At 44.4% G+C, this 109,310-nt stretch overlaps 1 protein-coding gene across 5 annotated transcripts; it reads right to left on the reverse strand.

Moving 5' to 3' along the window:
• Nucleotides 1–1,848: 1,848 nt before the first annotated feature.
• Nucleotides 1,849–91,983, reverse strand: DPY19L3 (dpy-19 like C-mannosyltransferase 3). Of its 5 annotated transcripts, none has more exons than XM_062178012.1 (19): nucleotides 91,904–91,983; nucleotides 90,290–90,431; nucleotides 86,753–86,886; nucleotides 63,315–63,405; nucleotides 57,164–57,285; nucleotides 56,393–56,538; nucleotides 52,657–52,780; nucleotides 51,985–52,119; nucleotides 42,596–42,727; nucleotides 35,145–35,246; nucleotides 33,230–33,303; nucleotides 32,899–33,057; nucleotides 30,036–30,158; nucleotides 29,271–29,382; nucleotides 28,225–28,281; nucleotides 24,049–24,131; nucleotides 15,413–15,545; nucleotides 10,639–10,797; nucleotides 1,849–5,549 (listed from the first exon to the last, which is right to left on the reverse strand). In XM_062178012.1, exons 2-19 carry the CDS (start codon nucleotides 90,393–90,395, stop codon nucleotides 5,388–5,390), a joined length of 2,154 nt encoding a protein of 717 aa, XP_062033996.1. In that variant the 5' UTR covers nucleotides 90,396–90,431; nucleotides 91,904–91,983; the 3' UTR covers nucleotides 1,849–5,387. The 5 variants fall into 5 exon arrangements, with proteins under 5 accessions (XP_062033996.1, XP_062033998.1, XP_062033995.1 ...); XM_062178014.1 differs by lacking the exon at nucleotides 91,904–91,983 and adding an exon at nucleotides 91,383–91,426; XM_062178011.1 differs by lacking the exon at nucleotides 91,904–91,983 and adding an exon at nucleotides 91,356–91,426.
• Between the last annotated feature and the right edge of the window lie 17,327 nt (nucleotides 91,984–109,310).

A 109,310-nucleotide genomic window follows, 5' to 3' on the forward strand; every position in this document is an offset into this window, starting at 1 on the left:
ATCCATCGGTTCACTCCCTAAATGAACAGTGTCCGGGACTGGATCAGGCCAAAGTCAGGAGCCTGAAACTCCATCCGCATCTCCCATGGGTGACAGGGGTGCACGCACTTGGACCATCTCCTGCTGCCCTCGCATGCCCATCAGCAGTGAGCTGGACTGGAAGTGGAGGAGCTGGGACTCAGACCTGCGCTTACGTGGGATGCCGGAGTCACAGGCAGCGGCCTAACCTGCTGCGCCACAGTGCCGGTCCCATTATGGTCCTCGTTTATTAAAGTTTTCCAGTTCTACTGGGGTCCATCTTGACAATTTTCTTGTTAGGAGATCATCCATTTCATGTAGTTTTCCAATTTACTTTTGTATAGAATTATAGGCATTATTTTAATTTTCATCATTCCTGACTAGGATTATGTCTTCTTTCAGATTCCAAATATTTTGTGTCTTTGCTCTTTTTTCTCAATCAGATTTATAAGGCATTTATACACTTTGTTAGTCTTTTAAACAGAAGTAGATTCTGGATTTATTTATCCTATTTCTCTAATAGACTCACTTCAGCTTCTAAGTTTTACCTCCCTAGTTTTTTATTTATTGGTTTTAATTTCTTTTTTCATTATGAAACATTTAACACTAGCTTAAATTATGTCAATCATCTATTTCATCTAGATGCTCCACAAAATGATTTTGATGAAAGCCCTGGAATATAGTTTTATGTGAGTACTTATGTATTTTATAAGATAAGGGCTTTTAAAAACCTAACCAGATGTGCACTCACATCTAAAACTGACACAGCCCTGTAGAATCACTGTGTCCACAGTTCCGCTAGAGTCCAGGGACAAGCACCGGGACAAATGCATGGTTCCCTCTCGGAACTCCCCAGGCTGCAGGGCTGTGAGCCACAGCTCTTGAACTCTGACTACAAGTCAGAGTAAGAACTGCATTTTGTATTGTGCCCAGGACACTAACACCTACGTGTGTAAGTGAAACCAACCATCCACAAGATCGCACCTGCCTTTACCTCCTTCCCTGCCTTTCCTCCTTTCAGACGCTGGCTGCAGCCCACGAGACGGATTTCGCACTCTGCTAGAGCTCTTATTTGCATTCTGGGAAACAGTCCTAGCAAGCCAGCTTCTAAATGTTAAATTAACAGGGGGTGGGGTATTCCACGGCGGTGAAGGTGCAGCTTGGGAGGCCTCTCACACTGGAGCGCCTGGGTTTGAGTCCCTGCTCTGATTGGACTCCAGCTTCCGGGCAATGCACACCCCGGGAGGCATCGGGTGATGGTTCAAGTCGTTGGCTCTCTGCCGGAGTTCCCAGCTCCTGGATTCAGCAAGGCCAAGTCCTGGCTGCTGCAGGCTTACAGGGAGTGAAACAGCAGGTGGGAGCTTTCCTTTTGAATAAAATAATAATTAAATATCAACAGGGGAGGTTTATGAAGTGGAGTTTCAGAAACCTTGTGTGAAAGGAGGGGCAGCAGAGTGTTTCACCTGCCCAGCGCCGGGTGTCCGGCACGAACCCATTCCCCGTCTGGTTCCTTCTCATCCCGAGACCCTCACGCACCTTCAGTGCCTGCGATTCTGACTGCTGGGCGCTGTCTGAGGGCACGGAGTGCAGGACGACCCACCGCCCGCATCTTCTGTTTGTCTGATGACTTCCGCCTGGAATTTCAACTTCTCTCTTCAACACAACAGCCGAACACGTTTGTTATCTACACTCTCTTAGCAAAACTGGGGAGTGAAGCAGCGGATGGGAGATCTCTGTAACTCTGACTTCATGTGAATAAATAAATCTTTTAAAAATTACCTCATAAATGAAAATGAAATTTAAAAACGATAGACATCATCTTGTGGAATTTAAAAGAGCTTTATTTAGTATATAATCTCCATACAATTCAGTACAACAAGTTATAAAAGCTCTTTGTAAGATTTCAACCCTAGGATGTTAAAAACAGAAAAATCAATTCCAACAAGAAAGTTGCTCTCTTATTTTCAAAGCTTTGTTCTTAGACAAGCACTCTCTCCTAGGCCAAAAAGTTATTATGGATAAAGCAAGATGTATGACCCAAGATTTTATATATCCTAGTAATTCCAAAGTTTTAAAATTAAATATCTCTGTTAATTCAGGTAGATTTTGGCCAAAGATGAGCTAAAACTTTTACAACTTAGAGAAAGTTAGTGTGGAGTCAAAATAAACATTTTTTTTAGTTACTGTGAAGTAAAAATGCAGACTGGATGTAATATCTACATGTGCCCTGTCACCTGGCAACAGCCATGCACATGCACACGCACACGCACACGCACACGCAGACACAGGCCAAGCTGGATTCACACGGCAGGAGAATCGTCTTCAGGAGATGACAAACGTCTAGATCGTGTCCTCTTCCGTTCCCGGCTAGCACGTTGGAAATGAATCTCTCCTTCCAAAGGCTGGAATGCAGCGACTGGGCTGCTTCAGCTCGCGTGGATCTCTACTGGCCACTGTGATCAGTGTCAGCAGTGGGTCATTTAATGAAGTTAAGTGGGATAAGGGAGGGACGCGTCACCTGAAATGCACAACTCTACGTCCATCTGCTAACTTCCGACCTGAAGCCAAGGACTGTCTGCATCAGGACGCAATGATCACCATTCTACTTCTGTGTGACACCAGTGACGTGATTTGGGTACCTTCTAACACCTTCCCATTGGCTTAGATTTTTCTTAAAGGTGGAATGAGTACTTAGATAAATCCGTGAAGCAAAACTCAAAAATCTTCTTGACTTCTTTTCTCCCTAATATTTTACAATTTTCTCAATCACTCCTCATTTCAAAGTAATTTTTATTAGTTTCTCAAAGCATTCAAGTTAATTTTTACATACATAATGTTCTTTTTAAAATCATATTCCCTAAGTTTCCGTAAATGGTTAACTGAGATATGTCCTTACAACATAAGTAGAACCTGCACAGAGAAGCTTGGTGGGGGTGGGAGCACAGGTGCCGGGTGCCGGGAGCAGCTGCCGGCTGTGCTGGGCAGGCAGCCCCTGGAGGGGTGGAGGCTGCGGGCTCTGAGGAGTCCGTTAAGAGCACTTCTGTTGGACTTAGAGGTTCTTTTGACTGCTGAGAAGCAAAAATCAAGTGGTTTTTTCTATTGATAAAAAACAGAGCCATGCTTGAGGTTATTACCAAACGTTAAGACAGCCACGAAGGCCTGTGTGGTGGGGAGCTTAAGCCACAAGTCTCTTGCTTTGGCTGGGTGGGCCGGACACCAGAGCCTGGCGTCAGGCGCTCGTCCTCCCTCTCCGCCTGCACACTCCAAGGAGGTGGTCATGGAAGAAAATACTGATGAGTGCATGAATCCACTGAGGGATTCGGTCATCAGGAAATAGAAACTTCTACTGTACATGGTCACAGTGTCTTGGGAAGAGTTTATGTATGGACTCTGGCTTGCAAAGATTTTATTTTATTTTTTTTGGCACTTTGTATTTTTTCACTAAAGACTGAACAATAAATATTTTTGGCAACACTGGCACCTAAACTGTAAAAAAAAAATTCACTGTAGGCCATCAATGCAGCGATGATGATAAGCATAAAAACTTCGGTGGCTGTTTCTTGGACAAGGAGCCTTCAAATACCCAAATGCTTAGACTAATACATACAGGAATACTGAAAACAAATTTAAATATATCCCAAAAAGTAACAGAGGATTTTAGAAACAAAACTACATCATCTGACTGACTGTACCTTGCATGTGCGTGGTTTCAAACAGTCAGGCACTCGCTGAAGGCTGTACCGACCCGCGCTGTCAGCCAACAGACACGCATCATTACTGGCTTAATTAAAGTTTTAGTGCTTATTGAAATGTTTTATTATTTTATTATCCTAAACTGCAGTGGTCTCCAACCTTATTAAGGGATACAGGAAATATATAACCTAGGCGGTTTCAGTTACATAATTCAATAACCCAGTTACTGTCAATTTTTATTTTAAACGAGTTTTGATTAAAAACTGAGTATCCTGGGTTCTGACTTGACAGTGTAAAAATTTTCTGAACGCTCATTAGTAAGTAGTCACTGCATACAGAATCATGCGATCACGTGACGGGTCTGTCTTGACGCCTATAGTAATTTACTTCAACACAACTGCGAGGAGAAATGTCTCAATCATTTCCAACTGGTAAGGGGAGGAGAGAAAGTTAATTTCATTAGCCATCTGGACTTAATTAAATGGATACTATGCTTTTATCAGCAACTTTTACATGTCTCCATCATTAGAAATGAGTTATAAAAGCAATTATCAAAAAATTTTGAGCAGGTTCACATGATCCTCTTCATTGTTTACAAACAAGCAGGGCTTAGAGGCACTTGGTTACCTTCTAGTAAGGAAAAGAAAGACGCCCCAGGGCCCTCGCAGTGAAGACTGGAGACCACGGCAAGCTTGGTATGCAAATTCTGTCTGCCAAAAATCAGGTATCAGTGAACTGGTTCAGATACAACATTTAAAAAAGTTTCAGACTTTGCAAGGGTCTAGGCTGTAAAAAATACAAAGGCTAAAAACACAAAAAGGTTACAAAATTTTGCAAACCTAGTAAATTGAAATGAGTAAGAAAGCAAAGCTGCTTGCAGGAGAAGGTTACAGAGTATCAGGTTTTTTTAAATGATAACACTAAACAGTAACAAATTCCACTTGACTACATACCTTTGTGTCCCTTTAAGGACTCAACATGAACTTGTGACGGTTTTCTGTGCCCAGTACTAAAAGACACATACACACAGTTAATACACGACAGGTAATACTGAACTGCTATACCTTACGTCTTAGACGCAGCATGACAAAACGCTTAAGATATATACAAAGACCTTGCATGATGTGGGGTGTTTTGGGGAGGAGTTAATGTTAAAAGCATGATGACTGAAAAACATCATACAATTTTAAGGTGAAACAGGATAATAAAGAGCTTTGTAAAAAAGCCACCAGCTGATCTTCACTAGTGAAATACGACTAAATAACTTAATGATGCATCCTCTTGGTACCACACAACCACTGCGGTCGTCTTGGTCAACTGAAAACGTGAAGGATCCCAGGTCTTGATCACACTCTCATTTCCCGTCTTTTTCCGCGGCTGTCCAGACCATCCACGGAACACACAATTATCTTCTCAAAAAAAAAAAAAACAAAAAACAAAAAACAAAAAAAAAAAACTCCTGGTTACTCAGAATGCTGTGAACATTTGCGCTAAAATACATACGTGGAAAGGACAGATGAGACGACAGCCTAAAGCAGCAGCGTTTGAAGGTGGCGACGCGCGTGTAAACATAGGCAGACCTCACGCATCACAGCTTTAAGGTACGGCAGCCTATTACAGAGGACACGCCACCTACTGAGTCTGATTACGACGCGGTCTCGCTGTACCAAAACCTGCTACTTATTTCTGGAGAGCTTGTAGACGTGGAAGGTCTTGTTCTGGAACACTCGGGTGAAGTGGGCCACGTAGGAGGGCAGGTTCCTTTTGATCTCCTCACAGAAGCGAGGGTGGTCCGCGGGTCTCAAGTCGGGATCGTTCTCTCCCGGGCCGTCCATCGTCTGCAAGTCAGGTGCGGAGGACGGTTACGCATCTCAAATCTTGTACAGTCAAACCTCCCCCACCCCGGGATTTAGGCGAGGTTGGTCATTCTGTCCCTTCAACTCACAAATATCTGTCATTTCAACACTGGCACACCTCTAAAGTGGAAGATCTTTTTGCTCTATTTGAGACCTGGCAGAGATGCAAAATCTACTCCTGAGAAGAGAGGAGACGGCGCTTGCTGTTCCGATCTGGAGTGCAGGCTCGGTGCAGAAAGCCACCGTGGTGGTCGTGTGCACCGAGAGGGCAGCAGGAATCCACCACCACACTTGCAGGGGACGGGGGCCCTGCTGATGGTCGCTCAGGGATGACACAGAACACTCTGAGATTTTGTTTTTAGCAGCAAAATCTTTTTAAAAAATAAACTTTACGCAGAGCCCCATCATACAACTAGCCAGAGGCAGGGCTGCTCTGCCTGAATCTGGGGACCTGGAGCTGCCCCATCTTCTCTAGCCCCTGTGCCGGTCACTATGATGAAAATGGGAAGAAAGCAGGGAGACCATTAGGATGGCCGAAGAGAAAGGACCTGCATCCACTCAGCCAGAAAGTTCCAGAACAAGGAAGGAAGTCACGTGAGCAGGTGGTAAACACCTACCTTAGGAGGAAGCCAGCAGCTGCGTTGCTACCACAAGTCCTCAGAGACATAAAGGCACTTGCCAGGGAAGAGAGCCGGCCCCTGGAACCCTGCAGCTGCAGGAGCTCTGGGCACAAGCCCAAGGGCTACACTTGCCAACCTTGTACCCTCATGAAGCTCCCCAAGGCTTCCTGGGGCTGCCTGCCAGCAGCAGGCTATACACACTCTCCTTCTGCTGTCCAAACAGGGTGCTGCAGGGCCAGAACATAAACCCTAGCATCACCCTGCATGCCCTGTGGGAACTGGGGTCAGTTCCCCCTACTCTGGACCAGTAACTGCTGCTGCTGGTGCTATAACCCCTGCAGGACCTGCACTCACCTGTGGTATCTAGAGGGATCTGCCTACATCTCTCTGCCTCAAGCTGGTGACTGCCACTCCACAATGTCCAACATAGCTGGCACTAACAGTGCATGACGTGGACAAGGACCCCACTGTACCCTGCAGATCCAGGACTGTGACTGTTAGTACTACATTCCCCAGTCACTGGAACATACCCAGAAGGACTTAGGAAAAATCCTACTTGCATTTCAGATCTCCAGACCCACACCTGCCGGTGCACAATCATCGGTATAACCTGTATTCACCCTGTGGGGCTGGCATAAGGTTCCCTTCACATTCCCCAATACTGGGACTAGGGATCTTGTTATGCTAAGAAGCCCCGAGCCCCAGCATTAGCCATGCCCGCACAGCAGGGCTGGAGAAGGTCCTATCCCTATCATACAGTCCAAGGGCCAAGCCATGGGTGCCAGAGCCCTGGCACCTCTCATGCTTGCCTGCTGGGATAAGGGGACTTCTCTCTCTGTCCCAGAGCACCAGAAACATGGGTACAGCACCAAAACCCTAGAGTGACTGACACCCAGCCCTCTGGGGACACACACGTTTGGAAGCTCACATCCACTGCAGTCACAACACTGCCTCCACAGACTGCTGGCTCGGATTAGCACTGCAGAGATTACTCAGAGGTTACATGTCTGGGCTCCCCTAGCACCAAAGACAAATCAACAACCCAGCTGGCAGTTCGTGTTCAAGCTGAACAAAACAACTTTTCCAGCAGAACCTAGTCCATTAAAAGGAAAAAAACTATTACACCAGGTGCACAAATGTCAATGTAGGGGGACAGCAAACAGAAAGAAGCAAAGGAACACAACAGAAATAGATCCTAGATCCTGACAGGAAGGAAATCTATGACATGCCTGGAAAATAATTCACAGTAATGATCCCAAGGGAACTCAATGAGATGCAAGGGAATATAAAGAAGTGAGGAAAACAATAGATGATATGAGAAATCTAACAGAGATAGAAATTATTTAAAAGAACCAAATTCTGGCTCTGAAAACGTCCATCAACGAAATGAAAAGTACAGCTGAGGGAGCTTCAACAACAGAACAGACCAAGTGGAGAAAGAATTTTGAAATAACCCAGTCAGACAAAAAGAAAAATAATGAAAAAGAAGGCAGGCAGCCTTTGCGACACATGGGCTTTCATTAAGAGAACAAATATTTGTATTACAGAGATACCTGACGGAGAAGGAAAAAGGCACTGAGGACCTACTGAATGAAATAATAGTTCAAACTTCCAAGTCTTGACAGAAATATGTACATCTGAAAAAAGGAACCCAGAGGACCCCAAAAAGATTCAACCAAAAAACATCTCCTCCAGGGCACATTATAGTCAAACTGTCAAAGTTAAGGACAAGGAGATACTCAAGATAGAGAAAAACATCAAATTACACATAAAGGGAAACGAATCAGATTAACATCAAACTTCTCAGCAGAAACTCTTCAGGCCAGAAGAGAGTAGAATGACCTATTCAAGGTCTTGCAAGAAAAAACAAACAAAACCAAGAATACTATAACCAGCAAAGATAGATATGCTTTAGAAGTGAAGGAGAAATAAAGTATTTTGAAAGTTCTTATTTATTGTTACTAACCTTGAATGTAAATAGATTAAATTCCCCAGTCAAAAGATATAGGTTGGCTATTTCTTTTGGATTAAAAAAGAAAATAAGACCCAACTATATGCTGCCTACAAGAAACTCACTTCAGAGCCAGCACTATGGTATAGTGGGTAAAGCAGTTTTGGCATGCCATGTAGGCACTGGTTTGAGTCCCGGCTGCTCCAATTCTAATCCAGCTCCACGCTAACGCACCTGGAAAGCAGTGGAAGATGGCCCAAGTCCTCCTACATGGGAGACCTGGAAGAAGCTCCTGGCTTTGGATTGGAACAGCCCTGGCTGTTGCAGCCATTTGGGGAGTAAACAGCGGATGGAAGACCTCTCACTCTCATTGTTACTCTACCTTTCAAATAAGTAAACCTTTAAAAAAATCATTTCACAAAAAAGATACCCACAAACTGAAGGGCTAGAAAAAGATATACTGTTGCAGATGAAAACCAAAACCAATTGGGAATAGCTACAGTCACATCAGACAAAACATACTTTAAATCAAAAACTGTAAAAAGAGACAAAGAAGGGCATTATATATTGATAAAGAATCTATTCAGTAAGAAGATAAAACAATCATAAATTACCCAACACAAGATCACCTAGATATATACAGCAAATAGACCTAAAGGGAGACACAGACTTTAATACAATAATAGTGGGGACTTCACCACTCCACTGTCATCAATCATCCAGAGAAACTCAACAAAGATACTTCAGAGGTAAACCACACCACTGAGCGAATTTACAGAACATTTCACCCAACAGCTACAGAACATACATTCTTCTTGTCAGCACATGGAATATCTTCTAGGACAGACCATATATTAGGCCATGAATCAAGTCTCAGTCAATTTCAAAACACTGAAATCATACCATGTATCTTCTCAGATCACAAAGGCAAAAAACTAGAAACCAACAACAAGAACAACAGAAAACTCAGGAATACATGGAAATTAAACAACATGCTACTGAACGACCAAGGGGTCACTGAAGAAAAGGAAATAAACTTGCTCGAAACAAGTGAAAATGAAAACATATTAAAACCTGTAGGATACAGCAAAAGTAGTTTTAAGACAGAAGTTTATCATAAGTGCTTATATCAGAAAAAAACAGGAAACTCTTAAATAACCTATCTAGTGATTCATTTCAGACATAGAAAAAAAAAAAAAAGAATTTGGGGTTAAAGTCCAAATTAGCAGGAGGTAAGAAATAAGAATCAGGACAGAAATACATTAAATTTAAACTTAAATATGACAGTTTAATAAAATAGGAAACGATTTTTGAAGAAAATTAATAAGCCTTTAGCCAAACAAAAAAAAACCCTCAAAATTAGAGATGAAAAAGGAGATTTTACAGTTAAAACCACAGAAATAAAAAGGATCAGAAGAAACCAGTATGGACAACTTATATGCTAACAATTTGGAAAAACATGAAAAAAATAAACTGGATATACATAACCTACAAAGGATAAATCAGTAAGACAAAAATCTAAATAGGTCCTTAATAAGCAACAGGATTGAATCAAAAATTAAAAGTCTTCCATCAAAGTTCAGAAACTGATGGCTTTAAAAAAATAAAAAAGACATTTCAAGGAAAACTGACTCCCAAGATTTTTCAATCTATTCCAAAATACTAAAAAAAAGAAGGAACTCTGACAAACTCTTTACAAGGTCAGAATCAGTGATACCAAAGATACCAAAACCAAAAATACAACGCAGAAAGAAAACTTTTGACCTATTCCTTGATGAACATAGATGCAAAAATATTAGCAAGTCAAACCCAGCATTACATCACAAAAGATCATGCATCACAATCAAGTGGGATTTATCCCTGATATGCAAGGGTGGTTCAACATTTGCAATTCAATAAATGTCATAAATAACATCAAGAGAATGAAGAACAAAAAGATCATCTCAATAGATGCAGAGAAAGTATTTACTGAGATTAAACATCCCTTCTTGATACAAACCTTCAATGAATTAGGTACAGAAGAAAGATACCTCAAAATTAGGTGATACATGACAAACCAATAGCTAATATCATACTGAATGGGGAAACGCTTTCAGCTTTCCCCCTCAGATCTGGAATAAGACAAGGATATCCACTTTCATCACTCACATTCCATACAGCATTGGAAGCATTAGCAAGAGAAAAAGGCACTGAAACTGAAAGGAGAAAGGAAGCTAAGTGCGGTTCTTTAATTGTGACAGATACTGATATGAGATGTTAATAGGGAGAATGGGGTGAGGGCTATATGGGAACTCTGTATTATACCACGATTTGCATTTTGTAAACTTAAAGCTACTCTGAAATAAAGTGTTAAGGTACAAAGGTACAGAGTTCTGCAGACTCTAAGAGAGAAGTGAAAACTCGATTCGTAATCGGATTCTTGTAAAGTAGGAAAAGGTGACTTAGGAGCCCAGCAGGAAGCCCGCCCGTCTGCCCGCCCAGAGCAAGAGGTCACGCTCACGTGTCCGTTGGCGACGTCCAGCAGGTCCCGGAGCCGGCAGCCCCGGTGGTGCCTTCGCTCGTAGCAGATGCTGTCTTCCAGGATTACATAGTCAGTGCCGAAGGACCTCAGGAGGGCGTGCACTTCCTCTGGGGACCTCTTTGCATATATCTGGTAGACCTGCAAAATGAGAGAAAAATGGTGTAGGACAAAATAGCTCTAAACTGCTGGGCAGCAGATTCAGGAACATGTACGGTGGGACCTCCAGAGGGGCTGAACTGAACCAAAACACCCAGGTGTACCCCCTCCCTGCCCAGGCCACTCATCTGCATTTTGATTGACCCATCTGTTTCCAAAAGAACCTAACAACTACTTAGCCTTGGGAAGAGGAGGAGTGGGGCATGCCGATACATCCGGCTTCAGAATTACGGACATGATCATCAGTTGATGCCAGTCCTGGGAAAGCTCCACCCAGGCAGGCACAAGGCTGAGGGGTGGGCATCCGTCACGGCAGCAGGGACTTCTGTCTTCCCAGCCGGAGGGCCTGGCTTTGAGTTCTGGCTCCATTCCTGGTTCTGGTTTCCCAGGGGTGCGTACCCTGGGTGATGCTCAAGTGGTTGGGCTCCTGCTACCAAGATGTGAGACCTGCACTGCATTCCTGGCTTCCAGCTCTGATCCCAGCCCAGCCCCAGCCATGTGGGGAATGAACCAGTAGATAGGAGTTCTCTTTCTCTGTGTCTCAAAGAAATTAACGAATTCAAAAGAAAACTGAGTAAGACATAGTCTCCTCCTTGGACTAAAATGATCCACAGGGGTGATGGTCCAGTCTGGGGAGAGAGACACAGCTGCTGGTAATGTCATGTGGGGAACGGATCCCTCTAGCGCCCTGGTCCTAGGGTGGGGCACCACGGGTTGCTTTATCACTGCTCTGCTGTAGCTCCCTTGATCAGGAGACCCAAGAGCTCATCTCTACCTCTCATTCTTCCTTCCAGCAACTTGCAGCACCAGCACCTTCCACCTGCATAGACGCAGACACCGGGTGTCCCACACTCCGGGACCCCACGCTGGGGAGAGCGTGCACACACACGTGTGGTGAATGGAAGTATTGCTTCCTTGGCTGCCCCGTGACTTCTAATGACAGGCTCCTGTGAAAGGGACTGGGTGTGAGGACCTAATTCAGTGTAATATGGTAGGGACATGAGCCGCTTCTCCTGCAGAAACTGAAGTCAACAAGACCTCAGACTGAACGCATTCCAAGGACTTGGAGATGTCAGTGTCAGGGCATAGCAGTAGGACCTGGACAGGACTGAATCTCGGAGAGTGGGGTGCACAGGGCTCTGCACTTGATCTGTCTTGTCTGCAGCTCTCTGCAGGGAGCACAGGCCACCTCCTCGTGCCTGGGGAGCCAGGGACACTGTCACCACTTGCCTTGATCCTTCTAGTTAGAGCTGAGACGCATGGGTCAAACAAAAAATCCACATTTTAGCAGTTCTCATCATTCTCATGAATTACTGGGTATTTGATAGAAATCATTTGCTTTAAGGCTCATCAAACCCCACCTCAAAAAAAAACTGTCTCAACAACTTTTCAACCACATTCATGTTGTCACTGCATTAAGAAGTGACAACATGAAACCTTCACAAGTGTGAAACCTTGCTGGAGAGGAGCAGGGGGCACAGACACTCTCCTGCAACGGCAACAAGAACGTGAACTGACAAGACCTGTGCTGAGGGACTTGAGACAAATGCCTGCACCCTCTCACCCAGCAATTCCACACCCAGGAACCTGAAGCACAGATATAAACTGTGCTGAGAAAAAATGATACAGACAGAAACACAAGCTGAACATCTGGAGTACGGTCTATAGAACGGCATAGACAGGAAATAGCCTGAACAGTTAAATGAAACGCGCTACATCCACATAAAATATTATGAAGCTTTAGAAATAAGAAGGGGAGGGGGACTTGGCATAGCAGTTAAGATGCCACTTGGGCGCCTACATCAACATCAGAGTGCTCCACCTCTGCTTCTGATCCAGCTTCCGCTAAAGTGCACCACGGGGCAGCCTGGGCCGCTGCGAACTGCACGGGGGACCTGGACTGAGATCTGGGCTCCTGGCCATCGCAGGCATTTGGGGAGTGAACCAGTGGATGGAGGAACCTCTCTCTCTTTTGAATAAAATGAAAACACATAAAAATAACAAATGTGCAATATTGCAGCATCATGTATCAGAGTGCCAGTCTGCATCTTGGCTGCTTTGCTTCCTATCCAGCTCCCTGCTAATGTGCCTGGGAAAGCTGCAGAGGATGGCTCAACTACTTGGGCCCCTGCACCCGCATGGAGACCTGGATGACACTGCAGGCTCCTGGCTTCAGCCTGGCCCAGCCCCAGCCATCAGGGCTGTTTGGGAAGTGAAGCAGCACATGGCAGATCTCTATCACTCTGCCTTTCAAATAAAATCTCATTTTAAAAATAACAAATACGCTATTAGTGTACTGATACAGAATGAACTAAAAAACCTAAGTATGTTGTAGTACATTCCTTTCTGTGGTCTGGATGTAAGCTTGTTTCCTAAAGTTCCCTGTCTGGGGAACACGGTCATCAGCATGGTGCCATGAAAGCTTGTGGAACCCTGTAGAGGTGAGGTGGTGGGAAGACCACGCACTGGGGGCTGCCGCAGAAGGGAGCACCTGTCTCCTGGAGCTGAGCTTTCCCAAGAGCAGGTTGTTGTAAAAGCCGGAGTCTGACCCCCGACTCTCGCTGGCTTCCTGTTTCAAGACATGGCTTCTCCTCTGACATGTGCTTTGTCAGCTACAATGGGGCCTTGGCCAGAGCCACGCTATATGGACTTCAAGCCTCTACACCTCTTCTCATTATTTATTTTATTTTAAAGATTTATTTATTTATTTGAGAGGTAGAGTTACAGATAGTGAAAGGGAGAGACAGAGAGAAAGGTCTTCTGTCCGTTGATTCACTCCCCAGATGGCCGCAACGACCAGAGCTGTGCCAATCCGAAGCCAGGAGCCAGGTGCTTCTTCCCGATCTCCAACGTGGGTGCAGGGGCCCAAGCACTTGCGCTATTTTCTACTGCTTTCCCAGGCCATAGCAGAGAGCTGGGTTGGAAGAGGAGCAGCTGGGTCTCAAACCGGTGCCCATATGGGATGTTGGCGCCGCAGGCAGATTAACCTACTGCGCCACAGAGCCAGCCCCTAAACATCTTCTTATAAAGTTAGTCTGCCTCAGGGATTTAGTTATGGCAACAAAAAACAGACTAATACATTATGACTTCTGTTATTAAAAACAAAAGGGGGGGGGCTGGTGCTGTGGTGTAGCAGGGTAAAGCCGCTGCCTGCAGTGCTGGCATCCCATGTGGGTGCTGGTTGGAGTCCCAGCTGCTCTACTTCTGATCCAGCTCTCTGCTATGGCCTGGGAAAGCAGTAGAAGATGGCCCAAGCCCTTGGGCCCCTGTGCTTGCATGGGAGACCCGGAAGAAGCTCCTGGCTCCTGATCGGCGCAGCTCTGGCCATTGCGGCCAGTTGGGGAGTAAACCAGCGGGTGAAAGACCTCCCTCTCTCTCTCTCTCTCTCTGTGCCTCTCCTTCTCTCTCTGTGAACTCTTTCAAACAAATAAATAAATCTTCAAAAAAAATTATCTGTTTCTTGGGAGGGAAACCAGTAGCTGGAATATAGGATTGGGGGAGGACACTTTTCACTATATTCCCTTTTGCACATTCTTAATTTGAACTTTGTGGCTGTATTATCTATTTTTTTAAAAGATATTTATTTGATGGCCAGCGCCGCGGCTCAATAGGCTAATCCTCCACCTTGCGGCGCCGGCACACCAGGTTCTAGTCCTGGTCGGGGCGCCGGATTCTGTCCCGGTTGCCCCTCTTCCAGGCCAGCTCTCTGCTGTGGCCAGGGGGTGCAGTGGAGGATGGCCCAAGTGCTTGGGCCCTGCACCCCATGGGAGACCAGGAGAAGCACCTGGCTCCTGCTATTGGATCAGCGCAGTGCACCGGCCGCAGTGCAACGGCCGTGGCGGCCTTTGGAGGGTGAACCAACGGCAAAGGAAGACCTTTCTCTCTGTCTCTCTCTCTCACTGTCCACTCTGCCTGTCAAAAAATAAATAAATAAATAAATAAATAAAAATATTTATTTGAAAAGCAGAGTGACAGAGGAGAGCAAGCAAGCCAGAGATCTTCCATCTACTGGTTCGCTCCCCAAATGGACACAACAGTTGGGGCTGGCCAGGCTGAAGGCTGAAGCCAGGAGCCAGGAACTCCATCTGGGTTTCCCACCTGGTTGGCAGGGGCCCAAGCAGTTGGGCCATCATGGGCTGCTTTCCCAGGCACATTAGCAGGCAGCTGCATCAGAAGCGGAGCTGCTGGGACTCAAACGTGGCGCTCAGATATGGGATGCCAGTGTTCCAAGCCGCAGCTGTGTCACGATGCCTGCCCTGAATTATCTATAGTTATCTAACAACAGAGCATATTAGAAATGGTCTATTACAAATGTGACAAGTATGGCTTGACTCCCTTTCCTTCCCTCTCCAGTCAACAGCTCTGTAGGCCTGGTTCCCAAATGCTCTCTTTTGTACATCTCAAGGCGTTTGTCTTCTGGTTTTTTCTTGCAGTCAGAGGAAGGTGTGTGGTGTAAGCAGCAAGCCCTTACTAGGGGGGGCAGCCTGAAAGCCAGAAGCAGGAGACACAAGCCCTGTGCAGTGACAGGCATGAAGCCCATCTCCGCCAAACTCAGGGCGGCCTACGAGAAGTGGGCAAAGGCGCCCGGGGCCCTCACCGCTCTGGTCCGCTCTCGCAGGCTGTTGTCCTCGTAGTGTGGGTGGTTGGTCAAGGTCCGTCCCGTGCACAGCTTCACTCCGGCCAGCAACTGCATGCTTCCAGCAAACACAGCCTTTCTTGGGGTGTTAGATCTAAAAGATTTTAGACTGAATTAACCCCACTCCTAAGGGTTCCTCAAAGACATCAAAAAAGACAGTATCTCCCTTTCAGAATTACCCAGCCATGTTAGGGAACAGTAAGAGCTGCAAAACAAAACAAGAGGTTGCTTGGGTCCTGATTTGCACGCAAACTACTTGACAAAATTTTCGTGTCTGTTTCCAACTGGTCACCAGAGAAGCAGTCAGGAAGCTTCTATAGTAGTGATTGTGATGGGTCTGCTTCTCTAATGAACTTCTTAGGAGGCCTGCAGCACAGCCCCTAAGGTTCCCAGGCTGAGCCCACAGTCCGTTCTCGCTGTTGTCCCGGGAGGAACAGATTCTAACAGAAAGAGCTCAAAAACTGCTGCTGCTTCTTTGTATTAAAAGTAAATAAAAGGGTGCCCAGGGTAAAGTGTAACAAGTGATAAAGCCAGGAGCTACAGGTGATCTTGAGTTAATTCCAGGATTTTTGTTTAGGTCGGGACCCCCCCCCCCCTCCACCCCCCAGATACCACCATAAATGACTTGAAAGGAAAACAGAATCAAAACAAAACGTGGAAAGAAGATGCTGCCACAATAAGTATCTTACTACCGAGTATGGAGACACTCAGGATTTCTGAGATACACACACATTTCACAAATCCCTCTTCTTTAGTCCTGGATCATGAAAACCTGTATCATGCAGTTTACGGAACACAGGGCATCCTAGCATCAAATCATGTCTCACTTTCCAGCTACCACCAAGGTAGGATTCTCTGCCTTTGAGTGGGGTGTGATGGACAGTGATGGAGAACCAACCAAAGGCTTCCAAAATGCAGTCAAAGCATCTGTCCTGCTCCCCCTCTGGAAAAAAGAATCCCAGTCTCAAGTTTATTGCCCTGCTGCGAGTCACAACCCCAGGAGGTGTTGTTTTGGCATGGAGAATGCAACAGCTCTTCCAGTGATTCTCCTCAATGCTAGGTCCATTAGTAACATTGTGAGATTAAGTGTTTAGCCTTGGGTTCAGAAAGAGGACTCTGCCTGCCGGGCTGAGCTACACGACGCGGACAGCTGTGAAACTGCATCTGAGAGCATCGAAACCCAACGCCCTCCGCAGCCAAAGCAGGCCGCTGCCTTCCTGTCTCTGCGGAGAACAAGGAGGCACTCGCTCTGGTGTGAGGGCCCTGAGCAGCCGCGCCACACGCATGCAGCCCACCGCGAGGTTCTCTCCATTCCAACTGGACGGTGAGGCCACAGTGCGAACGCTCTTCGGTGGCGGCCTCCGGATGTCTATGAGCGGACAATTTAAGCTGTGATGCTTACAAGGAATTCACTTCTGAAAAGTTCCAAGTTCTCCTCTACAACGACACTCTTGTTTGCTCATGTTCCAACACGCCTTTGTAAGTGAGGACCAGAGTGGACGGAATGACGGAGCGCGGGGGCCTGCACCCTCCCTTGCCCAGGTCGGCTCTGGGATGTGGACTCAGTGGAGCAAAGCTCTGCCTGAGCGTGGCTGCACTTGACAGGCTGTCGTCATTCTGACAACGAGGCCCAGGGGGCACAAGAACAGACGTTTGCTCTGTCCCTCTTACATCTCCACCTCTACCACGAATCTGACATCGGTCCCACACTGTCAGAGAAACAGCAGGGTTTCCATGAAAACATGTGAAGGTGCACAGAGCTCCTTGGTGAAAGAGTCTATAAAAATTTCGTTAATTCAAATAACGCTGTCTCTGAGCTTTTATGTACTATGCTACCATCATTTACAGTGTACTGTTAGGTGCTAGAGAGAATCAATCTGAACAAGCGGGAATGAAACAAAGCGCCATCATCTCCCGAAGTCACTGTCCTATATGCTCGCCACTGGCATCAAGCACTCCACTGTAACAAATGATACCCTGACATCGCACATTAGTGCCAAAGAGTGGCTGTCTCTGGGTCCTCTGAACCAGACATATTTGGACAGCTTTAGAAGGTGGGGAGCAAGTGAGCCTGGTTGCCCTGCCTGGCACTGCACGAGCTCACAGGGCGCATGATCCTGGCTCGAGTCTTTTTACGGCTTTAAGATGCCAAGCCGCTCTTTCCACACAAAAGACAAACCCAGCAGCTGGGCACACAACATCCATTCAAATCACAAGCCTGTCTTGGCATCACTGCTTTGAATGCCTAACAGGAGTCAGCACCAAGATGCACAGAGCTGTTCAAAGTGTGCATTTTACAATGACAGCAGCAGCGGCTGATGAAAGGCCTCGCTGTCTGTTCGCTGCCACGGACCAAGGCTGCAGCCTACTTCCTGGGCTGTAAGCGTAACACTCGATGAACTGCAGGGTTCATGAAGGCGTCAATGTCCAAAGTCCTGAACTGCTCACGGGAGACTTAAAGTTATGCTACAAATATGACTTACAAAGTTATATTACGGAGGGACTACTATGTTAGGTGAGCAAACATGGTAGGGATAACCTGTCTTCAAGAAGCTTACCAGTTAACAGAGCCAGACTCAGCTCCCGTTATAGGCAAATCCTTCAAAATACACCAGTAATGAGCCTATTGCATCTTACTAATGCTTGCTGTGGGCCTTTAGATGTTCTGGAAATGAACATAGCAGGCATTAGGATGCGCTCTCTTCAATACACTCCAAGAACACTTCAGGGGCTCCTACCTCTAACCCCTTGGCAGGCATACCCCCAACACCAGCAGTGGAGCCACTGGCAGGTGGTGGGAGGTGCTATGCCATATGAATGCTCAGAGAAAGTTAGGAAAACTGGAATTTGTTAATTTTTGTTCTCAGCAAAAAAATCGGAAAGTTTAAAAAAATACTAATCCGTTTAAAGTGTTAGTGCAATAACCTTTTGGATTGTTAACATACTCTTTTCACTAAGACCCCTGGTTTAATTTGAAAGCAATAAAATTCGAGTTCCTTAACGTCTGTAAAATGAATTAGAAATAATACTTCTGTGAAAGCTGTGGACTTCTGAGGATAGCACGGATGATATTGACTCTGTTGGACCTGCTTTTATATCCTGGCCTCATGGTGAATCTGGGATATCACACCGCTGCTTTAAATATTTAAATCTAGAGCAAAGCAAATGCAAAAGAGAAAACCACAGCAAAGTGGAACAAGGTGGAAAGCTGTCATGTATTTCTCTAAACTTTGGAAAACCTACATGAACTGTGTTTTACGCTTTCTGTGGTGAACGCCACAGGCTAACTGAGAAGGCAGTCTTTGTCCTTAGCTCCCAAGGTGCACAATGACAGAACGCTGGGCATTCTTCCTCCACAGATACTTTCACCACAGTTTGGGCTGTCTCTAAGGCGGCTAATGTGCTTTTAACCATTGAATGACACTTCTCTATTATGGGAAAACAAAGCAATTTTTACAAATGTTTGAATAAATGATGTATAAAATGAAAGGATAATTTGTTTTCACAGCTCTCTGCCAAGCTCCATAGCAGGCTGCCCAACCTGCAAACAATTTATTCTGCAGGAAATGTCACTAAACGATGACAAGGACTCACAGGTCAAACGGATTTACATTATATAATTTAAATGTCATTCCAGGAAGACCTGATGGCATTTTGGACAAATCATCTCATTTATTTCTGAAGCTCTAAGCTTCAACAAGTTAATTACTGTTGAACTAATGGGTAAACTGAGCATTATGTTATTTGTGAACATTTGCTTTACCTACACTTCAAAAATGTATACAATTATGCAAGTGCTACAAAATGATTCATTAACTACAAAAGAGGTTTAAAGGCATTGAAGGTCTGAACTTAGCTGCCATCATGTTTTAAATATACAATAATTCTTGCTGCCTTGAGTAAGAAGTGTGAAAGGAATCTGGTGCATTGTTTCTCAGTCCCACTAAGGAAACGCTGCACACCGGCTTTGCTCCTGGAGAGAAGCTGCTTCTAGTGAAAAAAATCCCTGAAAGCCAAGGAGTCAGAACATCAGACCTCGGCCGGCGCCGCGGCTCACTAGGCTAATCCTCCGCCTTGCGGCGCCGGCACACCAGGTTCTAGTCCCGGTCGGGGCACCGATCCTGTCCCGGTTGCCCCTCTTCCAGGCCAGCTCTCTGCTGTGGCCCGGGAGTGCAGTGGAGGATGGCCCAGGTGCTTGGGTCCTGCACCCCATGGGAGACCAGGAGAAGCACCTGGCTCCTGCCATCGGATCGGCGCGGTGCGCCGGCCGCAGCGCGCCTACCGCGGCGGCCATTGGAGGGTGAACCAACGGCAAAAGGAAGACCTTTCTCTCTGTCTCTCTCTCACTGTCCACTCTGCCTGCAAAAAAAAAAAAAAAAAGAACATCAGACCTCAAAACACTCGAATCGGCCGGCGCTGTGGCTTAACAGGCTAATCCTCCGCCTTGCGGCGCCGGCACACTGGGTTCTAGTCCCTGTTGGGGCACCGGATTCTGTCCCGGTTGCTCCTCTTCCAGTCCAGCTCTCTGCTGTGGCCCGGGAAGGCAGTGGAGGATGGCCCAAGTCCTTGGGTCCTGCACCCGCATGGGAGACCAGGAGAAGCACCTGGCTCCTGGCTTTGGATCAGCGAGATGCGCTGGCCGCAGCGGCCATTGGAGGGTGAACCAACGGCAAAAAGGAAGACCTTCCTCTCTGTCTCTCTCTCTCACGATCCACTCTGCCTGTCCAAAAAAAAAAAAAAAAAAAAACAAACAAACAAAAACCAACACTCGAATCTGCAGACCTAGCTTTAACTGCGTAATGTCAAAGAAAATTTTCAGGAAGCCAAAATGAAGTGCTTGAGGACATAAAGGAATGAGGGGTGTACCAGGCTGTAGGCACGCTTGGCCTTGTGGAGCCAGTGTGCTCTCCAATCACACCTCAGCCCTGAAAGTGTGCTGCGCAGTCCACGGCAACACACCTGGAGTCTTGGCCTCTGACTCCAGGAAACATGACCAGCAAAGGGGAGGTATGATCTCGCGGGACCACAGTGCACTGTGCAAAGCTGGCAGCCTGGTAAGCCTGGGCCAGCAGCATGGGAGGCTCGTGGCTTCTGACCCCCTGTTCTCACAGGAGCGGCAGCTGGGGCGACCACATCCTGGGAGCCTGATTTCAACAAAAGATTCTTGTAGATCAAAATGTCATTAATTGAAGAGTCAAAAATGTCCTTTTAAAGAAGAAAAATTTAATTCCTAAAAATCCTTGGTTTTATACTTAAATCTCTGTGCCTTTAAGGAAGGCAGAAAACAGTATTTTGTATGACTAAAAATTAGAACCCTAAAAAAATTTCCCACTAAACCTGTTAAGCCTCTGGAAATCTTAATCCACTGGAGACAAGAATACAGAAGAAAAGAATGAAGCCAGCAGCAAGTGAGGTGAGGCTCGATGTTGACGCTAACGAAGAGGCACTTACATTAGCTCGCTACCACAAGTTTACATGTTTAACACAGTGCCCCACATATATGTAGCACATATGCAATAAATACCTATTGAACTATACTAAGTATAGGACTTCAGGGGCCGGTGCTGTGGTACAGCAGGTTACGCTGACATGTGCAGTGCCAGCATCTTATATGGGCACTGGTTCGAATCCTGGCTGCTCCACTTTCAATCCAGCTCTCTGCTAATGTACCTGGGAAAGCTGCAGAAGATGGCCCAAGTGCTTGGGTCCCTGCATCCATGTAGGAGACCCAAAAGAAGCTCCTGGCTCCTGGCTCTGGCCTGGCCCAGCTGCGGCCATTGTGGCCCTTTGGGGAGTGAACCAGCAGATGGAAGATCTCTCTCTCTGTCTCTCTTCTCTGTCTCTCATCTCTCTCTCTGTAATAAATAAATTTCTTTCAAATAAATAAATCTTTCAAAAAAAGTACAGGACTTTAGAAGTAAACAGCTTCATATAACACAGCTTCAATGTTGTCACAGAAATTCAAATTCCATGGCTATGACCTCAGATTAATGTTGTCACCCTAAAGCGGTGCCCTTGATTTCTCCCTCGGGCCTATAAAAGATCACACTGGGCCCACAACAGGGAAAGAAAAGCACTAATTCTGGCTGAGGCTATGGCATCCTTCGATCTGACCTGGAGGTAGAGAAGCCCTTGGTGACTACGTAGAAAGCCTGAATCTCCAAACGGAAGCCCAGTGTCCCTGGAGCACAACCGTGCTAACGCAGTTGTGAGGTTTGATCAAGTCCATGAAGCAGAGGCTGGGAAGAGACGGATAATCTTCTTCCAGTGCCTCACATCACAGTTGTCCTGGGGTTCCCACAGTTACTTCTTCTCCAGTACAGTCCCCACCCTGACCCCTGTCCCAACAGATGCCATCATGACTACAAGGACAGAAGACAGACAGCTTTGTGCACTTTGGCTGTCTGAGAGCAGAGTGGACAGGACGCAGACACCTGAGATGTCCCAACTGGCAGTGCTGGGTCCCCGGTGGGGGTCTCGTGGCTGCTGTCAGACACACTCCTCAGCTTTTCCCTAGGCATAGATCAACCGCCCTAGCAGCATGGGCACTGTGCTACCAATCAAAGCAGCGAAGTCAAAGTTGAAGGTCGCATTCCATGTTTCAGAAACAGAAGAAATCAGGGTGGGTGGGAACAGTATTAAGTACATTCACTTGTGTTTGGAACTGGAGCCAGACTAGAGCTGATTTAAATGTTGATTTAAACAAACATATTTTGTGTCTAAATAGACACTCTTTTGGCATACATTCATCATCACTTAAGCTTATTTCACAAACATGCCTAGCAGCTATTTTTACAAAAATGGCAATTTACATCTGAAGAACTTTAGGGGAAAACAGGCGAGACCAGAGTATAATGGAAGAAATTTGGGGAGAAGGGGACAATACAAATCCTTTAGCTTCTCAGAATTAAAAAACAGTCAAGATTGTAAGCCTACAAGGCACAACCCACCGAGAGGAACTGAGTCAGAGGAGGAGCTGAGGAACCAAGACCCCATCCCAAGAGAGGAGCCATAGGCTAACATACTGTCGTCCTCACACGTGGAATAATCTCTCACCCGCAGTCTTTCACAGCCAGACACATTACTCCTGGTACTTCCCTCTGAGGGAGAGCACGGGAACAACGACACCACAGCCGAGCAACCCAGTCTGAGATGGCAGTGGACAACCTGCGGCTCTGCTAGAATCCCTTCTTCACAACTCCAGTGAACTGCTCAAGGCTGTGGGTGCTCCCCGTGCTCATCCAGGTGGATCTGGAGGACCTGCTGCCTCCAGGGTGCCCTCAGAAAGTGGGGGTCCCCAGGCATTAATTTCAGTAATATGCACTTGCATCATATTAAAAACAGAAAATACCCGCCTCCCCTGCAGGTGCACTTGTCATAAATCTCCAGCTGACTGTGGTTAATGCAAAAGTAATTAGCTCTCCTTCACACCAGTAACTTTCCTATATACAATACATACTGAAGGAATTATTTACTCTGTATAACTGTCTGCCATGATTTAAAATTAAATAAATAAATAAAGACAAAAAGCACAGCTTAGCAATTCTCAGTGCTGGAAATATGTGAAAAATTATTCTCATTGCATACTGTCCAACTGGGTCCAACATTGGGACCAATGCCATATATATATTTTAGACATAAATCTCTATAAAATCTTGTGAATTGCACTCAAGAGACCTACGCTATCAAACATTTACCATCTCTTATTACACAAGCAGTGCTAAACTGTACTGGTTAGTAAACATTAGTCATAAACAAGTGCCAATAAGGCCACTAAAACTCTAAGGGATGGAGACAATGCAGCCAATGCTTCCAGATTCTGTCGCCCAAGATTTGCAACATCTATTTACACGCAAATAATCACACTGCTGCTATTTGGCTTAAAGCAGGAAAAGACAGTAGTGCAGGGCATGGGAGGGCTGCTTTGGGTAGAAAAGTTCATTTTTGCTGGTGGGAGGCAGGTTTCACAAACAAAGCTTTGGAACATGTGAGTCTCATTCCAATGCTGAATGCTGAGGCACAGCAAGGGGGTGTAGGCAGAAATAAGGACAGCAGGATACTAACCAAAGGGAACGCTCCAGTCTTTGTATCTCAAACTTTCTAGGCCTAGGCTTGGGCAATGATTAAAGTGAAATCTGCACTCAGCTCTTCTGTCTCTGGTTAACTGTGCTTTCCAATGTGATTTTAAAATAGTTGACAAGGAAAGAAGGCTTTCAAGTGTCAGCATTAACAGAAAATGTGAGTGGCATTAAAAAGAAAACAGTACACATAAAATTGGGAGGGAGTAAGTAACTTTATCACAGGTGCTAAATAACATTTTATTTCCATTTCTGTTCAAATTCTATTCCCTGATCCTGTTTGCATCTCTAAATGAGTATTTTCTTCATGAGATGTTGTTGGAATGAATTATTTTTGAATAGAAGTAAGTTATTTCCAAATACAGTTTGTTAAAGAAAAATTCAATAAAAATGAATATTTCTTCACAGTTAGATTCAGGAAAAAACAAAAACAAAAAATCCCCGAAAAACAAATAAGGTCTACAGTGACTCTTAAAAGGCACTTAAAATTTTAAAGATTAAAAAAAAAAATCCTCTTACTTAATCCAGTTCATCAGCTCCACTGTATCTGGGTCATAGAATTCTCTCAACTCGGAGAGTTCATCCATCATTCCTGGCCAGAACTGAAATTAAAAACAAAACAAAAACAAAATCCACCCCTATACCCACAACTATCACTAAAGAGTAAATGAAAACAAAAGAGAGAAACTGCATTTAACTTGTGAGCTAAATAAACACGGCAACTGCAATGTAAAACTACTTCACTCTGCGGTCAACTCTCCTAGCACAATGGGCTAGAATTCTGAGTCAAGTTCCTGAAATTATCTTGAGCTGAAGCTAATTAGGACTAGAGGTGTTGTCAACTTTTAAAAACGAGCTTCATTTTACTCCAATAAAAATTCTCTTGTATGGGGGTTAATATCTAGTACAACATGACTGTGCTTTGACTAGAGTACAGCCACTGGAAAGCTCACGGTGTGTAATTAGCTAAAACTGTGCAATCTACCCTTAGCTGCAGGAAGTGCCCGAGGAGACAGTACACTTTTATAGCTGCGAAAACGCTCCTGAACACAGGATCTCATTCTGTCCTCAGGCAGCGCCATGGGGACTGGCTTCTCATTTTACAAGTTACAGAGGCTGGCTCAGACAGTGAGGTAGCTTGGCCAGGTCACAGCGCTAGGAACTAGACCTGACTCTAAACCCAGCCCCCTTTCCAATACACAACGTCACAATCACACTTTTTGTACTAGACATCTGGCCAAATGGTTTGGCATACATGAATGTGACTGCGGAACAACAGGAGAGGAAGTTCTGAGAGCAGGACTCTCTGACAGCTGCTGCCCTGATCACTGTGTTCACAACACTGCTCACTTTGACTTACTTAAGGCCACGGAGATACAATACGAAAACTACACTCTGAGTCCACTACTCAGTCAACGTAGCTTAACTCTGTAATCCAACAGTTAATTCTTAAGTCTATCAAATGAGAGTTGAACTGTTCAACTCCCTACATCCTAAGGTTCATTGTAGAATTCATTCCACATACTGGCACAGAAGACCAATGAGAATGTACCTATGCTTCACTGGTGTAGAAAATCCAATCATTTAATTGATGAACCACTAAGCAGAACCAAAGTAACCAATGATTGGTTTGTGGCTGGGGTTTGGCCTGACAACTTTCCCAGCCTGTCCACTCATGTCTGGCTGATTTTTACTGCTCCTTCACATCTTGCTTCCTAGGCAGGTGAATCAGAGAAACTGCCGGGGATGGACTCAGGTGGCAGCCCTTCTGGTTCTAGTTTTTGGAAGAGATCAAATAAAAATTTCTGATTAGCTGATAGCTTTGTAATGTTTCAGTAGTCCATTTCCCCTATGAATCTGAAAAATCAGTAGAATACCAGCTTTATAATAAAATGCTCTAATTCTTTTAGGATAAAACATTTGAAATCTGTGGATTCAATGAATATTAGATACTTTTACAGTTTGAAAGTTGCTGGCATTAATTTTGACAATGTTAAAACCTATTAACAGTGCTGTGGCAAACTCTTTAAATGATGTGAAAGTAAGTGCTAGATTAACTAAATGCTGTTTTCAAGCAATCAGCAGTGTATGTGGGATTTTAGCAATCCAAAGAAGTTAAGGCCAGAATAATAATTTCATTAAACTCTTGACTCCAGAGAGGAGACTAGTACATGCTTTTCCTTTTTAATAGGATTACCCTAAAGAGAGATACAGCAAAATTGGCATTATGAACAAGAAATCTGGAAACTCTCATCACAAATGCTCTGTAAAACTGAAATCAGGATTTGAAATGAATTCACTTGACTTACATATAAATCAGTAAGAACTGGAATAGCTAAAAAGCAGATTTGGTTTCAGGGTAACCCTTAATACCCATGACATCCTTATTTTCTCTGAAATTTTCTATTTCACAGGTTTTGAGGAGATTTTGAGGAGATTTGCACTGTTTTATGCAGTGAAAACTGCAAACACTCGAGTCTCTCCTGAAGGCCCACGCTACGCTGAGGCAGAGGAGGGTCCCATCCTTTGGCGGTTTCTTTAAAACACAAACTCCCCAACGAAGGGAAAATCTACAAGGACTTCCTAGACCTGATGGGTCTGAGTGCTATCCCTGGTCCATCTCCACAGCGGTCGTTCTCAAAAGGAATGAGGGAAGGGCTTCTGTCCCCCTCAACCCCACCCCAACTGCACCCTGCCACAGGCCCTGGGGGATGGCTGGCAATGTCTGGAGACCTTCGTGGCTGTGGCACTGGGCAGTATTATTGGCGTCTACCGGGTAGAAGGTGGGGATGCTGCTAAACATCCTGCTACACACAGGGCAGCGCTGCGTCGCCCTGTCCACACTACAGTGGGGGCCTTAACCCCGACGGTGCATCAGCATCCCTGGGAGGCCTGGTTCTAACCTGAATGTCTGCACTGTTTTTGGAGCTTCTGATTCAGCAGGCCTGGAGCAGGCCCCAAACACGTGGCTCTAACTGGCCCTCAGGTGACGCCGATGCTGCTGGTCAGGGGCCACACTGCACTACACAGTCTGCTTCTTGGTCAGCGTCTTCCTCGCCCTCATCAAGGAAAGAGACCTAAGTCCTAATATAGCTTTCAAGAAAATCAAGACAGTTTCAATAAACAGCTGAGACATGAAAGAACTCGGCCTCCAGAGCTACAGACAATGACGAAGGCTGTTGTAGTTCACATGGAAGAGTTGTCTTTCCTGTGAGGGTGTCTGAGCCCTTAAAATCAATGTGTAGGGGTGCCTTACTCCTAAAAAAACCCTTTGACAGTTAAGTTGCTTTCCAGAGGATTTAAGAAGTTTTGTTTTGAAATGACACTAGCGCAATAAAATTCCCAGCTGCAAGGAGGTAGAGATCAATTTCTGTTTTCCAACCTCTGAGAGTTACCAGGGAGCTCTACACTAGTAACTGTTTGGATACAACATGATTTTTTGAAATATCTACAATATCTATAATGTGGGGCTGGTGCTATGGCTCAGCCAGTTAACGCCCTGGCCTGAAGCACTAGCACCCCATATGGATGCCAGTTTGAGATCCAGCTGCTACACTTCCCATCCAGCTCTCTGCTATGGCCTGGGAAAGCAGTAGAAGATGGCCCAAGTCCTTGGGCCCCTGCACCCACATGGGAGACTCGGAGGAAGCTCCTGGCTTCTGGCTTCGGATCGGCATAGCTCTGGCCGTTGTAGCAATCTGGGGAGTGAACCAGCGGATGGAAGACCTCTCTGTCTCTGCCTCTCCTCTCTCTGTGTAACTCTGACTTTCAAATAAATAAATAAATCTTAAAAAAAAAAAAAAATCTACAACGTGATCATTACCAATCATTTCTTTTTAACCTAAAACCTTCCATTCACAAAATCTTACATGAAAATATGCCCAAAGGAAACCAAAAGCTGAGCAGCTACAACTGACCCTGACCCTTGCTCTGTTAGCCCCCATAGGCTAACCCCTCCCAAACCAGGGCCTTCTCAAGGTCAAGTTTAAAATCAGATTAAAAAAAAAAAAAAAAAAAAACTTAAATTTTTTTTTTTTTCTTAAAAAGAGCAAGCACTTGGTTAGGTAGAACAATCTGTGCTACCTGCCAGGCTATGACACAAGCCACAAGTCTGTCAACCTGATCAGTGACCACTGTCCCTGACAGAGCAGCCTCAGCTGAAGCAGTTAATGCTGCTTTGGAAGTCCGTCAGCTGCGAATATGAAGAATTTGTTACTCCCCACTGGAAGTGGGAGAACAGATAAAAAGGCCTAACCTCAGACTGTACTAATGTGTGTGCAGTTTTCTCACAAAGATAACATCTAATAAAATACAGAGTAAAGTAAGACACACTTTAAAATCTCCTACACTATTATACAGATCGGGTAATGGAGGCAATAATTTTCCTACTTTATTTATTTCAAAGTAGGTATGAAAACACTGTATTTTCAGAATTTTCATTAGCTGAATAATAAAGATCAAAGCCAAAACTAATTAGAATGACTGAATAGTAGTTGCTGTTATAGACTTTTTACTTAAAAACTATTTGCGGAACATAGCAGTTTTCTTTTCACTGTCAATTGCAACAAGAAGCTAAAGAGAGGTTTATAAACTCCACAAGCCACTCTATTTGCCAAATAATACATAAGATACATGAATCACGGCAGCTATTCTGCTAAACAGATGAATGACAAGAATGAGGAAAATCGGTCTTACCTTATAGCACAGATACAGCAGTATTAATATCGGTACTGAATATCGCATTATATATATCTATATGTAAGAAAGACATTATTTAGATTTCAAGTATTTTTTAACTCTTTTGGCTTACGGTTTCACTTTATAAACATAGGGCTCTCTCTCTCTCTTTTTTCTTTTTTAAGCAACAGAAATACAATTTAGTGGAGCATGAGTCTCCGCTGTGTAAAACAACTGACAGACACTTGTAGCTTCTACCATATCGCCACCTAGTGAATCTACAGGGCAGAACAACTCAAAACTGCATTTGCAGGCTACTAAACATTATCATGCACTTACTAACAATTATTTTTAGGAAAGCATATTATAATAGAAAGTTGTAATTCCAAAAAAATGGACCAAGGGTGATTTTTAAATTTTCCTTCTTGTCTTTTAAAATTCTGTATAAGGAACATATCTAATTTACAGTCCAGATAAAAATATTTTTAAAGTTATTTAAAAAATGTTTATTTAAAAATATTTTAAATGTTTAAAATAATTTAAATAAAATAATTTAAGTATTTAAATTATTTAAAATAATTATTTTAAAAACTTATTTAAAAATAATTCCTTATAAAATCTCAATGAATCAGTTATCTAGTTTTAGCTTCAAATTTTACTATCCATTTTGTTGAGACTGATATATGACTAACTATGGAAAACAAGAGAATTAGTACAAAAGAAATGTTAAAAATCATAAAAATTAGGGGCTGGTGAATAGTCAGTGAAGTCACTGCCTACAATGCTGGCATCCCATATGAGTACGTTTGTGTTCCAGCAGCTCCAATCCAGCTCCTGCCAAAGTGCGTGGGAAAGCAGTGGAGCACGTCCCAAGTACTGGGGTCCCTGCATCCACATGGGAGACCCAGACAGAGTTCCTGGCTCCTGGCTTCAGCCTGGTTCAGTCCTGACCCACTGCACCCGTTTGGGAGTGAATCAACAGACAGAAGATAGATCTCTAACTCTGCCTTTCAAATAAATAAAAAAAAATTTTTTAATTTAGAAGAAAACGGAATAGCACTGACCCTCTTTGGGTTGTAAAGATGGACTGACTTTAAAAGTAACTCCCATATCTCGGGGCTGCACAAGCCAAAGGAGGCGAATACACACATGTGTGACGTCCAGAGGTACTTCATTCTGCAAGGACAGAGACAAGAGTGCATCAACCCAGAGTCGGGAACGCTGCAAAGCCAGCCTTACAAAACCTCACTTAACATCATACAGAAAGCATCATCAAAGGGTTCACTATTAGTTCAACTGCCTATTGGGAACTATCACGTAAGTAAGAGATAGAGGAACTGGGGCCGGCGCCATGGCATCCCAATGAGCACCGGTTCTCGTCCCGGCTGCTCCTCTTCCCATCCCGCTCTCTGCTATGGCCTGGGAAAGCAGTAGAAGATGGTCCACGTCCCTGGGCTTCTGAACCCACTTGGGAAGAAGCACCTGGCTCCTGGCTTCAGATTGGCGCAGCCCCGGCCATGGCAGCCATTTGGGGAGTGAACCGGAAGACCTTTCTCTCTGTCTCTCTCACTGTCTGTAACTCTACCTCTCAAATAAATAAATAAAAATCTTAAAAAAAAAGAAAGATTGAAAGAAAGAGGAACATTTGTAACTGGGGAAAAAAACTAACTGCAGGTAATATTTTGCAGTTGGAGAAGATAGTATAAGAATTTTATAGGAACCATAATATTTAAGAAAATGATTGTTTCCAAATTTTACTGCTAACTAATATCAAGTAAAGAGTGGTCGAATTAAAAAGTAAATCAAATAAAAGGATATGACAAAAAGACCTCATTGTACTCAATGCCAAGAATCCAAACAGAATGGTATGAATTAAATTGTATGCAGTTTCTGGTTTCAGGTCCACTGTGCATTTTCCCATTTTACTCATGGATTGTTGGTTTGTAGAATCACTGAAATACAAACATAAAAAATTAAAGCTGTATAAATAATCTTAATTCAGGTAAATCTCTTTTAAAAAGAAGAAGAAAACTTATGCCTTATTGAAGAATGTATTATTTACTTAAGATGAAATCAAGCAGCCTTCATTGTGAATTTATGAGGCTTTGTGTCACAGTATACTAGCAACTAGCATAATACAAATTCAGATTTTCATTACACATGTAAGTGTTTCAGTTCTTTAAATTAAGAAATAGCCAAAAGATCCTTTTGAAATCAGTGAAACCATAAGAGATCTTTAAAGATGTTTTACAAGTTATCAGTATTTGCAAATTTTTTACAAAGAACCACCAACTTTTAACTTACCAATAATCTCTACACACTGTATGTTCAACAGATGACCTTTATTAAAAGACAGCTACATTAAAGTTGTTACAGCCAATAAGACTGACATGAATTCTTCCCTGACCCCAACACCAGTGCACGCTGTGTTCCCTGCTGGCAGCACATGGGATCTCTGGGAGGCCTCTCGGACTCCAGGTCCACAGCTCCATTCACGGAGCTCTTTAAATTCTCTCCGAGTTATAAGACGTGAACAGTTTGCGGGAACATAAACACCTGACCCGTATTTCACCTTCTGGATTCAGCTGTCTCCTTACAGTGGTGTTAATACACTCCTCTGTTTCCATGTCCTTCTTATAAACTTGTAATCGGATTGCAAAGTTGCTTAGACTCAAGTTCATTTTCTTTTTCCGCAAGAGTAGTTCATGGGGATGTGATCTACTCTAATGTAACACATTTGGAAGCACATGCTGGCTGGCTGTCTCCGTTAGTGACAAGACCGATGAGTGAGCTCAGATGCTGCATCATTTGTTGTGGAGGGGAAAATAAAACAGTAAGGGCTGCAAGTTTAAGAGAAAAAGAATGTTTTCCTAAGGACCTACTAATCCCTCATACACTCAACAGGACTGTGCATGTGTGATGCTTCTCTGGGTAACTAGAGAACTTCTGTTTCTCAGAAACCCTCCTTTCAACCACTGTAGATTCACAAAGAAACTAAAATGATACTCTAGATGCAGTTCTCACCGTTGGCAGTAACCCTTACTTATCTGTTAACTATCACAACCTGAACACTGGCTTCTACACTGACACTACAAGATCACTCCAGACAGACACACATGCTCTTATCTCCCCTTGACACCTGGCAGGATCCTGCAGAAGCTCCCTCCTCCCCAGCCAAGACAGGAGGTTTCTTATTAATTCTACAAATATGGATCATGTTACTCCTATTAGTTCATCCTTCACACTAATGCTGTTGTATAAACCTAACAGTATCATCCTTCTGCGTACTAGACAGGTAGAGATACTTTAAATATTTGGCACTAACAAAATGCCCTTCAAATTACTTAAAACTTAATTCACATTTTGATACTACAGTTCTTTAATGTAGTGTATTTCCTCTAAGAAGTCCTAATACCCCTACCTGGTGAGAAAGCTGCTCTGAAATCTTTATCTCTAATTCTACACGAGTCAGCTTCCAGGGATGGCTCAGATTCACCCACCCTGAGCAGGGCACAGACTTCACAAAGACACCGCGGGCCAACTGAGCTTCCTGCTTCCCAGGCACTCCAGAGCGCTGTCGACACCTGGTGCATCTGGAATACCAGTAAATTATGCTGTCTAGAATAATTTCCATCCATTTTCACAGGCCTAAGTTTTATCTTGGCTTAGGTATAAAAGAACACTGCCGAAAGATACTAAAATAGTTTATAGTCAGTGAAATATTTTCATGGTTCAGTGTTGCTTCATTCTTCATAATCATAAAACACCTCAAGTGATTGGGACTCCTTTTAACGACAGCTCTCTCGTGGCTGTGAATCACGGTTCACCAGCGCCTTAACTGGCAAGCAACCGACACAGAAGGGGCTCCTTGTGAGCTTCATTAAGTTTTCACAAATGATGGTAGCTTCAACTTCTCACACTTAATTTTCTTTCAATTTAACATGGATAGTAAATGCAAAACACCCCATCAGCTTGATGGGTAGGCATTCTACGAGTTTTAAGAAAGCCTTTCTATTCTGATTTTTTTTTTTTAAACTAGACTGGCAGACATGTGGTTTACAAATTGGGAATTATTAATTAAAATTTTTATTAGATAATAATATTTATGGTCCATTCCAATGTTATGACCCTGAAACAAAATGCAAGAAAACAAATGAACACCAACTAACTCTTGATCATGAGATATTAAAAAGGCAGCTAGAGGAAGGTAGAAAACCAAAGGAAAGGCCTAATGCAAACAAAATAGAAGCTCAAGAGTCAACAGCAACACTAGCTAATGACAGCTAACATCTGTAAAATATCCCAGGCATGAGACCCTTTTGTGAGTATGTTATGTTGTTTCAATTTATTTCTACTTCTCAGAAGAGGCTAGAATAAATACTTTTAGGATTCTCAATCTACAGAGAAAGAAAAGGAAATCCCAAAAGGTAACACAACTGGCTCAAAGATCACATTGTTGCCAAGAGTACAAGCCAATGCTTAAGCCAGACCAATGTGTGTGGTGGTCACTGCTCTTGGCTGTCTCTTAGCTACTGAGAGCAGAGTCTTCCCTCTCAGATAAACAACACTTCTCTGTTCAGTGTTTGATATTTTGCTCTTCAGCTTCAAAAAAAAAAAAAAAAAAAAAAAAAAAAACTCCATTATATAAAAAGCTCATTAAAGTGGGTGTTAAATTTCTGAAATATGCCATACCTGAGATTATGAAAGGCAACAATTAATGCTGCAATCACCATGATGGACAGAACAAATATGTAGGCATAAAAAAGCAGAGTATCGGAAAGCCTTTCGAATGTATTCAAAGGCAGGAGGCCAAAGGCTTCTTCACATAGATACAGATTTGCATCGAAATCCCTAGGGAACACAGGGAAAGCAAAATCAAATTCACACAAGGCGAGGAATCTACACTGTATTTCCCCCCAAAATGAGTCTTCAACTAATAGCTGAAGGCACAATGACGACTTAAGCTTTAAAATCCCTGCTGATTTAATATTCAACAGCAAGCAGATGTTCAATTCAGTCATACCTTGTTGCTCCAAACCCAAATTTTGCCTTCAGAAATTTAAATATATGTTCATCTGACCTCAGATTAAGGATTTTCTATAGAAGGGAGAGAAAAAAAAATGCCATTAGTGCCTTAGGCAGAGTTTCTTGGTAATTTCCCATTGAGTGTCCAATTTCAGAGAGTGTGGGTACATGGAACAAGTGCACAGCAGTGCTCAGAACTGAAGAATTCTAAAGCAGAGACTTTCAAATTCCCTCTCCTTCGTTCCCTTTCTAAAAAGCACAACCCTCTATTCAAACTCTTATGCATTTACTCAGTATGCAAAATAGGTAAAAGATGAGCCTTTCTGGCTTCTGGGACAGACAGAAAACCTACACTACTCTGACCTGAAAAGTGAATGGGAATGGAGCCCCCCAGCCTCGTTTGGCTTTGGAAATCTGGGTCTACAGATACAATCGGTGGCTGTTTCACTCCAAGACAGTTCAAGACAGCAGTAGCCCTCCAAGAGGTGAACACATGCCAGTGCTCAGTAGTGATTATAATTTTAATTAATGCAATTTTAAATGTATAGCTTATAGCAATCCATTAGGACAGCAATGGTAAAGAAATTACATTGGAAGAAACTGAAGACAAAAAATAAATAAATAAATAAATAAGATGAAGCCGGAACTGAGGCTAATACACAAAATACGCTCATTAAAGATGGGCCACAAATCTGTTCTTATGCATTCCACCAGCAAATGCAAAGAGGGAAACAAAAGAATTTATGTTACTCATAGGGTTGTAAGAGTCAAACAAACCAGTGGCTCTGAGGAAATCTTCAGTTCTAGAACTGGGACTCAAGAAATGTTTCCTGTGGCTACAGTAAAAACAGTAAGGCATTTCATTTTTTCTAATTCCTCTCATGGCAGGTCACCGGCAAAACATCAAATGAAATGCAACAGATGTTGTTTGTGGAGTCAGAAATAGGTGGTCCACACAGCAGCTTTCCACTGGTTTAACCCAAGAACAGATCATTGAAATGCAATGTCAGGTGGGCAGAAGGAGGCCCAGCACAGGTTTGTACAGAGGGGAACGGAGTGTAAGGATGCAGGCGTGGCTGGCTGAGGGAGGCTCTTCCCATCTTCGAGGGCGATGAGCAGAACAGGGACTGACACTCTCTTAGGGAGAAGGGGTCTGTTTTGCCGATGACTGCCATTCTGACCCCAGTCGTCTAGAAGGGGCAAAATCATCTGAAAAATTTGTTGTAGTTTTGCTCCAGCATAAAAACAAATGGGACTCCACAGTCCAAGACCTATATACCCTAAAGACGGTCTATAATGAAAAAAAAGGCAGTGAAAATATCAGAAAACAGATTCAAAGTAAACTCTCCAGCAGGGCACTTCTAGCAGAGCTACGGGATATATAAGCTAAGTCACCACAAGTGTTACTCTGCTGGACGGGGGCCACTCTTCGGTTAAATGTTGGAGAACTCCCAAGAATGAGCATGATGCTTTCCATAGCAGAAATCAGATAGGAAGGCCAGTTACTCATCAACTGAGCCCAAGAACCATGCCATCTGCTTTTTTAGCACCATAGCGGGAAAGCTATTTCTAGAAGTAAAATATTCAAAATTTAGTGATATCTTTACTTGATGCTTCTAAAGTTGAGCTCTTAAAAAGTTGAACTTAAAAGGTGAGTTCAAGGCAGAACATACTAAAGAAGAATCAACAGTAATCAGTGAATGAAATGAACAGATTAACCCTTATTACCAACACAAAGTTAAAACTGAGCCTGTTTGGCAAAACTGGTAACTGTTAAGTAATGCTATGTGCTGTATAAAGCAAAAATTCCTTTAAAATTTAAAGTTTCAAAACCTATCTCCAAGGCTCTAAGTAAGTTTAAAAACATATTAAAACTTTTAAAAATATATTAAAATGCCATTTTGTTAACTTACCTTAATAATGTTGTTGAGAAAAAGTGTTAAGCATAAAACTATAAATAAATGTAACAAAAGTTTCCCAATCCTATTAAGGAAGCTTCCAGTTTTCAGGTTTTTCTAGAAATTAAAAGAGCTGTTTTAATTCTTAAATTTTTGTATAACTTCATAAACAAAATGAAATTGCCTGAGGATTTAAAGCACTGGATCACACAATGTACAGGAAATATGTATATAGAAAACATAACCTTCTGTTCGTTAGTCTTAATATTAGTAATTCTCCAGGATTAAACGAATCCCTTAATGTTGAGCTCAATAAGATGAGGAAATGTGTCCTACTCTTTTTCTTTTATATTTATTTTTTAAAGATTCACTTATTTATTAGAAAAGCAGAGTTACAGAGAGGCAGAGGCAGAAAGAGAGAGGGAGTGAGAGAGAGAAATCCTCCATCCGATGGTTCACTCCCCAGATGGTTGCAAAGGTCTGAGCTGGGCCAAAGTCAGGAGCCTGGAGCTTCCTACAGGTCTCCCACATGGGTGCAGGGGCCCAAACACTTGAGCATCCTCCACTGCTTTCCCAGGCACATTAGCAGGGAGCTGGATCAGAAGTGGAGCAGCCACAAACTGGCACCCATGTGGGATGCTGGTACCACAAGCAGCAGCTTAACACACTATGCCACAGCGCTTCTAAAAAGACCTTCGTGACCAGGTACTGGGGCCTATCGCTTGGAAGGTCTGAGGTGTGCGAACTGAGCAGATCAGTATAGCATTTATCCATTACCTCACAGATCACAGACACAGCTATAATTCAAATAAAAGATCGATCAGCACAGAAAGTAAACTGTGCCCTTTCTATACATACTCAATATAACATCAAAAGCTTCCAAGTTTGAGAGTTATTTATCTATAATTAAGGTTAAAAGCATGAATAAGAACTGTTGTTCTTAATAGATGACTAAAAGCCTGGTTTTCAAAAATATCTTTGTTATAGTGTGTCCACAGCGCTGCTCCCTCAAAAGACTAATAAAGCGCAGGTGCTGTGTGTGTGTGTGTGTGTGTGAGAGAGAGAGAGAGAGAGAGAGAGAGAGAGGGCACAGCCCAGCAGAATAAAATTCTTTCTCTGTCTCTGTCCCTTTGTCTTTCAAACCATAAATCAGGCAAATGAATGAATGAATAAATAAACAAATAAATCTTTTAAAAAAGGGATTTCTTCTTCTCGAAGAAAAAAACAAAATGGCTTAAGACAGAAATACTTAACAGCATGTGCAAAAGAAAATGGGCTTTGTGACAATGTTAAGGAGAAACAAACTCTCAAATCTCATGTAAATTTAAGAAATGTAATTATATAGTAAAACCAAAAGATCAGTTCAGTATTTTCACAGGGCTTTACAATACCTTAGGAAATGTGCAATTATTTCTGAAGGTTTTAAGACGTTAACTGAAAACAGAGTGAATGTTCAGTAACAATATGGAAGGCTGGGGAAGAACAGCAGGTGCGCAGCTGGAGCCGTGCACACACTCCTGCAGGCAGCAGGCTCTTCTCAATCTTGAGTTCACACACAGAAAAGCTACAGTTCCCTTTACTTCAACTTTAAATCAATGACATTTGACCAGGCAGCTTTGCCTAATAATTGAATTAAATAAAGGTTCCAACTCTTTAAGAAATAATGAATTTCATCCCAAACAAAGGCTGAGGGAATTCATTAACACCAGTGTCCTGTCTTAAGAGAAATGCTAAAGGGAGTTCTGGGCACTGGAGAAGTCGAGTGTGTAATACAAAAACCTGGGACGGTTTAAAACCTATAAGTAAACAAGTATCCAGAAAAAACCAGAATACTCCAATACTGTAATCGTGGAGGGTATAAACCACTTATATCTTAAGTAAGGAGGTTAAAAGACAAGAATAGTAACAGCTACAATAACTTCTTAAGTGATAAACAATATAAAAAGGTGTAAACTGTGACATCAAAAGTTCAAAATGCAGAGGAGAATGGAGTTAAAGTGCAGAATGTTTTTCTTCTTTCTCTGTGATAAACATTATCAGCTTTAAAATAATTCATTATAACTAAAACAAGGTAAACCTCATGGTAACCACAAAGCAAAAACCTCTAATAGATACACTAAAAATAAAAAGCAAGGAATCAAAGCAGACTGCCAGAGAAAATCACTTAACCACAAAGGAAGTCAGAGGAGAAGAAAACAAACAAACAAACAAACAAACAAACAAAAAACAAAACCAGAGGATCTGCAAAACAACTAGAAAACAAAACAAAACAAACAAACAAACAAAAAATGGGAATACTAATGATGTGGGCAGGTGGGCAGCTAATAGAGGAGCTGAGGTTCGACCGCCCCAGCCTATCTGTGTGGTGCACACTCTGCAATGTGATAGTTCCAAACAGCCTAGGTAGAAGCCCTGGCCAGCAGGTGTGTCAGCTGCAGCCAGCCCAGCTACCCGAGACAAGTCTGCACCACCCAAACCTCCATTTCTGTGCACTGCCCCCCATTGCCATGCAGCAGAAACTGCAAGTTCCACAATACTGCAAACTTAGAACTAGTGCCATCTGGAAATACTCAATATGGCTTCAGGTTGTGTCTCCACGATGACCTTTAGGTCATCATAATAAAATTACGGCTAGCTCTCCCACTCCCATCATGCACCCGACACGTCCAAGATGTCCAAAAAGGGCATGGAAATGGGCAGAATTCATACCCCATCCCAAACTCTGCCCTTCCGAATAGTCAATTAAGTCCCACCCTAGACACTACCCTCTATGCCTACTGATAGTAAAAAAGGATGGCCCAAACCTTGTTTTTTTTTTTTTTTTCTTGGTGTTTTTTGTTCACTTCCTCTCTTTGTCGCTCTTGCTTATCCACACTAACATCTTGAGCATGTAATATTCCTTTGCTTTACATAACTCCTGCTTTCCTGTACAACTCTGTCTCCTACCTGAATTCCTGTGTAGAGACAAGAACCAGAACCAAGCCCCCAGGGGTCAACTCCACAACACTATGACTTTGCCTATCAGTAATTACTTTGAACGTGAATGGATCAAATTCTCCAATTAAAAGACACAGAGTAGCTGAACAGATGAAAAAATAAGACCCAAGTATATGCTTACCTAGGAGATAATCACTTCACTTATAAGGCCACACACAGACTGAGAGCGGACAGAAAAAGATATCCCATACCAATAGATACAAAAGAGAGCAGGAGGAGCTATATTTATGTCTGATAAAATAGACTTCAAGTCAAACATTATAAAAAGACAAAAATAAGGTTCTTATACCCTTCTAAAGAGATACAACAAGATCAATTATAAATATAATGTGTGCATGCAACGTCAGAACACCTAAATACATAAAGTGAACAAGAATAGATCTAAAAGGAGAGCCAGATTGCAGTACAGTGACAGTAGGGAACATGAACTCCTCTCCTCCAGATAGAAAATCAACAAAGAAACCCTGGATTTTAACTGCATTCTAGAGCAAACGGACCTCAGAGACATTCAGAGAACATTCCATCCAATAGCTGAAGAAAGAATATACTTTCTTTTCAACTACACTTGGAACATTCTCCAAGATATATCACAGGTTAGGCCACAAAAGAAGTCATCAATGAAAGTAAAAAAAAAAAAAAAAAAAAAAAAAAAATCTCATGTCAAGTATCTTTTCTGACCACAGTGGAATAAAACCAGAAATCAACGACAGGAAGAATTTTGGAAATTGTATAAATATATGGAAATTAAACACAAGCTCTTGAAGAACCAATAGGTCAATAAAGAAATTAAAGGAGAAATTTAAAAATATCAAGACAAATGAAAATGAAAGTAGTTCTAAGAGAGAAGCAATAAATACCTACTTCAGAAAAGAAGAAAGATCTCAAACAACCTAATGATGCACCTCAAGAAACTAGAGAAAAAAACAATCCCCAAATTAGATGGAAAGGAATAATAAATATCTGAGCAGAAACAAATAAAAGATTTTAAAAACAAACCCAAAAGGTCAATAAAACAAAGAGCTGGTTTTTGAATAGAAAAAAAAAAAAACATCAACAAATCTTTAGATAGACTAAGAAAAAAAAAGAAACAAATATAATCAGAGATGAAAGTGGAGACATAACTGGCACCATGAACATATAAAGCATCATAAAAGACTACTATGAGCAACTGTATACCAATTCATTGAAAAATTTAGGGAAATGGATAAATTTCTGGACACACACAACCTACCAAAATTGAATAATTCAGAAACAGAAAACCTGAATAGACATGTAATAAGCAACATGCTTGAATCGGTAGTAAAGTCTCTCTTCAAAGAACATCCTGGACCAGATGGCTTCCCTGCTGCCTTCTATCAAGCATTTAAGAACTGACACCAACTCTTAAACTACTCCAGAAACTGAAGAGGAAGGAATTCTTCCAAACTCACTCTACAAGGTCAGCATCACCCTGATGCCAAGACTGGACAAAGACAGAACACAAAAAAGGAATACAGATGTAAAAATCCTCAACACAATATTTGCAAATCATGTTAAATGGCAAATTAAAAAGACCATTCACTTTGATCAAGTGGGATTCATCCTAGTGATGCAAAGATAGCTCAACATATGCCAGTCAATAAATATAATGCATTGCAGAAACAGAATCAAAGACAAAAATTATAAGCTCATAGATACAGAAAAGGCAGTTGATAAAATTCAACATCCTTTCAAGAAAAACTCTCTACAAGTTAGGAATATAAGAACATACCTCAACACAATAAAGAGTGCATATGGCAAACCCTCAGCTAATTATCATACTGAATGGGGAAAAGTTGAAAGTTCTTCCTCTAAGATATGGAATAAGACAAGGATACCCACATTGACCACTTTTATTCAACATAGTCTAGGAGATGCAGCTAAAGCACTTAGTCAGTGGAAAGAGGTAAAAAGCATCCAAACTGGAAGGGAGGAAGTCAAACTCCTTGTTTGCAGACAACATGCTCTCTTACACAGAAACTCAGTGGGTTAAAGACTTAAATGTAAGACCCACCAGAAACTACTAGAAGAAAACCTAGGGTAAATGCTACAAGATACTGGTCAGGGAAAAGCTTTTTTTAAAGATAAAATCTCAAATCACAGGCAACAAAACACACAAATAGACAAATAGGATTAAAACAAACTAAAGAGCTTGTGCACAGCAAAACAGTGAAGAGAATCTCTCCAGAGTTGGTAAGGAACTCAAGCAACTCGATGGCCAAACACTCAAATAATTCAATTAAAAAATGGACTAAAGACCAGAACAGATTTTTCTCAAAATAAGGCACATAAGGGTAGGCAGTTGGCACAGCAGTTAAGATGCTACTTGGGGGCTGGCGCTGTGGCATAGTGGGTAAAGCTACCGCCAGCAATGCCATCATCCCATATGGGCACTGGTTCAAGTCCTGGCTGCTCCACTTCTGATCCAGCTCTCTGCTATGGCCTGGGAAAGCAGTAGAAGATGGCCCAAGTCCTTGGGCCCCTGTACCCACTTGGGAGACCCAGAAGAAGTTCCTGGCTCCTGATCAGCTCACCTCAGCTGTTACAGCCATTTGTAGAGTAAACCATAGGATTGAAGACATCTCTCTAACTCTGCCTCTCTGTAACTCTGCCTTTACAATAAATAAATCTTAAAAACAAACAAAACAAAACAAATGCTGCTTGGGACTCCTACAACCCATCCAGGAATACCAGGGTTTGAATCCTGACTCCACTTCTGATTCTAGCTTCCTGCCAAGGTGCACCATTGCCCAAGTACTTTAGTCCCTGCTACTCAGGTGGGAGACTTGGAATGAGTTCCAGGCTCCTGGTTTAGGTCTGGCCCCCCTGGCTATTGCACACACATGGGAAATAAATCTGCAGATGAAAGATCTCTGTCTCTGTCTTTCAAAATACATAAAAATACATTTAAAAAGACATAAAAATGAAAGTTAACTGAAAATAGATCTTAGTAAAAAATAAGAATGGGAAGAGGAGAGAGAGGAGGAAGAAGGGTGGGAGTGCAGGTGGGAAGAATCACTGTTCCTAAATTTGTATATATGAAATGCATGAAGTTTATCTTAAATAAAAGGTTTCTAGGTAAAGATAAATAAAAAATAAAAAGCAAAAACATACCAATGGCCAATAGATGTATTAAAAAGTGCTCAATATCACTAATCATCAGAGAAATGCACAAGGAGATATCACCTAACCCCAGGGATAATGGCTGTTATTAAAAAGCAAAAAATCCCACACACGGGCAATGACGTAGAGAAAGGGGAACTCTTAGAAACTGCTGGCAGGAATGCAAATTAGGACAGCTACTGGGGAAAATAGTATGGAGGCTCCTCCAGAAAATGGAATGAAGAATTAGCAAGCTCACAACTGGGCATGCAGCCACAGGACAGGAAGTCAGTCTATAGAAGAGGTCTGCACCCCCATGTTTACTGCAGCTCTAGTCACAACAGCCGAGATATGGAACCAACCTCAATGTTCATCAATGGATGATAAAAACTCTCTACAAATTAGGCATAATAGGAACATACCTCAACATGATAAAGGTTGCATATGGCAAACCCTCAGCTAATTATCATATTGAATGGGGAAACGTTGAAAGTTCTTCCTCTAAGATATGGAATACGACAAGGATACTCACATTTACTTTTATTCAACATAGTCTAGGAGATCCAGAGAATGTGCCATATATACATAATGGAATACTATTTGGCCAACAGTGGATGAAATCCTGTAATTTGTGACAACATGGATGGACCAGGAGACTATGTTAACTAAAATAAGCCAGGCAGAAAAATATTGCATGATCTCACTCATATGTGAAAGGTTAAAATAATTAGATCACAAGGAAGTTGAGAGTAGAATGGGGGCTACCACAGGGTGGGGAGGGGAGAGGCTGGTCAACAGGTGTACAAAGGTATAGTCACAGGAGGAATAAGATCTGGTCTTCTATTGCACAGTGAAGTGACTACAGTCAGCAATACTGTATTTTATATTTTAAAACAGGTAGAAGAGAGCATTTTAATGTTCTCATTTCAGAGAAATGATGAATACAAATATTGATGAATATACTAATTACCCTGATTTGGTCATTATACTATGTATTCATGAACCAAAACATTATGTTGTACCCCATAAAAATGTCCATCAACAAAACCTATCAGCACAATTTCATAATCAATAGCAATTGCTTAATAAATGTCAGCCATCAAAATAAAGAAATAATAAATGTCAAAACAGTAGGATGACCTGTGACTTCAGAAAGCATCAAACAGGAATGTTATAACATGCACTTGAAAAAAAAAGAACAAAAGCAAATGATGCTACTTGTGTTTTTAGTGGGAATTTGGTCATAAATTCTCCTTTGTATGTTGCATAAAAATAAGGTCCAATGAACCATACAATTTAAAAAAAGAAGCCTACTTTTAGTAATACTAAGGGCAAAAAGAATGTCCTACCTGAAGTTTTCTTGCAATTAACACCGAAAGGTTAAAACTGATAAGCAATGATCCAAGAATCATGGAATTAAAAAACTGGAGAATGCAGACCAAGAGTAAACTTGCTATCTGTATACCATACAGCCATGTTGCCTGCAATGACCAAAGATTAAATAGTTACACAGATTGTATTGGGAGATCACCCGTGGTGACATGCTGGATAAATCTCAGTTTGCAAATAATGCAGAAAACACACACACAACTTCAAGAAACACAAATCTAAAAACTAACCATATACATACCAACTGTTTATTTACCCTTCGATGACAACATTTTAAATTTTAAATTTTTTGGTTAAAAGGCAAATGAAAAGTGTTTATATAAAGTAAAAGCAGCAAATAATGGTATGTACCAATGTATTCTTGGAATTAGCAAGTGCAGTTTATAATCTTCAATATTCCCTTAAATTCTTTGATATTTACTATCTTCTTCCAACAATCAGTACTTTATCTTTCCTGTTTCTCCATACTATGCGCACTGCAAAGCTTCATGCTGTCTGAGTGTGGGCTTGATCCCAGAATGACTGACAGCTCCTTCTGCAGTTCTCACGGGTTCACAACAGCATGGAGCAGTGGCCGAGATCAGGAGCCCTGAAGACCACAGTACCTGTACTGTAGTCCTGAATCTGGCATAACCCAGCTGTGTGACCTACGGTGCCAAAACTGGCAAGAGCCTGATGGAAGGACAAAAGGCGACTGTGCCTGAGAATGCCTGGTTACAATAAACACTTGCAAGAGACAACCCCTGACTGACACTGAAAGAAGCAAAACGTAACCAACTGAACACAAAAATAATGTCACAAAGAAAAATAGACAGATCCTAATAAGAGCAGATACTTTTCTGTTAGTTTTCCTATTTTCTTTCAAATCAGACAATTCCATCCGCATGCTGACACACACAAAAAAATGTTTTACTCTGCAGCAAACTGGATTTTCCCTATAGCTTTGTTCTCTTAATTTCAAAGGAAACAAACCTACACCAAGCATTTCAAAGAAAGGCCTGCAACAGTCCAGAGCTTTGGCTTAATGTTCATGGAAACTCAAGGGGCTAGATGCTGATAGTTTTTAGGATTGTAACGATAATGTACCTTACTGCAAATTTCGAAGCCAGTAGAACATTAAAAAAAAACAGCGATCAATAGGAATGTGCGCTCTGGAGTCAAACCCAACACCATTACGTTCACACGACTGGGTGCTGCTTCACAGCACAGTTTGCTCACATCACTGACTGCTCTGTGCAAACTTACGTTTTAAATGGCGATTACAACATTTCTCTACATGCCAGAATTTGGCTGCCACCACGTCACTCAGGTGTTTCTAGTGTTTCAATATTACTAAAGTCACATTATGAATATCACTTTAAAAATCTTCACACTTGGGGCCAGCACTGCGCCTTAGTGGATAAAGCCTCCGCCTGCAGTGCTGACATCCCATATGGGCGCCAGTTCGAGTCCCAGCTGCTCCACCTCCAATCCAGCTCCCTGATAATGCACCTGGGAAAGCAGCGGAAAAATGGCCCAAGTCCCTGTGCCCCTGCACCCACATGGGAGACCTGGATGAAACCCCTGTCTCCTGGCTTTGGCCTGGCTCAGCCGCCCTGGCTGTTGCAGCCATTCAGGGAATGAACCAGTGGATGGAAGATCTCGATCTCTCTCTGCTCAGCCTCTCCTTCACTGTAATGCTTTCAAATAATAAATAAATCTTAAAAAAACAAACAAAAAAAAAACAAACAACAACTTCAAACCCTTATATCTGACTACTTATTTTATTCATTGTTATATACCCAGTAGTCCAAAAGATGCCCACCAGAACAGTGTCATTCAATAAATATTGGAGGAATGAATGAACCTATTTCTTTGGGATAAACTCCTAAAAGTAGAACTATTGGTCAGAGAAGGCGTTTTTTCTTTTCCTTTGTAAGAACTTTATTAAGATGCAATTCACATACCATCAAAGTCTTCCACTGCAAGTGTACAGTTTGTGTATTCAGTGAATTGTACAACTATTGCCACAGTCTCATTTTAAAGATATTTTCATTACTTCAAAAGAGACCTCATGCCCATTAGATGTCACTCCTCATTTTCCCCTTCCCCAGCCCTGGCATCTACTGACATTCTTACCTTTGGATTTGCATAATGGAATTATAATGCAATGTAAACAACAGAATGGATACTCCACATAAATGGAAAAGTATCACATAGAGAGAGATGTGACTGGCTTCTTTTATTTGGAACAATACTATCCAGCTTCATATTAGTATCTCCCTCCTTTGTATTGCTGATATTATGTATTGTATGGCTACCTTACATTCTGCTTTTCCACTCCTTGGTTGATGGGTATTTGGGTGGCTTTTGCCTTTGGAGTATGAATTATTCTTCTAAGAATATTCACATACACATATTTTTTTTAAATGACGAACTTTATTTATTTATTTATTTATTTTGACAGGCAGAGTGGATAGTGAGAGAGAGAGAGAGAAAGGTCTTCCTTTTTGCCGTTGGTTCACCCTCCAATGGCCACTGCAGCCAGCGCATCTCGCTGATCCGAAGCCAGGAGCCAGGTGCTTCTCCTGGTCTCCCTTGTGGGTGCAGGGCCCAAGGACTTGGGCCATCCTCCACTGCCTTCCCGGGCCATAGCAGAGAGCTGGCCTGGAAGAGGGGCAACTGGGACAGAATCCGGCGTCCCAACCGGGACTAGAACCCGGTGTGCCGGCGTCACAAGGCAGAGGATTAGCCTGTTAAGCCACGGCGCTGGCCTCACATACACATATTTTAATGAGCTTTCATTCCTTTTGGGTAGTTATCTGGGAGTGGATCACGCTGTAACCCTATGCTTAAAATTTGAAGAAATGCTGCTTTCCACCAAGCAACTGCACCATTTTCCAGTCCTACCAGCAATATATGATAAGGTCCAGCTTCTCCACATCCTTTGCAGCATCTGCTGTTTTTCTCAATTTAGGTGGGTTTAAAGTGGTATCTCATTGTGGGTTTGAATTGTATTTCTTTGATAGCTAATGATGTCAAGCATCTTTTTATGTGTTTATTGAACATTTATATATCTTACTTGCAGAAATGTTTACCCAAATCCTTTGACCTTACTTTATTGCTGAATGAGTTGTATAAGAGTTCTTCATATATTCTGGAAGTTTCTCATCAGATATATGATTTGCAAATATGAGGTTTTTTCAGGAAGTTTCGGAGAAAATGGAAATAAAAGCATGCATTTGTTTCAGTACAAAAAAATTTTTTGAAACCCATGCGTAGCTTCTTTCATAATATACACTTTCTACATATTATCGCAAAAAAATTTCCATCTTTTTTTTAAAAAAAATCACTTGTGCTTTTGATGTTGCATATAAGAAGGCATAGACTGTTCAAAGGTCATGAAGAGTTATTTCTGTTTTTCCTAAAAGTTGTATAGTTTTAGCTCTTATATCCAGGTCTATGATCCATTTAAAGGTTAATTATTATGTACAGTGTGAGAGGAAGAGGTCCAACTTCATTCTTTTGCATGTGGATATCAAGTTATTCCAGTACCATTTGTTGAAAAGATTATTCTTTTTCTATTTATCTTGGCACACTTGTCGAAAATCAACTCTTCCTGTGAGAGTTTATTTCTGGTCTCTTAATTCTATTCCATTGACTTATGTTTATCTTACTGCCAGCACCACACTGTTTTGACGTTGCAGCTCTGTTGATTTTTCCAACTTTGGTCTTCTTTTTCAAGATTTTTTGGGTTATTCTGGGTCCTCTGAGTTTTCATATGAATTTTGGAATCAGCTTTTCAATTTCTGTAAAAAAAAAAAATCCACCTAGGATTCAGAAAGGGATTGTGTTGGGTGAATCTTGAGGATGTACCGCCATGTCTTCTGATCAATGAATATGGGATACTGTTCCATTTTATTTGGCTCTTTAACATCTAACTTTTTTGTCGTTTTCAGAGTACATGTTCACATTTCTTGCTAAACTTACACCTGAGTATTTAATTCTTTTTTGTTATTTGTTCTCATACTTGTATACTGCACTCCCTTTTCTCATTGACTTGTAAATGTTTTTACTCATTTCTCAAAAAAAATATTTGTTTGCTTTTATTTGGGTTATGTTTTTCATGCCAGCAGTTCTTTTTTATATCAAGTGGGCACACTTCTAGAAAAAACATAGCTTGTTTAGTAACAAGTGTAGAATTTTATAAACATAGTAATATCCTAGGTTCAAACGAGACACTGCTGGTGGGCAGCCAGGAAGGCAGGCTTGAGCAGTACCGCACGTTAGAAGGCCCTGGGTCAACAGTGGTACAGTTGATGTTCCTTCACAGGTTCTTTTACGGAACTGTGTAGAAACAAGGCAGCAAAAGTAGACTGCTTCTGTATGGCGTCCGTGAGATTTTCTTCACTGGCTCCTGCTCAAGTGCCTCATCACCACACGGTGAGTATTTAACAATATCAGGTGGTGTTCAAAAGGACACAGCTGTATTAATTAAGTCAAACTTAGGAGTTTGTGTTCTTAACCACTATGCTATCCTGGCCAGAATACAGGTAGTGCACAGAGACTCAGAACTTTGGTCTCAAAGTATGCTCAAACGGAAAAAAAAAAAATTTTTTTTTTTTTGACAGGCAGAGTGGACAGTGAGAGAGAGACAGAGAGAAAGGTCTTCCTTTTGCCGTTGGTTCACCCTCCAATGGCCCCTGCGGCTGGCGCGCTGCGGCTGGCGCACCACGCTGATCCGATGGAAGGAGCCAGGTGCTTCTCCTGGTCTCCCATGGGGTGCAGGGCCCAAGCACTTGGACCATCCTCCACTGCACTCCCTGGCCACAGCAGAGAGCTGGCCTGGAAGAGGGGCAACCGGGACAGAATCGGTGCCCCGACCGGGACTAGAACCCGGTGTGCCGGCGCCGCAAGGCGGAGGATTAGCCTAGTGAGCCGCGGCGCCGGCCAGAAAATTTTAACACCACCAGGCAATCATGGAGTCTTGCTGGTGGTGTGTAATTTTATCCATCTCTTCCATGCAAAGAACAAGATTTTTTTATTCATTGATTCTACCGTTTTATCTTCAATTCCATTGATTCTTGCTTTTTATTATTTTCTTCCTTCTACTTGCACTGGGTTTATCTCACTCTTCTTTTTCTATTTGTTTTCTTTTCCAATTATTTGAGAAGAGAAAGAGATGTAGAGAGGGAGATACAGAGAGAGACAAAGATAGAGTACAAGGTCACATCTGCTGGTTCATTCCCCAAATGCATGCAACAGCCAGGGCTGAGCCACGCCACAGCAGGAGTCAGGAACTCAAACCAGCTCCACCATGTGGGTGGCAGGGACCTAAACCCACAGCCATCAACTGCTTCCTCCAGGTTCACAGTAGCAGGAAGTCAGAGTGAGGAGTGAAGCCAGGATGCAAACCAAGGACTCCTATAAGGGAAGTGGACATCCCAAGTGGCATCTCAACCAGTAGGCCACATATGCACCCATTTCTTAAGGTGAGAGCTTAGATTTCTGATTTCAGACTTTTCCTCTCTCCTAATGTAAGCATTTTTTTTTTTTAAAGAGAGAGAGGCAGAGAGAGAGAAAGAAGTCTTCCATCCGCCAGTGCACTCCCCAAATGGCCACAACCGCAGGAGCTGGGCCAATCCGCAGCGAGGAGCCAGGAGCTTCTTCTGGGTCTCCCACGCCAGGTGCAGGGGCCGAAGGACTTGGTCCATCTTCTACTGCTTTCCCAGGCCACAGCAGAGAGCTGGATTGGAAGTGGAGCAGCTGGGACTTGAACCGATACCCATATGGGATGCAGCATTGCAGGTGGCGGCTTTACCCACCGTGCCACAGTGCTGGCCCATAATATAAGCATTTAATGTTAGATATTTCCTTCTTAGCACTGCTTTACACGTGCCCCACATTTTTTTTTTTTTTAAGATTTATTTTACTTATTTGAAAGAGTTAGAGAAAAAGGTTTTCCATCCGCAGGTTCACTCCCCAGTGGCTGCCAGAGCCGAGCTGATCTGAAGCCAGGAGCTTCTTCTGGGTCTCCTGTGTAGGTTCAGGGGCCCGAGGACTTGGGCCATCCTCTGCTGTTTTCCAGGCGCATTAGCAGAGAGCTGGATCAGAAGTGGAGCAGCCAGGACCTGAACCAGCACCCATTTGGGATGCCAGTGCTGCAGGCCAGGGCTTTAACCCGCTGTTCCACAGCGCTGGCCCCATGCCCCTACAAATTCTGACATGCTCCAATTTTCATTTTCATTGAGTTAAATGTTCTCCAAGGCTTCCTTTTTGACCCATAGGATTATTTAGTAGTGGTGGTGTTTAATTTCCTATTATTGAATATTTTCCTGCTATTCTTCTATGTTGATTTCTAACTTGAAATCAATCATTGTGGGGAAAGAATACATGTATTTTCAATGATGTTAATTCTTTTGTATTTGTTGTTGTTTCATGGTCCAGGATATAATCTATGCTGGTAAATAATACTGTTGAGTTCTAGATAGCTGATGATTTTGTTTAGCATTCCATCAACCGTTGAGAGAATGGTTCTATCAACTGCTAGAGGAGAGTGTTGCGTCCCCACCTACAACTGTGGAGTCGTCTGCTTCTCCTGCCAGGTCCATCAGTGTCCGCTTCACACTGAGCACGCTGCAGTGCTGCTGTCCGGAGCACACGGATCGAGGGTTGCTCCGTCTCACTGGAGCAATGACCCGCTGGTTATTGCACGATGTCCTGATCCGATAGTTTTCTCTGCCTAACCTCTACTTGATCTGATATTTGTTTTTTTAAGATTTATTTATTTATTTGAAAGTCGGAGTTACGCAGAGAGAAGAGAGGCAGAGAGAGAAAGAGGTCTTCCATCCAATGGTTCACTCTCCAGATGGCTGCAACGGCCGGAGCTGCGCTGATCCAAAGCCAGGAGCCAGGAGCTTCTTCCAGGTCTCCCACATGGGTGCAGGGGCCCAAGGGCTTGGGCCATCTTCTACTGCTATCCTGGGCCATAGCAGAGAGCTGGACAGGAAATGGAGCAGCCAGGTCTCGAACCGGTACCCATATGGGATGCCGACACTTCAGGCCAGGGCGTTAACCCACTGCGCCACAGTGCCGGCCCCTATCTGATATTAATACAGTCACTCCTACCTTCTTTGGGTCGATGTTTGCACAGTGCCCTTCTCCTTCCTTTACTCTGAACTGATCTCTCCTGTTAAATTTGAAGCGAGTTTCTTATAACACTTGGGTCACACTATTCACTCTGCTCATCTTTTTTTAATTAGTGAATTTAGATCTTTTACTTTAATGTAATTACCAATATGTTGGGTCTTAAATTGGCCATTGTACTGGGCTTTGTTACTGTTGTTCATTTGCTGTTAATGTATTTTTCTCTTCTTTTTCCTATGAGTTACTTGAACATTTTCATAATTCCATTATTGTTTATGTGTAGTGTTTGTGAGTGTATTTCCTCATGCAGATATTTTAGTGGTTCTTCTGAGTGTTGTATTATGCATTTATAACCCATTATATATAGTCTACTCATATGGTCATTTTACTATTCTTAGCAAAACATAGAAAACTTACCTGTTAAGTCCTTTTGCCTTTCCCATTTATAATACATTGTCTTAAATCTACACACACTGAGAGCCATGTCACACATTTTATAATTTTGCCTTGGCCATTAAATTTAGAAAACTCAAGAGAACGAAAGCTTGTTATATCTATTCATGTTTACTTTTCTTCACTGCCTTTCTTTCTTCTTAGTATACAAAAATTCTTCTTGTTTCATCTCATTTTTGTTTGAAAAACTTACTTATCACTTCCTTCCTGTCTCTTGATTCCTATTCTCTCATGATTCTTCCACAGGGCAGGTCTGTTCTGACAACTTCTGCGAGTTTGGTTCCACTGGGGATGTTCTGATTTCCCCTTCACTCCTGAAGCAGTTTCATTGTGGATAGGATTCTGGGATGACAGGGTTTTTTTTTTTTTTTTTTTTAATTTAAATTTTAATTTTTTTAAAAATTTTTTAAAAATTTTTTAAAAATTTTTTTAAATTCAGCACCTGGAAAAATATTGTGCCACTCCCTTGTAGTCTCCACGATTTGTGTGTGTGTGTGTGTGTGTAACTACACCCTACTGCTACTGACTTGAGTCATTTTCAGACTTTCCTTATTTTAACACAACTGAAAGGAACACGGATGGTAAATTCCTTGACATAGATTTCCAGAGGTGGAAGTGCTGGTGAAAGGCTTCTGATACCTACTGTCAAGCTACACTGCAGACAAGGATTTATACTTCACCAGCAGTCTGTGGATGGCCAGGGCCGCACACCTGCAGAAACATGAATAAAATGTGCAAAACTCACTGTATCTACTTCCGTATCTATTCACTGACCTATCCTGCCGTGTCACACTCGACCCAATTTCTGCTCTCCTTCTTTGTGGCCCAGTTCTAGTCTCTCCGCTCCTGGAAATCTTTTTTGCCTAAAAAGAACTTCTCTTCTAGACTTCTAGCCCATATCATTACTATAAGTTGACAGCTATAATTTCTCTAGTTGTTCTAGTTGTCAATATCTATTTTCCAACCTGGATAGTGAATTCCCTGGAGATGGGGCAATTTCTTACACAGACTGGCATGTTCTATAGTACCTATGCTAATCTTGTGACTCAGTGGACAAGGTATATTTGATAACTGAGTTTAATGTTTCTTAATTCAGACTCAGTTTTCAAAGTTTATCACATCTCCTATGATTTGGAATAGCTGAGTGTAATTCTATGTTGGGCTATATTGCTGCCTTATGTTTAGAGATATTTTATTTCACTTGGAAAATATCTAAGTTACTGCTATTATAGAATATTATGTATGAGCATTTTTAAAATGTACACAACACAGTAAAATACATTTCTGCAAACAAAACAAACCCATGTGATTAAATGACAGCAGCACACACTGGGAGACAGATGGGGGTTTCCTTATTCCCCGTGTGACCTTTGCCTAGTCAATAGGATTCACATCCCATAATGGTTAAATGTTACTATGAAACTTTTATAAAGTACTATACAAAGAATGCTATATACCCACTGAGCTCCCTGAAGAAAAGGCAATTGTAGCCACACATTTACATTTAAAACACATTTATGTTTTAAAATTTAAACCATCTCAATGAAGACAATTGATCTGGATTTACGCCTCAAACAAATCCATTTTTTAAGCACAATAAAAGTCAAGACTGTCAAGCTGCGTTGCACAAATAACTCAGTCTCAACTGACAACAGCATATTTACGTTAGAGCTAAGGAAGAGCTTTATCCTTTAGTATCGGCACACTTTCATCACATTCTGCGACATTAACCAATGGAATTCTCAAAATGAGAAAAGAAAGCAAAGCTTACCTTCACTGCCGGCAGCATGTCCAAGGAGTCCAGTATGAACAGCACTAATGCTTGCATCAGCATCATAAATTGATTAAATTGCCATGTCAGACTAAAGAGAAAAGTTGATATGAAAATGGCAAGAAGCGTCCGCCTCTGTAGAGAGAAAACCTTTATATAACGTGCGTGCCTCTAGTAATAAAAAATCTTGCCGACAAGTTTGCTCAAGAGCAGCCTACATCTCTATAAACCAAATAAAGAAACCGTAAACTGTTGCTCTGAAAACCCTTGCATTTGTTATTTAAGCTCTAAATATCCTTCAGTGACACTTTGCATATAAATGCTCACATGCGGTATGTGTATTCCACACTATTATGGAGGCGATAATGCACTAAGTCACATCTCAAGAGCAATGGCTTAAAAATTCTGACAGTTTTGCAGAAATTGTGTGTGGGTTTGCTGCAACTATTTAAGGGCAGATTATGTTAGAGTACATTTTTAACATCAAAAAATGAAAACATTTTCTTTGCAAAGTAGGATAGAGCTCAGAAGAAAAAATTTAACTCGAGTTAAAAAGTTGGTCATAGAATAAGAACTATTTGCATGCATTGGGACACTAGGCACACATTTTTTTCCAGCTTCTTATATAAACCTGGGAAATTGGAAAATATATGAAGTGTTATAAAAACTTACTTCAGAAAGAGGCTGTAAGTTTGGTCTCAGGAAATAGGTAACTGCTGCTATCTGAATTGCAAAGAATGGCAGTGCCCAGTTCTCCCTCAGCGGGATGGTAAACTCAACTCTTGTGGTATCTATTCTGCACAAAAGAAAACACAGATGGACAAAAGGATAACTTTCATAATTGCCTCAAAGGCTTCCTAAAGTGAAAGAAATTATACATTAAGTTTGCAGATACTTCAAAAAAATTCATCGGAAGATGCATCTTATGGAAAATACCACACATGGATTTCAAAACATTTTTTTTATACCAAAATAAAGCCATTCTTAAATTACATTTTCCCATGAACTTTTGGAAGTATCCCACAAAAGGATACTCAGAATCTGGCCACTGGCTCTCAATAACTAAAACTGCCCTTATCATCATCTCCATAATACAAGGTTGACAGTGGGAAAATCTGAGTGATCGTCAGCAGATACGCGTTTTGCTAAGTGGCAGAACTGACTGTTCAAGCCCATGTCAGCCTGACTCCTAGACCCACGAATGTACCAGGCCAAACTGCTTGCTATTTTTATTTCTAACTTCATTGATATCACAAGGCAGTGTTGTGTATTCTCCCCCTCTACATTTCTTCAGGGCTTTATATTTGAGTCTTAAATTTACCACTGGCAATAATTTTCACAGACTTCTTGCCTCTTTGGAATGTAAAGCCCTGGACAGCAAGTATAGTGTTTATCTTTGTATGCTCAGTACCGAGAATCATCCCTGCACATATTAGGCATGAGGAATGCAACAAACACAGACACATTCACACACCACAAGGGATCTTCAAAAAAGTTCATGGAAATGCATATGATGAAAAAAACTATTCATGGATTTCAATTTTTTAATAAAGACATATTCATTTATTTGAAAGGCAGATTTAGAGAGGGAGGGAGGGAGGGAGGGAGGGATCAATCAGTTGAGCAATCTTGCATGTACTGGTTCATTCCCTAAATGGCCACAAAGGCTAGGCCAAAGCTAGGAGCCCACAACTCCACCTGATCTCCCACAGGGGTGGCAGGGTCGTCTTCCACGGCTTTCCCAGGCATGTTAGCAGGGAGCTGGATCCAGCGTGCACATGGGATACAGGTGTCTCAGGCAGTGGCTTATCCCTCTGCACCATAAGAACAGCCCAGATTCCAAATTGTCTTTTTTTTTTTTTTTTTTTTTTTTGACAGGCAGAGTGGACAGTCAAAGAGAGAGACAGAGAGAAAGGTCTTCCTTTACCGTTGGTTCACCCTCCAATGGCCATTGCGGCTCGCGCACCACGCTGGTCTGAAACCAAGAGCCAGGAGCTTCTCCTGGTCTCCCATGCGGGTGCAGGGCCCAAGGACTTGGGCCATCCTCCACTGCACTCCCGGGCCACAGCAGAGAGCTGGACTGGAAGAGGGGCAGCCGGGACAGAATCCGGCGCCCCAACCGGGACTAGAACCTGGGGTGCCGGCGCCGCAGGCGGAGGATTAGCCTATTGAGCCGCGGTGCCAGCCTCCAATTTTTTTTTTTTTTTTTTTTTTGACAGGCAGAGTGGACAGTGAGAGAGAGAGAGACAGAGAGAAAGGTCTTCCTTTGCTGTTGGTTCACCCTCCAGTGGCCGCTGCGGCCAGCGCACTGTGCTGATCCGAAGGCAGGAGCCAGGTGCTTTTCCTGGTCTCCCATGGGGTACAGGGCCCAAGCACTTGGGCCATCCTCCACTGCACTCCCAGGCCACAGCAGAGAGCTGGCCTGGAAGAGGGGCAACCGGGACAGAATCCGGCGCCCCGACCGGGACTAGAACCTGGTGTGCCAGCGCCGCAAGGCGCAGGATTAGCCTGTTGAGTCACTGCGCCAGCCCCCTCCAAATTGTTTTACACCAAAATCAATTTATCTTTTACTTCCCTTTTCCAACAAAATTTCTGAAGTTCTCGTATACATACAATGTAATCGCTTAAAACTCAATTCTCTCATCTCTAAAAGGGGGATAATAATATCTACCCTATAGGGTTATCAAGAGAATACATCTAAAACATTTTGTAAAATGCTTGGCACATAGTAAGTACTCAGTAAGATTATAACCAAAAAAAAAAAAAAAAAAGCCAATTTGTTTAGGATTACAAAATAAAATCTACTAGAACTTACGTTCAAGTTTTAAGCCTCTTACCGAATATTGGTGTTACTATTGCAGGTCAGATAATTCAATACACCTTGAATACGTTTTTTAAAATTCCATTTCCTAAGGCTCCAATATTTATGAATAGAATAGTAGATATTAATTAATGTAAGAATTTCTGTGTTATTTTCTTAGTACTTTATGCCTTGCTAACTCAGAGTGGCACACATCTCTTTGGTGAAGATATTCTTTTTTTTTTTTTTTAAAAGACATTTATTTATTTGAAAGTCAGTTATACAGAGACAGAAGGAGAGAGAGAGAGAGGTCTTCCATCCGCTGGTTCGCTCCCCAGTTGCTGCAACAGCTGGAGCTGTGCCGATCCAAAGCCAGGAGCCAGGAGCTTCTTCTGGGTCTCCTATGTGGGTGCAGGGGTCCAAGGACCTGGACCATCTTCTACTGCTTTCCCAGGCCATAGCAGAGAGCTGGATTGGAAGTGGAGCAGCCGAGACTTGAACTAGCACCCATATGGGATATCGGCACTGTAGGCGGTGGCTTTACCCATTACACCACAGCGCTGGCCCCAAAGATATTCTTAAAGCCCTTCAGGATACAATGTAAGAGTACTTAAAAAAACTCATCAAAAAAAAAAAAAAAGACATATTTATGGTGGGAGTTTGGTGCAGTGGTTAAGATGCTGCTTGGGAAGCCCACACCCCATATCCACGTTCCTGGTTTTTTGCTGGCTCTGCTCCCAATTCTAGTTTCCCACTAATGTGCACTGTGGAAGGCAGCAGGTGATGGCTCCAGTACTTGGTTCCCTACCACCCACATGGGTCACCAACTGAGCTTTGCGCTCCTGAGCTTTTGCCTGGCCCAGCCCTGGTTATTAAGGGCATTTGGGGAATGAACCAGTGGATAGATGATCTCTGTCTGTCACTCTCTCTTTCTTTCAAATAAAGTAAATAAAATATTTTTTAAAAAAATTAATCTATTTTTGCACCAAAAAAGTTGAAATTCATGGCATTTTCTGTGAACTTTTTGAAGACCCTCATAAACATGGCTTTCAAAATTTTCTGCATCTGCATAAACTCTTTTTGAGAGGTATAATTACAGAGAGAGAGAGAGACAGAGAGAGAGAGAGAGAGAGAGAATCTTCCAAATGCTGGTTCACTTCCCAAATGGCTGCGGCAGCCGGAGCTAGGCTGATAAGAAGCCGGGAGCCAGGAGTTTCTTCTGGGTCTCCCATGTGGGTGCAGCACTTAGGCCATCTCTATTGCTTTCCCAGGCCAGAGCAGAGAGCCGGATTGGAAGAGGAGCAGCTGGGCCCCCGTATAAACTTTTTGAAATACCAGCATAGGTGGCATGTGGAGAATGACTGGTCGGACTGAGCTGAGATTACCACTGAGGACTGTCCCGATCTGCAATTCACTGTTCCTCAGATGGAAATATGCAAGCGGGACTTTCACCTTACCAAGTAAGAAACATTTAACTACCAGGCAAACCAAAGAGAAATGCTCCTATCCACACAAGTGGCAGAGGGAATGCCTCTGACCTGGAAATGGAGCTAACTTCAGGCTCGCTCACATTCTAGACAGACAGAGGGGCAGACTGCCTCTACTCACCTGTTTGCGACGTACCAGAGGGCTGCTAACAGTCCTGAGAGCCAGGTACCACTAAGGAGCCAGCTGGTGACATAAAGAGCTGTCACGTAGATTGCTTGCAGCCCAAATAAGGTATAAATATAAAAATAAACTGGCTCTAAATATTTCTGTAGAAGGGAAAAAGAAAAAGTATTTGTCAGGGAAGCTGCAACTCTCCTTGCTGCCATGTTAAAAACAAAAAACAAACAAACAAAACCATGGCAGTAGCAATGTGAAGCTCAGAAGCTGGCTGTCACTCCCAGCTGTGAGCCCACACCGCCCCCTCCATCTGCACGAGCACCTGCTGCTCTTCCTCCCTACCAACAGGTGCACAGGGAGGGAAGTCCCTGAGGGTTCCAGCTCCATTCTTCAGCCAAGTTGCACTTACTTAGTCCAATTTTATCTCATCCACATGAGAACTGGTCACTGCAATTTGCTAACTTAACAAATTATCTTTTTTATCTCAAAGATAAACCCAGAGTGATTACACATTTCCAAATGAAAGGATTTATCAAAGTCTAGGCTGCTCACATATATTATAAACCAGGAAACATCTCTCTATAAAAACCTTTGAAAAGAGAAACATATAAATAAAAAGCACAATTCACAATATACATGGAGAAAATCAGGGCACTGCTGATTTGCTTCTGAGCCAGAAAACATCAAAAGAACATCTAAGAGACTTTCAGCTCAAAGTGGCAGATTTTTCTTTCCTTTGATATTAACAATTCAGTGTCACAGAATGCAACTTACCTGTATGGGGAGAGCTCTATACAAAATACTGAGAAAAACCTCTTGGTAAATATTCATTCGTTGAAGGAGGTTAATTGTCCGCATGGATTCAGTTTTATTATCATATATTAAGCCATGAAAACCTAAGATTAATATTTGAGAAATCAGGGGGGAAAGGTTAAAATTATTCATTCAAATTACTGACTCTTCAGGCTGTGTCAGAGACTGTGGTGGGCAGTGGAGATACAACAGTAAGCAAAAAACCTCCAGTCCTACCCTCAAAGAGCTTTCCACATGTATCAGATGGACACTACTGGAGTGTTCGCACAAACACAGGTCAACAAAACCTTAGTGATTGCAATGACAAAGAAAAACACACTGGTTCTTGTGCAGACACTGGGTGAGAGGACTTGACATCCCCCACACTGCCACCTCGCCGGGCAGTCCTCCGCAGATACTCACAGCCTTCCCCACTCCCTGGGACACTGACCCATGGCACGTGAGTGGACGGGAAGCACACCGCACGTGGGATTTTAAGAGAGGACACGTTTCTACCAATGTCACTCTCTGCCTCTGCCATGACGCTGGCATGTTCCGAATAGGGGCCAGCGTAAGAGGACATGGCAGGCAGGGCCGCTGCTGCCTCGCAGCAGACGTGATGAGAGAGACTTAAACCTGTTGTCACAGAAACCCACTGTCACACCGGGGTCATCTGCTGCTGCAACTAAGCCGACAATATAAGGTGCAGCTCGCTAGTTCGTGGAAGAAAATGTGCACAGTCGTCCTTGGGCGTAGGAAAAGACACTCAACCTCACTCCCACAGACAGTGCAAATTAAAACTGCACTGAGATACTGTTTCTCATCCATCACCTGGGCTAAAATCAAGTTAGTGAGGTTGTGAGGAAGTCGACTCTCATGCAGTGCAGTTGGGGATGCAAAATGGCATCATCCCTATGGAAGAATTCGGCACCACCCAGCCGAATCGTGTGCACTGGCCCGCTGATCTGAAAAGGCCAGGTCTAACCTAAAAATTGTCAAAGGCAGTCTGGCAAGAGCACAGCAGGCACAAGGTCGTTTATACAGGGTCATTCAAGACAGGGAAGGATCAGAAACAGCCCAAACATCCCTCAGTGGGAGGAGACACGGACCGAACTCGAGTTCCTGGGCTGATGTCCTAGCCTCCCTGCATCTGAAGATCCGTAAAGGGCGACTGATGTCCGTGTCAGAAGAGGAACAGATAAGAGCTGTGCTCCTGCTCTTCCTCCTCCCACCACTTGCACAGAGAAGAGGCTGCGTGAGGACACCAATGGCAGGGGGTGTCTACGGGACAGGAAGAAAGGCCGCAGCAGAAACCAGCCCTGGCAGCACCTTGCCCTCGGATTCTGAGCCTCCCCAAGTGAGAGAAAACAAGTGTCTGTTGTTGAAGCTGCCCGTCTGTGCTATGCAGGCCCGGCAGCCCTAGAAGAGCAAAATGGGACTGGGAGGGACTGGATGTTTGTGTCCCTGCCCCTCCAGCATGGGGCGAGACTCCACAGAGCTCGCCTGCTGTCTCTGCCACTCGAGGACACAGCAAAAAGACGGCTGTCTGTAAGTCATGGAGAGAGCTCTCATCAGAACCCGATCAGGCTGGCCTCCTCACCTCAACCTCTGCCTCCAGAGACACACAGAAACAGGTTTCTATTGCCCAAGCCACGCAGTCTACAGCGTTTTGTGCGGCAGCCCGAGCAAGCTATTAAGGGGCCTCCCCGAATGGTCACCTGTGGTCATCACACCAAGGAGTGCCCCATACTTGCAAAAAGGAATGAGGGCCACCCTCATGCTCCACCACAGAGTGATCCCCAAGACTTTTTGCTAAGTGGAAAAAACAAAGTAGAGAACAGTGTATACGGTAAGCAGTTTTCCTCTGATAAAACGGGAAATGTGAATGAAGTACTTGCTTGTAGTTAAACTACTAACAGCATAAGAATAAACCAAAAACTAATAAAAATGGTTACCTAAAGAGCTGGGAAGGAAACGGGGGGACGGAAGGAGGCCCCTTCTGGGTGCTTTCTGTTTCATAGTTTTAATTTTGGGAACATGTAAACATTTTCTATAAATATAAAGCAAAGTAAATAAAAAATTTTACAACACAATGCCTGAAAACCAAAAGCAGGCTAACGAAGTAAACCTACTGAGTGGTGGCTCAGTCTCAGAGAAAGAATGCTTTCAAGGGACTTGAAAACACAGGGAAGTGACCATGTGTGGCCCTAGATGAGCTTAGAGACAGCTTCTCAGGTAATTAACATTGCAAGCAGCAATGCTATTACTGTTACTTTGAAAGCATTACAGATATAAAATAGCATAAAAATAACACTAATATTATAAGGAATCAGTTTTCAACTTTTAAAAAAATACAAATTTAAAACCAAAAAAAGTAAAAAGTAAAATCCGTGTTACCTCAACTTGGAAGTGAAATTGGTTATTTGCACACTTTCTTTTGAGGGGGAGCACAGCTCCAAGTTCTACTTGGAATCAATGTCCCTGCTGCCCAAATGCACTAGAGCTCCTTGGAGAAAGCGTGGATTCTAGGAAATACACCATATGGGCCTGAAAGATCTTTGTCCAAAAAGGAAGGGGGTCTTCAGAGGCCACCAGCGTCAGGTCAAGAAGACAGTGGTCAGAAGGGCACCCCTCTGGACAAAACATCAACTCTTGAAACGCACTGATGTGTTCACAGAACAATCTGCTGGCAGCTGGAGTTGTGGCATAACGGGTTAAAGCTGCCACCTGCAATGCCAGCACCCTATATGGGTGCCAATTCGAGTCACAGCTGCTCCACTTCCGATCCAGCTCTCAGCTAATCCACCTGGGAAAGCAGTGGAAGATGGCCCAAGTCCTTGGGACCCTTTACCTGTATGGGAGACCTGGATGGAGCTCCTGGCTCCTGGCTTCAGACAGGTCCAGCCCTGACATTGCTGCCATGGAGGGAGTGAAACAGAGGATGGAAAAGTTATCTATTGCTCTGTCTCTCTTTCTGTAATACTTTCAAATAAATAAATCTTAAAAAAGGAAAAGAATGTTGTCTTGGATTTAGTCCAAAATATAGGCTGCAGGCAGGGGAAGGAGAACACAAGACTGGTCAGGAGTTTGTAACTGCTTTGGCTGTGTAACGGACTTGTGGAAACCCAGCAGAGGATTCTCTCCACCTTTTTATGTGCTTCAGCCTTCCAAAAAAGCACTTAATGAACGACAAATGAATCCCAGTAAGTAGACCACTGCATCCACAGTGACTCTCACGGCACTTGTCCAGCAGTTTCTTGACCTCAGGACTACTGACTGACACTGGGGTGGACCTGTGTGTTGGAGGACATCGGGTAGCAACGCTGGCTTCCACCCACTGGATTCCAGTAGGACCCTCAGCCTCGAGGTGTCCACAGTGTCTCCAGACATTCCAGATGTCCCCTTGGGGCACAGCCCCATCCCGGTCCTTCCTCCACCATTACCTGTGAGAATCACTGTCTTAGAGGATGCTAGAGAAGCAACTTGAGAACTGGCAAATAGCATCAATTCTCAGTATTCAGAGTGGTGATGTTCCACACAGTCACAGTAGAAAGGGAATTAGTGAATACTATTAGGAATTAAAGGGTTAGGTTCCTGCAACCTTATGGTTACGGATTTTGGTCAAGTGACCTACACGCATCCTTGTTTCATGTGGGATTCTGTTTAAAGACAGTTTCTTCAATATTTACTGATTTGTTAACATTTAACTAACTAATGGTCAACAGCACCATGGCTCATGCTTGAATGGCACCTATCGAACACACAGTTCCTCTGTAATGCACTGCACAGGCTGCTTGCACTTAGGAGCACGAGACAGCACTTTCCACACGCTTGCGGGCCACTTTCAACTGCAAGACCACCAACGAACAGCAGAAAAAGGTGGGAACGCGGCACTCAGTAAGACTGCAGAAAGGGCACTGTAGCAGGAGGGCAGAGACAGGCAGAGTGACACCTTGTTCAGTCTCTGCTGGGAGCAAGCACATGGATGACTGGAACTGTCCACAGCTTGGGACGTGTCCATGAATGACTGTGAAAGTATCACGAATGCTGATTTGGGGGGGGGTGGGGGGTGGCCAGAGATTCATTTTTGTGAGTAGATGATTATGCAACTACAGAACATGTGAACAGCAATGACTGACTGTGTGGGGTCGGGGTGGGATCAAGCATTATTCTGCCTTTTTTGTATAAATGGTACCTCAGGGCGACCTCACAATTGATGAGGAAAGGCTTTCTTTTTCTTTTTCGTTGTTTTTTTTTTTTTTTTTTGACAGGCAGAGTGTACAGTGAGAGAGAGAGACAGAGAGAAAGGTCTTCCTTTTTGCCGTTGGTTCACCCTCCAATGGCCGCTGCGGCCAGCGCATCTCGCTGATCCGAAGCCAGGAGCCAGGTGCTTCTCCTGGTCTCCCTTGTGGGTGCAGGGCCCAAGCACTTGGGCCATCCTCCACTGCACTCCCGGGCCACAGCAGAGAGCTGGCCTGGAAGAGGGGCAACCGGGATAGAATCTGGCGCCCCAACCGGGACTAGAACCTGGTGTGCCGGCGCCGCAAGGCGGAGGATTAGCCTGTTAAGCCACGGCGCCAGCCTAGGAAAGGCTTTCTATATAACAGAGCTCCAGCTAGTAAATACAGGAACAGTGATGCAATTAGAATGTCACAGTGGGCAGTGGCAACCATCCTCAACGGCTGCTAAGAACACGAAGTTACAGGACAGTGGGCTGCTTCTCCTCATTATGGATGAATCAAGCTATCAACTCGAGATCCCAATAATTTTTCTGGAAAAATAACCAAAACTTCATGTCTCATATTTTGGTAAAATGAGAAGTACAAAACATCACCTGGAAAGAATTCTTTCCAAAAACATTCTAGTTGAATCCAAGCAAAGCCTAGACAAGGGCAATTCTCTGTCACGTGGGCCCACGCAGTCACATCAGAGGCACAGTAAGTAGAAGACATCCTTTTGGAGCTTCCATTAGAAGGGACTGATGGTGGAGAGCGTGGGCGCTAAACCACTTAGGAAAAGTGAAAATGCAGGGAAGTGGCCATTGCAAAGTAAAGGAATGATTGGGGGCCACCAGGGACAAGAAGAACAGCTACAATTTGCATTACCAAACCTATCTCCTGTTTTTTGACAATCAATGCTCATTTCACTGGTAAAACTTTTTCTAAAATAATCATGAAGGGTTTGCATTTGGTACTGGGGTTAAAGACGGCATTTGGAATGCCTGTGACCCCTGGTCCGAGTCCTGGCTCCTCTGCTTCCGTCCAGCTTCCTGCTAATGTGCACTGCGGGCGGCAGCAGGAGACGATGTTCAAGCACTTGGGCTCCTGCCAGCCATGAGGGAGACCTGGTTGGCATTTTGAGCTCCTGGCTTTGCCCTTGTCCAGCCCTCAAGGGGCATTTGGGGAGTGAACTGGCAGAGGGAAGACTTATCTTTCAAATAAAGTGAAAACAAAAAAATAAAAGTAAAAGGATTATGACAAAAATCAGCAACAAAATCAAGAAAGTGCAGAGAGACTACTTTTAGAACAGAGAGGGGCTGGAAAGCAAGAAGGGGAGTTATATAAAATATGTATAAAAATTATGTAACTTCTTACAGAGCAGAGTTTTTCAGGAAATTATTAGATGTTAACAAGAAAGAACTATTCATGCTCCTCAAAGCATTTAAACTGTTTTAGTGCAAAGCATGTTTTGGCTAAAAAGAGCTTTTTTTTTTTAACATTTATTTATGTATTTGAAAGGTAGAGTTAGGGAGAGACACAGACAGAGATCCTGCACCTGCTGATTCAGTCCCCAAATGGCAGCAACAGCCAAGGCGAGGCCAGATTGAAGCCAGGAGCCAGGAGCTCCATCCAAGTCTCCCATGTAGTTGGCAGGGGCCTAAGCACTTGGGCCATTGTCTGTGACTTTCCCAGGCACCTTAGCAGGGAGCTGGATTAGAAGTGGAGCCACCAGGACTCGAACTAGCAGCCATATGGGATGCCCATGTTGCAGGCCACGGTTTAACCCACTATGCCACAATGTTGGCCCAAGACGTGGGCCTCCTGACGCTAGCCTAAAGGCCTGCTCCCATTTTGACTAAAACATTGAAATGAACGCAGCAGACCCCAAATGAAACTACTTGACTTGTAATTACCTTGTACAAGGGTTGGCGCCTGCAGCATTTGCTTGTAGTAGGAGTAATACAGTCCACATTCCGTTCTGAATGAGATTTCTCGCTCCACTTCCTGAAACAAAGTTAGATCTACTGGTTTTGCTTAAATATATATTGTCACTGTAGAAACAGGACATGAATTATAACTTAGGAGAGAAAAAAAACTCTGAAAATGCAGTCTCAAGAAAGCTGACACACATGGATTGGAGAAGGCTGGCAATTGCTGGGGCTGGGTGATGGACAGTTCGGGGGCTTATCTCACACTTCTCTCTATCCTGGATGCTGAACCTTTTCCATAACAAACCACCGTAACAAATGGAGACAGCTGGTTCCATTTAAGCTGACATTTCCTAGTTAATGTTTTTTTTTTTCTATCAAGACATATTAAAGCTAAATTTCAAAAATTAACAAAAAAAGTCACCATTCTAACATATCAATGAAAAACAAGGGCATTATAGAAAGAAAAAAAAATCTCCCAAGGAAAAGGACTGTAATCACACTAAATACCTATCTAGCACTAATTATTTAAGATCAAGGACTTTCTTTTTAACCTAAAAACGTAAGGTATTCTTCGTCAAATACAGCACACCCTTTACATACGAATTTTATTCTGACAACTGTAATCCTGGAATGAAGCTGGTGCAGGCAAACAGATACGTGAAATATTGAAACTGCTTTTAGGCAAGTGTTCAATCCTAGAAAATCTGAAACTGTAAAGTAATAGCATTAGTCAATTTAGCGGCAAGATGCTCTTACCAAATTTAAAATTTAAATCATTAACGTAAAATATGGAGGCAATGGGGCATGAGGATGAGGAAGCCTTTCTAGAAAAACCCTAGTGACACTTAGATTGTGTACTTCATGTGTGTGTCAAAGCAACAATGAGTGGAAAGTTACAGTCTACATCATCAGATTCTTTTACCCGCCATGTTCAAAAAGCCAGGTCCTAGAGTGTGCCACACGTGTAACACTCTCTCCACATCCCACAAACTAGCTGGACTGGGGGGGGAGAGGACGAACCCAGATTCTGCATTTCCTGCCCAGGAACCACTCCACACACCTCCAGCTGTTCTTCAAATAGTAATAAATATTTCATTAGAAGAACTCCTTGTGCCATTTATCTTCAGACCTGGAAATTATTTACTCTATTTCCTCTATCCTTGAAATATTTCTCTGATCCTTTAGAAAAAAAGTATTATAAATCAGTTCATGGATAAAGCATTGATGAAATACTATCTTAATTACCAAAGAGTGTAAACAATACAATTACTGACTCCAAAAACCAAACTATTATGTTATATCACTGTTAACTAAGTCTTTTTAAAAAAAAAAAAAAAAAAAAACAAAAAAAACAGAAAGTGGGTAGCCAGTCTGCCTGTATACTGAACTTCCTTTCACAGCAAACAAATTTCTCAGGTGAAAATCAAGCATGGAGGAAAGGTCCATCAGGCACGAAAATGTACTTTCACATGGGGCCGGCGCCGTGGCTCACTTGGTTAATCCTCCACCTGCAGTGCCAGCATCCCATATGAGTGCTGGGTTCTAGTCCAGGTTGCTCCTCTTCCAGTCAGCTCTCTGCTGTGGCCCAGGAGGGCAGTGGAGGATGGCCCAAGTGCTTGGGCCCCTGCACATGCATGGGTAAGAGGAAGCACCTGGCTCCTGGCTCCGGATCGGCACAGCTCCATGGTGGCCATTTGGGGAGTGAACCAAGTGAAGGAAGACCTTTCTCTGTCTCTCTCTGTCAAATAAAAAAAAAAAAATGTAATTTCACTAGCCTCCTCGCTTTATATCAGGGGTGGGGAACCTTTTTTCTGTCAACGGTAATTTGGATATTTGTAACATCATTTTCAGGCCATACCAAATTATTGACTTAAAAATCAGCCTGCTGTAGATTTACTGAGTTTCAAATCTTGCCTGAGGTTGCCTTGTCAGGGTCAGATCAGCTGAAGGCCCACGGGACTGACATTCCCTACTCCTGCTTTATATGATGGGCAATATATAACAATAAAGTTTTTTTTTTTTTTTTTTTTTGTATTTAAAAGGCAGAATTACAGAGGGAGGAGGAGGAGGAGGAGGAAGAGGAAGAAGAGAGAGAGAGAGATCGATCTTCTATCTGCTGGTTTACTCCCTAAATGGCCGCAACAGCTAGGGCTGGGCCAGGCCAAAGCCCAAAACCCAGGGCTTCTTCCAGGTCTCTCATGTGGGTGCAGAGGCCAAAGCACTTGGGCCACCATCTACTGCCTTCCCAGGCACATTCTCAGGGAGCTGGATCAGAAGCCTCGAACTGGGGCCCATATGGGATGCTAATTAACCTATGACACAGCACTGGCCCCCAGAATACAGCTGTTTAAGCTTTCTTAGCCGCTACTGAGTTGTGCTGTCTTTCATAGCAGTACAAGCAACACTTTTTAGTAGTTATGTCAACCCACTCATCTTTAATCTGAGAAACTGGTATAATTTGTTTCTACAATGTTGAAACTCCTGGGGCTGGCATTGCCTGTGATGCTGGTACCACTGAGTGCTCCACTTGCGATCCAGCTTCCTGCTAATGTACTTGGGGAAGGCAGCAGCAGGTGGCCCCAGTATTGCTACCCTAGTGGGAGGCCCGGACAGAGCTCCTGGCTCCTGGGTTTGGCCTGTTCCAGTCCTGACCATTGCAGCCATTTGGGGAGTGAACCAGCAGACTGGAGATCTCTCTTTTCCCTTTTCTGTAACTCTGCCTTTCAAATTAATTAATTAATTAATTTAAAAAAAAAAAAAAAAAAAAAAAAACAATGTTCAAACTCCTAATTGGTTAGACAAGCACAGAGGCTAGGAATTGATGTTAACTGAACAAATACTGGCTTTTGTCCATGCAAATAAGAAAGGAAAACATTAAGTTTAATTACATTCCTTTTCTTCTCTCCAGCTGTCCTAAAGTGTTCCAAGCAGTAACCATTACTTTCAGTGTAAGATCCTAACGGCAAACCAACCTCCCCAAATCAGACTGCAGAGCTAAATCAGTAATCCACATCCATGGGCTTCATTTCCTATACAGCTCCAAGAATGAAAGAATGGCCTTGTAACCACAGAAAGAAACAAATGTTGCTCAAAGCATTCAAAGCGAAAAGCTTTTGTGCTCCGCCCCTCTCTTTAAAATACCCCAAACAGTAAAGAACAGAGGGGGACCTAATTAGTAAAAATGCATTCAAACGTGATTAATCGGTAATCTTGGCACCAGCTGTATAGAACCAAATGCTATACTTTATTAGACAGACACTTGCAAGTTTTACATCTGCTTCATGCTAAGAGAACATCTGCTTTATTCATTCAAACACTTTTCCAGTTTTACAGCAATTTATACTTTGCCTGGTGGATCACGCCAGTGAAAATGTACACCAACAGAAGTCACCCTCTAAAGAATGCAAAACGAACAAATACTCCATGTTCTAATTTGCATAGATTCCACAGGGAAAGCAATGTTTGTGGAGGGAATGAAAACATCTTTTGCGAAGATAATGACAGGAAGAAGTGGGAAGACAAAAAGAACTGCACTTTTTAAAAGAACTGTGCAGCTCAAACTAAGTCGTTTCTGGAGTAATTTAATAGGAGAAAGCAGCGAGGAAAGTAAAATGACGGTTCTCAGTGAATGATCTGTATGCCCCACAGGCCTTGAGGCAAGTTGCTAGCAATGCACAAAAGGTTAAAGACCCCTTTTAGACAAATGACACCAGATTTGGAAAGAGAACAGATCAAATTAGTTTTTAAGCCTCATGTACATAAATTTTGCTTGTATAAACTGCCCCCTCCCCCCAGAATAATTAGAATGTGGGTAGTAGGGGAGAAGCCATTGACAGATTAACTTTATGAACGTAATCTGTTTCAGAATTAGGTTAACAAATCATCTCACCAAGAAACGAGCTCGCGATAGGACAGCTGTTCTTAAAAATTCTGCACTGGGAACCATGCCCTCCGCAAACACATTTATGGCACATACATGGTTTATTGTCTGGTTAAATTCATGTCCATCTGTTACAATGGAATGGTTCTTGCCCTCGAGTTGACGAGAGCTGAGGCACGTGAGAGCTGCCAAGCGGTGCCTGTGAGGCAGTCAGACCGCTGCTGAGGTGACAGTGTGCTCACGGGGCCACTGAGACACGGGTGTGCCCAGTGCCATGGACTAACCCTCTTTATTCTAAGGACTCCTTGTTTTGCACAAGGACTCAATGGGAAGATATGCCAAGTTCTGCAATATCAGATAAATGAGAAAGCAACAGTAAAAAATGTTAGCAGAAGGGGGAAAAAAAAAAGACTGAAAGATGCATGGCCCAAGTGTGTTCAACCAAATGAGAATTATCATTTCCCGTCACCGATTTGCTGGGGAAACACGAAAGTCTCAGCATTCCGTCCTTGATCAATGCAGTTAATGTTTCGATGAGAAAGAACACATTGTAAGTAAAGGAAAAAGGCTATCAAGGAAACAGTGGGAAGAAGGAGCAGCCCTGTGCCTCCACTGTTCAACCAGCTTTCCTGCCAGATCCTGTGCTCCTACCTGGCCTTTTTCCTCTCCAACCCATCGTTCTCTTCATTCAACATTCATTCCTTCAATCATGCTTTTTATTTTCTTACAAGCCTAGTGCCAGGAATGAATGAATGGATGGATGAATAAATTTGTACTGCTTCCCCAATTCTTTATTTGAGAGACAAAGAGACAGTGAGCCCCCAGTTTGCTGGTTCTCTCCCCAAATACCTGCAAAGTTTAGGGTGGGATTGGGCTGGGGTCAAAGTCAGAGGCCTGGAATGCAATCGGGTCTCCCATGTGCCTGGCAGGAATCCAAGTCCTTAACCCATCACAGCTTCACAGCTTGCACTAGCAAGCAGCTGGAGTCTGGAGCCAGAGTTGGGATGTAAACCCAGGCACCCTGACGTGGGATATAGTAGTTTTTTTTTTTAACAGGCAGAGTGGACAGTGAGAGAGAGACAGAAAAGTCCTCCTTTTCCATTGGTTCACCCCCCAGTGGCTGCTATCTTAACCACTAGGCCAAACGCCTGCCATGACAAGCATATTTTCTGGAGGGAGATCAGCAGAGAATAAAATAGTCAAAAATGTCTGGATTCATAAAGTTTATAATCTAGAGTAGAGGAGAGAAGAACACACAGAATCTGGGGAGCAGGTGTCATGATGCAGTGGGTTAAGCCGCCACGTGGGACTCCTGCACCCACACTGAAGTGCCTGATTCCAGGCCGGGTACTCCGAGCTTCTGATCCAGTTTCCTGCTAATGCAGCTGGGAGGCAGTGGATGATGACTCAAACACTTAGGTTCCTGCCACGCTGTTTGGAAATGTGGGTTGAGTCCCTGGCTCCTAGCTCCAGTCTAACCTCAACTTGGCTGTTGTGAGTCTTTGGGGGAGTGAACTAGTGGATGAAAGATATTTATCACTCTTTCGAGTAAATAAATAAATCTTTTTTAAAAAATATTTTTTAAACATTAAAAAAATTATTTGAAAGGCAGGATTATAGAGAGAGGAGGAAGAGGAAGAGAGAGAGAGAGAGAGAGAGAGAGAGATCCATCCATCTTCTATCCACTGGTTCACTCCCCAGATGGCCCCAATGGCCAGGGCTGGACCAGGCTGAAGCCAGGAACCAGGAGCTTCTTCTTGATCTCCATGTGGGTGGCAGGGCCCTAAACACTTGGGCCATCTTCTGCTGCTTTTCCCAGGCCATTAGCAGGGAGCTGAATTAGAAGTGGAGCAGCTGGGCCATTTGCACATGGAGGCTTAACCTCTGTGCCACAACGCCAGCTCCTAAATAAATCTTTTTTAAAAGAATCAGTAAATTGCACAATGCAACAATATAAATGCTATGCAAAATGTCAACCAGGGAAGGGGGAGAAGGGGAGGGGTGTGAGGGGTGTGATTTTAAAGGTAGGCAGGTAGGGCTTCACTGGCACAGTGCCATCTGGACAGAAACCTAGAGGTGAGGCTCTGAGCCAGCAGGTATCTGAGGGAAGAGCCTATCTGTCACAGGCACCCGGAGGGACAGTGGCCTGGGTGGGAGGGAGCAAAGGAGGGCAGTGAATGAGGTCAGGAGGGTAATGGGCAGGAAGAGTCGGAGAGGTAGCAGGGCTGGGACGCTGGGGCTTGGAGGTGTGAGTGTGGGTCCGGGGCGGGGGGAGGAGGTGAGGAGTTTGGTTTAGGATATGCTCAGTGTGGGTGAGGAGGGCTTTGAGTGGGAGTATGTGCTTGTTTATATTTTTAGAGCTGCTGAGTTCAGACTGGACAAGGAGGTGAAGGCAAGGCAGGGAAATCAAAGAGGGAGCTGCGTCATGACCCAGCTGGATGCCAAGGCAGAGGCTGCAGGGGACCTGACCCTAGAGGCCATGAGAGCACAGCAGACTGGCTCTGCTTAGGGATCTAACGTGAGATGTGCACCGCTGAAGGACCTGAAGGACGAGGTTGCAATCTGTAGAGCTGGAAAAGACTGAGGAGAAATGCCCGACTACTGGTCAGATGTTTGGTTTTGGACTGGTTAAGCCTTAAGCACCTACTGGCCATCCACACGAAGATGGCTGTGCGGAGGGGAGCCATCAACAGACAGCCAGAGGTGCAGACAAGACAGCAACAGTGGACAGCAACTCGAGGGCCACGTCCCAGGTTCCCTGCCAGTCAGAGGTCGGGAGGCTGAGCAGACTGCAAGGGCTGCACGTATCTGCTGACGATGCCTGGGTAAATCCAGAACAGCGCCAGCAGGCCACGAAAACCGTGCTAATGAGTCAAGGAAAATGAGGCACAACGACCACTCAGCGGAGTGTCCTGGAGGTCACTGGCGATTTCCACAGGAACATTTTTAGAGCAGCATCAGGGTAAAAGCCCAACTGGTATAGGTTCAAGAGAAAAAACAGGAAGAAAGAACAGGCTGCCCAACTTTTGAGGGGCAGTTTTGGTGTTAAAAGTGAGCAGAAAAATGGGACAGAAGTTCAAGGTCAGAGCAGGCTTCTCCCACAGGATGGAAGAGCGAGAGAGACAGAATCGACTGATCGACTGTCCCAACAGCGTGTGTCAGTAGAAGGGAGGGGGATGGGGTCTCCTACACCAGGGGAGAAAAGCCAGTACAAATGGGCAGGGATCCAGACAGATGCAACCGGCTTGCTTCTACCTAGCGTTATCAGGAGCAATGTCATCAGCTGAGGACAGAGACCTGGGAAGGTGCAGCAAAGGGCTGAGGGAAGAAAAGGTTATCAGGAGAGCCCAGAAAGCTGGGCACAATCGGATAAGGCAGTGTCACAGGAATGCCAGGCGACTCTAAAAGGCGTATCTGAGTTCCTCCTTCTCTGGTAGTACCAATTTGACAAATTTTAAAATAAAATATTTTGGTTTCTGGGTATTTAATTTCATACCCTGCTAACTTCTGAATTTTCTTGCCTGTAAGATACTTTTTTCCAGCTCATTCTCTTGGAATTTCCAGGTATACAGTCACATCATCTGCAAATAATGATTTTATCTCCTTCTTCCCCATTTTTATGCTTTCTTACTTTGATTATTTTGGGTGACTGGCACTTCCTAAGCGATGTTAAGTAACAGCAGCGACAAGAAAGAGCTCTGGCGTGGAGATACACTTCTAATGGGGCGCTGTCCAATTCATTAGCCTCTAACCGGATATGCCTACTTAAGTGTGATGGAAATAGAAAAGCCAGTTCCTGGATTCCTGGACACACTTGGCTAGCAGCTATAGCACTCGACAGCACAGCACTGGTGAAGACCTTCCCATGGTCACAGAGAGTTCTTTTGGAGAACTGTTTCTCTGCTGGGCAAGGTCTGACTGAGCACTGAGTCTGCGATGTGTGCAAGCTGTATTAAACAACAACAAAGCATTGATTCTTTTTAACAGCTTAAGACTGAATTCACAAACCATACAATTCACCTATTTAGAGTGTACGGCTCAACAGCTCTTACTACTGCATGTATCTTCCGATCAATCTTAGAACATTTGCATTTCCCAAAAAGAAACCCGCACCACTGAACTGTCGTTCTGTCAACGGTCACGCCCGCCAAGCCTTAGACAACCTCCTGCGCTGGACATGTCATGTACACGAGATCATGTAATAGGCAGTCCTTCGTGCCTGGCTTCTTTCCTCTGGCATGTTTTCAAAATTCACCTGCGTTGTGGCACATACTGGCAATCAATTTCAAAACCATCAAATAACCTGCTATTGTATGGAATCAGCTACTTTTATCCATTCATTCATCAGCTGGACTCTTGGGTTGTTTGTACTTTTCGACTAGCACAACCATGCTGCTAGGAACCAGCATGTACAACCTTTGGGTGGGCATGTTTTCATCTTCCCTGGGTATATAGTTGGCAGCAGAACAGCTAAGATTATACAGAAACCCTGTGTTTAACTTGAGGAATGGCTAGACTACTTTCCACAGCAGCTGCATCATTTAAATTTCCTACCAGCCACGTAGAGCGATTCTAATTTCTCCACACCTTCATCTACATTTGTAACCTTTTTAAAAAATATACATGTATTTATTTATCTATTGAAAGTTACAGAGAGAGAAAGAGAGAGATCCTCCATCTGCTGGTTCACTCCCCAGATGGCTTTAATGGCCAGGACTGGGCCAGGCCAAAGCCAGGAGTTTCTTCCAGGTCCAGGGACTAAGTTTTATGTTTTTTTTTTTTTAAGATTTATTTATTTAGACTGGTGTCGCGGCTCACTAGGCTAATCCTCCACCTGCAGCGCCGGCCCCCCGGGTTCTAGTCCCGGTTGGGGCGCCGGATTCTGTCCAGGTTGCTCCTCTTCCAGTTCAGCTCTCTGCTGTGGTCCGGGAAGGCAGTGGAGGATGGTGTAGGTCCTTGGGCCCTGCACCTGCATGGGAGACCAGGAGGAAGCACCTGGCTCCTGGCTTCGGATTGGCGCAGCGTGCCAGCCATAGCGGCCATTTGGGGGGTGAACCAACAGAAAGGAAGACCTTTTTCTCTCTCTCTCTCATTAATTCTGCCTGTCAAAAAAATAAATAAAAATAAAATAAAATAAAATTTTATTTGAAAGTCAGAGTTACACGGAGAGAAGAGAGGCAGAGAAGGAGAGGCAGAGAGAGAGAGGTCTTCCATCCAATGGTTCACTCCCCAGATGGCCGCAACGGCTGGAGCTGTGCCAATCCGAAGCCAGGAGCTTCTTCCTGGTCTCCCATGTGGGTGCAGGGGCCCAAGGAGTTGGGCCATCCTCTACTGCATTCCCGGACCATAGCAGAGAGCTGGACAGCCAGCACTTCAGGCCAGGGCATTAACCCGCTGCGCCACAGCGCCGGCCCCAGTGCTTCTTTTGTTAAATTTGATTCCTAAGTATTTTATTCTTTTTATTGGTACCGTACATGAAATTGTTCTCTTAATTTCATTTTTGACTTGCTCATTGCTATTATATGTAATTAACTTTTAAATATTTTGTATCCTGCACTTTGCTGAATTAGTTTGTTAGCTTTGATAGTTTTTTAGTGGGCTGTATAAATAAGATTATGCCATCTATAAATATAGTTTTACTTCTTCCTTTTCAATTTGGAGGACTTACATTTTTATTTTCTTGCCTAAATTCTCTGACTAGACTGTCCAGTAAGCACAGGTGGCAAAAGCAGACATCCTTGTCTTGTTCCCAATCTTAGGGGAAAGCTTCCAGTCTTCACCATGTATTATGTATTAGGTCTTGTTAGCAAATGCCCTCTCTGAGGCTGAAGTTCACTTCTGGTCCTAGGTGGTTGAGTGTTTCTACACTTTTTACAATACAACAACCCCCATGTTGAAATCTATCAAATGCTTTCGTCATCTGAGAAAAGAGGATGGGTTTTGTCCTTCATCTTATTGACATGGTAGGTTCATCGGCTCCGTTCATGGTTCAAGTTGTACATGCTATGAGGAAATGTCTGATTTTTTTTTCACATGTTTTTTGCATCTTTTGCAGTACTGACAACAACAAACAAATATACCAACAGATCTCTCAACAATATCTTTTGTACTCCTGGCATAAAAATGATTTGTTCCTAGTGTGTGACACATTTAATGTGTTATTTTCTTTCCTAGTGTTAGGACTTTCATTTCACTGTACTATATAAGTAGGACTAGTCACTGAGTTTCATTTTCTAACATTACCTGGGTTGCAAACAGTTCATCCTCATTGTTCCCTGATTCCTTATTTGTAATTTTTCTTCTCTATTTGTAATGATGTCAACAAAATCAACCGGGTTCTAGTCCCGGTTGGGGCACCGGATTCTGCCCCGGTTGCCACTCTTCCAGGCCAGCTCTCTGCTGTGGCCCGGGAGTGCAGTGGAGGATGGCCCAAGTGCTTGGGCCCTGCACCTGCATGGGAGACCAGGAGAAGTACCTGGCTCCTGCCTTTGGATCAGCGTGGTGTGCTGGCTGTGGTGTGCTGGCCGCGGTGCGCCAGCCGCGGCAGCCATTGGAGGGTGAACCAACGGCAAAGGAAGACCTTTCTCTCTGACTCTCTCTCTCACTGTCCACTCTGCCTGTCAAAAAAAAAAAAAAAAAAAAAGAAAAAGAATATCAAAATCAGTACTTGCAGCACTTCTGCAGTCATTTCAGACAGGGTTGGGGAATATCATCTGGATATATATATATAACATATAATATTTATATATATTTATAATATTTGGATACTTATAGCATCATTGGCAGGCCATACAAAATTATCAACTTATATTGAACTATACTGAATCTGTTCTTTTTCTATCAATATCACACTGACATGAGAATTGGTGAGAAAATTATCTTAAACTGACATAAAAAAAAGAACAAACAAGTTCTCAAGTGGTTTTCAAAAATTAGCCTTCTACAGATTTGAATTTTCAGTCCCATCTGTGGTTCCTTGGCAGGGCCAAACCAAGTGATTTTGCAGGTATTACACGGCCCGCAGGCTGGACGTTCCCTGTCCCAGTTTAGGTCATAAATAGAATGGTGAAACATTGCAGCTGCCCGATGTCTGTGCTTCCAGCTGTGGTCAGCCTTTTGGTTCAGCTCTCACACACAGAGGAGCAGAGGATGGAGACAGCAGGGGTCAGTGCAAGACGCTCCAGCTCTGGGATTAGGTGGATGGGATTTGAATTTTAGCTCTGTCACAGGTGCTGGGGGAGTCTCAGGCAAGTCACTTAACACTTCTGAGTCCAACTTCATATCTTGTAAAACAGAGAGAGCAGAACATAGCAGGATGTTTTCAGGATTGAAAATTTTAATCTATGTGTACAATGTACATATATATGTACGCACTCATCTTTCCCCTGGAAACAATGGTTCAGTATTTGCCTAGTTCAGCATTCTCAGCCACTGCGTTGATTTTGGAAAAAAACCAAAACTACCCACGATGCAATGCAGAGAGGCAGAGGGGCTGCTCCACTTCCAATCCTGCTCTCTGCTAAGGCCCGGGAAAGCAGTAGAAGATGGCCCAAGTCCTTGGGCCCCTGCACCTGCATGGGAGACCCAGAAGAAGCTCCTGGCTCCGGATCAGTGTAGCACTGGCTGTTACGGCCAATTGGGGAGTGAACCATCAGATGGAAGATATCTCTCTCTCTCTCCCTGCCTCTCCTCCTCTGTGTAACTCTTTCAAATAAAAAAACAAAACAAAACAAAAAAAAAAACAAAAAAAACCAAAAAACTCAATGCCCAAAAACTTGGAATTCATGCAGCTTTTGCATAATAAGGTCCATGAACTCTTTGAATACTCTTTGCATGGATTTCAAATTTATCTTTTAATTCCACTGTCCACCAACTTTTTGAAGTTTCCTGTACACTACACACTTAGTCCTTGACTTATCAATTTTAAATGAAAATTTTTACTTCTAGCTATGAAAGATGAAGAAATCAAACTGTCTCCATAATCTTTTACCTTCTCATTCCTCTTCTAACTAGTGTTGTTATTGTTATTACATTATATAACATTAAAAATTATTACTACATTGTTTATATCATTTTGTTTTATAATTTTTTTTTGACAGGCAGAGTGGACAGTGAGAGAGAGAGAAAGGTCTTCCTTTTCCGTTGGTTCACCCCCAATGGCCGCTGCGGCCGCGCACTGCACTGATCCCAAGTCAAGAGCCAGGAGCTTCTCCTGGTCTCCCATGCAGGTGCAGGGCCCAAGCACTTGAGCCGTCCTCCACTGCCTTCCCGGGCCATTGCAGAGAGCTGGACAGGAAGAGGAGCAACCGGGACAGAATCCAGCACCTCGACTAGGACTAGAACCCGGCGTGCCAGCGCCACAGGCGGAGGATTAGCCTAGTGAGCCGCTTGTTTTATAATTTTTAAATAAATTGAGCATCAATAGCAACTGAGTAGATTCCTTTTTTTTTTTTTTTTTTTTTAAGATGTATTTGTTTGAAAGGCAGAGTTACAAGGAGAGGAGAGACAGAGTGAGACAGCTTCCATTTGCCAGTTTATTCCCTAAAGCTGGGCCACATCAAAACCAGGAGCCTGGAACTCTATCCAGGACTACCAGATGAGTGCCAGGGGTCCAAGCACTTGGGTCATCTTCTGCTGCCTTCCCAGGAGCTTTAGCAGGGAAGTGGATAGGAAGTGGAGCAGCCAGGATTTGAACTGGCACTCGTATAGGCAGTGGCCTAAGCCACAATCCTTGCCAGCCCCTGTGTATAGAAGTCTTAACATTACAACAGTAATTAAATTTGAGCCCCACCGACAGTCTTTCTATTGTTTGTCCATTTATCTCTTGGCAATAAGGGGTTTTTCCTCTTCCAACTGTTCCAGGTATTGTTAAAAATTGTATTTCTTGGGGCCGGCTCTGTGGTGCAGTTGGTTAATCCTCTGCCTGCATCGCTGGCATCTCATATGGGTATCTGTTCTGGTCCCAGCTGCTCCTCTTCCAATCCAGCTCTCTGCTATGGCCTGGTAAAGCAGTTGTAGATGGCCCAAGTGCTTGGGCCCCTGCACCTGCACGGGAGACCAGGAAGAAGCACCTGGCTCCTGGCTTCGGATCAGTGCAGCTCTGGCCATGGCAGCCATCCGGGGAGCGAACCAGCGAAAGGAAGACCTTTCTCTCTGTCTCTCCCTCTGTCTATAACTCTATCTCTCAAATAAATAAATAATCTTTAAAAAAATTGTATTTCTCAGAATCAAGAGAGTTCACATAGTGTTGATATACATGCAGCCAACTGAATTAAATGTGACAATCACTTCCTTTTCCTTGAGTATTTTGGTCTGCCTCCTTCATGGCCTTTGGATATTAAATATCACCATGGAAAAGTTGGGAGCCAGATGGACCTGGCTTTGGAAAGAATGAGGTGCATGGGAAGGGTGGATCAGGAACCAAAGAGGGACAGTAACAGGAAGACTGAAGTCACGTTTGCCTTCTGGCTGGGACAATGGCTTGGGCAGAAAGACAAGAGCCTGTTTCCCCTTGTGGGTAACTTTTTGTCCAGCAATCTCACAAAGCTTTATCTTGCTAATGATTTTTCTAGGCCAATTATTCCAGCAACCCATGACCTCCCAATTCATAGGTTTAATTTTTCTTTTATTTTTGGGGAGTTTTCTTCAATTGTATCTTTAAGCTTCTTTTTTCTTTCTCACTGTTTTAGTTGTCTACTTTTGGGTTGGGATATACATCATGCATGCCTACAGCTGGCACTCTGTCCCCAACATTTTAGGTTTACTAATACATCTGCTTGTTTTCATCATTCTGTCAACGTTTCTCTCTGTGCTTTCTGCAGATTCAGGTCTTGATTTTTATCTTGGTTATCATGGTTTTATCTTCTAATGCTGTTTCTTGTCCATGTTCTGCCAGCTCATGTTCATTTTGTTGCCTTCCTAAACCTCCTTGAAAAGGTATAAACCTTCTCACCTCTCTCTGAATTCATCTACGTGTGATGTCTACGAGGATACTTCAAACAGCTTGTGGGACATGTAACTAAAAGTTTCGGACAGGTATGTAGCTTCGTTGTTAAGACGCCCACATCCTACCCTGGAGTGCCTGGGTTCAATATCCGGCTAATGTGCGTCCCGGAAGGCAGTAGGTGATGGCTCCAGAGACCTGGACGGAGTTCCCAGCTCCTGGTTTCAGACCCACCCAACCAGCCATTATGGGAATCTGGGGAATCATCCAACACATGGCAGCTCTGTCTATCCATCTCTCAAAAAAAAAAAAGTTTACTATGATGCAAAAATTTTCAAATTCACACATACATGGAATCTTCCAAAAGTTCATGAAAAATGTGTATTATAAAAGACCTATGCATAAATTTCCAAACTGCTTCACATAAAATATAATTTTTTAAAAGATTTAATTGAATGGCAAAGTTACAGACGGAGAGATAGAGAGATCAAGGTAGAGATCGAGATCTTCCATTTACTGGTTCACTCCCCAAATGGCTGCAATGGCCAAGGCTGGGCCAGGCCGAAGCCAGGAGCCTGAACTCCATGAAGGTCTCCCACGTGGGCAACAGAGGCCCAGGTACTTGGGCCATATTCTGCTGCTTTCCCAGGCACGTTAGCAAGGAGCTGGATCAGAAGTGGAGCAGCCAGGACTTGAACTGGTGCTCATATGGGATGTCGGTGTTGCAGGCAATAGCTTAACGCACTGCACCACAATGCCAGCCCCATAAACTTATCTTCTAATTTCATCTTTTTCCATGAACATTCTTAACTTCCTTCATGCTTTATTGTGCATTTTTTAACGTGACAATATTGTCTTTGCTATAAAATTTTTCTGGTGTGTTCTTCATCGATCATTTGTTTTCGTTTCTCTCCCTTTTTTTCCTCATGGTCTCACTGTACAGATCTCTGGACAGTTGCTTCCTGATTCTTGGGCCTTTCTGAATGTGGCAAGTTCTCATTAGACCAGCCACTGACGGGAAATCCATGTTGGGGAGAGGCCAGGGGCAAGGAATATCAGTTACGATGCACAATGGTTTACAAGAGTGGGTCCTTCCCTCCATTTCTGTCTGTGGAGCTTGGGAGCTCCAGGTGTTCAGAATGCAAGCTGTCTCTCTCTACTCCCCTTTCTACTGACCTGTGTTGTCTCTGCAATTCTGTCAGTACTCTTGCTTGCTTTCTTCCAGGAAAGCTTCTAGCATTTCTCCCAACACCTGTGCCCATGTCTCTTCAGGACAGTGCCGCCAGAAACACAGGAAAACTCTGCTCTCACACGCTTCATCTGAAACGCGTGGCTGTGAGAGTCCTCTCTTGGCATCCTTGCACACTCCTACATGTCCCACCAGATCTGGTGGCCCTCTGGATTAGGGACCTCTGCACTTTCTTGACAGACAGAATGAGGCTGTTTTTCATTGTCCTTGGTAAGAAAAGCAGGGCCTGACCTCTTTAGGTGGCCACTTTAAAATGAGAAGCAATTTCAGCAATTTAACTCAAAATTAGGAACAACTTAAACTATCCAAAACTGGGAAGTACAGAAATGGTAAAATAACTGAGGATAAAGACTTCAAAAATATTAAGTGATGTAACCCATAATCAATTACATAACAAATGTGAAAGTCTCATGAAAATATGTAAAATGGGAAAATACAGAAAAAGTGTGAGCTTTAATATCAGATAAAGCAATTATATAAACTGTATATTGGGGTCATACACAAGTAAAAGACACACATACGGGGTGAAGAATGAAGGGGGAAGTGAAAGGTTCTGTTAAGGGTAGAGAGTACTGGGGAATGTTTTTCATTGTAAAAATCTGTTACTGTCACAGTAGTTCATACAATTAAAAAAAACAATACGTGCTTAAAAAATAAAAAGAGGGAAGACTGCTGTTACCATGTCCAGTAAACACGAGCCATTAAAAATGCCTACTTGGCTCTCCTACTTGCTGGCACTAATGATCTCCTCCCCCAGAGCTGAGCTCCATAAAGCACATCCTCCTGTCTAGTTCCAAGCCAGATCTCTCACAGCGGCCAGCAGCCTCCCCTTCACCACTGCCTACCCCACCGCCTGCAACACAAGAGGCTGGACTTCCCTGCGATGAGACTGATACTTAGCACTGACAACCGGCCAGGCACCATGAGGGCACTCAGCAAGCCTGAACATAGGCTGTGCCTTTGTTTTGTGGATAAGAAAGGGCAGCAAAAAAGTTGTTGGCACTCAAAGGACAGTTTAAAGTGACCAGGCTCTGGAGACAGCCAGATTAAATGAAATATATACAAATGCATCTAAAACAGTACCAAAGCAAATTCAATAGAGGGTGTTTAAAAAAATTTCTGAGGCCAGCATTGTGCTACAGAGGATCTAGCCACTGTCTAGAACACCAGCATCCCATGTAGGTACAGAGGTTCAAGTCCTGGCTTCTCTACTTCCAATTCAGCTCCCTGCAAAGGTGCCCAGGAAACCAGTGGAAGACAGCTGAAGTGCTTGGGCCCCTGCCTCGGGTGTGAGAGACCCAGGTGGAATTCCTGGCTCCTGGCTTCCACCTGGGCCAGCCCTGGGGTTATTGCAGCCATCTGGGGAGTGAACCAGAGGATGGAAGATCTTTCCCCTTCTCTGTAACCCTGCCTTTCAAACAAATAAGTCTTCCTAAAAATTTCTAATTTTTAAAAAAATTTTAAAATTAAATTTTTTTTTTTAAATTTCTAAGGAAAATTTAACACAATGGCTAAGGTAGTATGAAAGTAACTTTTTAATATAAAAAAAAATCTGAGAAAGGATATGATCACTTAAAATCAGTACCTGTTCCTTCGACTTTCAAGTTACTGTTTCAGGTTTCCTATTTTTCAAATACTAAAAAACTATTTAAGAAGTAATTTTAAAAGCATAAACTCACAGTGTACTTGTCTGTTTTCAAGATTTTTTTAAATCTCTGAATAAATATAACTAATTAAAAGTATTTAAAAATTGTAAAAAGTACTTTCATTAAAAACTAGTGCAGCAATTTTGATGAGGATAAGTTATAACCCACAGACACAAAACAGAAGCCAATTTTCCCTTCTCAAATATTCCCTATCTCACAATGTGAAACTGGACTAAGTTGTAAGAGCGCATTTCTGATGGCATAATGCACTGGCATAACAACACTCTGGTGTATTATGGTGCACAAGATCTCCTCCATCCGGAGAGCTCTATGGGACAGAGCTGATCCAGATAACCCAGGCAGAAATGGAAACCAAGTGCCCCTGCAGCGGTATCACCATGCTTGAGAGATGGTCACGCTACCCAAGGACTCCTCTTGTGACAAAGAGGGGAAAAAGCCTATGTTATGAGAAGTTAAAGGGAAAATGCAGCAGCACGCTGAGCGCAGCCCTAGGTCTCAGGGGACACGGGTGGCGGGAGCGGAGAAACAGCGGGGGGAGTGCCTGTGTCACAGCTTCCTAGATGGCATGTGAGGCGCAAACAGGAACTGGCCGAGCTTCTCTTTCTCCTTCTCCTCTCTTCTAAAACAATCTCGCCCACACATCCCCGAGCTGGCAATATGAAAACGTCCGTTTCCAACGCAGATGGGACGCCTGCCTTGGGACCCACAGCTCCAGCCTGCTTCACTCCGTAGCTCTCCTGGGCCGGGCACAGCCAACCCTGAACTCATCACTTCCTGTCTTGCTTCTGCCGGATGGCGGATTTGGCTGCTCCGGCTGCTCCGTATCCCTGCTCTTGCCAGGTAGCCTCTGAATGCATGGAGTTTCCCATTGTTGAGTGTTTCTGTCTCCCTGCTATTGACGGTGGATCCCTCGGACCGCGTCTCAGTTTGTGCTAACAGGTGACTCGGGGTGGCCCTGGTTTGTGTCAGGAGGGGAGTGTGGACTGATCCCATAGAGAAAGGATGACAGAAGCTCCATGTTTGGGACCCTTTTACAGATCTTGGCCCGAGCATCTCTCTCCCTATAAAACTATGACCACAAGGACAGCCCCTTCCTGAGTCCTGGGAGCTGGTCCAGTGCATTACTGAACCCAAGCAGGTGGTGGAAGCCTGAGAGCTGGTAACCAGCTGAACCAGAATAGGGTCATGACGGAGCCCCAGACTTGTAGCAGGTGCCTGCAGGGAGGCAAGTTTGGTGGAGAACAGCACCCTCAACCCGTGAAGCTTGGCCTGCCTCGGGGTAGTTGGGCATCAGAAGCCACCGCACCTTCGGATCTGCTCCTCCCACTGTGTCCACTGTCTCAGTGAGTGGCACGTCCACACCCACCTATCCAGCTGCCGGGACAGAGCAGAGCAGGTCAGGCGGACAACTCCTCCCTCTCAACAGCCTTCCGCACAATGAGTCAAGACACGGCCTTCCAAGTCTGCTTCCTCAAAGCTCTTGACTATTTGTCATTTCTCCCCAACTCCTTCCAGCTAATAAAACCAGACACGGTCAGATCTTCTGTCCTGTACCAGTCTCCTCACTGCTCATAAAATCCTGCCCACAGGTACCTTCTCTGGTATGGTCCTTGTCGGATTTACTCCTACCTCAGAGGGTGTTTGCTTGCTGTTCCCTATGCTTTGAATGCTTTGACACAGGGGTGAGCATTGTGGCACAGTGATTAAGCTGCTGTCCACAACACCAGCATCCCGTATCAGAGCGCCAGTTCAAATCCTGGCTGCTGCTTCTGATCCAGCTCCCTGCTAATGTGCCAGGGAAGGCAGCGGATGATAGCTCAAGTGCTAGGGTCCCTGCTGCCCACATGGGAGACCTGGATACAGTCCTAGGCTTCCAGGCTGTTTGCAGACATATGGGGAGTGAACCAGTGAATAGAAGATCCCTCTGTCCCTCTGCTTATCACATAAATTTAAAAAACAAATGTTCTGACAGATCTTGACTTGGCTGGTTCCCTCTTTTCATCTAAACCTTGGTTGGCACGCCTTGTCCCAAAGTGGTCTGCTTAACTTCCCCGTCACAAGTAGCCTCCTAGTCATCCAGTTGACTTCTACCATATGATTTATTTTCATTCTCTTTCTGAAATCGTTCCCTGCATCAGAATTGAGCTCCGTATCACACTCAAAGCTGTAGTTACTCATTTATTACATATGCTAATTGGACATTCAGTTACTGATGGATCCACTAAATTGGGTTATCTCGGCAGTTTCTATGGTTTCAGCTTTGTCCTTCTCAGCTCTGTTCCCCACACTATAGGCCAAGCCATCCTTCTAAAATCCTAACAGACGACAACACTGCCCCATTACACCAGGGCTCATGACCACATGCAGAGGTGGCTTGAGCTCTGAGGCACAGACGACAGGTCTCCGCAGTTCCCCACTCCCAGTGCAGCCCCCTCCCTGTCTGTGCTCCCGCAATGCCCACCACTTCCAAGGCTCTCATCTTGAATTTCCTTCACATGTTTCTCCCTCATGACACTCACCTTTCCTCTCCAGGCTGCCTCGTTAACTCTTACCCACCCTGCAGGTCTTGTTAACCATCACTCCCTCTAGCAAACTGACCTTCCTAGGAGGGGTTCTGGTGACCCTCTGATCTGCTCTCAGAACTGTCCCTCTGCATCAGAGCACTATGACTTTGCACATCCTGTCATTGTCCAAGCACTTGCCTGTAACCTTCTCCAGGGTGGTAGGTACTCAATACATATTTACTGAGGGGCCAGGGCTGTGGTGCAGTGGGTTAAAGCCCCAGCCTGCAGTGCCAGCATTCCATATGGGCACAAGTTTGAGTCCTGGCTGCTCCACTTCCCATCCAGCTCCCTGTTAATGCGCTGGGGAAAGCAGCGGAGGATGGTCCAAGTCCTTGGGCTTCTGCAACCACACGAAGACCAGGAAGAAGTTCCTGGTTCTGGGCTTCGGATCGGTTCAGCTCCGGCCATTGTGGCCATCTGGGGAGTAAACCAGCAGATGGAAGACCTCTCTCTCTGTCTCTACCTCTCTCTGTAACACTGTCTTTCAAATAAATAAAAGTAAGTATTTTTCTCTATTTTTTAAAAATTTATTTGACAGGTAGAGTTATAGACAGTGAGAGAGAGAGACAGAGAGAAAGGTCTTCCTTCCGTTGGTTCACTCCCCAAATGGCCACTATGGCCGGTGCTGCGCCAATCCGAAGCCAGGAGCCAGGTTCTTCCTCCTGGGCCATCCTCCACTGCCTTCCTGGGCCACAGCAGAGAGCTGGACTGGAAGAGGAACAACCAGGACTAGAACCTGGTGCCCATATTGGATGCCGGCGCTGAAGGCAAAGGATTAACCAAGTGAGCCACGGCGCCGGCCCCCAATAATAAGTCTTAAAAAAAAGAAATATACTGGGATTCTACACAGATTGGTTTTAAAATATATATTTTACTGAACACATTTATCATGCTGGAAAATCTGTTGCCAGATCCAGGAATCTGTTATTCATTCCAGGTTCCCCAGTGTTTAATTCAATGTTATCCACAGAGCAGGTACTCAGTAAAGACAGGTGAAAGTGTGACAGCTTCCTTAACCCAGTGCAAGTAAAGAAGGGAATCAAAGATGCTCAGGTTTCTTGAGGATGTGTTATTTTACGTAAGCACACTGGCAAGGCCACCGTAAGCTTTAAGCTAAAGAGTTAAACTTAGAGTTTATCAAGCTGGAGTTATGGTGGCAATGGGTTAAGCTGCTGCTTGCCCTGCCAGCAGCCCGTATCAGAGTGCCCGTTTGAGTCCCAGCTACTGTGCCTAGGAAGGCAACAGAAGATGGCTCAAGTACTTGGGCTCCTGCTACCCACACAGGAGATCCATATGAAGTTCTGGGCTCCTGGTTTCGGCCTGGCCAAGCCCCAGCTGTTGTGGCCATTTGGGGAGTGAACCAATGAATGAAAGATCTCTGTGTCTCTCTCCCTTTCTGTCACTTTGCCTTTCAAATAATAAATCAATCTTTAAAAATTAACTTGTAGTTACAACTGTTACATAATCTCTTCCACGTGTCTTCTTGCTAAGCAGTTATTTGTGTTTAATTGTGGCTCTACGCCCACACAGGGATGGCTCAGCCCTTATTCAAGATACCTATGTTAGTAAACAAGCACCACACTGCTTAATTCTAGGGAATCTGAAGTACTAAAGAGATGTGAGTAAAATTTTTCTTGACAAGACTACCAACTATTACCCAACAATAAGAATTATTATCCTTTGATGCCTTGATAACATGTAAATATATACACTTAGACACATGCTATACTCATAAGGTGAGATGACAGATTTTAAGAACAAACACATGAGGGGCCAGCGCTGAAGCATAGTGGGTAAAGCCGCCGCCTGCAGTGCCAGCATCCCATATGGGCACTGGTTCAAGTCCCAGCTGCTCCACTTCCAATCCAGCTCTCTGCTGTGGCCTGGGAAAGCAGTAGAAAATGGACCAATCCTTGGGCCCTGCACCCATGTGGGAGACCCAGAAGAAGCCCCTGGCTTCGGATCGGCACAGCTATGGCCCTTATGGCCAATTGGGGAGCAAACCAGCAGATGGAAGACCTCTGTCTCTCTCTGCCTTTCTTCTCTCTGTGTAACTTTGACTTTCAAATAAATAAATAAATCTTAAAAAAAAAAAAAAAAAAAAAAAACCATGGGGCAGGCATTTAGTGCAGCTTAGACACCATCTGGACACCCACATCCCATATCAGAGCGCCTGGGTTCCACGTCTCAGCCTCACTACTGATACCAGATTCCTGGCATGCTCACCTGGGAGGCAGCAGGTGATGGCTCAAGAAATTGGGTCCCTGCCACCATGTGGGATACTTGGAATGAGGCCCTGTCCCAACTGTTGTGGCATTTAGGGGGTGAACCAGAGGATAAAAGATCTCTCCATTTCTCTCTCTGCTTTTCAAATAATAAATAAAATCATACTTGAAGTTATTCATAGAAATTATATGTCATTCAAAGAGGTTTCCTTTGGAGAATCATTCCAATAACAGGACCAAAGCTCAAGAGGTTGTAGAAAACTTTCCCTGGGAAATGCCTTTATTATTATTATTATTATTATTTTTGACAGGCAAAGTTAGACAGTGAGAGAGAGAAAGACAGAGAGAAAGGTCTTCCTTTTTCTGTTGGTTTACCCTCCAAGTGGCCGCTATGGCCAGCGCGTTGTGGCCAGTGCACCACGCTGATCCGAAGCCAGGAGCCAGGTGCTTCCTCCTTGTCTCCCATGCGGGTGCAAGGCCCAAGCACTTGGGCCATCCTCCACTGCACTCCCTGGCCACAGCAGAGAGCTGGACTGGAAGAGGAGCAACTGGGACAGAATCCGGCGCCCCGACTGGGACTAGAACCTGGTGTGCCAGTACCGCAGGCGGAGGATTAGCCTAGTGAGCCGTGGCACTGGCCAGGAAATGCCTTTAGATACTGCATCAATTCCTTTTCTTTCCTTCTTTTTAAAATTGTATTTACTTATTTGAGAAAGAGACAGAGAGTTCCCTTCTACTGGTTGACTCCCAAAATGCCCTCAATGGCCAGGGCTGGGCTGGTGCCAAATTCAGGAACTCAATCCAGGTCTCCCATGTAAGTGACAAGGACACAACCATTTGAGCCATCACCACTGCCTCCCAGGGTCTGCATTAGTAGGAAAATGGAGTCAGGAGCCAGAGCTTGCCATCACACCAGGCACCCCAATATGGGAATACAGTTACCTTAAATGCTAGGCCAAACGCCTGTCCTTCAATCAGCTCTCCTGAAGATTCTCATAATAGATGATAAATCTTGGGCTTTGAAAGTAAGTATTTACTTTTGCAACCAACTGATCATTAGAATCCATGTAAATGAGGTAAGAGATCATGAAACATGAGGGTGCTTCAACAGGTTCATAGAAAATGCAATTAAAAAGTTCATTTTGATACAAGAAATTTAAAAAGCCATGCACAAATGGGGTCTCCAAAAAGTTCACAGAAAATGGCTAACATGAAAAAGGTATGCATCAAAACAAGCTGACCTATTTATTTATATTTTGAGAGGTGGCGAGACAGTTGGGGGGGATAGAGACAGAAAGAGCAATCCCATTTTATGGTTCACTGCATTTTCCAGCTTTGGTTATTGTAGGCATTCAGGAAGAGAACCAGTAGATGGAAGATCTGTATTCATCTCTTCCCTTTCTCTGTCACTCTGCCTTTCAAATCAATTAATCTTAAAAAAAAAAAAAAAAACAACCCACAGTTTAAAGTACTGGCTTTTGATTTTTTTTCCTTCCCCCTATTGCAACCAACAGAAAAAAAAACTTCTGATGGGACTCAGTTTGTACATGCATACATGCAATTACAAGGTCACAAAACAATTCTCAACTCTATGATATATAACAGCATCATTTTCTGATTTCATTAAAAAATGTTACTGCACCAATTTCATAATCCACTGTGAAAAAAATACTGTAGTTTAGAGGAACTGTTATATAATCAGAATTAAGTTGATGAAAAGGAAAACTCACTTGATTATAAAAATTATGATATGTTATTTTAAAACAGGAAGGACCAAAGCCTTGAGATTAGATTCTTCATAGCAAAACCACACTGTGGTAGTCACTCACCTACATGGCTCACTACTGGAAACACTGATGAGTACATCATACAATATCACAAAAACCCCATACCTTGATATTAGAAAACCACAAATCATTCTCATGTAATGTGGCAAGGTAGACAGACGTAAGAAGTCCCATGCAAAGGGCAACGGTTCCACCAACTGTAAATGATACAATCTTCCATAATCTTCTACTGGTACAACCTTTACAAAACACAAAACAGGTAATATCTGGGTTAGTAAAAAGAAGTCACCATTTCCACCTGCCTGTCACTGGTGAGACCTCCCTTGTCACCTGCAATCTGAGGCTCCTTTGGTGATTCCACACACTTGTTTTTGCTCTTGTATTACAGTTTCTACTCCACTGTACCTCACTGTCCAGGCTTCCTTTTTGCCAATTGGAATGTGACTATCTCAAGGACAAGTACGTGACTTTATTTATGCCTATATCCAGCATCGATGAACAACTATCATTTAATTAGGAAGTCTGTTAAATGAGGAAAGAATGCATTACACATCTAGGGTGTAAGCAACCTTTCAGATGATCTACTTACAATGTGTAGTTTACTCATTAAAAGCTGACAAAAAACTTGATTACTTAAAAGCTTTAGAAAGTCCACAGGAAAACATAATCCACAATAACTCAAAGAACATATAAAACAGGAAAAATACTTGTAGCCCATGAATATCTTTACTATAAAACAAATACTTCAAGATAATTAAAAAAAGGAACATTCCAGTAGCAAACAGATTCAGGACACGAATAATAGGTGATACATGAAAGACAAAATGGCCAACAGACAGAGAAGCGATGTTTAAATTCATTTCAATTCAGTAGTGTCAATGAAATGCAAATCAAAGCAATAAGCTATACTTTAAAAACATCTTGGGGCAGGTACTGTGGCGCAGCAGGTGGGGCTGCCTGCTCCACTTCTGATCTAGATCCTTGCTATGGCCTGGGAAGGCAGCAGAGGATGGCCCAGGTCCTTGAGCCCCTGCACCTACATGGGAGACCCAGAGCAAACTCCTGGCTCCTGGCTCCTAGCCTCAGATTGGTGCAACTCTGGCCGTTGTGGCCACTTGGGGAGTGAACTAGAGGACAGAAGACCCCCCCACCCCCGTCTCCCCTTTTCTCTCTGTGTAACTCTATGACTTTCAAATGAATAAATCTTAAAAAAAAAAAAAAAATCTTGGCTGATTTCATAGCATTTGATACATGTATGGAAAACAGACATCTTCAAACACTGCTGTAGAGGAACAAACTGGCTCCTCTCTGCAATGACAACAGGGAGCCACTGAGTCAAGCACACCATCTGACCAGGAATCCTACATCCAGGCATTTACTAGAGGAAATTATGAAAGTCTTGGCCACAAAGGTACTTACCACATTTCTGGTGATTACCAACCCATCTTAACAAGGAATTCAACAAGGAATTAGTTAAGTTCTGCTGCAGCCACACAATGGTAGACTATACAGAGACATTATTTTTTTAAATAAACTGACTCATGCTTATAATAAAAGTAACGATTTACGGAACAGTATGAAGATGTCCGCTTTGCAAAACTAAAAATGAATGTTCATGGGGACGCATGTGCAGACAACACTAAGACAACAAGAAAAAGCCTCATAGGGGGCTGGCTCAGGGTGGGTGCTTAGTGCGAGTATCTTTTCCTTCTTTTTCACTTTTCTTTTACTTTTCAGGATTCTTAAAATTTCTGACATGAGTAAATACTTCTTGGGTAAAGTGAACAATCCCCCAAATTATGTTTTAATTTAAAAGGAAGACAAACTTGAACTTCCACTGCATGAGGTGTTCAAAAAGTACTTTGGGGCCGACACTGTGGCACAGTGCGTTGTCTCTGCCTGCAGCACCAGCATCCTACACGGGCACCAGTTCATGGCTCAGCTGTTCTCCTTCCTATCCAGCTCCCTGCTAATGGCCTGGGAAAGCAGTGGAAGAAGGCCCAAGTGACAGGGTCTCTGTACCCACCTGGGAGACCCAGAAGCTCCTGGCTCCAGATCAGCCCAGCTCAGGCTGTTGCAGCCATATGGGAAGTGAACCAGTGGATGGAAGACCTCTCTCTCTGTCTCTCCCTCTCTCTGTAACTCTGCCTCTCAAATAAAATCTTCTAAATAAACAAATAAAGCAAATTGCTGGGCCCTGCCTTCAGAGGTTAAAAAAAAAAAAGTACTTTTGAAAATACTTTGTGGGCAATCCAGTAACTGCTGGTAGTATCTCCTCCCAGTACAGATCATTTTTATTTAATTAAATTGTTTCCCCAAGTTATCTTACTAGCTCTGGCTGGTAAGAATTAACATGGCTACAAACATAAATTCTTTGAGATATCCAAAGTGGTCAACGAAACGTTTCATGTTTTCTTTTCAAATCTTGACTATGCTTATTTATGAAAGTAACTCAAAGGTAAAAAGATGGTCATGAATGCCATCTGATATCTCTTATCAAATCCTCAGCATTATACAATTTACCAAGTTATGATCACTCCCTTCCTCTTCTCCTCTCAATAAAAACAGAAAAGTTCAGGAATCTCATAGAAAATAAATAAAACATTTTAAATTTTTAAAAAAAGATTTATTTTATTTGAAAGGCAGAGTTACAGAGAAGCAGAGGCAGAGGCAGAGAGAGGTCTTCCATTCACTGGCTGACTCCTCAAATGGCCACAATGGCCAGAGCTGGGTCAATCGGAGCCAGGAGCCTCTTTTGGGTCTCCCATGTGGGTGCAAGGGCCCAAGCACCTGGGCCATCTTCCACTGTTTTCCCAGGCCATAGCAGAGAGCTGGATCAGAAGTGGAGCAGCTGGGATTAGAACCGGTGCCCACGTGGGATGCCAGCACTGCAGGCAGCAGCTTTACCCACTACACCACAGTGCCAGCCTCTCACCTTTCAATATTTTTAAAAAATATTTATTTATTTGACTTGAAAGTCACAGTTACACAGAGGAGAGAGAGAGAGAGAGAGAGAGAGAGAGAGAGAGAGGCCTCCTTCCACTGGTTCACTCCCCAGATGGCTGCAATGGCTGGAGCTGCACCGATCTGAAGCCAGGAGCCAGTCTCCTCCAGGTCTCCCATGCAGGTGCAGGGGTCCAAGGACTTGGGCCATCCTCAACTGCTCTCCCAGCCATAGCAGAGAGCTCGATCAGAAGTGGAGCAGCCGGGTCTCGAAATGGCGCCCATATGGGATTCAGGCAGTGCAAGCGGTTGCTTCACCCACTATGCCACAGCACCGGCCCTCATTTTTCAATATTTTAAAGAAATAAGGAAATTAGCTGAGAAGGTGAGGGTGACTAGGTGAACACACACATAAGACAAAAAAATTAGGAATATTCTAAAATCTGGCAGGGACAAGCATTGCTTTAGAGAGTCAAAGAATCAGATTTTATATGACCGGAAGCTAACGAACAAAGCAACATACCAGCTTTCCTCAAAGCTCTGTAAAGCCAAGATAATCAGACTGCAATCAGAGTTATCAGGGTACCAGAACATATTCATTCAACTGTTAGGTCTATCTAATTTTTGCCCTATTGGAGAATATCTTAATTTACAGGAATAAAAGCAATCCAAAATACTGCTTAAGTTTAAATCACCTACCAGATGGCACTTTATTTTCCAACTTCACATTTTCTTCTTGTACTGGAAAATGCTCAGAAACGTCTGTGGTTTTTATTTCTTTTCTCTGCCGGATGGATATCATCATGTCAAAGACTCACACGCATTGTTCTTCCAAGCGCTCCTACAAACAACAGAGACATGAATGGCCCATCCACGTGTCATCACCGTCGTCTCTTCCCACACACTCTGTACCCACCCATGCTCCCCAAGTCCACTTAGGTCACTTTCCCATCCAAATCAGCCTGCAAGGCTACGCAGGCGGCAACAGGAATACGCACGTAACCACATTCACGAAGCACCTGCTGTCCGGAGCCAGGACGGGGACAAGCCTCTGCCCTTCTTCCAGGAAGCTCCAATTCCCTGCGGATCTTTTCCCTCCCTGAGCCAGGGCAGTTACCATGCAATCTGTCACATAACTAGACAGTTTTATATAACTTCGCACCGCTCAGAGCTGACCACGTGGGAGGTATTCAAGAGTAAATTTGTTGACAGGCAGGCTCAGAAGAGCTGAAATATTTTGTCTTGGGTATCCGAATGTTCTCTAAAACAATTCACACTGCCAGCCTCGGGGATATGCCTCAGTGGTGCTGCGGGCGGGGGTGTGCCAATCAGGGCAGCTGCTCTGCCGGGGAGCACCAGTGGGAGGATCGGCAGGGAGCCGGAGCCTGGTTTTGGAAGCTGCGAGTGGGAGGCGGGGGTGCGCTGGCAGTGAGTAAGCGGCTGCCAGTCCCCGGGAACACCTGGCTTCACTCCCCGCAGGGACGAAGAGCGTCTTCCTCATCATCTATACAATACGACCAGTAAGCCTGACATGTTTGTTTCAGCAGTTTTTATTAATTGCTACAGGTAGAGAGAACTCGCCCGATAGGACAGGACCGACCAACAGGATACAACTCGTTCATTCACGGCAGGCAGACTTAATTGTAAACGCTGGACACCGAGAGGCTGGAACACTGCGGGGTCACCTGGGAGGTGACCCGAACCTCAAGTCACGCCCTCTATAAAGGGGGCAGCGACTTAAATTCCACCATTGCTACCTTCTCACCAGGGGAGACAGAACATCAACACCTACGAAGTGGGCCAGTTACGTGTCAGGCACCGCCGGGGTCCCAGCAACTGTGAAACAAAGTTGCCCCGTTAAATGAACAGGAAAGCTGTCCTCATTAAGCGCTTCACAGGGGGACTCGCAAGCAGTCCTCTGTCCCTGACAGTGACCACCAGCAGGCCGCGCATCCCCGGGCCCGCGCACCTGCGCTCCGCGCGCGCAGCACCTAGCATCCCCACCCCTGGGTGCCCGAGAAGTTCCGCCCCGGCTCCGGGGCTCCCGGGACAGAGCGCGGGCCCTCGCCCCGCCCCGCGGCCAACTGCGGAGAAGTCGCCCCGCAAACTTCCTCACTCGCGACTCCCAGGCCCGGACCCCGCCTCTCGCGCGGCCGCGGGCGCTCCGGGTCCCTCCGGGACGCCCCGAGCCGCCGCGGCCGCGCCTCCCGCGACGGTGCAGCCGGCTCCCGCCCGCCCCGCGGGACCCTCGGGGCCCGCCGCGGCAGCCTGGCGACTGCGCGGCCCCGCGCGGCCCGACACGCAGCCACAGACCTGCGGCCTCCGCCGTCCTCACGCGCGGCTCCGGACGGGGAAGGAGGCCGGCCGGGCGAGGCGGCGCCGAGGGCCTCGGGGGCGGGGCCGCACGTCGGGCCGCAGCGCGCCGCGAGGACAGGGCGGAGCAGGCAGCGGCGGAGCTTTGTGCTACACCCTGCAAATGGGGGGCTGGAGGGGCGTCGACCGCCCCGGGGAAGGGGCGGGCCGGGGAAAAAGGCCGGGCCGCCGCGGCCGCATCCATAGGCCCGAAGAGCCGTCCGTCAAGGCGAGTCCCCGCCCCCTCCCGCGGCGCCCCGCCCAGTCTCGTGCGGCGCCGGCCGGAAGGAAGCGGCGCACTTCCGGCCGCTGTGCCCGCCCCTTACTGCCGGTTGAGCTTCCCGGCCGCCGATGTGGTCAGCGGGACGAGAAACTTTGGCTACGCGGGCGCCCGTCACCCCTGACCAAGGCGAGAGGTGTGGCTCTGGAGAGCAGGGTCCCAGCTGCCCCGGCGGAGGGGCGCCGCAGGTCGGCGAGCGGTGGGGCGCAGCCGCCCGGTCCAGAGCCCCCGGTCCAGGCTTCGCAGTGGGCCATTCTTGGAAACCTCTGGCCGCCTGCCGGCCGGCCGGGGCCTCAGCCCACGGGACTCGCGGTGAGGCCCCGGCCCTGTCCCAGCTTCCCGGGTTGCGGGCCGGGTTCCACCGCAGAGCTGTGGGAGAGTTCCCGCTGCGGTCTCCCCTTCGTCTCTTCCTGGAGAAATATGGCTTTTCTGAGTGTAGATTTCTGCCTTTTATTCCTGGGTCTCTTCGTTACACCGCGAAAAACAATAGGTGAAACCTTCTGTTTGTCAACACAGGCTCAAAGGGCAGGCTGGCTCTTTTTTTTTTTTTTTTTTTTTTGATTATTTTTTTCAATCGAGAGCGGCCCTCTGGGACCTGTGGGCTGTGCAGAGGCTTCGTGTGGGGATGCTTCCTCCAGGAAGCCTTCCCCAATTGCGACCCTGCTGGAGATCTTTCGCCTTCCCTGTGTGTCTGCAGGAACCGTGTGAGGTGCCTGCTGCGTGGCTGTAATGAAAACGCCAGCTGGCTCTTCAGATGGCACTTGGGTTTCAACGTGGTTGTTGGTTTCTTCTCACGTGGACGCGAGGGCGGGGACTGTCTCACGTGAAGGTGCCTCACGCACAGTACGTTTGTGTGTGTAATAAGTGCATACGTGAGTTGATTTCTCCCTCTTCCTGCACAGGGTTTTTCTACTTAAATTGGGGGAGATTTGACTGTTGTGATAGGTGCAGCCCTTGAGTAAAGGAAAGAGTCTTCGTGGAATGGCTTTACCAAGCAAGACAAAGATGGTGACATTAGATAAGAGTGGGGCACCCACTGCTGACAGTCTTGGCGAGGAGTCTTGAGTTCTGATACTGGGGGTGCTGGGTAAATGGGTATACGCCCTTGTCCCAACTTCTTCCCATGCGCCAAGGAGTCAGGAAGGAAGGCTAAAGGGAAGGAACTGTGACCTCAGTGGTCTGCAGGTCCTTGCAATATGTCTGGAGGCCCGGATGGATTCCTTGGCCTTTTCTCTGCGGCAGCCAGCAAGAGTGGAGTTGTACAGCACGAGAAGCGTGGTGTGAGGGAGATGCCCCGTCGTCAGCACCATGACCAGGGGGCGTGTAAGAAATGCTGGTTACCAGGCCCTCTCCCAGACCTACGGAATCAGAATCAAAGTTCAGTTGATTCTCTGCTCAGTAAAGTTTGCTACTCAGAGTGTGGTCTGTGACCTGTCACGGCCATCTTCGGGCACCTTCTGAGACACGCAGACTCTTAGGCCGTACCCTTGACCTGGTAAGCCAGGGGCTGAAGTTAAAGTGCTGCCCAGGTGACTTCTGTGCCCAGCACACCTTGAGAAGTGCCGTGCAGGAAGTCATGAGCGCTTTTCATCACATCCTTCGCATAGCAGTATCTATGGTTACAAAGGGCGAGAGCTCTCCCATTCTACTGGCTTATCTGAGGCCACGTGTTCGGAATGTTATTGATTTTAAAGGCAGAATTACAGAGAGAGGAAGAGAGAGTTTCTTCTGCTGGTTCTCTCCCCAAATGGCTGTGACAGCCATAGCTGGGCCAGGCTGAAGCCAGGAGCCCAGAGGTTCTTCCAGGTCTCCCACATGAGTGCAGGGGCCCAACCAGTTGGACCATTTTCTGCTGCTTTTCTGAGGTCATTAGGGAAAGGATGGGAAGTGGAGTAGCCAGGACTCGAACCTGTGCCCATATGGGATGCCAGCGTCGCAGGTGGAGGCTTAACCTGCATATGCCACAGCACCAAGGCCCAGTGTCCAGTTTTATAAATTTCCTTGGCTTAGTATTATGAACACTTTAAATCAGTCCTGCCTTCTGTGATAAGACTCTCTCGGAGTTTCTTCTCTCTACCTTTATGGAATTCCTTTTCAGTCTTGCAGCTCCTCTTCCTCTTTTTTTTTTTTTTTTTTTTTTGACAGGCAGAGTGGACAGTGAGAGAGAGAAAGAAAGAAAGGTCTTCCTTTTGCCGTTGGTTCACCCTCCAAGTGGCCGCTATGGCCAGCGTGTTGTGGCCAGTGCACCGCGCTGATCTGAAGCCAGGAGCCAGGTGCTTCTCCTGGTCTCCCATGCGGGTGCAGAGCCCAAGGACTTGGGCCATCCTCCACTGCACTCCCTGGCCACAGCAGAGAGCTGGCCTGGAAGAGGGGCAACCGGGACAGGATCTGGTGCCCCGACCAGGACCAGAACCCGGGGTGCCGGCGCCACAGCCGGAGGATTAGGCTGTTGATCCGCGGCACTGGCCTCCCCTTCCTCTTAAAATCAGTGATTTTTTTGGCTTATGATTCCAATTTCCACTAATCTGATAACTGCTAAGACTTATGTCCAGGCATACCTCGTGACCTCTGGGTGCTGAATGTTCACTGCCTACTGGACATGTCCATGTGTGCAAGCACTGCAGACTCAACAGGTTAAAAAATCGATTTTTTCCTTATCCCCAAATCTGCTTTTCCTTCCATGGGCTTCATCTGCATAACTGCTCAAGTGAAAAACCTAGGAGCCAGCCCTGATTCCTCCCTTCCCAGTTGTGTAATCCAATCAAATGTTGAGTCCTATTGAGTTTATCTCTCAGTTACCTCAGAACTTGCCGTCTTTTCTACATCTCAACTGTCACTAATCCAAGTTACCATTTCTTGTCTGGATTGTTTTGGTCACCTCCTAACTGGTTTTCTTACGTTCAGTCCTGTTTGCTGCTCCCAATCCTTCAATCTGCCCTGCATGTAATAAACACAGTGATCTAACAATCTGTATCCTCCAATGCCTTATTGTTTTTATTATTAAGCTCCCTAACAGAGCTTGCAAGTCCTGCCATGAGTCAGGCTCTGCTGCCCCGCCTGGCCCCATCTTCCTACTCACATGAATGCCATCCAGAGCTCAGGGAGTTCTTCTCACACTCTGTTTACCTGACTAGCTGCTGTTTGGCTTTTAGATGCCAGCTTCAATGATGCCTGCTCCTTGGGCATCTCCCTTGGAGAGTCCTGTCTCACCGAATGATGGCTGTTCTGTGTGACTGACGGAGTGCTCATACTCTGAAAACTCCTGAAACTGGGTCATAAAAGACACCACTGTTCCGCTCTGGGCTCTTGCAGATTGCTGACTGAGGGGTGATGTCAGATACCACGTTATGGGGATACCCCTACTGCAGACAGGGCCAGCTGGGTAGCCAGTGGCCTCTGGCAGCCACCACCACCACCACTTTCCCTGCCTTGGGAGTAAGCCATCCTGAAAGTAGATCTGCTAGCTCCCCCTTAGCTTCCAGATGACATCATCAAAGATCCCAAGGCAGAAAGGCCCACTGAAGCCTTTCCCAAATACCTTCACACAGAGAAACTCTGAGGGTAATCAAGTGTTTATTTCTTTCAGCCACTGACTTTTGGGGTAGTTTTGTTTTATGATGGTAGATGACTGATACAATAATAATCCCTGTATGGATGCATCACTACTTATTCCCACCTAATTGGATATTAAGTTGTTCCTGGTTTTATGTGATGACTAGCAATGCTGTAAGAACGTAAGTACATTTGTGTAATTCTTCAGGATATGTCTAGAAATAGAATTTCTAGGAGTCATATCCTAAATTGTGAATAAACATGGGCAAATTAGATTCCACAAGGTTAAAAATTTATACATGTTGCATATTTCTCCATGCCTTTGCCAACAATGAGTATTTTTAATCTGCCAATCTGGGGTGACAAATAATGTCATAGTCATGTATGTTTTTCATTTATTTTCATTTTATTTAAAGGACAGACAGACAGATGGAGAGATCTTCCACTTGCTAGTTCACTCCCCAAATGCCTGCAACAGTCAGGGCTGGGCCAGCCCAAAAACTGGATCCATTTGGCTCTCCCATGTGGGTGGCACGTAGGCCATCATCTGCCGTCTCCCAGGTGCACATGAATAGGAAGGTGGATTGGAAGTGGACGATGGAGGACTCAAAGCACACCCTCCAGGATGGGATGTGGTCCTTGCAAGTGGCAACACAGCTGCTGCACGAAATGCCCACCCCTGTTTCCCTTAAAAAATTATTACTGTATGGGAGAAATATCTCCCACCCTTTGGTTCACTCCCTAAATGTCCACAGTTGGGGTTGGGCCAGGCTGAAGCACTCAATCCAGGTCTCCCACATGAGCTGCAGATCCAATTACTGGAGCCATTAACTACTGTGTCTCAGGGTGTGCAAGAGCAGAAAGCTGGAATTGAGAACAGAGCTGGGACTCAAATCCAGGAACTCTGATAGGGGATGTGGGTATCACAAGTGGTGTCTTAACCACTACACCAGATGCCACCCCTATATGTTTTTCTTTTTTAAGAAGATAAAGATGGCCGGCGCCGTGGCTCAACAGGCTAATCCTCCGCCTTGCGGCGCCGGCACACTGGGATCTAGTCCCGGTCGGGGCACCGATCCTGTCCCGGTTGCCCCTCTTCCAGGCCAGCTCTCTGCTGTGGCCAGGGAGTGCAGTGGAGGATGGCCCAAGTGCTTGGGCTCTGCACCCCATGGGAGACCAGGAGAAGCACCTGGCTCCTGTCATCGGAACAGCGCGGTGCGCCGGCCGCAGCGCGCTGCCGCGGCGGCTATTGGAGGGTGAACCAACGGCAAAAGGAAGACCTTTCTCTCTGTCTCTCTCTCACTGTCCACTCTGCCTGTCAAAAATAAAAAAAAATAAAAAAGAAGATAAAGACAACAATTGGATTTATTAGGTGTTTAGTGTTTCTATTTCTATGATTTTTTTTTGTATGTGCTCTTTGACCAGTTTATTTAATATTTTTTTTTAATGTTATTTATTTGAAAGGCAGAGGCAGAGAGAGGGAGAGATGTTCTATCCACTGGTTCCTTCTCCAGATGCCTGTAACGGCCAGGGCTGGGCTGGGCCAGGCCAAATCCAGGAGCTTAGAACTTCATCTGGGTCCCCAACATGGGTGGCAGTGACCCCAGTACCTGAGCCACCACCCACTGCCTCCCAGGGGACTCAAATGCAGGCACTCGAATGTGGGATATGGGAGTCTCGGGAAGTATCCTGGGGTCCGGTACTATGGCACAGTGGGTAAAGCTGCCGCCTGCAGTGCCTGCATCCCATGTGGGCGCTGGTTCGAGTCCCGGTGCTCCACTTCCCATCCAGCTCTCTGCTATGGCCTGGGAAAGCAGGGCGTGAGCCCCTGCACCTATGTGGGAGACCGAGAAGAAGCTTCCAGCTCCTGGCTTTGGATTGGCCCAGCTCCGGGTGTTGTGGCCATTTAGGCGGTGAACCAGTGGATGGAGCCCCTCTCTCTCTCCCTCTGCGTCTCTACAACTCTGATTTTCAAATAAATAAATAAATCTAAAAAAAAAGAAGAAGAAGTGTTCTAACCACTGTGCCAAATTCCTGCCCCTGTTGGTATTTTGGTGGGGATTGCATTGACTGTGGATCACTTGGGACCGTATTCTGGTATTTTAAAACAATTTGATGAGGGGTGAGAAAGAACAGATGTATTTTTTGGTAATTGCATAGTCTACTATTTTATTCTTCCCTACTGATTTGAATTTCTGACACCACACACTAAATTCTGCTATGTGTATAAGTAACTGTATTTACAAACTTACTAGCATGTCTAAATGACTAAAAGAAAGAGCTAGTTTCTTAACAGTTCCCCATGTTTTTAATTACTGTTTCTGTATAGAATGTGCTGATATTTGGGAGAGTAATTAACCCTTCATTATACATCTTTTAAACATACAGTTTAGCAGGTTTTGCTTATATATTCACTCAAATATACTTTACAATCATTTACCAGGTCCTCCCTCCCAAAAAAAGACCCATGATATTTTTACTAGAATTGTATAAAATGTGTAGGCATGTTTTGGAGAAAAGTGATTTTTTAAAAAGATTTATTTATTTATTTGAAAGAGTTACACAGAGAGAGAAGGAGAGGCAGAGAGAGAGCTGATTCACTCCCCAATTGGCTGCAACGGCCAGAGCTGGGCCTATCCGAAGCCAGGAGCCAGTAGCTTCCTCCGGGTCTTCCCAAGTGGATGCAGGGGCCCAAGGACTTGGACCATCTTCTACTGCTTTCCCAGGCCATAGCAGAGAGCTGGATCTGAAGTAGAGCAGCCAGGACTCAAACCAGCACTCATATGGGATGCCAGCACTACAGGTGGTAGTTTTACCCGCTATGCCACAGTGCAATCTTTAAGCATGATCAGTATTCCCTCCCCTGCAGGAGCACGTGTTGGGTTAAGGAGAGTTTGGCTCCTTACATGTATGTTTCTAATAGTACTGTCATCAGATTTGTATTTTTCCACCTTGTCCAAAGGCTGACTTTTCAAGTGTCTGAGAAGTCAGAGCAGTGGTATCCAGTGTTTATCAGAGAAAAATGTTTGTCTTCTTGCTCAGTTGGTACACATAGATATGGAACTAAAGTAACACAAATGGAATGCTGATCTCTTCTGCCTGCATCCTTTTGGACTGCTGTGTGCACTCTTTGTGTATAACTCATTTCAGGGACCTGAGAGAGAAGGTTTCTTCTCTGATGCCTTCTTCCTCATCTTCCCCTTCCTCCGCCTCTTCTCCTTTCTCTGCTTCCCCTTCCCCTCCTCCTCCTCTTTTCCTCCTTCTCCTTCATACTTTTCTTCTTCTTCCTCTTTTCTTCTTTGTTGTTCAAGATTTGTTTTATTTATTTGAAAGAGTCACACAAACACACAATCTTACATCTGCTGATCACTCCCCCAAATGATCACAACTGCTGGGGCTGGGCCAGGCTGAAGCCTGGAACCAGGAACTCCGTCCAGGTCTCCAACTTGGGTGGCAGGTGCCCAAGCCCTTGGGCCATCTTCCACTGCTTTCCCAGGCACATTAGTAGGGAGCTGAATTGGAAGTGGAGCAGCCAATATGTGTTGCAATATGGGATGCTGGCGTCCCATGGTGGCTTAACCCACTGTGCCACCATGCTGGGCCCCATTTCCTGATGTCTTGACTGAAAATTCAAAGAGGTCATCAAGAAGCTGTCACCACAAATCCCTAAAGTTGGTCACCTCCATCACGGGCGCATCACTGACGTCAAGCCTGAACCCACTCGCTGCGGTCTCCGCACAGCTGTGGGGAGAGTTTGAGTCCTGACAACTGTGAGCCCACAGAGTTGCCATCAAACCTGTGAGCTCCTTCCTGTGCATAAGAACTCCTTCAGGAAAGCTGGTCGCTGTCCACCAGGAAGCCTGAGGGCGAGAATCCAGCCCAGCACCACCTGAGCCACAGCTTAGAGCATGATAACGTGTCTGAACTCGAGAGTGTTAGAAACACATCCATTTCTGGCTGGAAGTCCTGAAAAACCCAGAACTCCCAAGTCTGACAGTCCACCTGGGTGTCTGTTAGCAGGGACAAATTTAGACACCGGTGTCTGCCTGGCGAGGCGAGAGCCACACGGGAGCAGTCTAAAGAAACAGACTGAAGGCACTGGCCATGGACTCTGCAACCAGAACAGCTAATACCTATCCGTCATCACATCCAACAGAATCCCGTGTGATAAATCATCACCGTCTACCCGAATAGCTTCCGCCGTGTCCTCAGTCAAAAATGTGCACTTACAACAGTTATTCTAACCATGAACACGAAGAGAAGTGTAGGTGGTATCCATGGAAATGAAAAAGGGACAGATAAATAGAAGAAGATTAGCGGGTGTTAAGGGAAAAAATGAAACAAAACTGATCATGTTTAAATAGTTTGCTAACTCCTTTATAGAGTCCTTGGGTACCTGTGAATCTGTGCTAATCTGCCCATCCATTTCCCCGTTTTAAACCTCTGCAAATTCGGTTAACATGATTTCCTAATGCCTTCTCTGAGGACCCTCAGGAGGGAAGGAGGGATGCAGTCAGTGTCAGGGTGCAGCTCCGGAACAATCCGTGAGCCTGGAGGAAGCTGATCCCCGGATTCCAGCTGATCCCCGGATTCCACACCCGCTGTTCAGGCTCCAAAGAATGGTTCAGGAGCGCTGGTATGCGTCCAAGCTGCTCTGCTTCCGATCTAGCTCCCTGCTGATGTGCCTGGGAAAGCAGTGGAAGATGGCCCAAGGGCTTGGGCTCCTGCCACCCATGTAGGGAGACTTGGATGGAGCTACTGGCTTCTGGCTTCGGCCTGGCCCAGCCCCAGCTGTTGCAGCCATTTGGGGTGTGAATCAGTGGTTGGAAGTGGTCCTCTTTCTCTCTTTCTCTCTCTCTGTGTCTTTCAAATAAATAAAATAAGCCTTTAAAAATTATTTAAACAGGACACCAGTAAATGAAGTGTGGAATATCTTTTCCCACAGCTACCATTTAAGTGAACCACCACTGCATTTATGTAGGAATGTGTACTCTAAATGGTGATAGGGTAATTTTTTTAATATAAGAAGCAGGTAGACATATAGTACTTAAATAGATATCCAGTGCATCTATGCTATTAAAATTTCATGTGCTAGAGAGTAAATTAGGAAAATGGACTAAACAGTTTCTGTGGGAGGGAGACGAAGGGAGAAAGAACAGAACATTAAAACACCAGGCTAGTGTTGTTAGTGTGGTGGCATCCCAGCAATGTGCCTTTCCCTTTATTGGGGGTCTCTGTACAGAGATGATCAGGGAGGGAAACACTAGAAATGGCAGCTGAGAAGTCGGTATGGACCAGGATACAGGATGGCCTGCTGACACAGCACCTCAGGAAACAGTGGCTTAAACAAGACATTCATGTTTCTGTCATGTAGGCAGTTCAGTTCCAGTGTCACAGACAAGGGTCCTTGTAACCAGGATGTCATACATATTTTGTAGTTTTTTAAAAACTGGGGGCCAGTATTGTAGTATAGCGGTTTAAGCTGCCACCTGCAGTGCCAGCAGTCCATATGGGCACCAGTTGGAGTCCCAGTGGTTCCACTTCCCATCCAGCTCCCTGCTGATGTGCCTGGGAATGCAGCAGAGGATGGCCCAAGTGCTTGGGCCCCTGCACCCACTTGGGAGACCTGGAGGAAGCTCCTGGCTCCTTGCTTTGGATCAGCCAAACTCTGGTCATCTCAGCCATTTGGGGAGTGAACCAGCGAATGGAAGACCGCTGTCTCTGTCTCTTCCCCCAGCTCTGTCTCTGTAACTCTGCCTTTCAAATAAATCTTAAAAAAATTTTTTTAAAATTGTGGTCTAATACAGATGACTTTTAACTGTCTAGTTTTGTGCCAATGAATGCTTCTGTATTGTGCAACTATCACCCTACCCACCTCCACAACTTTTCAACTTGAAAGACTGAAATTCTATGGCCATTAAATAGTAACTCCCCATTCCACCATCCCCTGGCCACTAGCAAACACCATTCTGCTTTCTACCTCACAATGGAAATGTGCAGTGTTTGTGTTTTTTTGACTGATTTATTTCTCTTAGCATAATGTCTGTAAGATTCATCCGTATTGTAACACATACTTTTTCAGACCAAGTAATACTCCATTGAATGGATAACCCACATTTTGTTGATTCATCTACTGATGTTGGGTTGCTGCTACTGTGAATGATGCTGGTATGAACATGGGTGGATGGATCTCTCTTTGGGATCCTGCTTTCAATTCTGGGTATATACCCAGAAGAGACATTGCTGTATCACATGGTAATTGCATTTTTAACTTTTTGAGGAGCTGCCATACTGTTTTCCACAGTGGCTGTACCATTTTACATTCCCATAAACAGTGCACCGGGGTGCTAGTTCTCTATATCCATAACATTTGTCATTTTCTGGTTTTTTTTTTTCAATAGTAGCTATCCTAATGGGTGTGTGGTAGCATTTCATTTTAGTTTTTTTATAATATTTATTTATTTATTTATTTGAAAGAGTTAAAGACTGGGAGAGACAAGGAGAGAGAGAGAGAGAGAGAGAGAGAGAGAGAGAGAGAGAGAGAAAGTGTTTCTTCCATTTGCTGGTTTACTCCCCGGTGGCTGCAACAGCTGGGGCTGGGCCAGGTTGCAACCAGGAGCTCCATCGGGGTCTCTTGCGTAGGTGGCAGGGATCCGAGTACTTGGGCCATTTTCCACTGCTTTCCCAGGTGTGTTTGCAGGGATCAAAAGTGAAGCAGTGGGTGACTCAGGCAGAGGCTTAACCCCCTGTACCACAATGCTCACCCCTCACTGCAGTTTTGATTTGCATTTTCCTAATGATTAGTGATGTTGGACATCATTTCCTATGCTCATTGGTCATCTGTGTATCTTCTTTGAGAAATATCTATTGAGCCTTTTGTTGTTTTTGAGATTTACAAGTTCTGTGGCTCACCACCACGTTCAGATACAAACCAGCAAGAAAGGGAAAGGGATGGAACTCCCTTTCATTTTAAAAGCAAAACCAGGAGTATCTTATATCACTATTTATGTCCCCTTAGCTGTGATGTAGTCACATGGCCTTGTGTGGCTGCAAGGGAGGCTGGAAATGCAGCCAGAAACCTTACCACCATGGAAGAGAAAAATGGATGTTGGGGAGCAATTGGCAGTGCCTGCCACAACTCAGGTGGGAAGTATCTAGCTTTTTAGGTTATGGCTGAATGTGTATTGCTTCGTGTACACTATTTGTTTCATTGATGATAATAAACCCTTAAACGCAGGCAGTGTAAGAATGATGAAGAAGCTGGTGTGGGGGAACGGCTTTGGGCTAAGAAGCAGGACCAGAACAAGTCATTGTTATTAGTATCAGTCAAGGGACCAAGCTCAAATACTTGAGCTCTTGCCATCTACACGGAAGACCCAGCTATTGCAGGCATTTTGAGAGAAAGTCAGGAAATGGAAGATCTCGGTCTCTGGCCTTTCAAAGAAAATACAAAATTAAATCAATCTAAAGGATATCTGGGGGGTGGGTGGGTGTTTGGTAAAGTGGTTAAGAAGTTGCTTGGGGCACCTACATCGCATATTGGCAGCTTTCCTGGGTTCAAGTCCTGGCCCCACTTCTGACTCCAGCTTCCTGCTAATGCACACCGTGGGGGGCAGCAGTGATGGCTCAGGGAGTTGGGTTCCTGCCACCCTTGTGGGAGACCTCAGTGGAGTTCTGGGTTCCTGGCTTTTGCCTGGCCCAGCTCCAGCTTTTGCAGGCATCTGAGGAGAGACAGAAGTAGATAGAAGATCTCTCTGTCTCTGTCTTTTGGTCTCTGTAATAAATTTAAAAAACTAAATAAAAGTATCTGATCAGGTCCTAAATGCAGACTCCTAATTGTAATCCCCCCTCCAACCCCAACTTCATAGAAAAATAGATCTTTTTTATAAATGGAAATCAAGTTTTTTGGGTAGGTTTAACCACAAGAATCTCAGTGACATTTAGCAACTCAATTTGTAGGTGTTAAATGTTAGGGTAGATCAGCTGAATGGGGCTGTGTAAATTCAACTAACTGTATAGGCAAGATTCTCTGTCTTCTTTTTTCACTATTTAAGAGGCAGAGGGGAAGGGTGAGGGGATGAGAGGAGAGGGAGAGAGAGAGGCAGAGCTCCCACCCATCGGTTTGCTTCCCAAATGCCTGCCAGGTTGGGGTAGTCTGGAGCCAGGAGTCTGGAACTGCATCTGGGTCTCCTACATGAGGACCCAAGTAATGGAGCCATCACCTGCTGCCTGCCAGCAGAGCCGGGACTCAAACCCAGTCACTTCAGTGTGGGATACAGTGTTCCAAGGGGAGTCTTAACCTCAAGGCCAGCAGACTGGGTTAAACAAAAGTGCTGATTTGTGGCCCCCATGTTTGCTATTTCCCTATCTGATCACAAGAACGTGTGGCAGGTGACAGCCTGGGCCTGCAGGGCAGCCAGAGAGGCTGGCACCTGGACAGGCTCTGGGTTCATTTCAGAAGCGCCGACTGCTCTGCACCAGAGTCCTGCAGATGAAACGTCCTTGTGAGACAGCTAGGGGACGGCTTCCTTGTGAGAACCGTGCACAGCCTGGGACAGACCATGCCATACCTTCTCCAGGAACTGCCTCCCTGAAGCACTCCCACGCACAGCACGCACTCCCATCCAGCCAGCGGCGGATTATACCGCGTGTGCACAACCCAGGGTAGGATTCTCTTTCTCAGGGCCTGAGTTTTGCCAATGCAGCCAGCTCTTACGCTTACTTGGGAAAAGGGCCATTTCTCATGTTTTTCTTGTATCCCACATGGCAGGTGCAAATAAGCCCTTACTGGCAGTTTATAGGTGCAAAAGAAGAATTCTGTATCAATGATTACATGAACTGAACACGATGGAACCAGGGCAATGTTTTAGCACTTTCTCCTGGACTGTTATTTTCTGAGATGTAACGTGAACTGCGTACAATGTTCCAGGTGCTGAAAAAACAGGTTTGTCTTTTCTGGGTATATTTTAAGGGATAGGTTATCCCGAGTATCTTTTTTTTTTTTTTTTTTTTTTTGACAGGCAGAGTAGACAGTGAGAGAGAGAGACAGAGAGAAAGGTCTTCCTTTTTCCATTGGTTCAGCCCCCAATGGCCGCTGCGGCTGGCGCACCGTGCTGATCTGAAGCTAGGAGCCAGGTGCTTCTCCTGGTCTCCCATCGGGTATTCTGTCTTTTAACACAAACCCGTGTGATTCGAAGGTTCCTTTCCAAGGTTTTCAACTCATAGCTCTGATTTACACAGGCAGTGTAAATTTTTCACTCCCCCTAGTTAAGGATTAAACTATGAGAGCCACCATTGTTGAAGCTCCTACACAGCCAAGCCCTTTATATCCAGGTCTGTGCTCTTCACAATAACACTGCAAGGCAGGCCTCGTCATCCATTTTACTGATGAAGAATCTGAAGTTCAAAAACACTGCCTGCCTCCCCCCAATCACATGGCTTTCTAGGACTGGAACCAAGCACTGCCCAGAGCTCTCCCAGGACTTTGCCAAGGTGTTTTGTAACTATCTCACTGAATCCCTATAACTCTACGAGCTAGGTCTCATAGTATGGATTTTATAGTCATCATCATCATCATAAAAAGCCAAGAGAAAATAACAGAAACCCAGCTCTCTGCTGTGGCCAGGGAGTGCAGTGGAGGATGGCCCAAGTGCTTGGGCCCTGCACCCCATGGGAGACCAGGAGAAGCACCTGGCTCCTGCCATCGGATCAGCGCGGTGCGCCGGCCGCAGCGCGCAAGCCACGGCGGCCATTGGAGGGTGAACCAACGGCAAAAGGAAGACCTTTCTCTCTGTCTCTCTCTCTCACTGTCCACTCTGCCTGTCAAAAAAAAAAAAAAAAAAAAAAAAAAAGAAGAAGGCGAAAGGCCACGTCCCAGACCAGCTGAGTTAACCACACACAGCTTGTGTGCAGCCCCTGGTGGTCTGGACACCACACATCCTCCCTGCCCCCTTGCTTCACATGGGACCCAGTGACTGCTTTCCCATTAGGAACATTCACGCTTGTTTCCTCCTCTGCTATTACAAAGTAATTTTAAAAATTGTCAGACGATACACTGGAGGCTTTATCACCAGCGCCTGTGCTCAGGGTTGCTCCAGGCGGCCCAGGTGCTGTAGAGCCGCCTTGGGAGGAATGCCAGCCTAGGCTGCGGTTCTCAGCGTGGGGTCTGGGACCATCACTCCAAGGGGGCTCAACCTCACCGATGGTCTTCCTGCTTCCTATGCAGAGGGGCTTAGGAAACGAAAATAACGCTGAAACCACTGGCTCCTACAGTTGTTAAATATTTCATCTCCAAACTTTTTTTTTCCTTTGCACAATGCTAGTTATAGGAGAGCAGAAATACAGTTTAAGATGTGAACCACATCCTGCTGTACTTTTTCTCTGACATCCTGAAATAGCATTTTCTAACACCTTTTGTGGTTGGAAATACGGAATTTAAATAGGACTGCAGATATAAACAAAAAGAGCAAGATGTGGATTGATGCGCCTATTTCAGTAAAAGGCAGCCACATCATTTCTGAAATATGGTTACTAAAATTAATGACAAGTAGACAAAAATTCAGAGATGTGCAGTGTAGTGACAATAAGCCTTAAAATAACACTAGTGCTTGCGAAAAGCCTGAAATGAGTAACTTGCTTTGTTGAAGGTCTTTTTAGGTCACAGTTTCCTACCGTGTACGCATTTACAATCACATACTCCACGACTAGTTTTAAAGACCACACGGATTATTGGTATTGGTGGCAAGAAAGTAATTATATTCTGTTTTACCTTTTAACACATGACTAAGCTGAGAAATCGTAACGATGAAATAGTTGGGTCTGAGCTCATGGCCAAGGAGTCATTACTTTCTGGTATCTGCAAATAAAATTCTATCTAATATGTAGAGTTATTTAAAACAAAAGGCCCCAAGTACCTCAGTGTTACCAAAGAAGTACCTGTTCTTACATTCAGCTTTGCAAACTGTTACAGAATGGCGCCTTCAGTATCGGGATTTAAGTAACACACCTGGTGTAATTACGGTTGAGTTAGGAACTCAAAAGGCACCAATATTAGACCGTTTTACTACATGGCAGTAAATTTATACGAGGGGCTGGCTTTGTGGCACAGTTGGTTAAACCGCTGCCTGCGATGCCAGCATCCCATATAGGTGCAGTTTCAAGTCCCAGCTGCTCTACTTCCAGTCTGGCTCCCTGCTACTGTGCCTGGGAAAGTGGCAGCAGATAGCCCAAGCGCTTGAACTGAAGAACCCATGTGGGAGACTTCCAAGAAGCTCCTGGCTCCTGGCTTCAGTCTGGCCCAGTCCTGGCCATTGCGGTCTTTTGATGAGTGAAGCAGTGGCTGGAAGATTGTGGTCTGTCTCTCCCTCCCTCTCTCTATAACTCTGCCTTTCAAATAAATAAATACATCTTAAAATATTTATACTAAGGGCCGGCACTGTGGCATAAGGAGTAAAGACACCGCCTGCAGTGCCAGAATCCCACATGGGCACCGGTTTGAGTCCTGGCTGCTCCACTTCTGATCCAGCTCTCTGAGCCCCTGCACCCACATCAGATCGGCTCGGCTCAGCTCCGGCCGTGGCAGCCATCTGGGGAGTGAGCCAGCAGATGGAGGACCTCTCTCTCTCTCTCTCTGCCTCTGCTTCTCTGTAACTCAGTCTTTCAAATAAATAAACAAATCTTTAAAAAAATTTTTTATATTAGATGACTAAATTTAAACTTAATTCAAAGGAAGCTCTACTATAATACATTAAAAAAAAAAAAAAAAAAACAAACCGGCCGGCGCTGTGGCTCAACAGGCTAATCCTCTGCCTGCAGTGCCGGCACACCGGGTTCTAGTCCCGGTTGGGGCGCTGGATTCTGTCCCGGTTGCCCCTCTTCCAGGCCAGCTCTCTGCTATGGCCCGGGAGTGCAGTGGAGGATGGCCCATGTGCTTGGGCCCTGCACCCCATGGGAGTCCAGGAGAAGCACCTGGCTCCTGCCTTTGGATCAGCGCAGTGCGCCGGCCGCAGCGGCCATTGGAGGGTGAACCAATGGCAAAGGAAGACCTTTCTCTCTGTTTCTCTCTCTCACTGTCCACTCTGTCAAAAAAAAAAAAAAAAAAAAAAAAAAAAAAAAAAAAAACACCACAAAAAAACCCCACACCGTTTTTTCATTTATGTGAAAGAGTAACAGGGAGAAAGAGAGAATGAATCTATCTTTGAATCCAAATACTGAGTCATCATCTGCTGCTGCCCAGGTGCATTGGCAGGGAGCTGGATCAGAAGCAGGGAGTAGTCGGGACTGGAGCCATCACTCCCGATATGGGATGTGGGCAGATTAAGCTACTGTGCCATAATGCCTGCCCTTATAATAATACACTTTTCTAAGATAAACAATTTAAATAGCGTGTTGCAAAAACAAAAACAAAACTCAGATTAAAAAAACCAAAGCTGTCATTTTTTAAATAAACACTTCATGATTCAAATGATAAAACTACAGAACAGTACATTATTAATGTACTAACAGAAAAATGAGGTCTGTAGTCCCCTAACAGTACTCAAACTGGATTTTGCTGCACAAATGTAGGACTCTGGAAATGGTTTAAGCATCTCACATCCATTTGGATCCTGTGATATACAGCAAAACACTCCACCTAAGTCAGTCTATCGTATGGCACCAATTAAAAACAGAAACTTCTCTAGGAATTTATAGGGCCAAAAACGTTCTCATTTTACATCCTTGCTGATTGATTTGGAAGAAATCTGTGCAGGAGAGTACTGTGACTTTTTCTTAGCTCTGCCAGTTTAATCGACAGCTCTAATCCAGAGCCAACTACACCCTCCTCCTCACCCGTGAATTTGGCTTGAGTCGCACACGCTATTCATTATAAAGAGGTGCACATCTCAGGCTCTTTTCTTACATCCTGGGTTACTCAAGCCACTGGTCAGCCCAGTTGAATGCACTGTTTGCTGTGGCTCCGTGGTACCACGGTTTACAGATGCAAGTGGTATGACTCCATCACCAGTGGTAGTGCCACCCGCACTGAGAGGGTGAAGCAGGTTGTTAGGAGGAAAACAACATTTTTTATAGTAGCATTATTTAACTTATTTTTATGCATTATTTATTTACAAGGTACAGAGAGACCTCTTATCTACTGCTTCACACCCCAGTGCTAGAAGTGGCCCCTAGCTGGGGCCAGTGCCGGGAGCCAGGAACTCATCCCAGGTCTCCCTAGTGGGTAGCTGGAACTCAGTCACTTGAGCCATCATCACCCCTCGTAAGGTCTGCATTAGCACCAAGTTGGACTCAGGAGCAGAGAAAGGTTATCAAACCCAGGTACCTGACAGAGGATGCAGGCATCCTGGCCACCAGGCCAGACGCCTGCTCCTGTGTTGTTATTTTAAACAAATTGTGTTTGGCTTCAAGAGACTGATGAAACAGTGAGTTAGGTTGAGGTCGTAAAGTATGGATAAGAGCTGCAGAAGACTACGTGGACTATAAAAATGACAGAAGAGGAAACAATATAATTTAGTTACAAAATACTGCTATAAAAAGCTT

This window comes from Lepus europaeus, chromosome 19, assembly GCF_033115175.1.
Source record: "Lepus europaeus isolate LE1 chromosome 19, mLepTim1.pri, whole genome shotgun sequence".
Taxonomy (NCBI): domain Eukaryota; kingdom Metazoa; phylum Chordata; class Mammalia; order Lagomorpha; family Leporidae; genus Lepus; species Lepus europaeus.

Bases quoted from the DNA above. Each gene is read 5' to 3' on its own strand.
- DPY19L3 (XM_062178012.1), bottom strand. From the start codon at position 90,395: ATGATGATATCCATCCGGCAGAGAAAAGAAATAAAAACCACAGACGTT. The intron at 42,728-51,984 runs GTAAGCTTTGCT...TGGTCATTGCAG, and splicing joins ACATGCTGCCGGCAGTGAAG to GCAACATGGCTGTATGGTAT. The intron at 33,058-33,229 runs GTATGACTGAAT...TGTGTTCCCTAG, and splicing joins TTTGGGTTTGGAGCAACAAG to GGATTTCGATGCAAATCTGT.